The 144179-nt window shown below is 42.5% G+C and overlaps 1 protein-coding gene across 2 annotated transcripts; it reads right to left on the bottom strand.

The window, feature by feature from the left end:
- Positions 1 to 57044: 57044 nt before the first annotated feature.
- LOC147625927 (histone-lysine N-methyltransferase ATXR3-like) lies at positions 57045 to 120735 on the bottom strand. Of its 2 annotated transcripts, XM_086817461.1 has the most exons (21): positions 118064 to 120735; positions 117896 to 117958; positions 116304 to 117734; positions 115774 to 116087; positions 114982 to 115674; positions 114555 to 114709; positions 113692 to 114475; positions 113399 to 113605; positions 112891 to 112962; positions 95486 to 95596; positions 95250 to 95350; positions 94995 to 95094; positions 94812 to 94907; positions 94494 to 94661; positions 94285 to 94401; positions 94144 to 94197; positions 93793 to 94040; positions 93590 to 93698; positions 93188 to 93487; positions 57409 to 57936; positions 57045 to 57332 (listed from the first exon to the last, which is right to left on the bottom strand). In XM_086817461.1, the coding sequence occupies exons 1-20, from the start codon at positions 120201 to 120203 to the stop codon at positions 57751 to 57753; spliced, it is 7449 nt and encodes a 2482-aa protein (XP_086673587.1). In that variant the 5' UTR covers positions 120204 to 120735; the 3' UTR covers positions 57045 to 57332; positions 57409 to 57750. The 2 variants fall into 2 exon arrangements, with proteins under 2 accessions (XP_086673587.1, XP_086673588.1); XM_086817462.1 differs by lacking the exons at positions 57045 to 57332; positions 57409 to 57936; positions 93188 to 93487; ... (3 more) ...; positions 94285 to 94401; positions 94494 to 94661 and having other exon boundaries at positions 95250 to 95337.
- Positions 120736 to 144179: the final 23444 nt, after the last annotated feature.

Here is a 144179-nt window from a genome sequence, read left to right as displayed (position 1 = left end):
TCACGAGAGCGTCCACCCATACATAGTGTGGCCGACACCCCCATCTTATTGTGTCGATCTGGTCAACGTTTTGGTGGTACTAGCCAATGCATATCAGCATCTTTACACAGTGCGGAAAGGGAAGATCATTCTTGATGATGTAGGTTATATGATGCGAAATCATGTGAGCGAGCTATGTGGCATAGTGTTTGCCCATGAGACTCTGACCAAATTCCTCCATGTCCCATCAGAGAAGAAAACAAAAATATGTTATCAAATCAAGAACAAGTTCAAGCATGTCCCAAGTAAGTAATCCAATACCATGTGGTGACCATAGCGCTCGCTGAAGCTACCACCCCTCCCTGCTCGCGCTTCCTGCACACCTGCGCCCTCCGCCTTCCTGCCTGTTCGTCCCCTCGTGCCCCCTTCGGTCCTCATGCCTCCCCTTGCCCCCCCGCCTGCTTTCACTTCTGCGCCCCCTCCCTTGCTGCACTGCCCGCCATTTGCCTCCCCCACCTGCTTTCACTTCTGCGCCCCCCTCCCTTGCTGTGCTGCCTGCCATTTGCCCCCCCCGCCTGCCTTCACTGCTGCGTTCCCCTCACTCGCTACTCTACCCGCCACCCATCCTCTCCTTCGCGCCCCCCCTTCTTTCGCGCCCTCCTCCCCTCTGCAGCACCCAACCCCCCCCTCCGCCAGCTCTTTCTCCACCCCACCCCTCTTGAGCGCAGCTCCCGCCCCCCCCCCCCTTGGGCTTCTCCTTCGCCGCTTCACCCCCCCTCCCTTTTTCTTGTTGACTTCCGCCCCCAGGGGGGTTTTGCTTTTTTTTTCTCCGGCCTTCGTCTTTCGCCTCTCCCTGTGCAGCTCGTATCTTGCAGAATCTCTGCTTTCGCCTCGCCTTTGCCATGGCTTCAGACTCTGATGGAGGCTCCTCCCCCGCCCCGCCTCCTCAGAGGGACTCCCCCGCGCAGCCCCCTCGCCCGCCTAAGGACACCCCCATCAGGCTTTCTCTTTCGCCAGAAGAGGAAGCGAGCCTTACCGCAGAGGTGGAACACCTCCAGGCTCACTCCACCATCTGCCATATAGTCGGCACTCGCCCCAGCAGAGGGGAGATCCAGGATCTTCTCCAGGCCCGCCTTCTTGCACATGTGGGCAAAATCCTAGACGTACAGCTACTGGGCCGTGGACATTATCAGATCGAGTTTGAGACCACCCAGAGCATGGCCAAGGTCCTTGCCATGAGTCCCCTTGACATCAGGGGTGCTCGTGCTTTCTTCAGACCTTGGCAGCATGGCTTTGACCCAACAGCGGGCTGAGCAGGGAGAGCAGCTTTTTCATGTTACAGTTTGCTTCCCTGGACTCCGTCGGGAGTATCTTTCGCTCCTCTCTAGGCTAGGAGCATTGGTGGGCTTGGTACTAGAGATTGGCCCCACAGCACCTTCAGTGGTGGCCAGAGCAACTGGGCTACCTTCGGTCAGAGTTTTGGTGTCTGACATCTCCTCCCTTCCTAAGGTCATTCAGCTACCTAGGATAGGGGGGGGATGGATTGATCATAGAGTGGAGTTCTCGGGGCTCCCAAACCAGTGCTTCATTTGCAGGCAGGTCGATCATCTGGCCAAGGCCTGCCCTCGCAGGAGACCCCGACCCTCACCACAGCAGCAGGCCCCTGATGGCCCGCCCACAGATGCGGCTCGATAGGCTGCCTCCGAGACACTTGCTCAGGCCACAAAGACCTCGGAGTGGCAGCCTGGACAGGGGCGCCGCCGAGGGAGACAGCCACAGTAGCATGCCCAGAGACCGCTGCAGGCAGTAGCCACAGTCTCAGCCTCACTAGGTTCCCGTGAGGAACAGCTTTGCTCCCCTCCAGGAGGAGACCCCTACGGTGACGACTGAGGACCAGGAGATGCCAGCACCCCCTCCTTCACCCCCCCACCCCCGTCCCCTCCCACCGCCTCTCTTCCACCCTTGCCTCCTCCCGTCCCCGCTCCGGTTTTGGCAGCAGCTCCCTCTCCACCCCCCTGGCCCCCCCTCCTCCCCCCCGCCCGCCTCACCTTCCCGGGAGGCCCTGGCAGTCCCCTGGCATTCACTTCCAGTCTGGAGGGCGCTGAGCACCGACCTCGCTTGAGCACCTCAGAGGAGGCCGACCATGCCGATTCGGGCTTCACAGATATCATCTATCCACAGTCGGCTGAGTCACCTCGGCATTAGACAGCGCTCGGAGGCTTTTGATTACGCCTTCACACGGCTTTTTGGAGTAGAGGGCCCCCATGAGCCAGCACCCATCCGAGTTCATGTAGTGATACCTCCGTTTCGCGGGGAGGAGGCACTAGATTCAGCGATGGCCTTCTCGTTCCCTCTTTGTGGCCCTTGCGACCGGGAGTGGAATCTAGTGCTCGCTCTTATCACTTTGAAGACTCGGGTAGTTGAGTTTTCTCATCATGTGAGCGATATGGAGGTGACAGCTGTGATAGGCCGACTATGGGAGTTGGCTCATTTTTTTTAGATCACAGGAGTGTGGATGCCTCAGGGATTCGTCATTTGGTCGTTCGCATAGTGGCAGATTTAGCACGCGACCCTGGATATGTATGTATACACGAGGTTGCTCTATCAGAGCGGGAGGCAGTCCCCATGGGCCACAGCCACCCACTGGCACCTGATCCATGATTCTTGCAGTACACCGGGTGGGCAGATTCGCAGCCACTCAGATGGGGACTACTCTCCATCCAAGCCGCTTGCGAAGGCCCATCGTATGGCTGAGACAGCATCCACCTCAGCAGGTCATCCATGAGGATCATCTCATGGAATGTACAGGGCCTAGCGGAGCACATTTTATATGCTATCGTGGTTGCTTGAGGCAGGAGCTTCAGAGATGCCTGATTGGTGGTGGCAGCATTGATATTTTGATGATGCAGGAGCACCACTTGGGTGAGAGTAGGATTCGGAGGTATGGTTTGGTGATGCCTGGTAGATGGGACACCTTTTGGTCTGCAGGGTTTGGTCCTTTGGGTGGACAGGGAGGAGTATGCATGGTCATTGTAGATGTATGGCGGCAGGCCATTGTGGATCGAGGGATCATTGTGCCTGGGGTAGAGCACAGTATGTCATTCTGAGGATGCATGACGAGCTATTGGGCGTGCTCAATGTCTATGCGCCCAATCATGCTAGTGCCAGAGCAGAGTTCTGGACTCATGTTACAGATGCATTGCCAGAGGCCGCACATTGGTGTGTCGGGGGAGACTTCAACATGCTTGAGGACCCGGCCGATAGGGTGGGAGGCAGTCATGTTACAGTGCATGGCACGGAGCTTGCAGCTTGGGACCGGTTTTGCATTTCACTGAGGATCACTGATGTATGGCAGCATGGGGCATTCTCCCGTTCTCAGGACAGTCTTAGTTTCTCTCGGTCGGATCGCCGACAGGGAGGGACTAATCTATCACGGATTGATCGCTTTTATGTGGGCGACTGGCTAGGGGAGCGAGGGGGCTCTGTCGACATTCTCGCTGGCACCTCATTTTCAAATCATGCGCCAGTTATCTTGACATTGGAGGAGAGGACACGGGATTACGATCCTCAATACTGTCTACAAGGTCTTAGCAAAGGCCTTGAGTTTAAGGATCCAGCCCTTCCTGGGGGAGTTGATTCATGCCACCTAGACAGGATTCGTTAAGAAGCGCAGTATCCTTGACAACATCTTTACTTTCTGGGAGACGACGGCCCGAGCTACATTTCTTAGCGAGGACTTGGTCGTGATGCTTCTCGATTTTGAGAAGGCATACGATAAAGTTGTTTGGGGTTTCTTAGAGGGCACTATGCTTTGCCTGGGCTTTGAGCCAGGATGGATCAGAGGGGTGGCGGCTCTGTATTCCACAGCTCGTAGCCAGGTGTTGATTGCAGGAGGACGAGGGCCAAGTTTTAAGCTGACCAGATCACTCCGTCACAGGGGTGTCCTCTCGCCCCTTTTCTTTTTCTCTTCTTTTTGCGGAGGCTGTGAGCATGTATTTGACAGCAAAGGAGGTTGGTTTGAGAGGACTCCAGCTCCCAGTCCAGGGGGAGGACCTGCTTGATGCTGAGTTTGCAGACGACACGGGCTTATTTTTGCATGGCCAAGAGGCCAATCTTCTTTGGATAGAGCAGTCGCTCCAGGTTTTTAGTGCAGCTTTGGGAGCATTGATCAATTGGCGCAAGCCAGTGGCCTTTTGGATCAGTAGTGCTCCTACTCCGGCATGGAGCCCAGACCCCGGTTTTAGATGGATTCCTCCTGGCACAGCAGTGCGGTATGTGGGATGCCAGATTGGACTAGATTTGTCACCTGAGCAGCAGATTGCCCCGCTTCTTCTGAGTATTCGAAAGAAGCTTTTGTATTGGAGTACAGCTCGACTATCCTTGGCTGGGAGGGTGGTGGTGGTGCTGTTAGCGACCATGTGGTACATTACGTCTTGCTGGATCTTCTCAAGCTCTTGCATCAGCCAGGTAGTAACAGAGGAATGTTTTAACTCCAAGCTTTAAAAAAAGTTTATGGAATCACTTTTTATAAATTCATGGTGGTAAATTAGCCTGACCAATGGTCAAAGAGAACCTAATTATTCTTAACATATAAAAAAGCACATGGGATAAAAGTCAAGTCAAGTCACTACAAAATCCTTTAAGAATCTACAAAAGGACACATTTAACCAAAGAGATGTGCTTGTTTGTGTTGCTTGTCAATGCTCTTTCAGACCTCCACCTCTCGTCTTCCATTTACTAATACAGCCATAGAATCCCCACTAACCTCCATAAATATTTAAACCTTGCACGTGATTGCAACAAAAAAAGTAAAAGAGAAAAAAGAAAGAGAGCAATCACATGTAATGTCCCCCACCCCCATTAGGATCCCATCTACTATTAACTTTTTCCTTTACTAACTAGCTTCTTCATTATCCCTCTGGAGAATCAGAGACATACAATGACTACTTATTAGCACCATGTATACGTCTACCCCTCGACAACGTTTTCAATCTGACCACTAGGACACAATTGACATTATGAAGGTGGGGATGTTAACCCATTTTAGGGTCAACAAGGTTTGCCACAACCAATTATATGCCAGAGAATTAGTAATCTACATCAAATTTCAAGGATGGACATACGAAACTCATGTACAAACAAGCCATAAAGCAATGGTGTCTGAATCACAAACTCGGATGGGCACCCATAAGGTCTGATGGATAATTAATGGTGTTTTTTGGTCCAAAAGCATGTTGTAGTTAGATAGGATGTGTTCTCTAGTGTTGCAATACATTAATGTATTATGAGATGAAGCAATGTACAAGAAATAGACCAAATAGAAGCTTTGGGCGCCTGCCCAACCATAATTTAAGTATATGTTACACTTAATCACTGACATGTTTGGGAGGATGCGAACATGATGGATCTTGGCCATTAATTCTATAGTTGGACCAGTTGACAGATTCAATGCCATACTTGTTGCAAAAGGTTATGCCCAGTAAAAAGGGATTGATGAAAGTTTTGCTCCCCATATGTCCATTTGCTATTGCTTTGGCAGCCCATCACAACCATTTAGACATTAAAACATCGTTCTTGAATGGTGACTTTATAGGAAGAAGCTTATTTGAGTCAACCACCTACATTTGCCCAATTGGGTCAAGAACAGAAGGTATGCAAGCTTAATAAACCTTTATATGGTTTGAAACAGTCACCCAAGGCTTGGTACGAGAACATTCATACCTATTTGATTGGATAACAATTTTAAAAGTCATATTTATATGTAAAAAAGGATGAGCAAGACTTTTTTGTTGTTATTCTTTATGTAGGTGACATGTTAGTGATATAGGCACTAATGGGGATTTCATTATAGCCTTCAAGACATACATTGCCTCAAATTTTGAGATGTACGATCTTGGTGTTTTGCACTACTATTTGGGTATGCAGTTTATATAGCAAGATAATGGTATAGTCATTAAGTAGTCAAAGTACATTAAGGCACTACTATTTGGAAATGCAGTTTATATAGCAATATAATGGTATAGTCATTAATCAATCAAAGTAAATCAATGCAGAGGTTTAATATGGAAAGTTATAAACCGATTTTTACACCAATGAAGTATGGTGTAAAAGTTAGTACACAGGATGTCGATGAACCATTCAGCATTACCACTTATGATTAAGTTGTTGCATGTCTAATCAATTTGTACAACTCACGACTAGTATGATGTGACACAACTTTTAAAGTTCACGCATTGCCCAAGCACTAATCATATTGGCAACAGGTAGTTAAACATATATTTTGATACTTGCAAGGCACTCGATACCTTGGATGGTTCTATGTGAAGGGAGGTGATTTAAAGCCGTAAGCCTTTAGTGATTATGATACACAACAATCCACATTACTAGAAGCTGTTTCTTTCTTGGTAATTTGTGCACATCTAGAAACTCATGACATGGCATGCACACAATCGCTCCATCGATGGCACGATGAGGGTCCCTATGTACTCACTAGCATGGAAACACTTAGAAGAGTAGTGTTTAGAATTCAAGGATGAGAAACGTAACTTACGAATTGGATTGGGTATGGATGGATTCAATTCATTTGGTCTCAAATCGACATCATGGAGTACACGGCAAGTGATAGTAGTGAACTACAATCTCCCTCCTTGTTGGGATTCAATAAAGAAGGGTCATGTGACGTTAGCTCTGCTCGTTCCTAGAAAAAATAAGGTCAAGAACATGGATGTGTACCTTGAATCTTTGATCACGGAGCTTGAGACACTATGACATGGCATCCAAGTGCGTGATGTGTCATGACCGCTTACACAACGTAGCATAGAGGTAAAGGCAATTTCAGTGTGGACAGTGCATGACGTTTCGAGATATAGAGAGTGCTTTGGTATGTTTTCTATGCTCAATCACCTTCTTATGATTTGAATTATCAAATATGAGTTGTCTCGATCTAAATAAAAATTATTTGTGCATTGTACATAATTAGGACTCGCAACATCTGCTCACAATGCTTGTCTAATTTGTGTACCATCGCTTGCTACACAATGGCCAAAGCATCTCAAGAAGGTCATGTATGAAGACCATCATTGATATTTTGCATTTGAACATGAGAATTTTATTCCATCTAGGGAGTCCCCCCAAATCCTCTAAGAGTAGGTGATTGGAAACTATTATGGAGAGGATCATCCCATTATCTTCCGTCACCAAGAATGACAAGGTACTCAATCTTATTTTGCCTCCTATATTAATGGACAAAGCTAAGAATTAATCATCTTCTAAATCCAATGCACATCATTAAAAATGTAGCATCAAATATTTGGGACCACATAATTGGCAACAGATATTCTTTAGTGGTTCGGGAGGAGTTGAGATTGATTGAATGCCTCCCCACAACTTCGCCAATAGTTCAAGAGAATGGGAAGTTAATTTTACCTAAAGCACCTTAAATCTTGACAAAGAAAGAGGATATGAGAGAAAAGGATCAAAATGCCTCCTTTTATACCCTACGTGTGTCATGCGTTCTTTAAAGAGGGCATTCACAAAATCAAAGAATAAAGGAGTAACTCAATTATATGGTCTAAAATCAGATGATTGGCACAAGATGTTATAGATATGTTCAATTTTCTTATGTAAACTTCATGATGGCCTTGAATTATAATTACATAACATTTATTTCAATTTTTTGTGCTACATAATTCATTCTTTACATAGTCATTAGTGGGTGTGGAGATCAAAAAGTACACAAGGCCGTGTACAAAATGGGAGCAGTGGTGAGGTATGAAAAAGTAAAATTCCAACATGGCTATATTTTATTGTTGCGCTAGTTTATAAGATTAGTTGTACTAATTAAATGGACTTAACTCCATCTAAGGTACATACATTCTAAGGAGATCCATCCATCCACTATTGATGTAGCCCAAGTAATGGTAACAAAGGAAGTGTGCATGATAGAGGAAAACTTCCCAAGAACTATCCTCAACACTAGTCAATTATATCTTGCAGTACACTTCATAGATGAAGTATTGGTGTGTGGTGTTATGTATGCTCGATGGTTGTTCTTCTTTGAGACACATTTGTGCTACCTCACTATTGTGAACAAGTAAATTCTAATCACAATCTTATACTATATCATACTTATGCATGTTTAATTTACACTCTATGTTTGTTCTTATAAGGTTATGTTTCACGTGAATATAATTGACAAGAAATGTTCGCATGCCACACAAGTCGCTCCTCATTTTTCAAGATAGGATGTTGAAGAGTTCATGGACAAAGTGGCAATCAAAAATGAACATGTAGAAGGTCAAGTACAAGATGAAGCATGCGAGATACCATCGACTAATTAAGGTGAAGGTGTTCCTATCCAAGATGATGAGAAAGTGATTGAATCCAAGCATAATGATGATGATGATGATGACATCGAGTCTACTAGGAATGGGATAGGTCTTTTTTTTTGTCTTGCAATGGGACATGATCTTGAGATAGAACAATTAGCATGTGTGGATTTGATGGAAGATGCCGCCAATGTTAAGCCAGGCTTACCCTAATACATTAATCAATTTCTCAATTTGCCAATCTTGATAAAGTCCATGTTTGATTGTATTACATTTTATGCTTTTTCTACTGATATTGTATTATAAAAAAACCTTGTCAAGGAGATATTGTGAGCTCTTTCTGGAATTTTGGATTCTTTTTCCATTGTATGCGAATATACATGCAACTAGATCCTCCTGTATAGCTACGTGCATAGTTGTGCGAAGCTATAGCTACGAGCGTAGCTACACATTTTAACAACACACCCTTCAGGTAGCCATTATGTCAGGTCTCCTCTCACTACTCTCTCTCCTCTTCGCATGGCTATCCTGCATGCCTTTGCTCCCCTTCTCTTATTGTGTTTAGCCCATGTGTGAACCCTCCACGTCTCCATGCTTGTGCTAAGTCTTAACCACCATAATCTTAGGCTAACCCTAACCATAATCCTAGGTTATTCCACGTGCACTACTAAACGTTTCTTATGTTTCGACGACGAGTTCCAATGATTCCTTCAGTGTGTCGAAAATAATTTTTATATTAATGTGGGTAATAGCATCTGAAATGCCATCCATAAAAGCATCGAAAATGTCATCAAAATAAACGTCAAAATTCTTTTTCAAATTCTTTTATTTTCAGCTTATTTATATCTTAACCAATATATATGTTTTTTTCTCACTTTTATTTATGTCTTAACTAATATATATGTTTTTCTCTCACTTTTGGTATATACAAGTACTTGTAAAAGTAAATAAAAGCAACAAAAAGAAAAGTCTATCACGTCGAGGTGATTCATGGTCCTTGCACACCTCTTTCCACATACACAAAGACATTACCATCAAATCATAGCATGTGAGAATATTTGCATGTTTACAAAATCATAGTTGATCATTATCAACTCTCTTATCTTCAACAAGATTTTTGGCTCCAAAAAGATATATTTCAAGGAAAATCCCTCCATCTTCGAATCATTTAGGAATAGAATATGCATCTATGTCAGCCTCTAAATCTTCTAGCTTTGGCTCTAGTTCCTCTTTTGTTAATGTCTCTTTGTAAATATCACCATCTACTATGTTTGAGACATCTCCCGTGTCGAATTGTTCGATCTCTATACCTTCATCTAGCCGTTTCTCTTGCTGTACTTCTGTAAGATTCCTCCCCCACCCCCTTTTTGATGTCTAGTATCTTTCCCTGTAATCAATCCCTCTTCAGAAATATAAAGACCTTGTTTCTATCTGTTTTAGCCTAGAGAGAGAAAAATATTTTAGAGAGAGAATATTCAGATTTTGAATATTTTTGGATAGAAAAATATCTCTTATAATTCAGATGAGTTCCCCTGAAACAGGAATTCAAAAAGAATTTTCCAATGTGCAATTGGAATTAATTGGAAATAGGTATAAAGAACCTTAGTCTAAGGGTCTAGATTTTCAGAAATCTTTAGACTATGGTCCAATTAAGGTTCCTATGGGCCAATAGCATCAATCCATGTGTAGGGAGTAGATAAATCCAATTTGTAAAAAAGAAGATACCCAAAAATGAGTAAATGCTCACATAAGGTGAAGAGTTGAAAATGTACAAGGTTTATTAGTAAAAAAACTATGAGCAATATTAAAAATATGAGATATTTTGGGAATAATGATTTTATTATGACACATATGTAAGGAAGGGGAGTCCCTTAAATGCTCACATAAGATGAAGAGTTGAAAATGTACAAGGTTTATTAGTAAAAAACTATGAGCAATATTAAAATGATTCCATTATGACACATATGTAAGGAAGGGGAGTTCTTTAAAGGAGGTGCATATTTCACATGCTTGAATGAGTTTTAAACTCATAAAAATTGAGATATTTCATCTCTCCTCTCTCCTCATTTAAGTCTAGTTCCAAAAAGTTAGCTTAACTGACCTAAAAATGGTCAAATATTGACCAAACTGATTTAGAAAATTCTAGAATCAGTTTGTTTGGTTAGGAGCTCAATTTTTCCTATAAATAGAAGCCTCCCCCTTGTTGAAAAATAGATAGTGTTTATGCATCGTTACTCTACTCCACCTAAGCCAAGAACTGTGAAATCATTTAATAATTCACTAGTTTTTGGAGCTTCCCTCTTTCTTCAATCCCCATTAGTGGCTCCATCAACATACTTAACCAATTGATTGGTTGGGGGCCTCTACCGTGAACAAAGAATCAAGCAAGTTGTAAGGTAATTAGTGAATATTGATCTTTCTATAATTTCTCAATGTTTCTCTCTTCTCAACCCCTCTCAAGCTTGAGAAGTTTAATTGGTATGGTTTTTTTTTAAAATGCTATTGAAGTTTGAATAGTAGTGAAGAGTTACATAATGCTATTGAAGTTAATTTTCATTTATGTTAAATTCTAATGATTTTTATGTAAATTCTCTCTCTCACTCAAGAAATGGTCATACTCATGACCCATTCTCAATCCAAATCAAGATTTTCATAAAGCTTTTCCTTAACCCAAGATTAAGCTATGCTTGAGGCCAAATTAATGGCTTTTTTCTATGCTTTTAGTTTATGTATATTAATGATTCAATCCATTATGGATTAATAATCCAATTAGAGATTATTTTAATTATTTTCTTAATGATAAGCATTATCCCTTAGAAAAATTGAGATTTATCAGTCATAGCAGCGGAGCTATGGCAAAATTTTTATAAAAATTATGCATAAAATAATCTCATTCAAAGCATAAAAAGAGGACTTCCTACCATATTCTAAAAATTATCATCCTAGATTAATTGAAAGAATTTCATTACAATCATGGAGAAATTGAATTTTAATATCATGCATAAAGGATAAGTTTTTATATCAAAAGTGTTATTTTTATCATTTTTATTTTCATGCATAGGAATATGCATAATGATAAATTTTTATATCAAAAGTGTTACTTTTATCATTTTTATTTTCATGCATAAGAGTATGCATAATGATAAATTTTTATATCAAAAGTGTTACTTTTATCATTTCTATTTTCATGCATAGGAATATGCATAATGATAAATTTTTATATCAAAAGTGTTACTTTTATCATTTTTATTTTCATGCATAGGAATATGCATAATGATAAATTTTTATATCAAAAGTGTTACTTTTATCATTTTTATTTTCATGCATAAGAGTATGCATAATGATAAATTTTTATATCAAAAGTGTTACTTTTATCATTTCTATTTTCATGCATAGGAATATGCATAATGATAAATTTTTATATCAAAAGTGTTACTTTTATCATTTTTATTTTCATGCATAAGAGTATGCATAATGATAAATTTTTATATCAAAAGTGTTACTTTTATCATTTTTATTTTCATGCATAGGAATATGCATAATGATAAATTTTTATATCAAAAGTGTTACTTTTATCATTTTTATTTTCATGCATAAGAGTATGCATAATGATAAACTTTTATATCAAAAGTGTTACTTTTATCATTTTTATTTTCATGCATAAGAGTATGCATAATGATAAATTTTTATATCAAAAGTGTTACTTTTATCATTTTTATTTTCATGCATAGGAATATACATAATGATAAATTTTTATATCAAAAGTGTTACTTTTATCATTTCTATTTTCATGCATAAGAGTATGCATAATGATAAATTTTTATATCAAAAGTGTTACTTTTATCATTTTTAATTTTCATGCATAGAAGTATGCATAAGAGATGATTATTTTATTATAAAAGTGTAACTTTTAGCATAATTGAATTTCATGCATAGAAGTATGCATAAAAGATATGGGAAGTGATAAGATATGATAAGATGCATATAAGATGAGTTAAGATGTGATAAGATGTGTATGGGATGAGATAAGAAGTGTATGAGATGAGATAAGATGTATATGGGTTGTGATAGGGTGAGAATGGATGTGATATAAAAGATTAGATATGAAGGCATATGGGGTTATATGAATGGGAATGTGGAAATGGATGTATGTATGTGGATGTGTGGATGTGGAGATGGGAGTGTGGATGTATGCATGTGAAAATGGATGTATGCATGAAGATGTATATGCATAGATGTGAATGTGGATGTGGACGTGGTTGTATAGAAGTGAATGTGGAATGTGGATATGGATGTATGTATGTATGTGGATGTGGATGTGGATGTATAGATGTGAATGGGAATATAGATGTGGATATAGATGTGAATGTGAATGTAGATGTGGATGTATGTGAATGTGGATGTAGATGTGGTTGTATAGATGTGAATGTGGAACGTGGATGTGGATGTATGTATGTATGTGGATGTAGATGTGATGTATAGATGTGAATGGGAATGTGGATGTGGATGTATGTGAATGTGGATGTAGATGTGGATGTATGTATGTATGTGGATGTGGATGTATGAATGAGGACGTGATAGTGGATGTATGCATGTGGATGTATGGATGTGGATGTGGATGTATGGATGTGGATATGGATGTGTATGTATGAATGTGGATATGGGATGTGGATGTATAAATGAGGATGTGAAAATGGAGGTAAGCATGTAGATATGGATGTATGGATGTGAATGTGGATGTGGATGTGGATGTGGATGTATGGATGTGAATATATGATATGTGATGTGAAGGAATCTGAAGTGAAGAGATGGAAAATGATGTGATTGGATGAGTACACATATAAATGGAATGTGGAATAAGTAATGTGGATTATATGAGGGATAATGTGGAAAAATGAGAGTTAATATAGAAATTGTATTTGTAAACTGTTTGTAAATACTGTTTGTAAATGGCTGTTTTATGTCAAGAATGCTCGGAAAGCATTTTGACCGTCTTGTGATTAAGGTCGTGGAGACCTAACTGATAAAGTTGCAACTGCTGACGGAGAGTCAATGGAGGACGTCTCGCGTAGCAAGGTCGGCCGAGGTCTTGACCAGCCTCGGTTCGATTAAAATGGTGAGCTTCCGGTACGGTGGATGAGGGACCAAGGAAGCGGCCTATGAGTGAAGCGCTAGGTCACCTGCGAAGGATCCTAGAGGGTGCTGACCATACGGTGCTCGGGCTCTAGGTCGCCCAGGATACCCACGCGTGCGTCGAGGAAGATATTGGAACAAGGAGTAAGAGTTGTTTTGTGAAACCGGGCATGGATCTGGTTGATTGACCTTGCTGGTCTTCAATGGATGAGTCCATGGCTCTTTATATGGATCTGTTGGTTGATCTTGCTGATCTTCAACGAGAGTCCATCTTGATAAGTGATTATATTGTTGAGTATTATGGGCTAGGAACTATTGAAACGGCCCCTGTGTGGACAGGTGGTGAGCGTTCTAGTTGCCAATGATGCCATAGATACTCTGATGAAGGAATGATGGGAAATTATGAATCAACTGGATAAATTGGAAGATTGTGATCAGTGGTACTATGGTTTCATTAAAGGATTGTTTTAAAGTTAGCTGATGCTAAGAAAAAAGGCAATTTTCATATTGGGTGTGTAAGTGGTGTGGCTAGTTTTATGTTTGCATGAACTTCCGGCTAGGGGGCCTTGGAACTCTTTTCCTTGGTACCCGGGACAAAACCTAACCAAATTCCAAATTGGATCCCATCACTACAGTGGTTGGGCGGTTGGCTAACCCATGGGATCGGATGGGGCTAGGCTGGACTGATGGATCCATAAATCGAGACTCAACTTTGTTTTTACGATAGATAAAGTAAATCCCGGATAGAAATTGTTCTATGGATAGGAATCAACGGCTGTGCCTCTTGATGGGGAAAAAAGCGTTGATCCCAATGATCCAAGTGCAAGTTTCTACCTTGAATTGACCAAGTACCGTTAAAGGTGCAGTCAGATCAGTTGATCCGTAATGATCTTGACTACGTTAGAGTAAAGAGTTATCCTGGTGGAATCGCCCATGCTTTCCGAGTAAAGGAAGTTTTTCCAGTTTCGGTTTTGGACAAACCGACGGATTAGTCTCTTGTCCGGATATCCGTGGGCGAGGCCCCGAGTGTGAGACCCCTACCCACGCATGATGTGCTACTTCCGCTGCTAGTACCCCGAATCCGTTGATCGGTGGGAAACAGGGATCTCACAGTTGGTATCAGAGCCGCTTTTGAAAGCTAATAAAGATAATTAAATTCTTATCTGAAATTGGTAATAAGAATTCAGAAACAGCATTTTCATAATGTATTTTCATCCCGTAAGCTTCTTTAATGAAGAAATTTTAATCAAAGAAATTGTTTTTATAGATGGAAGTTCCACATTTATCTGGTATTCCCGACCTCACCCAGTCTCAAGATATGATTGCATTTGCCTTCGAGCATCTCATCTCTTCCGCTTCAACTCAAACAAGCCGAGTAAGACTTGCACGCCATTTCAAGGATTTATATTTTCCTACCCCAGTGGAGAGAATACAACATAAGTGGGTTGCAGGGCAATATGTCCACGCTCATTGCAACCGCCGTACAATGCTGTGGCAGAATCTCTCATTGACTATGATCCTGTTAAAGCTGAAAATGGTGCGTGGTGTCATTCTATATCATTCGACACCTCGAAATTTCAGACTTTCATGTCAAATTTATAGACTCCTTACTCGATTTATCCCTAAGGAGAAAATAATAATTTCCTTTGCAGTTAGAGAACTTATGTAACAGGGCATGACTATGGCCCAGTACCGTCGTCTTATACATCTCTCGAAGAGATTTTGAATTTTGGAGCCGAACCACTCTATGTAATTATTGCAACTTGTATATAAATATAAAAATGTTTTTTTTACGGACGATCGGATAAAGAAAAATCTATTTATCAGACTTAAGTCATAGATCTCCAATAAGATCAACTGAGGAGCAAATTATGTCAAAAGTTTATCAAGATGCACAAAAAGGTTGTAATTGTTTGAGATAATTCATACAAATTGTTAATTCAAATTGAAATTCGTAAATTAGTAATTGGGTCTTCAATTGGAAGTACCGCAATTGTATGGAACCCTGACTTGCTTGAGACCTAGACATGATGGTATTTACCTTATAGTTTCGAGTATCATGACTATCCGTATATACCGAGGGTATAACTGCAGCTCTTTACCGACAGTATATACGAGTAAATCTAAGACTTGAAATTATAAGCGTTAATACTATCCAGATGATGATTTCGAATGTGGTTGATATGATTTTTAATTCTGTTTGAGAATTGATGAATTGAATTGGATTCTGATTGAAAAATGACGATTTCCAAAATTTAGTTGAAATGTAATAAGCTGAGCGAAACCACAATGAGGATGAATGGGACGAGTCCCAGTGATGATATTCATAACTGGAATGATGATAATGATTTCAGCAAATCACTATGAGATTAGTGGATTGTGCTGTCAGATTGCTACTTTTAACACTTGAGACGGTAGATTAAGTTAAGGGATGACAAATTGAGAACTTGCTTAACTAAAATTCCTGTGGAGGAATGTTCAGAAGGAAAATTTTCAGACTAATGGACCATTATCGTGTTAAAGATATGAATGATATGATCTGAATGAATTGTTATTTAATGATGAGTTCTATATAAGGGATAATTATCCCCGTATTCTGTTGGGTTGACCAGAATATAAGGAACCCCAGAATAAATTGGATCTTAAGAAAAGAGTTGTCCTCTACCTTGCGAGATGAGGACATCTCGCACTTTTCAAGTGGGGTAGAATGTAAGATCCTCCCCCAGCCTTCAAGGTATACAGGAGTAAGAATCTCCCTTTCTGATCTTATAATTATTCTCTCTCTAAAATAAAAGAAAGATTCTATTTAAAAAAGGAAGAACCTTTTCCCTGAATACTTCTCAAGAGTCCCACCTGTTTTAAGATTCAGAACAATGAGTTCAGAAGTGAGAATCGATGTTTTGGATATCAAGGTTTTGGTCTTCATTCGATTACGGCCCAAAAGAAGTTCTTTATCTCTTGGGAAGTATAAGAAGTTATCTCCCAGATATTGTGGACCAAAGAAAGTAGGTGATTTAGCTTACGAACTTCTTTTATCTCCTCATCTCAAAGTTCTAAATGCCTTCTATAGAAAAATATGCCAAACCCAAATCATGGAAAGACGGTAAAACTTCAGTGGCAAGTTACCGTTGGCTTCTAAGTTACGCTAGCTCCTTCCTTTATATAAGTCGTAACTTTTACTTGTCGTTCACAGTAATCTTACTCCCATCGATCTCCTTTCTTTCTTAATCTCCTTCATGGCTTGGCAACAAGAATTAGTTTTATCCATGATGATTTCTCACCTTCAAGACGCAAGGGAGTCTGTGAAGAAAGATTTTATAGAGCAGTATGAGCGCTCACTTTTCCCTCACTTGGGAACTTCTGTAGCGCAGACAAAATGGCGGACCTATCAAGACATAACTAGGGTAACACCCTGGGGTCAGCAGCACTTTCGTAACAATGTCCGCTTGGCCATGGTTATTGAAGCTTTGGGTTTGGGTCCCCGATACTACTGCGTCATGAGATCAAGGCATCCTGGGTTTTCTGAGCGGGTCTTCTTACTGGCGTGTTTTCTTCCTCATGAGAAGATATGCCTTTACCCCGTTTTTGGCTTGCCTCTCAGAGGTCCTTTTGTTAGAACACCTCATACCACTCAGATAGGCGCAGCAATAACCCACAGAATCATTCCCATAGATGAGTTACCTTATACTTGTGCAGCTTGTGAGGACTGCTTTTGTGACCATATGATGGACGGGCTTATGGAAGTGTAAAGAGTTCCTCTATCTTTACTGTATAAGTTCCGAGAATGAATAAAGTTTAAATCTTGTTCGTATATTGAATCTTGCTCTCTTTAAGACTTATCTTGGTGGTTAATCTTGATTAAAATTTTTCTCTAAGTCTCATATTCGTGCATCTTGCGAAATTATCCCAGTTTGCGAGATGAGGACATCTCGCATTTTTTTAAGTGGGGTAGAATGTAAGATTCCTCCCCCACCCCCTTTTTGATGTCTAGTATCTTTCCCTGTAATCAATCCCTCTTCAGAAATATAAAGACCTTGTTTCTATCTGTTTTAGCCTAGAGAGAGAAAAATATTCTAGAGAGAGAATATTCAGATTTTGAATATTTTTGGATAGAAAAATATCTCTTATAATTCAGATGAGTTCCCCTGAAACAGGAATTCAAAAAGAATTTTCCAATGTGCAATTGGAATTAATTGGAAATAGGTATAAAGAACCTTAGTCTAAGGGTCTAGATTTTCAGAAATCTTTAGACTATGGTCCAATTAAGGTTCCTATGGGCCAATAGCATCAATCCATGTGTAGGGAGTAGATAAATCCAATTTGTAAAAAAGAAGATACCCAAAAATGAGTAAATGCTCACATAAGGTGAAGAGTTGAAAATGTACAAGGTTTATTAGTAAAAAAACTATGAGCAATATTAAAAATATGAGATATTTTGGGAATAATGATTTTATTATGACACATATGTAAGGAAGGGGAGTCCCTTAAATGCTCACATAAGATGAAGAGTTGAAAATGTACAAGGTTTATTAGTAAAAAACTATGAGCAATATTAAAATGATTCCATTATGACACATATGTAAGGAAGGGGAGTTCTTTAAAGGAGGTGCATATTTCACATGCTTGAATGAGTTTTAAACTCATAAAAATTGAGATATTTCATCTCTCCTCTCTCCTCATTTAAGTCTAGTTCCAAAAAGTTAGCTTAACTGACCTAAAAATGGTCAAATATTGACCAAACTGATTTAGAAAATTCTAGAATCAGTTTGTTTGGTTAGGAGCTCAATTTTTCCTATAAATAGAAGCCTCCCCCTTGTTGAAAAATAGATAGTGTTTATGCATCGTTACTCTACTCCACCTAAGCCAAGAACTGTGAAATCATTTAATAATTCACTAGTTTTTGGAGCTTCCCTCTTTCTTCAATCCCCATTAGTGGCTCCATCAACATACTTAACCAATTGATTGGTTGGGGGCCTCTACCGTGAACAAAGAATCAAGCAAGTTGTAAGGTAATTAGTGAATATTGATCTTTCTATAATTTCTCAATGTTTCTCTCTTCTCAACCCCTCTCAAGCTTGAGAAGTTTAATTGGTATGGTTTTTTTTTAAAATGCTATTGAAGTTTGAATAGTAGTGAAGAGTTACATAATGCTATTGAAGTTAATTTTCATTTATGTTAAATTCTAATGATTTTTATGTAAATTCTCTCTCTCACTCAAGAAATGGTCATACTCATGACCCATTCTCAATCCAAATCAAGATTTTCATAAAGCTTTTCCTTAACCCAAGATTAAGCTATGCTTGAGGCCAAATTAATGGCTTTTTTCTATGCTTTTAGTTTATGTATATTAATGATTCAATCCATTATGGATTAATAATCCAATTAGAGATTATTTTAATTATTTTCTTAATGATAAGCATTATCCCTTAGAAAAATTGAGATTTATCAGTCATAGCAGCGGAGCTATGGCAAAATTTTTATAAAAATTATGCATAAAATAATCTCATTCAAAGCATAAAAAGAGGACTTCCTACCATATTCTAAAAATTATCATTATGCATATTCCTATGCATGAAAATAGAAATGATAAAAGTAACACTTTTGATATAAAAATTTATCATTATGCATACTCTTATGCATGAAAATAAAAATGATAAAAGTAACACTTTTGATATAAAAATTTATCATTATGCATATTCCTATGCATGAAAATGAATTTTGCTATACTTCTATGCATGAAAATGAATTTTGCTAAAAATAACACTTTTGATATAAAAATTGATTTTAATGTATAGAGGTATTTTTTTTAAAAAAAGATAAATTTTAATCGGAGATCGACGTAAATGAATATTCCTCGAGAAATCCATGTTTTGAAATTGTAAACAAATATTCATCGTAGGAAATTTTAGAAAAAGAGAAACTAAGATAGTACCTTTCGAGAAGATAAATTTAGAGAGAACCTTTCGGACCTAAACTCGGACTCAGATTATTGATCAAGACCTAATTCCTTCGTGAGTTTCAATCAATGATGATGTGCCCAGTTCGGGGAAAATGTATTCAATCACCCATCGAATCAAAAACTAAGTTAAGACTTGTGACTTGATCTAAGAATCAAGTTAACAGAATTTGAAGAATTCTGTTTGGAATTGAAAATTGGATTTATGATATACTCATGGTATTCAAACAAAAATCAAAACTGTAAACTTGCATAGAAACCCTGCCTTCTTAAAAGATTGTCTTACGCCAGAATGCTGGAGGGAGTATTTGGCATATATGTTTATCTAAGGGAAGTTCGGTTGCAACAGCTGGCGGGGAGTGTTCGAGGGACAGCTCACGCGGCAAGGCTTGCCGAGGTCTTGACCAGCCTCGGTATGGTTAAAATGGTACGCTTCCGGTACGATGGACGAGGGCCGACGAAGCGGTCCCTGAGTGAAGTGCCAGGACACCTAAGGAGGATCCTGGAGGGTTCTGACCAGGCGATGCACGGGCTCGCGGTGCCGAGGACATCCATGCGTATGTCGAGGAAGATATTATATGATGGACCTATGTTTTTTTTTATAATCTATCACTGGATCTCGTTGTTGACTTGCTGGTCTCAACGGAGAGTCCAGAGTGATACTATTTTGTTGAGAAACAAGGACTCAATGAAAATTTTGAAGTATGACATGTATAAATCGTAAATTGTTTATCAAGGATTGTTTTTATTAAAGTTTTAATAAAGAGGAGTGCGTGCGTATCTGTTTTCTAAAGCTAAAGTTAAGAAAGGCAATTCAATTATGGGTGGGTGAGTACTTATTTGGTTCCACCGATTCCAGTGGTAGGGTGGTGGCTAACCCATGGGCCGGATGGGGTTAGGCTAGAATCAGTGGAGTTTTAATAATCAAATTGCAAAATCTTAGGATTACGCTAAGATTCGAGTAGTTAAATAATCTCCTGATAAATTTTTCAATAAGTAGATCAACGGCTGTGCCTGACCTGGATCAGGAAAAAAGCGTTGAATTTACTAAAATGATCAAATTATATCAGTGATAGTTTCCTTCTATCTGGTTTATCCAGTTAAAGGATAACTTAGAATTGATCACGTTAGAAAAATTCGTTTAAAAAAAAAATTTCATAATGGCGGAATCGCCCCCGCTTTCCGGGCATGGGAATTTTTCCCGGTTTCGGTTTTTGGAGTGACCACCAGCCTAGTCTCGTGCCCGGACATTCGAGAGCAAGACCCCGAGTGAGAAAACCCGCCCCGCGCATGTGGGGGCTGCTTCCGCTGTTCGGCTACCGAGAGCCCGGCGCGCGGAGGGGGCGGAGGGATCTCACAGTTGGTATCAGAGCAAATTATGTCAAAAGTTTATCAAGATGCACAAAAAGGTTGTAATTGTTTGAGATCAACTGAGGAGCAAATTATGTCAAAAGTTTATCAAGATGCACAAAAAGGTTGTAATTGTTTGAGATAATTCATACAAATTGTTAATTCAAATTGAAATTCGTAAATTAGTAATTGGGTCTTCAATTGGAAGTACCGCAATTGTATGGAACCCTGACTTGCTTGAGACCTAGACATGATGGTATTTACCTTATAGTTTCGAGTATCATGACTATCCGTATATACCGAGGGTATAACTGCAGCTCTTTACCGACAGTATATACGAGTAAATCTAAGACTTGAAATTATAAGCGTTAATACTATCCAGATGATGATTTCGAATGTGGTTGATATGATTTTTAATTCTGTTTGAGAATTGATGAATTGAATTGGATTCTGATTGAAAAATGACGATTTCCAAAATTTAGTTGAAATGTAATAAGCTGAGCGAAACCACAATGAGGATGAATGGGACGAGTCCCAGTGATGATATTCATAACTGGAATGATGATAATGATTTCAGCAAATCACTATGAGATTAGTGGATTGTGCTGTCAGATTGCTACTTTTAACACTTGAGACGGTAGATTAAGTTAAGGGATGACAAATTGAGAACTTGCTTAACTAAAATTCCTGTGGAGGAATGTTCAGAAGGAAAATTTTCAGACTAATGGACCATTATCGTGTTAAAGATATGAATGATATGATCTGAATGAATTGTTATTTAATGATGAGTTCTATATAAGGGATAATTATCCCCGTATTCTGTTGGGTTGACCAGAATATAAGGAACCCCAGAATAAATTGGATCTTAAGAAAAGAGTTGTCCTCTACCTTGCGAGATGAGGACATCTCGCACTTTTCAAGTGGGGTAGAATGTAAGATCCTCCCCCAGCCTTCAAGGTATACAGGAGTAAGAATCTCCCTTTCTGATCTTATAATTATTCTCTCTCTAAAATAAAAGAAAGATTCTATTTAAAAAAGGAAGAACCTTTTCCCTGAATACTTCTCAAGAGTCCCACCTGTTTTAAGATTCAGAACAATGAGTTCAGAAGTGAGAATCGATGTTTTGGATATCAAGGTTTTGGTCTTCATTCGATTACGGCCCAAAAGAAGTTCTTTATCTCTTGGGAAGTATAAGAAGTTATCTCCCAGATATTGTGGACCAAAGAAAGTAGGTGATTTAGCTTACGAACTTCTTTTATCTCCTCATCTCAAAGTTCTAAATGCCTTCTATAGAAAAATATGCCAAACCCAAATCATGGAAAGACGGTAAAACTTCAGTGGCAAGTTACCGTTGGCTTCTAAGTTACGCTAGCTCCTTCCTTTATATAAGTCGTAACTTTTACTTGTCGTTCACAGTAATCTTACTCCCATCGATCTCCTTTCTTTCTTAATCTCCTTCATGGCTTGGCAACAAGAATTAGTTTTATCCATGATGATTTCTCACCTTCAAGACGCAAGGGAGTCTGTGAAGAAAGATTTTATAGAGCAGTATGAGCGCTCACTTTTCCCTCACTTGGGAACTTCTGTAGCGCAGACAAAATGGCGGACCTATCAAGACATAACTAGGGTAACACCCTGGGGTCAGCAGCACTTTCGTAACAATGTCCGCTTGGCCATGGTTATTGAAGCTTTGGGTTTGGGTCCCCGATACTACTGCGTCATGAGATCAAGGCATCCTGGGTTTTCTGAGCGGGTCTTCTTACTGGCGTGTTTTCTTCCTCATGAGAAGATATGCCTTTACCCCGTTTTTGGCTTGCCTCTCAGAGGTCCTTTTGTTAGAACACCTCATACCACTCAGATAGGCGCAGCAATAACCCACAGAATCATTCCCATAGATGAGTTACCTTATACTTGTGCAGCTTGTGAGGACTGCTTTTGTGACCATATGATGGACGGGCTTATGGAAGTGTAAAGAGTTCCTCTATCTTTACTGTATAAGTTCCGAGAATGAATAAAGTTTAAATCTTGTTCGTATATTGAATCTTGCTCTCTTTAAGACTTATCTTGGTGGTTAATCTTGATTAAAATTTTTCTCTAAGTCTCATATTCGTGCATCTTGCGAAATTATCCCAGTTTGCGAGATGAGGACATCTCGCATTTTTTTAAGTGGGGTAGAATGTAAGATTCCTCCCCCACCCCCTTTTTGATGTCTAGTATCTTTCCCTGTAATCAATCCCTCTTCAGAAATATAAAGACCTTGTTTCTATCTGTTTTAGCCTAGAGAGAGAAAAATATTCTAGAGAGAGAATATTCAGATTTTGAATATTTTTGGATAGAAAAATATCTCTTATAATTCAGATGAGTTCCCCTGAAACAGGAATTCAAAAAGAATTTTCCAATGTGCAATTGGAATTAATTGGAAATAGGTATAAAGAACCTTAGTCTAAGGGTCTAGATTTTCAGAAATCTTTAGACTATGGTCCAATTAAGGTTCCTATGGGCCAATAGCATCAATCCATGTGTAGGGAGTAGATAAATCCAATTTGTAAAAAAGAAGATACCCAAAAATGAGTAAATGCTCACATAAGGTGAAGAGTTGAAAATGTACAAGGTTTATTAGTAAAAAAACTATGAGCAATATTAAAAATATGAGATATTTTGGGAATAATGATTTTATTATGACACATATGTAAGGAAGGGGAGTCCCTTAAATGCTCACATAAGATGAAGAGTTGAAAATGTACAAGGTTTATTAGTAAAAAACTATGAGCAATATTAAAATGATTCCATTATGACACATATGTAAGGAAGGGGAGTTCTTTAAAGGAGGTGCATATTTCACATGCTTGAATGAGTTTTAAACTCATAAAAATTGAGATATTTCATCTCTCCTCTCTCCTCATTTAAGTCTAGTTCCAAAAAGTTAGCTTAACTGACCTAAAAATGGTCAAATATTGACCAAACTGATTTAGAAAATTCTAGAATCAGTTTGTTTGGTTAGGAGCTCAATTTTTCCTATAAATAGAAGCCTCCCCCTTGTTGAAAAATAGATAGTGTTTATGCATCGTTACTCTACTCCACCTAAGCCAAGAACTGTGAAATCATTTAATAATTCACTAGTTTTTGGAGCTTCCCTCTTTCTTCAATCCCCATTAGTGGCTCCATCAACATACTTAACCAATTGATTGGTTGGGGGCCTCTACCGTGAACAAAGAATCAAGCAAGTTGTAAGGTAATTAGTGAATATTGATCTTTCTATAATTTCTCAATGTTTCTCTCTTCTCAACCCCTCTCAAGCTTGAGAAGTTTAATTGGTATGGTTTTTTTTTAAAATGCTATTGAAGTTTGAATAGTAGTGAAGAGTTACATAATGCTATTGAAGTTAATTTTCATTTATGTTAAATTCTAATGATTTTTATGTAAATTCTCTCTCTCACTCAAGAAATGGTCATACTCATGACCCATTCTCAATCCAAATCAAGATTTTCATAAAGCTTTTCCTTAACCCAAGATTAAGCTATGCTTGAGGCCAAATTAATGGCTTTTTTCTATGCTTTTAGTTTATGTATATTAATGATTCAATCCATTATGGATTAATAATCCAATTAGAGATTATTTTAATTATTTTCTTAATGATAAGCATTATCCCTTAGAAAAATTGAGATTTATCAGTCATAGCAGCGGAGCTATGGCAAAATTTTTATAAAAATTATGCATAAAATAATCTCATTCAAAGCATAAAAAGAGGACTTCCTACCATATTCTAAAAATTATCATCCTAGATTAATTGAAAGAATTTCATTACAATCATGGAGAAATTGAATTTTAATATCATGCATAAAGGATAAGTTTTTATATCAAAAGTGTTATTTTTATCATTTTTATTTTCATGCATAGGAATATGCATAATGATAAATTTTTATATCAAAAGTGTTACTTTTATCATTTTTATTTTCATGCATAAGAGTATGCATAATGATAAATTTTTATATCAAAAGTGTTACTTTTATCATTTCTATTTTCATGCATAGGAATATGCATAATGATAAATTTTTATATCAAAAGTGTTACTTTTATCATTTTTATTTTCATGCATAGGAATATGCATAATGATAAATTTTTATATCAAAAGTGTTACTTTTATCATTTTTATTTTCATGCATAAGAGTATGCATAATGATAAATTTTTATATCAAAAGTGTTACTTTTATCATTTCTATTTTCATGCATAGGAATATGCATAATGATAAATTTTTATATCAAAAGTGTTACTTTTATCATTTTTATTTTCATGCATAAGAGTATGCATAATGATAAATTTTTATATCAAAAGTGTTACTTTTATCATTTTTATTTTCATGCATAGGAATATGCATAATGATAAATTTTTATATCAAAAGTGTTACTTTTATCATTTTTATTTTCATGCATAAGAGTATGCATAATGATAAACTTTTATATCAAAAGTGTTACTTTTATCATTTTTATTTTCATGCATAAGAGTATGCATAATGATAAATTTTTATATCAAAAGTGTTACTTTTATCATTTTTATTTTCATGCATAGGAATATACATAATGATAAATTTTTATATCAAAAGTGTTACTTTTATCATTTCTATTTTCATGCATAAGAGTATGCATAATGATAAATTTTTATATCAAAAGTGTTACTTTTATCATTTTTAATTTTCATGCATAGAAGTATGCATAAGAGATGATTATTTTATTATAAAAGTGTAACTTTTAGCATAATTGAATTTCATGCATAGAAGTATGCATAAAAGATATGGGAAGTGATAAGATATGATAAGATGCATATAAGATGAGTTAAGATGTGATAAGATGTGTATGGGATGAGATAAGAAGTGTATGAGATGAGATAAGATGTATATGGGTTGTGATAGGGTGAGAATGGATGTGATATAAAAGATTAGATATGAAGGCATATGGGGTTATATGAATGGGAATGTGGAAATGGATGTATGTATGTGGATGTGTGGATGTGGAGATGGGAGTGTGGATGTATGCATGTGAAAATGGATGTATGCATGAAGATGTATATGCATAGATGTGAATGTGGATGTGGACGTGGTTGTATAGAAGTGAATGTGGAATGTGGATATGGATGTATGTATGTATGTGGATGTGGATGTGGATGTATAGATGTGAATGGGAATATAGATGTGGATATAGATGTGAATGTGAATGTAGATGTGGATGTATGTGAATGTGGATGTAGATGTGGTTGTATAGATGTGAATGTGGAACGTGGATGTGGATGTATGTATGTATGTGGATGTAGATGTGATGTATAGATGTGAATGGGAATGTGGATGTGGATGTATGTGAATGTGGATGTAGATGTGGATGTATGTATGTATGTGGATGTGGATGTATGAATGAGGACGTGATAGTGGATGTATGCATGTGGATGTATGGATGTGGATGTGGATGTATGGATGTGGATATGGATGTGTATGTATGAATGTGGATATGGGATGTGGATGTATAAATGAGGATGTGAAAATGGAGGTAAGCATGTAGATATGGATGTATGGATGTGAATGTGGATGTGGATGTGGATGTGGATGTATGGATGTGAATATATGATATGTGATGTGAAGGAATCTGAAGTGAAGAGATGGAAAATGATGTGATTGGATGAGTACACATATAAATGGAATGTGGAATAAGTAATGTGGATTATATGAGGGATAATGTGGAAAAATGAGAGTTAATATAGAAATTGTATTTGTAAACTGTTTGTAAATGGCTGTTTTATGTCAAGAATGCTCGGAAAGCATTTTGACCGTCTTGTGATTAAGGTCGTGGAGACCTAACTGATAAAGTTGCAACTGCTGACGGAGAGTCAATGGAGGACGTCTCGCGTAGCAAGGTCGGCCGAGGTCTTGACCAGCCTCGGTTCGATTAAAATGGTGAGCTTCCGGTATGGTGGATGAGGGACCAAGGAAGCGGCCTATGAGTGAAGCGCTAGGTCACCTGCGAAGGATCCTAGAGGGTGCTGACCATACGGTGCTCGGGCTCTGGGTCGCCCAGGATACCCACGCGTGCGTCGAGGAAGATATTGGAACAAGGAGTAAGAGTTGTTTTGTGAAACCGGGCATGGATCTGGTTGATTGACCTTGCTGGTCTTCAATGGATGAGTCCATGGCTCTTTATATGGATCTGTTGGTTGATCTTGCTGATCTTCAACGAGAGTCCATCTTGATAAGTGATTATATTGTTGAGTATTATGGGCTAGGAACTATTGAAACGGCCCCTGTGTGGACAGGTGGTGAGCGTTCTAGTTGCCAATGATGCCATAGATACTCTGATGAAGGAATGATGGGAAATTATGAATCAACTGGATAAATTGGAAGATTGTGATCAGTGGTACTATGGTTTCATTAAAGGATTGTTTTAAAGTTAGCTGATGCTAAGAAAAAAGGCAATTTTCATATTGGGTGTGTAAGTGGTGTGGCTAGTTTTATGTTTGCATGAACTTCCGGCTAGGGGGCCTTGGAACTCTTTTCCTTGGTACCCGGGACAAAACCTAACCAAATTCCAAATTGGATCCCATCACTACAGTGGTTGGGCGGTTGGCTAACCCATGGGATCGGATGGGGTTAGGCTGGACTGATGGATCCATAAATCGAGACTCAACTTTGTTTTTACGATAGATAAAGTAAATCCCGGATAGAAATTGTTCTATGGATAGGAATCAACGGCTGTGCCTCTTGATGGGGAAAAAAGCGTTGATCCCAATGATCCAAGTGCAAGTTTCTACCTTGAATTGACCAAGTACCGTTAAAGGTGCAGTCAGATCAGTTGATCCGTAATGATCTTGACTACGTTAGAGTAAAGAGTTATCCTGGTGGAATCGCCCATGCTTTCCGAGTAAAGGAAGTTTTTCCAGTTTCGGTTTTGGACAAACCGACGGATTAGTCTCTTGTCCGGATATCCGTGGGCGAGGCCCCGAGTGTGAGACCCCTACCCACGCATGATGTGCTACTTCCGCTGCTAGTACCCCGAATCCGTTGATCGGTGGGAAACAGGGATCTCACAACTTCGACATGTAGTAGAGTGTGATCTTGTTGGCCCACACCAATCTCTACTTCATCTAGTTCTACTATTTCCATGTTTTCATATATTTCTTTACTACATGGTGCCACTTGGATTATAGACCACCATCTTAGATCTCGTGGATCTTCCTAAAAGATTATTTGCTCATAATACTCTGGTAGTACAAATGTGTCTTTTTGGTCTGTCCATATCTTTGTGGAGTCCACTTAAACTAATCCAGATTTGTCTCTTCGTACAGTTGCATGTGCTCCTGTTGTGACTATATCGTAAATCACTTAACATCAAAGATAAACATATGAAACTTTCTAAAGCCAACCTTGATGATATCTTGGATGGTTCCAAAGTAATCTAGCATGTTCACATCCATATTTGAATCACTTGCACTAGTCCTGATTTATTCAGACAAAATGGTACTTGGGATTTAGTGGATGTACTAGCACTTGGCCGGACAGCTATTGGTACTAAGTGGGTTTTCAAAGTCAAGAGAAAGACAAATGGGTTTTCAAAGGCAGATAGATCAAGTGGGTTTTCAAAGGCACATGAATTAGTTGACAGATTCAATGCCACACTTGTTTGCAAAAGGTTATGCCCAATAAAAAGGGATTGATTATGATGAAAGTTTTGCTCCCACTTCCCATATGTCCATTTGCTATTGCTTTGGCAACCCATCATGGATAGAAAGTGCACCAATTAGATATTAAAACATCGTTCTTGAATGGTGACTTTATAGGAAGAAGCTTAAGTGAGTCAACCACCTAGATTTGCCCAACTAGGTCAAGAACAGAAGGTATGCAAGCCTAATAAACCTTTATATGGTTTGAAACGGTCACCCAAGGCTTGGTATACGAGAACATTCATACCTATTTGATTGGATAACAATTTTAAAATAGTCATATTTATATGTAAAAAAGGATGAGCAAGAATTTTTTGTTGTTATTCTTTATGTAGGTGACATGCTAGTGATACAGGCACTAATGGGGATTTCATTATAGCCTTCAAGACTTACATTGCCTCAAATTTTGAGATGTACGATCTTGGTGTTTTTTGCACTACTATTTTGGTATGCAGTTTATATAGCAAGATAATGGTATAGTCATTAAGTAGTCAAAGTACAAGCACTACTATTTGGAAATGCAGTTTATATAGCAATATATCATGGTATAGTCATTAATCAGTCAAAGTAAATCAATGTAGAGGTTTAATATGGAAAGTTATAAACCGATTTCTACACTAATGAAATCTGGTGTAAAAGTTAGTCCACAGGATGTCGATGAACCATTCAGCATTACCACTTATGATTAAGTTGTTGCATGTCTAATCAATTTTTTTGTACAACTCACGGCGGCCAGTATGGTGTGACACAACTTTTAAAGTTTCACGCATTGCCCAAGCACTAAGCATATTGGCAACAAGTAGTTAAACGTATATTTCGATACTTGCAAGGCACTCGAGACCTTGGATGGTTCTATGTGAAGGGAGGTGATTTAGAGCCGTAAGCCTTTCGTGATTCTGATTGGATAGGTGATTATGATACACAACAGTCCACATCTAGAAACTGTTTCTTTCTTGGTAATTTGTGCACATCTAGAAACTCATGACATGGCATGCACACGATCGCTCCATCGATGGCACGATGAGGGTCCCTATGGACTCACTGGCATGGAAACACATAGAAGAGTAGTGTTTGGAATTCAAGGACAAGAAACGTAACTTACGAACAGGAATGGGTATGGATGGATTCAAGTCATTTGATCTCAAATCGACATCATGGAGTACATGGCCAGTGATAGTAGTGAACTACAATCTCCCTCCTTGGATTCAATAAAGAAGGGTCATGTGACATTAGCTCTACTCGTTTTCCTAGAAAGAATAAGGTCAAGAACATGGATGTGTACCTTGAACCTTTCATCAAGGAGTTGAGGCACTCTGACATGGCATCCAAGTGCATGCATCCAAGTGCATGATGTTTCATGACTGCTTACACAACGTAGCATAGAGGTAAAGGTAATTTCAGTGTGGATAGTGCATGACGTTTCAAGATATAGAGAGTGATTTGGTATGTTTTCTATGCTCAATCACCTTCTTATGATTTGAATTATCAAATATGAGTTGTCTCGATCTAAATAAAAATTATTTGTGCATTGTACATAATTAGGACTCGCAACATCTGCTCACAATGCTTGTCTAATTTGTGGACCATCGCTTGTTACACCATGGCCAAAGCATCTCAAGAAGGTCATGTATGAAGACCATCATTGATATTTTGCATTTGATCATGAGAGTTTTATTCCATCTAGAGAGTCCCCCCAAATCCTCTAAGAGTAGGTGATTGGAAACTATTATGGAGAGGATCATCCCATTATCTGCCACCGCCAAGAATGACAAGGTACTCAATCTTATTTTGTCTTCTATATTAATGGACAAAGCTAAGAATCAATCATCTTCTAAATCCAATGCACATCATTAAAAATGTAGCATCAAATATTTGGAACCACATAATTGGCAAGAGATATTCTTTGAGGAGTTGAGATTGATTGAATGCCTCCCCACAACTTGGCCAATAGTTCAAGAGAATGGGAAGTTAATTTTACCTAAAGCACCTTAAATCTTGACAAAAAAAAGAGGATAGGAGAGAAAAGGATCAAAATGCCTCCTTTTGTACCCTACGTGTGTCATGTTGCGGACATAGCTACACATTGGAGCTGCACACCCTTTAGGTAGCCATTGTGTCGGGTCTCCTCTCACTACTCTCTCTCCTCTTCGCATGGCTATCTTGCATGCCTTTGCTCCCCTTCTCTTATTGTGTTTTGCCCATGTGTGAACCCTCCACATCCCCATGCTTGTGCTAAGTCTTAACCACCATAATCTTAGGTTAACCCTAACCATAATCCTAGTTATTCCACGTGCACTACTAAACGGTTCTTATATTTTGACGGTGAGTTCCAATGATTCCTTCAGCGTGTCAGAAATATCTTTTATATTAATGTGGGTAAACAGCATCTGAAATGCCATCCATCAAAGCATCAGAAATGCCATTAAAATAAATGTCAAAATTCTTTTTTAATTTTTTTTATTTTTAGCTTATTTATATCTTAACCAATATATATGTTTTTTTCTCACTTTTGGTATATACAAATACTTGTAAAAGTAAATGAAAGCAACAAAAAGAAAAGTCTATCACGTCGAGGTGATTCATGGTCCTTGCACACCTCTTTCCATATACACCAAGACATTACCATCAAATCATAGCATGTGAGAATATTCGCATGTTTACAAAATCATAGTTCTTCATTATCAACTCTCTTATCTTCAAAAAGATTTTTAGCTCCAAAAAGATATATTTCAAGGAAAATCCCTCCATCTTCGAATCGTTTAGGAATAGAATATGCATCTATGTCGGCCTCTAAATCTTCTAGCTTTGGCTCTGGTTCCTCTTTTATTAATGGCTCTTCGTCAATATCACCATCTACTATGTTTGAGACATCTCCCATGTCTAATTGTTCGATCTCTATACCTTCATCTAGCCCTTGCTCTTGCTGTACTTCGACATATAGTAGAGTGTGATCTTGTTGGCCCACACCAATCTCTACTTCATCTAGTTCTACTATTTCCATGTCTTCATATATTTGTTTACTACATGGTGCCACTTGGATTACACTCCACCATCTTAGATCTCGTGGATCCTCCTTAAAGATTATTTGCTCATAATACTTTGGTAGTACAAATGTGTCTTTTTGGTCTATGCATATCTTTGTGGAGTCCACTTAAACTAATCCGGATTTGTCTCTTCGTACGGTTGCACATGTGCTCCTGTTGTGACTATCGTAAATCACTTAACATCAAAGATAAACATATGAAACTTTCTAAAGCCAACCTTGATGATATCTTGGATGGTTCCTAAGTAATCTAGCATGTTCACATCCATATTTGAATCACTTGCACTAGTCCTGATTTCCTGTATATGAAATTTTCTTTAACACCACAATCAAATGTTGTTCTCTTCTTATCGATCCCCTCCACTCAAAAATGGCGTCCATGTGACCATAGTGTTGCAAATGTTTGGTACTAAAAGAAAATAACACATCATTAGTTTATGGAAAAGTTGTAAATAATATTTAGAGAACATGTGAACATATTAAGGCTTAGAATGAATGAAATCACCTACACATTACAAGTCACAACCATATGCAAGATCCTCTTCCTCATCTGTAATAACTCCATCATGAAGTTTTTCTTCTTGTAAGGTTTGTTGGACCCATCTACTTGACGAAAAGTCTAGAAGTATAGAAAATGATGAAGGGTATGGTTTGGCGAGTTGTAGTCCGGACTCCTTTGAAAAGCTTGACGAGCTTGATTCCTTTCGTTCTTGGCCTCTCCATACCTCTCAATCAACTTTTGCATAATCTTTGAGTTTAAGATGCAAAATTTATTGATCTTGTCTCATAAGGTCACATCCATCCTTCTCTCAATCATCCCATGTCCTTGTGGCTCTTCTCCAACTACCCTATCATTCTCTTCTGTTGACCATAGTTTAGGCATTTGAGTGTCTACGGTAGTAAGAAACTCTATGATGTACACCAGGGATTCTTACACAAGCCATCCCATTGCCATACTTCCCTCTGGGCAAGCTCTTTGACAGAAGAACCCTTTTAGCGTCTTCATGAACTTCTCCAAAAAGAACATCCAACATGAATGGATGACCCCTACCACTACAACCACCTCATCCACAACATGAACTAGGAGATGCATCTGTATGGGTAATATGTTGGTTTGGTAGAAACTTCTCCACCAATGTAATTTCTTCTATGGCATTTAAGCAGGCTACTTCCAATGTTTCTTTTCTTATCTCCTTCAATGAAATCCAACACACCACCGTGCCAATATTGTATATTGTATCCCATGTTGTCAGTGAGGCAACCCTTTATGGCCACATGCAAGACAAATTGCAAAAACTTGTGCCAATCGTGTTTGGATTTCAAGCCGGAGAGCTCATTATCCTTTGGAAAGACCCCCTCCCCTCTAGGCAGTGCATACATCTAGTCTCGAAGGATGAAACTCCAAAATGCACTTCTTAACTTGAGCTTTATCTTCTTCTATCAATACCCAAGGAGCTTTACGTAGTAGCAACTTACCATTAGCTTTCATTTGTGGCCATAAGTGTTGCATGCGATCACTTATTTGTAAATCGTCCCTTTGTCCCTTGCTCTCTGTGATTGCATTAATAGTTTTCCAAAGAACTACGGCTATATTATTAAAAATATGCATAGGGTCAAGCAAATGGTTAGTTAGAAGACCTTCCCAATATGGTAGTTGGTAGAATATGGATAGCCGCTTCATTCCAAGGGGTGGAGATCCTTCGTTGCCTTTCCATGATCTCTTCCAATCTCTTGCCTTTAGTGTAGGAGGAGGCTGACCCAAATAGCCCTCACGTAGCTCATTGTCCTCTAGTAGATACTTCTTGTGTGACCCTCATACACCATCTTTCTCAAGCCTCTTGAATGATGAGAATCTAGTGTAGGTCCACATAAAGGGCATGCATTATATCCAGAGTTTGATAGTCATGTATTAAAACAAATAATATTATACAACCATCCACATATATATCAATAGTTACATAATAACAAAATAGCTTACCACTACATTGTCTGTATCCTAGCCAATCATGCATAGTCCACATTAGTATTCCTTGTAATACACATCCATGTTAGCTACCTTGTACTTCCCAGGGACTATTAATGAGAGAAAAATATGTCCCTTCTTTATTGCTAACCATGGTGGAATATTGTAGTTCACAAGACAAACTAGCCATGTGCTCCATGTTGAACTTTTAAAACCAAACAGGCTCACATCATCCATAGCTAGCCCGAGGTGAATATTAAGAGGTTCCTTCATTAAAGTCTAGCCACTTCTCTTCAATGTGTCTCCATGTAGGGCAATCAACGGGCATGCGCATAACATCATCCCGTGGATCTAGTGGTTCAATTTGCCAAGACATCATAGACGCCATGGATTTACACTTAAACATGGTTTAAATCCGTGAAATGACTGAGTACTTTTATAGGAACCCTTTCTCCTTGACATCTTTCCTATATCTAGATTCTCCACACTAAGGACATTGTGCAATAACTACATGCTCTTGCCGATAGAGAACACAATCATTTAGACAAGCATGGTAAGAATTGTAGTCCATACCAATGGATTATAATATGGAATTTTCACGCATATGATCTGTAGGCATCTCGTTGCCTTCTTCTAGAAATATTTGATCTCTTAATGACCTATCATATTGACCAACGATGATTTAAAAAAGGTAAAAGAAAGAGATAAAAATTGGAAAGGGTGATAAATACTCACGCAAAAAGTTTTGATACGCTAGTATCGGACCATCCAAATATTGATTTTGCAAGTTTAGCATTGTGAGGCAACGGTACGCAAAACAAATATACGTGCACCATGATACAAAGGTGTGTGCGCCAACCTATACAACTCTTGCTCTTCTCTCAAGGCTTGCTCCATGCGTTGATAGACACTACCATTTCCTGTGTTATTTCTCGCTCAATATCCCCTGCATCATGTAGGGCGTCTATCATGTCATCCATGTCTTTCTCCAAATACGTTGTAGAGTCCACCATAGTTTCTTCTTCAACATGAGTATGAGTAGTACTTGCCTGTGTCGTTATCCATCTGGTACTCCGCTCGGGTTGAAGGTTCAAGCAATCGATATGTTCATCATTTTGAGGACACACGTTTGCAACACCAAGTAAGGCATTTAGATACTCAACTAGAAATATACCGTTTTTCTTTACATAGTTGCAAATTCTTCGTCGCGTCGAGAGATTTGGTGCTTGCACACCGATCGCAAGGGCACAAGCATTTCTCCTTTACGTCCGGGCGTTTAGATGTGTTTGTAGTTTTCTCCTCTACGTTTAGATGTTTGTAGTTTTCACACCATCCATGATCGTAAATTTGTATTTTTTGGGGAGAAGGGAATGGCCCTTTATATATTTGCCCATAGTCTAGGCGGCCAAAGTTTAAATTCTAATGGGAAAGGTGGCGGGGCGGGAAATTTCAAAGGTCGCATATATTTTTGGTATATAATATTGCACATCGTCGAAATTGACACTGAAAATTTCATCGAAAAGAATGCTGAAAATCACGTCAAAAATTTTGCCAAAAAATAGGTCGAAAAGAACGTCGAAAAGAAAAATTTGACACTGTTCCCGATGTTTTTTTGGGCACTTTTTCCAATGTCCTCCGACACTCATTCCAAAACTGGAAAAAAATTACAACACCGAACCACGGACTCTATTTTCGTCATTTTGAAAGCTTTCATTTGTGGTGCCGGTAAGTTCATCTCCCACACCCCCCCCCCACACATGACCTATTGCATGTCCTCTCTCTCTCTCTCTCCTACATCCAGGGTACACTCTCCTAAACCACCATCTTGCTTGCTTTGCATATCTCCCCCCCCCCCACATGACCTTTTGGTTGTCCTCTCTCTCTCTCTCCTACATCCCTGCACTCTCTTACATCACTATCTTTCTTTCATGTTTTCTTACACCTACATAGTGTTCTAATCTCCCTTTTTTTTTGCAGGTTGCATATCTCTACAATCTATCCCTAATCTCTCAAAGGTAAGCCCATTTTCTCTCTCCATATTTATTTGATTTTATGCTTTTAAAATGTATCTAATTAGTGTGAATTTTATGCTTTTGTGATGTAGGAACTCTAACAACTAATCTCAGAGGTAAGCCCTCTGGTCTTATGCTTTTTTTAATATATTTGTCACATGTTCATATGCTCCTGCATAACTTGCATAACCATATCCATGCGCATATGCAGATGGAGGACCACATATATAGACCGGAATCACCCCCGGCATTACCCCCCCCGAACCAACTTTCCCACCTACTCCACGTGTCATGATCCCTGCTCACTTGTTTTCCTTCATTGCACAAGCCATCCTCAATCGAGCAGCCATCACTAGAGCCTATTTTACCCATGGCAAACCAGGTGGAGGCCCATCTGCAAAACCACAACCATGGTCACACCGACATCCATACCATCCCCTACTCAACCCCCCCCACCTCGGGCTGTTCCTCCAACCACAATCACGGTTCGTGTCATAGGGGTAGTGGTGGTCGTTGTGGTGGTAGTGCCATGGATGCATCTACCCCCTCACGAGAGTGTCCACCCATACATAGTGTGGCCGACACCCCCATCTTATTGTGTCGATCTGGTCAGCGTTTTGGTGGTACTAGACCTATCCCCAATGCATATCAGCATCTTTACACAGTGCGGAAAGGGAAGATCATTCTTGATGATGTAGGTTATATGATGCGAAATCATGTGAGCGAGCTATGTGGCATAGTGTTTGCCTATGAGACTCTGACCAAATCAGAGAAGAAAACAAAAATATGTTATCAAATCAAGAACAAGTTCAAGCATGCCGGCACTCGCCCCAGCAGAGGGGAGATCCGGGATCTTCTCCAGGCCCGCATTGTTGCACATGTGGGCAAGATCCTAGACGTACAGCTACTGGGCCATGGACATTACCAGATCGAGTTCGAGACCGCCGAGAGCGTGGCCAAGGTCCTTGCCATGAGTCCCCTTGACATCAGGGGTGCTCGTGCTTTCTTCAGACCTTGGCAGCATGGCTTTGACCTAGCAGCGGGCTGAGCAGGGAGAGCACCTTTTTCATGTTACAGTTTGCTTCCCTGGACTCCGTCGGGAGTATCTTCCGCTCCTCTCTAGGCTAGGAGCATTGGTGGGCTCGGTACTAGAGACTGGCCCCACAACACCTTTAGTGGTGGCCAGAGCAACTGGGCTACCTTCGGTCAGAGTTTTGGTGTCTCACATCTCCTCCCTTCCTAAGGTCATTCAACTACCTAGGATAGGGGGGGATGGATTGATCATAGAGTGGATTTCTCGGGGCTCTCGAACCAGTGCTTCATTTGCAGGCAGGTCCGTCATCTGGCCAAGGCCTGCCCTCGCAAGAGACCTTGACCCTCACCACAACAGCAGGCCCCTGATGGCCCGCCGCCCACAGATGCGGCTCGATAGGCTGCCTCCGAGACACTTGCTCAGACCACAGAGACCTCGGAGTGGCAGCCTGGACAGGGGCGCTGCCAAGGGAGACAGCCACAGTAGCATGCCCAGAGACCGCTGCAGCAGCAGCCACAGTCTCAGCCTCATTGGGTTCCCGTGAGGAACAACTTTGCTCCCCTCCAGGAGGAGACCCCTATGGTGACAACTGATGAGGACCAGGAGATGCCAGCACCCCCTCCTTCACCCCCCCCACCCCCGTCCCCTCCCACCGCCTCTCTTCCACCCTTGCCTCCTCCCGTCCCCGCTCCAGTTTTGGTAGCAGCTCCCTCTCCACCCCCCTGGCCCCCCCTCCTTTCCCCCGCCCGCCTCACCTTCCCGGGAGGCCCTGGCAGTCCCCTGGCGTTCACCTGCAGTCTGGAGGGCGCTGAGCACCGACCTCGCTCGAGCACCTCAGAGGAGGCCTACCATGCCGATTCGGGCTTCACAGATATCATCTATCCGCAGTCGGCTGAGTCACCTCGGCATTAGACAGCACTCGGAGGCTTTTGATTACGCCTTCACACGGCTTTTTGGAGTAGAGGGCCCCCATGAACCAGCACCCATCTGAGTTCATGTAGTGATACCTCCGGCCCGCGGGGAGGAGGCACTAGATTCAGCAGTGGCCTTCTCGTTCCCTCTTTGTGGCCCTTGCGACCGAGAGTGGAATCTAGAGCTCGCTCTTAGCACTTTGAAGACTCAGGCAGTTGAGTTTTCTCATCATGTGAGCGATATGGAGGTGACAGCTGTGATAGGCCGACTATGGGAGTTGGCTCATTTTTTCTTGGATCACGGGAGTGTGGATGCCGCAGGGATTCGTCATTTGGTCATTCGCATAGTGGCAGATTTAGCACGCAACCCTGGATATATATGTATACACGAGGTTGCTCTAACAGAGCGGGAGGCAGTCCCCATGGGCCACAACCACCCACCACTGGCACCTGATCCGTGATTCTTGCAGTACACCGGGTGGGCAGATTCGCAGCCGCTCGGATGGGGACTACTCTCCATCCAAGCCGCTTGTGAAGGCCCGCCGTACGACTGAGACAGCATCCACCTCAGCAGGTCATCCATGAGGATCATCTCATGGAATGTACAGGGCCTTGGCGGAGCACATTTTATACGCTATCGTGGTTGCTTGAGGCAGGAGCTTCAAAGATGCCTGGTTGGTGGCAGCATTGATATTTTGATGATGCAGGAGCACCACTTGGGTGAGAGCAGAATCTGGAGATATGGTTTGGTGATGCCTGGTAGATGGGACACCTTTTGGTCTGCAGGGTTTGGTCCTTTGGGTGGACAGGGAGGAGTATGCATGGTCATTGCAGATGTATGGCGGCAGGCCATTGTGGATCGAGCGATCATTGTGCCTGGGGTAGAGCACAGTATGTCATTCTGAGGATGCATGACAAGCTATTGGGCGTGCTCAACGTCTATGCGCCCAATCATGCTAGTGCCAGAGCAGAGTTCTGGACTCAGGTTACGGATGCATTGCCAGAGGCCGCACATTGGTGTGTCAAGGGAGACTTCAACATGCTTGAGGACCCGGCCGATAGGGTGGGAGGCAGTCATGTTACAGTGCATGGCACGGAGCTTGCAGCTTGGGACCGGTTTTGCATGTCACTAATAAGGATCACTGATGTATGGCAGCATGGGGCATTCTCTCGTTCTCAGGACAGTCTTAGTTTCTCTCGGTCGGATCGCCGACAGGGAGGGACTAATCTATCACGGATTGATCGCTTTTATGTGGGCGACTGGCTAGGGGAGCGAGGGGGCTCTGTCGACATTCTCGCTGGCACCTCATTTTCAAATCATGCGCCAGTTATCTTGACATTGGAGGAGAGGACACGGGAGCCCAACTTGCAGTTGAGGATCCCAAAGAGGGTACTTACAGATCCCAGTCTTGCTGAAGACATTGAGAGGATCTTGCATGATAGTCAGTGCTCTGACCAGGATGCAACAGGCCAATGTCCCCAGGGTCTCATCGAGCTTAGCTCTTTTTTGCACGCTGCAGCTTTGACACGATTGGGAGAGATTCGCGAGCGGGAGCATCAGCTGAGACGCAGCCTTGCTTCGCTACAGCACCTTTTCAGGAGCAGTAGCCTGCATGTGAGTGGGTGGCGTCAGAGCTGAGCCAGGCACGCCAGGAGGTTAGAGAGGCAGAGGAGCAGAGACATGAGTTTTACTATCGTCGTCAGGCCTCTCAGTGGACGCAGCTTGGTGATAGAGTGACTGGGGAGTTTTTTGAGATCACTGGACCCCGCCATGCTTGAGCAGGAGTCCGTCAACTTGGTAGACCGGATGGATCGGTATCTACTACTAAGCCCAGGGAGATCAAAGCCATTGCCACGGCATTCTATAGAGACCTGCTTTCAGCGGAGCCAGCCACCACTGAGGATCGAGATGCTTGCAGGCAGACTGTGTGGGCCCATGTGCAGAGGAGGGTCACAGATCGTATGCGTACAGTTCTTGGTGCACCTCTTTCAGAGCTTGAGCTTGCCGAGGCCTTGAGGGTCCTGCCGCCACCGTGACATAGTTGCCGGAGGACGGACTGACGACGCTGGCCTTTTTTATGCGCTATTGGGACCTTTTGGGGGGGCGAGGCCTCCGCAGGGGCTTTCAGTATGTTTTGGATACTGGGGTGATGCCACAGAGCTTTTTAGAGGGCTTGATCTTTCTTATCCCTTAGGGGGAGGGAGTATCAGATGATATTCGGCATTGGAGGCCTATTACGATCCTCAATACTATCTACAAGGTCTTAGCAAAGGCCTTGAGTTTGAGGATCCAGGGGAGTTGATTCATGCCACCTAGACAGGATTCGTTAAGGAGCGCAGTATCCTTGACAACATCTTTACTTTCTGGGAGGCGACGGCCCGAGCTAGATTTCTTAGCGAGGACTTGGTCGTGATGCTTCTCGATTTTGAGAAGGCATACGATAGAGTTGATTGGGGTTTCTTAGAGGGCACTATGCTTTGCCTGGGCTTTGAGCCAGGATGGATCAGAGGGGTGGCGGCTCTGTATTCCACAGCTCGTAGCCAGGTGTTGACTGCAGGAGGACGAGGGCCGAGTTTTGAGCTGACCAGATCAGTCCGTCTCAGGGGTGTCCCCTTGCCCCTTTTCTTTTTCTCTTCTTTGTGGAGGCTATGAGCATGTATTTGACGGCAAAGGAGGTTGGTTTGAGAGGACTCTAGCTCCTAGTCTAGGGGGTGGACCTGCTTGATGCTGAGTTTGCAGACGACACGGGCTTATTTTTGCATGGTCAAGAGGCCAATCTTCTTTGGATAGAGCAGTCGCTCCAGGTTTTTAGTGCAGCTTCGGGAGCATTGATCAATTGGCGCAAGCCAGTGGCCTTTTGGATCAGTAGTGCTCCCACTCCGGCATGGAGCCCGAACCCCGGTTTTAGATGGATTCCTCTTGGCACAGCAGTGCGGTATTCGGGATGCCAGATTGGACTAGATTTGTCACCTGAGCAGCAGATTGCCTCGCTTCTTCTGAGTATTCGGAAGAAGCTTTTGTATTGGAGTACAGCTCGATTATCCTTGGCTGGGAGGGTGGTGGTGGCAAATCAGGTGCTGTTAGTGACCATGTGGTACATTACGTCTTGCTGGATCTTCTCAAGCTCTTGCATCAGCCAGGTCAGAGGCTGATCAGGAACTTTCTTTGGTCTGGGCGGGATGGTCAGCCAGCACGGGCAAAGGTTGCATGGGCAGTTATTACACTTCCGCTGGCTCAGGGAGGCTTGGGCATTATAGATCCAGTCGATATCAGAGTAGAGCCTTATTGGGGAAGCTTATTGTTCGGGGGCTGCTTCTTCCAGGCGCTGAGCCTTGGAAAGAGCTTCTCTTGCAACGGCTCTGCAGGCTCGGGCTCCCCTAGCAGGGGGCACTTGGGCACCAGAGAGTAGCTGGATCTTCATAGAGATGAGGAGAATAGGCCTCAATAGAGGATGGGAGGACAGATTTGCTTTGAGCATCCTGAGAGCTTAGGAGCTGCTGAGACCGGGGCTCTCTCTGCGACCTCCTTCTTATGTTGAGGAGTGGGCCAGACAGCCGCTCATCTAGAGCCAAGCGGTTCGCACAGAGCAGGGTCACATGCTGGGTTCTCGACCTCGTCTAGCCTGGGGACCTTTAGCGGCGGCAGGCCCAGCACGTAGTTTTGGAGACTGGCAGGCCTTCTGCAGCCTACCACCAGAGGAGATTCAAGTGGAGACGCTGAGTCACTTCAGAGGGGGGTTGATTATGAGAGGGATGATATTCAGGAGGCACTCACAGAGGAGTGGCTCACGTCTTTCGAGCTAGTGGCCCCACGGTGGATGGGAGCCTTTACACAGTTGGAGATCCTGATTGCTATCAGAGCTTGCGCTGAGGATGGCAGATGCCTCTACTATGAGATTCAGGATGAGGGCAGACTTCAGAGAGTGGAGGTGGAGTCGCCTTTGGTTGCAAAGTGCACCTTTCAGAGGATACGGGTAGTGTGGCCACCACTTCTCGGAAGTGGCATATTGACCCCAACCCTACAGATGTGCTCCCGGATTGGCGCATATGGGCATATGCAGCGCGTCCCTTGCCCGGCTACAGTGGGACCCTGGGGAGTACGAGTGGCATGATCCTTATGCATCCCTTGAGGCCACAGAGATCACCTTTTTCCAGTATACTGTTTGGCTGGGGCGGCATATTTTGGCGGTGAGGAGGATGGTCTCTCTAGCTGCAGAGCGGGGCATTGGCGGCTACTACAGGGACTCTCACAGAAGTTCCTGGAGGATTTTTGGGCTCGTCTCTAGGCTGGTCGACAGGCCCGTAGGATCTCGACTTTCCAGTGGGTGGTGGCTGGTCGCCCACAAGGGCTCAGCAGCAGCAGTTGGCACCTGGCTTGTTTATAGCGGTCTTCCGGCGGCCTGCGTCCGCCGATGCGGCCACCCTATGGAGACAAAGAGACATTACCTTTGGAATTTCCCTCAGGCGCAGCAGATTTGGCTGCGGATGCTGCATATTCTGGCCCCCCTCTCTCAAAAGGGTATGTTTACGTGGGGTGCCGCTGCTTGGTCGACTTCGTCAGGGCCTGCTATGGGCTATGAGATGGAGAAGGACAGTCAGGCCATCAGATTCATTAGGAGCTAGCCTCGCTTGGTTCTGGCACTAGACCGCCAGTTAGACACAGGAGAGGGATTTACGATGGGAGCTTCTCACAGCAGCCTCACCATCTGGTTCACGGCCTTTGAGGGGAGACTGGAGCCACCAGCAGAGACTATACGGGGGATTTGGCAAGAGTTGATCCACACCCTACGAGAATAGTATGACGTCATCTGGGGCGACTCGGATGAGGCGATCTTGCGGCGCCAGGCCTTTCACACCACTTGGCGCAGCGGCCCCTTCTATACCTTACACACGGGATCCCCCCGTTGGCATTATAGGCCACCTGTTTGGCTTTTCCCCCCCCCTATTGCATGATTTATCCCCTCAGTCCTTTGTACTGATACTTGTATTTTGCAGCACCTAGGGAGAGTCTCCTAGGCTGCCTTGCTGTATTCACCGCTCTGTTTCTCTTATGAGCAGGAGAGATATTTTGTAGCCCTACGGGCGTTTTTATATACCTAATGAAAGGATCTTTTCTCGAAAAAAAAAAGCATGTCCCAAGTAGCGACCGAGGAAGTCCCTAACCAAGTGGATCTACGATCTCATGAGAGATTTTATGAAATAGAAGAGGTCCGATGTCAACCAAGTGGTAAAAATAGGGGGAGAAAAGCCTTGGTTTTGTGACCAAGAGAAATGGGATCAAGAAGAAGCACGAAGCAAACCCTTGACGATACGCGCAACAAGAGAAAGCACCAGCAAGGCGACTAGAGAGCATGGGGAGCTTGCACCTGGGGAGAGTTGTGGATGGCACTCCTTTTATTAGTATTTTTTAAGTATCCATGATTTCTGTAGCCTCTCATTTGTATGTCAACTAGTGTCTAGTTGTATTTATTTATGTTTTGTTTTCATGTATGCAGGAGGGTGGTTAGACGCCAGGCTACCGAGCTAAAGGAGCATTAAGAATTCAAGTATGGCACTCATGCCTTTCTTGAGTGCATTGAGCAAGATTGCAGAAATGTAGATTGGACAGTTGTGGTTTCGGTAAGTGCTTCATACCATACGCCAATTTGAGATTTCGATAAGATTGTATATGCTAATTTGTGGCTATTGGATTGTTTTTGCACAGCGCAGTACTTGAGCCTCCATGTTGAGGCTAGCTCCCAGATTGGACACCACTTTAGATCGCATAGTTTTGGAATTGTGTAGATATTTTTGGAATTATATAAATCTTTTTTGCACCCCTTTTGGGCATGTATAGTTCGCTCCTATATGCGAGCACTTTTTTGTATACAGCATTTATCGTATAAGGATTGATATTAGTAACAATGTATCTTTGTGGTTTGATATCCAGTAATGAAACTTAATTTTGTATCAATGTATCTTTGTTTGCCTCAATTCTTTAAGTTTGTGTAAACCATTAGTTGAATACAAATGTTCCACAATATTTACATATTTGGCATAGTGGTGCATCCAGGTACAGAATTGTACCTGGATGCACCATTATGCCAAAAAGAAATTAACCTTATATCCATCGAAAAAAGCTGTCCATCGGTAAATCCATGCGTCCATCGTCGGAGCTGGCACGTTGGTAATTCTATGCATCCATCGGAACTGGCGATAGTAAATCCCTGCATCCGTGGGTATATATGTTGGACTAAACATAGGTATATCCGTCGAAATAAGCATCTAAAAACATAGGCATACCTATCTTTTTCTCGGATGAATATTTAGACGTTTGTTGCAACGTATATTTTGACCATTTTTTCGACGATCATTCCGACAATTTATATCGATGCTTTTTTCAACATACATAGAGACGATCTTAAATTTTGTAAGGAATTCTTTTTTGTTGAAAAAAACGTCGATATTTGCTTGTCTTGTAGTAGTGGTGTTTCCTACCCTTGTCCTACGTCACTCAGAACAAACTAGAAAGTTCCAAGGTATGCTTACAAAATAACTAGCAAGCAAGGTTATGGGCTACAAGCTTTCAATCTTTGCAGGTTGTTTAGCTTGCAGACCCACAAGCCTGCAAGGCAACTAGCTAGCCCACAAGCATCCTTGTCAATAAGGTGTCTCCATTAACCTACTTGACCTACTCTATATAATGGCTACATTAACAACCTAAAAGACCTTCTACATTGTGCATTAATGAGCTAAGAGTCTACTTTCCTATAAGATGTGCAAGTTTTCTCGCCCACATAGTCTAAAATTCTGTAAGTCCATTTGTCCTTCTTGTTTGCTAGCTTCCTAATAGTTTTCTTGCTTGCAAGCCTGTAATTTTGCAAGTTAACTTGTCTAAAAGTATTCTTCTTTGCATGTCCACTTTCCCACTTAAATATGTGGTCTTTATATTGTAGAATTCATTCACAAGAGGTTGATTGGATAATCTATGCAAAGGGAGAGCGAGATATTTTATATGATCTAATTCTGAGTTATATTATTTGTTCGATGTTCATGTTGCTTTAGGTACATCTCAACACCAAGGTCAGGATCCAATAGTAGACCCACTATCGGTTCCACTCTCATACCAGTCACACCTGCACCATCATCCATAGTAGCAAATCTAGTATGACCTTTTGTCACACCCATTACCACCACATCGCCACCTATTATACCCACACCACAACTCTTGGTGAGTAGACCTCGATCCCCATCCACCACCACACTTTCCATACACATCATGCCTACTACAGAAGGGCGGGTCACTTACAATGTTGTATGCTAAGCATTTTGGGCATGACCATGAGAATTGGTGTCACTTTGCCTACTGAACATGCATATATCATGGGCGTAAGTATAGTTTAAATTTTAGATGTAGGATTCTTTAATTCATAATCTAGTGTTCTCACTTAATCTAACAAAATGATTACTTTCAAATGCAAGAAACAAGCTGTAGGGGAAAAAACGAAAGTAGTAGTGTAGTTGGAGGCCAAGTTTGGAGGTGGCTGGTAGAAAATGATGATAAACAAAGAGATGCATGAGTTAGTTAGAAAAATGTGTCAGAACACCAATACAACAATTGTTTTTCTTTTATAGTAGAAATATGTGTGTGTGTATAGCTTTGCATCAAAAATTAAAGTTTAATAATATGACATATTATTGTAGTGTTACAATTTACAAGGTTCTTAAGTTATATCAAAGCCTTTAGATATGGGAAAGCTTAAGAGAGAGTTGTAGAGTGATTGGGGGTAGAGGGAGAATCACAACACCAAATTAGGTCCCAATAACGCTTTGAAGGCCCCCCACGATTTTTGGTATATTTTCTTGACATTTATTGCAAGATGTAATTTAACGTACATTGATTATCTTATTGACTATCCATGCCTTGATGCACTTGACACATTTGACGCACTTGACACATTGATTATCTTATTGACTATCCATGCCTTGACGCACTTGACACATTTGACTCGACATAAAATACAACTTGCAAATATGGTTACATGGACCCTAGACCTAGATGGAACCTAGTAACGTGTCCTTGGACTAGGGTTCAAAGCATGCTCAAGGCCCATCAAAAAGGTGATTTTCATATCTTACATGTAGTATTATGTCCCTGTAGTAGGCCAGTATCTTCATCGACTTCTGGTAAGTCATCCTCAATGTCACATAGTCCTCTACGTAGGCCAATATCTTCATAAGATTGTCAACTCTCGCGATCTGGATGTCAACCATAAGCCCACATTCCACTATAACATTGTACTTTTCCAAACAAGTAGAGTGATATTGTGTGATTATCAAGCAATGAAAAGTGAGACAATGCTTTATATATGTCGAGTAAATGCTACAGTCCATACATGAACATAGTGAAAAGCCAGGATATAGTCATGATGGTTCATGTGAGTACGCCTTGTGGAAGTAATTTTTGATACTACTCGTCTAATCTAGATCTATCATGCATCTTAAAACCCTACCAAATCTCTTGGAGCTCTTTGATAAGCAGTTTACACGTTCATGTTCGATACTTGGTGCTTTTCCTAACATGTCATGAATATAGGTTAGTTAATCTTACACCATTATACATCTTGATAAAAAACAAAGAAGAGATACACAAGAATAATTAGCAATTGGGAATCGTCAGACTAAGAATCAAGTGCCCCTTTTTTATCACCATGAAATGTGGAATATTGTAGTTAACCACCAATACAACAAGCCAGGTTGACCATTTCGATGACTATATTAATTGTATATCAAGTGCTAGTCCAAGTTTTACATTACGGGGTTCCTCTTTGAAGACTAGTCATTATCATTCAACATGTTGAAATGCTTCATAATCTGCACGGGTTCATAGCTTCCCATCAGTGCTTCAATTTTTTGCATGCCAATCCATGTGTTCTACAAGCGATGGACATTTTCCGAACATATAGGTTAGATGAGGTTTAAGATGGAAATGTCGTAGGACTTTTCTTCGTACATTGCCCTTTATGAACTCCTCTTCAAACCATGGCTCATTGTGTTTAGGACAATGCGTGATTTTCATATATTCTCCTCTATACATGATACAATCATTGACGTAGACATAAATATGCTTGTAATCCATGCTCGATTCAAATAGCATAGACTTTGCCTCGGATCATGACTTGTTTTCTTGCAATAATTTAGTCCATAGGAATCTGTAAAAAGGACACTTAACTTTTACATTTAAATGATTTTTCATAAAGAAGGTAATATAAAGTATACTCTTATATTCAATAATTTTGAAGAAGAGAAAGGAAGGCGTACTTTAGTAGTGTTGTCACTTAGTTACTAGTCCATCCATGTTGATTTTGTACATTTAGAATGAGGAGGCTTTGCAAGCGGAGATCCTTGAGAGTTTTGCATAAACCCTTTCTCTATACAATTATCCAGATGGTCAACCTTGCTTGTTGTATCAGTTATAACTACAATATTCCACCTTTCATGGCGATATAAAAGGAGCACTTAATTCTTAGTCTTCTGATTCCTGATTATTGGTAGTTATTCTTGTGTATCTGTTCTTTATTTTTTAATCAAGATATATATTGGTGCAAGATTAACTTATCTATATTTATGACATATTCTTGTGTATCTAAAGAAAGGAACACTTGATTCTTAGTCTTTTGATTCTTGATTGGTAATTATTCTTGTGTATCTCTTCTTTCTTTTTTTATCAAGATGTATAACGTTGCTAGATTAACTTATCTATATTCATGAAATGTTAGGAAAGCACCAAGGATCAAACATGAATGTGTCAACCACTTATTGAAGAGCGCGAAGAGATTTGGAGGGGTTTCGAGACATAGAATATATATAGATTAGACGAGTAGCATCAAAACCTCCTTCTACGAGGCATACTTGCATGGATCATTGTGTGAATGTCTGAGCTTTTTACTATGTTCATGTATGGAGTGATACATTTACCCAATATATATAAAGCATTATCTCACTTTTCATTTCCCGATAATCACACACTATCACTCTACTTTAACAAATTTCTTACTATTTCACATTTTCATTTTTGGGTTTTTAAGGGATTAGTTTTGGGTTTCTCCCTCCCAAATTTCTTTCCTATCTATGCTATGAATTACTCTACATGATTCCACTCTAATTATTGATATTTTGTACTTATTAATTCATTCTACTTCCTAAATATTTACTGTGTCTCTCTTGATTCCTTTTTATGGGTTCTTGTGAGTTCAGGCATACAAATGGAAGACATGGACCCCAACCCAAAATTGAATCAAGGAATAGAAGGAAAGGAGTTCAATTTTCTTGTGTTTTCAAGCATGCAAATGGAAGACATGGATCAACCAATAAGTGAATTAAGGAATACAAGGAAAGGGGTTAAATTTTCTCACCTTTGTTATTAGTACTTTGCTTGTACCAACTTCATGAATACTATAAATTTATCCTCTTCATCACACACAATGACTCGGTGGTGCGAATTCTTAAGGGTTTGCAAAAAGAAGGTTATGACTATTCTCCCTTTTGTTTAGACTACTACATCCTATTGGATTTTGAATATTTATCTTACCTTTTTGAGGGTGTTAAATTGAATATTTTATCTAGACTTTTTTGTGGATTTTAAAGTGAATATTTTATCCTAACTTTTTTGTGGGTGTTAGTAGGTAATTAAAATTTTCTAAATAGTTTAGTTTTTTAGTAATTGTTTGAGTTTTGCATTCATTAGCTTTTATCTTTGATTATATAAACTTCAGACCTTCGATTTGATTCGAATGTAGAAGTTAAAAATTCCATGTTGAAGAAGGGCAATTTTATAATTCTTGAATTTCATGAAGATAACATTTCAGTGGCATTTATATGAGGAGAGCTATATGAGACAAAAGACTAGGGACGCCTTTTGTGCACTTTTAAGAAAAGTTACTATCTCCCATGATACTAACAAAATTTTAATACATTTATTTGATGTTTACATATATCACTCAACTTTAAAACTGTAAGAAGCCAGTAGGTCCTTGGTGATATTTATCATGTATCATATTTTATGTGTATCTGCATGTTCTTGACAAAATTATAAAACCCAAAATGATACATGAAACCATATTGTCAAGAACAACATTGTATCACGTATCATTTGTTATATGTATCATGTAGGCCACATACCTCGGAGGGGTCTGATGGGAAAATTCTGAGATCGGATTCAAATTCAAATTTTGTGATGTCCTGTCGAATCTCGGCTGGTGTGTGCAAAAGGTCAGCCAAAGTTGGCTCACAAACTCATCATTATAAATTAGGGGCTGACATAGCAGTCCTCTCCTAAGACATGACATTTGGAGCAAACTCAAGGTAGCATTTGTTGTAGTTCTGGTCTCATCATGTAGGGCAGTGAGCACATGAAAAAGCTCAACGAATTAAGGCAAGAGCTCGTTGTTATGGGAGTGATGAAGACACGAACGGCGGCAGGGTCATCTCTACAAGCAATTCACAGAAGCGCGCAAAGGAGTGTGCACGGAAGGACCGTGAAAAGATGCTCGTGGATTCACAGTCAGAAGATGAGTCTCATATGAGCCCTATTGCGGAGGAAGCAGAGCAAGAGGCTATCATAGAGTCTCAAAGTGCAGAGATTGACATTGAAGACAAAGATACTTACGAAGGTATGGCTGCAGCGAGTGGGTCTATGGGAATTTGCCAATTTGCCCTGGAAGGAATGGCAGTCGTCGAAGGAGAACGCACAAGAGCAGTGTGAAATTTTGCAGAGCAGTGGTGGTTATGTATCTCCTCAGATACACGTAACACCTAATTTTGTAGCCTCGGTATTTAAATTACCTAGGGTGTTAGATCAGAGGTTGGTCAGATTCACAGTCCCTATCATGAAATTTGAGTTCAGGATGCCTGAGGGAACAAGGGGTTATTTCTGGTTAGAAATGTGGAGGAGAAACGCAGGAGCCACTTCAAGTGGTATCTGGAGAAACTGTGTTTGTTATTAGTAAAAACCAACTGAGTAAGGATGCCCTGCTATAGAGCGCAGAGAGGGGAGTCGCTATTGACTGGGCTAGTTGGCTGCATGATGATAGAATTCAGGTGGTTTAGGAGGTGAAGGACAAACGCAGAAGACAATCAATCAACAAGCTAGCAGTGTATGTGGCAGCACTCTTTGCGTGTCAGCCGAATCCTAAGGTGGTTGGTAGCTGCAAAAGTACTCCTGTGGGTTCTGCACAGGTATGGGAAGGTAAGCTCCTAGTGGTTGAAGAGAGTAGTAGAAAACGCAAGTTAACCTGGGAAAAGGATGACATAGTGGAAGTCAAGAATGTCAAAGAGGAGGAGCAGGAACAAAAATTGGAGTCTCCGAGAATAAGGTGGGACAAAAATTGCAAATTAAAAGGAAGAAGTTGGACAAGGAGGTTGTTTTCAAAGAAGGTGCTGATGAAAGTCTCAGAACAGAATGTGGGGACACCTACTGTGGTTCCTCAGAGTTCAACCAAAGTTGGTGTCTAAGGTCTGAAGCAGGTCAGGAAGCTAGAGGATGTGGAGGATGTAGTTTCAACTTTGATGTCTGTGTAGAACTTCGTGGTGGAACACGAGGTGGATTTGGTAAAGCAGCAAAATAAATAAAATCCTTTACCCTTCATAGATATATTTTCAGATGTAGTTGTAGGTCATGAAATGCATTCATTCCTTCATAGATATATTTTTCGTTTCCTTTACCCTTCATAGATATATTTTTTGATGAAGTTATAGGTCATGAAATGTATTCATTCGTGGATGGTTAGTGGTCATAATAAATTTCGAATGGCATGAAGATAGGGAGAAGAATACATTCATCACAGAATGGGGAGTATTTGCTTCCAACATGATGACATTTGGTCTAAAGAATGCACCTGTAACATTCTAAAGAATGGTCCAAGAAATCTTATATAAATATCTAACAAATTTCATGGAGGTATTTGTGGATGACTTTGGTGTGTTGGCAAAAGAAGAACACACCTCTCACCATTTGAGGCTATGCCTACAAAGATGCAGAGAGACCATGCTCAAGCTAAATCCGACCAAGTGCACCTTTGTAGTAACTATTGGGCCATATTGTGTAAAAAGCTTGTGTCAAAAGTACTGGCCATAGATCCACAAAAATTAAAGGCGATCCGCACTCTAAAGGAATTAGAAAGGTTCGTAGGAAAGTTGAAATGGCATACAATAGATTCTTGAGATATTTGGCTCATGTGGTATATCCCATGTATTGACTCACACAAAATAATGCAATATACAAATGTCAAAGGAAAGTGATAGCGCATTTGGTTGGCTAAAGAAAATGCTAACCTACAACACCCGTACCGATCGCTCTAGATTGAAATGAAAAATTTCATGTATTCATTGATGCATGAGATGTGGTAATACGCAATGTCTTAATGCATAAATAAAAGGAAGGCTAATATCAACCAATTTACTATGCAAGCAAAATGCTCTCCAAATCAAAACACAACTATAACACGAAAGGGAAGCTCTCAAATTGATCTACTCAATTAACAAATTCATACGCTACCTACATAGGGAACAAATTTATGTTCCATGTGGATCATCGAGCATTGTTGTATCTTGTAAACAATCAGGACTTAATGGGAAAGTTGGCTAGATGGATGTTGCTCTTGTAAGAGTTTGACTTCACATTAGTACACAACCTAGGAAGTGAACATGTAGCGGTAGACTTCCCAGTGTGGAGAACTTGCAGAATCTAGTTTATTGGATCAAGTTGACGAACGTAGAACTAAAGTGATTAACATAGAGGTAATGTCTATTTTATCATAGATTCTAGCATGTCAAATCTAACCCTTGATGCATGAATCTTTCTTGTTATATATATACATAGGCATATGGAATTCAACCCTTGTTTATGACTTCACTTGGAATGCATTTCTTTTCTTATCATAGGTGTATGATTATCACTTTTGTCTTAAGAGTTATTGGTTAAGGTTAGTTTACTAATATTCAAGTTCTTAGTAGTTTATTTACAAAGCATGTTTAAATCAAATTGCATGGATCCATGGAGTTCATCTAGTCTCATGCTTAAAGAAGACTTTCAAACTGAGAATGATTATGTCTTTCAATATTGTTATAAAGATTAAGTTTGATATTAATTCAATCATTGGAATTAAACGTGCCTAATTATTAAGTGTATTTCTATCTAACATCTCATGCTTATGCAAATTTTCCTTTTGTATTGAAGCAAAAATGTTGTATTGCATATGTCACATGCTTGGAAATGGCAAAGTTCCCATCAGTCACTCAAGTATTGATAGTTAGGTATTATCCATGTTTAAGAGAGAAAATGACTAGATCCCTCCTTGAAAAGCATGGCCTAGACAAATTGATTTAGCCCTCTTCCAAGACAAGTAGAGCTCACCTAGAAAATGGTTACCAAGTGATTGAATCTAATTTAAGAATATTAAACATGGTTGAGTAGACAAAGGATTAGGGAAATGAAAAGTCAAAATAAGATCAATTCCTTAGCCTCTTACATTCTTTGACCTCTCATAATACACTAGATCTAAAAAAATATAACTCTTTTTAAATACTCTCTATTAAGGGTCACAACCATGTTTATAAAGTGGCCTTAAGGTTACGACCATGTTTATAAAGTGGCCTTAAACCTAAGGATGAGGGAAATCTTTGAAGAAAGATCACTTATGCTTGGCCTCTCATAGTATACTTAATATCTTTAAAGAAATATATTACTCTCTGTCAAGTGCCATGATTATCTTTATACAAGCTCCTTAAAACCAAATGATGAGAGAGCTAATACTCTCTATCAATCTTTAAAGAAACATAATACTCTCTATCAAGTGCCACGACTATCTTTATGCAATCTCCTTAAAACCAAATAATGAGAGAATGAGGAGAAGGCGCTTGATTATCTTTATACAATCTCCTTAAAACCAAATAATGAGAGAGTGAGGAGAAGGCGCTTGATTATCTTTATACAATCTCCTTAAAACCAAAGGATGAGAGAGTGAACTCAAATTTGGACTAAGGAGAGTGAACTCAAATTTGGACTAAGGAAAATGGTACACGTGGGAGGAGAGAGATTTTCCCTTACGTCAGTCCCCATTATGCATGCAACCCTTAGATGGAACCCCCAAGTGATCAATTTAGCAAACATCACAAGCATGAATCTAGCATCCTAACTTTAGTAGGTACAAAATGGAACATGCTTTTAAGTAGCTATCTTAAACCTCTATCACATTATTCAAAGAAAAGTGAAAACAAGGCTAGTTATGTGGCATAAAATGGCTTATGTGTGGCTTCTCATAGTACACTGAATATCTTTAAGAAAAGAAAAGAAATCTCTATTAAAAGACCACGACATTATTTATTATTAGTAACTTTCCTTAAACCTAAGGATGAGCGAGTGGGGATGTGGAATCAAAGCAATATACATTCAATCAAGGCTAGTTATGTGGCATAAAATGGCTTATGTGTGGCTTCTCATAGTACACTGAATATCTTTAAGAAAAGAAAAGAAATCTCTATTAAAAGACCACGACATTATTTATTATTATTTCCTTAAACCTAAGGATGAGCGAGTGGGGATGTGGAATCAAAGCAATATACATTCAATTAAGAAAAATGGTTATGTGGCATCAAATGGCTTATGTGTGGCCTTTATGCCACATAATTATTTATTATTAATTTTCCTTAAACCTAAGGACAAGAGAGTGGGGATGTGGCATCCAAGCAATATACATTCAATTTAAGAAAAATGGCTTATGCTTGGACTCTCATAGTACACTTGAAGTTACAATACTCTCTATCAAGGGCCATGGACATCTTTATAAAGTTTCCTTAAAACCTAAAGATGAGAGAGAGGGAGAAACCAGGTACAATACTACTCTCTTATCTAGAGCCACAACCATCTTTATAAAGTTTCCTTAAAACCTAAGGATAAGAGATTCATACTCAAATTTGAGCTAAGAAAAAATGTAGATGTGCATGCAAGTGTTGTTGACACAAGGAATGATGACTCATGTGATGATGTACATGCCTATGAGGATTCATTTGACATAGGTCTTGCACATGAGGATTACACACATGGTGGAGACACGTGATTTGTTGGTCATGGTGACATTAGGCATCTTGATGATGATGCTCATGTAGGTTTTGATGACTCATCTACCATCATTACTAGTGATGAGGAGAGCATCTATGTTGATGTGGATGATCGTAGTGTGCATACACATGCTACGTATGAGTTCTATGGTGCTAGTGAGCATGTGGACGACATTGATGATATGGATGACATCAATGATGAGGCTACTCATGTATTTAGCAGTGAGCAACTATTGGGTACCTCATAGAGGATCTATGGGAACCCAATCTATGACCCTTTCTTGAGAGATGAGTGAAGAGTCTATGATTTTGACCTCTACGAGGGTTATAGGGATGAGGATTATGCCTTAGTAAATTGTTAAGCCACACTATAACAACAATTAACAAGCATCATAATAGCAAACACTACACAGGAGTACTTGAAGAGAGGTATCACGGCATGACTTTGAATATCAAACATGGAAACAACACAGACTCGAAAACACACCACTGTCTTTCATTCATTTGAAAATATTACAAAAGCTTTCGCCCAAATAGGCTTCATGACCATTAGAGGAAAGACCAAGAACTACTTTCTAACTGAAAGTCCGATGAACTAAAGAACCTTCTGAACTTCCGAGATGACTATTCAGATAAATAGTGAAAAGTAAATAACTAGTGAGTACCCTAAGTCAGCCCCTAACACCTGGCACAGCTTGGTGGCTTGAGCCACCACAGGCTGATTCGGTTCCCACAATCCCTTGATCCGACTTTATTGACCTCAAAAACCAAAAAATTGATCTTAATCAACCAGTGCTTAATCCTTGTAATTATATAGGAAAGATTGAAAGGTTGCAGACATTATAGCTTCTGCGTTCTGCACTTTGCCGTCCTGCACTCGTACCGGCTCATACGGATTAAGTTCCCTATCCTCTGAAGAGGAAATCTGCATTTTCTCTTGAGCTTCCTCCTCTTTGTTCTACTCTTCAGCTTGATCTACAACCTGTGCATCCTTCACTTCCTTTGTGGTGAAAACCACAGTTTTTGATTCCGCCAGGCTTTGCGCTGCCACTACTCCTTTTCTCGAATCTGCATCCAACTTGAGACTTTGCTGCAACAGTTCCTCTTTGAGCTTTGTGTTCTCCTCCTCCAAAGCTTTAACTCTACTTACCGTGATCTTCAAATTTTTCTTTGGCACTATTACTATTAGTGATATATCCATGTGGCTTTCTCAATTGGATAGATGAATCTGACTTCAAGTAATTTATCAATTTTCTCCTTTACTTACTTTGTATGGTTGGGGCTCGTTCTATGTCTCTACTGATGGATCGACATTACATTTTCCTTGAGATTGATCCAGTGCTAGTAAAAACTAAGATCGACACCTTGCGCGTCAGTATAACTCCATGCAAAGGCATCCTTGTACTCATTCAACAATGTTGAGATGAGATCTTTGAGTTTTTCCTCCAGCTATGCACAGATTTTGACATGTACCATCTTGTGGGCCGAGGTTTACCTCCATGAGCTCATCTTGTAAGCCTAGGTTTACCTCCACAATCTCGTCTCCTTGCACTCTGATAAGTTCGCTGCTAAATTTCTCTTTTAGCCTTTCTTTGTGCAACCATTTTAGCCTTTCTTCAGCCCAAGTTTACATCCACGAGCTTGTCTTCTTGCACTCTCATGGGTTTACCTCCATGAGCTCATCTTGTAAGCCTAGGTTTACCTCCACAATCTCGTCTCCTTGCACTCTGATAAGTTCGCTGCTAAATTTCTCTTTTAGCCTTTCTTTGTGCAACCATTTTAGCCTTTCTTCAGCCCAAGTTTACATCCACGAGCTTGTCTTCTTGCACTCTCATGGGTTTGATGCTGAATTTTTCTTTTAGCCTTTCTTCATCCAACCATTTTCTTAGCTCTTCTAATGATAACATTGATCTTCTCTTTTGCCAACTCCTTTATTCATTTGTCTATCTTTGCTTTTTAGAAGTATGGCAAGTACATCATTTTCACCTATCTTTACATCAATGCCATCTAGCCGGGTCACGGCGCTTTTCATTTTGCTTATAAATTGTGCTAGTGACTCATAAAATTTCATCTCTAAGACATAAAATTCTATTTTCAAATAGATTTCTTGATTCTTGGCCTTGGAACCAAATATTAAATTTAACTCATCCCATGCTTGTTTTGCCATGGTTTTAGAATCAATGTACTGAATAAGTTTGGTACTACCCAAGTGCAATCCAATTAATGAAAATGCTTGTTCATCTTTTTTTCAATCTTCAGTTGGATTAAGGAGTACATTCTCCTTAATTAATTTCCATAACTTCTTGTGCATGAGAGGATTATTTATGTGGCCCAAGTGTGAAATCCTCCCTTAGAGAACATAGTAGGTCTTTGTTATGGTTTCATGTAGTTCCAATCGAATATTATAGTCAATTCAGTCCATTTGATCCAATCATAACGTGGCTAACATTGGTTCACCTACAATACAACCAGCCGTGGATACTATATATAAACTAGTTCCTCAGTCCTCATTTCATATCAGCATCATTCAATATAGTACCTTCATTGCAATAGTACAACTTGTATGTGCAAGACATCCTATGTCCAGAGTCTACTTAGACCACCATCCTCTTGACTAGAGCACACGGGTGGGTAGACACCATCAAGTTGTAACTTTGGTTTGCAAAAATAATTCAACATTACTCTCCATATCTCTTGGTTCAAGCACTTTGTCTTGTGATCAAATCCACTTAGTGTATTTTCGTACACACACTATGGCCCCTAAGGAGCTAGACCATGTAGCTACGCGCACATCGAAGGTTGGTAGACCACGTGAAAGCTAAGTCAAGGAACTAATTGCCCACACAATGGAATCATCGGGGGCATCTTCAACTAAGTCATACAACTCCCATTGGGGATGCAAAGATGACAAAAATACATGTCCCAAAACATTTCAAGAACTTTACTAAGGGCGATATGATAATAGTCCTTGCGGTGAAGACAACCCCCAACGGTACAAAGGGGGGTGTCTTTGATGGTCATGCCAAAACCAAGGAAGTCAATCAAGCATTACTAGGGGAGGATACCAAGCCAATGTCTGTGGGAGAAGACTTCCAAGACGAAAAGCTTGCAAAACTTAAATCCCTCCAAATTGCAGGATTGCTTTGCATGGAGCTAAAAGGAGGGATACCCCCATCACTAGGACAAGGCTTGTTAAACAAATACAAAAGTGTGGATCAAAAGGCACTTCTGTATTTGGTTGACAGGCCATGTAATGTTGCTTGCCTTTCTGAACAAAGGCCTAGATCTAGCCACTTGGATTGTATGGTTGCAAAGAATCTTGTATTGGTTCGTCGCTGTCCTTGTAATTAAAGAATATTTACTTTACCTAGGTATAAATGCATCAATTTAAACAATGTCCTTCAAATATTCTATATGTAGTATATGTAAAGAGTTATATTTAGAATCTAAAGAGAGTGAATGTAGTTTAAAATCATGCATGCATGCCCCATGTGTTACATACCTGATAGCTAAACAAATAAAAAAGGTAACCTCATTACAGCACTTAACCAATGGCATTAATTTTTCCATATTCAGTAAAGTTTGACCAAGTCTGATGTAGCTCTTGCTTCTTTCATGGCAAAATGTGTATACAGTCGAAGACTGCTTTACAGCAGGGTTCTACAAAAAGATACAAATTATACATACAACTAGGCAGCCATGATGCTAGAAAAGGAAAAGAAAAATGTGAATATATATCATCGATATGAGAGAACAAAACCACCAGATTTTAGGCTTGCAAATTGAATGTCAACCTCTTTGATACGTGAAGACTGCAGCGCCGTGACAAACCTGAAAAAGACACTGACCATCATTATGAACATCGCAGAAGAGAGGGGGGATAGAAGATGTAAGAAAGAGATCTTACCTCATGGATAACTTCACACTTCTTGGAGTAAATATCCACATCTTGACGAAATCAGCCAATTCAGTGCAACTTTTGGTAACAGGATTGCAACAGTTCAGTATATTGCAAAGAATAATGTTACATCATTCCCCAGGAGAGTGGTCAAATGTAAATCTGACCAAAGAGAAGACTGGAGCTTCACAAAGAATACAACCAAAGTACAACATGTACAATGAGCACCATACACGATGCCTCAAGTGGACACCATTGTTTTTAGATGATTGCTAGCTTTCAGTGAGGTAAACCCTTCACGGAACTAAGTGTCAAAAGCTCATAATCATCTTAAAACAAAGTCTCACACCTCTATTGACTGTCCCATGGGCCTTCAAATGTTCTCGTCCGTTTTTTTAACCAATCCATCATCTCCTTATTTACACTGGTGTGCTGATGTATTGAGTCCATCATAGGACTCCCAAGAAGCCGCCGGTTGTTTTTGAACTCCCAAAAAAATTGACCCTTCCAGTTCCATTGCCTTTGTGGCTTTTGTTCCTGAATACAATACCACATGTGATCTCTCTCTCTCTCTCTCTCTCTCTCTCTCTCTCTCTCTCTCTCTCTCTCTCTCTCTCTATATATATATATATATATATATATATATATAGTTATCAGGTGTTTCTGAAAACGTGTTTCCTAAACGTTGCCTACAAATGCCACAAGTTTCCTAAAGGGAAAGAAAAAGGAGAAAAGAAACAGGCAGTGCGTGGGAAGAGGGAGAGGGAGGGGGGCAGGGGCGTACCAGGTCAAAAAAAACACATGTATGCTCCCTATTTTATGCCAGAAGGCTGTACAAAGCATGGAAGGTATGAAACAATTGACTTCAAGACAAAACCTAAAATAGATAAAGTTACAAGTTGTTAGCCTGCAGGCAGCAGGCTGTAGGCCTAAGCATGCATAGTGCACACACAGCCTGTTGCCGACAACCTGCCAGTTTGTCAAAAACACTGAAGAACTTAACAAGAAACCAAAATTCTGAGGAATGGCTGAGACCCAGCAAAGCTCAGTATATAAATAACAAAACACTGTTAAAGAAACCATAAGTCTGAAAATGTCATGCAGATAAGGCCCAAAATTCCATGTCTGATTAAAAAAATGTTTCAACATTGGAAACATTTCGTCTCCTACAGAAGGTAGGAAATGTGTTTCTTTGCTATTATGCGAGTGCAGTTGCAGTGAGCTCCACGGCCACAGCAACCTCCACCCAGCAACTTCAGATCCGCAAGATACTTCAAAGGCACAGGGATGCAGTCTTGGGACGGCCACTCTGATATCATTAATGCAATTAAACATACAGTTATAACAGCGCAAGCACAATACTACAAAACAAGAAATAGATATGTCCATGCGGCACCCAAGTGCGAGGTGCAAGTGACACAGCACAGCACTCTTTGAGAAAGCCAATCATAGGGGACAAAAGCTTTATATTGTTGCTTCATGAATATTTGCAAGGCCTTTGACACAGTTCAATTGTTTAGCAGGCTGAGACAAAGGGGTGGAGGAAGAGGTTATATGGGCTACAGTCAAAATCTATGAGTAGGTAACTGACCGAGTATGCATAGAGCAAGAGCTTTAAGAGCCAACCTACAGTAGCATCAAGGTGAAACTGGGCTGCCTCCTCCCTCTCACAGTCTATGAGAGTAGGTAACTGACCGAGTATGCATAGAGAAAAAGCTTTAAGAGCCAACCTACAGCAGCATCAAGGTGAAACTGGGCTGCCTCCTCCCTCCCACACTCTTTGGAATCTATATAGATGAGCTCGCAGATCATTGACACATTGACTGGTGACCCAAGCTAAGACAGTGGTCTCCATCCTCTTTAATAGGAGATGACATGGCTCTATTGGCACATAGAGAAAACACTTGAATGCATTACTGTCCTCGGAAAGAGCAAGGAGAGTAATGCATTACTGTCCTCAGAAAGACCAAGGATAGTAATGCTGCAGCTATGGAGGGTGGAAGAGCAGAGCCATGGCTATGGAGTGTAAACAACTGACACTGAAAGAGAAAGTTAGAGAGAGAAGACAAAGCTAGAGGGCGAGTGAAGGGACTGTTTTTTTCCTTCAAACAAGTACAAGGCCTTTCTTTATAGGTACAAAGGTTGACATCATTGCTTATGTCAAAGCACACACAAATATCTAGATATCATTCTTACCCCTCTAAGAGGTGGTTCACACACAAACACACTACCACACTCATAAGAGTAGGTTCACACACAAGTAAGACCTTGATTCCCAACAAACCCCCTCAAGGGATTGCCTCATACTGTGTCTAGGATAAATCTAGGCTCATGGTTTTTCATGCCAGATTTCCTGTGAAGGATAAATCACATGGCTCTAGTTTCACATGCTCATTATGGGGTCCCAAGGGTAGAGACAAATCAAGGATTTTAGGTCACACACACACAACAAAAAACAACACACAGAAAGCAACACATATCTTGGACTTTTAAAAAGCCCAATCATCCATACAATAGTTTGCCTCGTGTGGAAGACTCTTCAACAACATTAGCAAGTGTTCTTGGGATAACAATCTTTTTCAAGAGGATTGTTTTTCCCACAAATACCACAAGGATTTAGGCTAAAACAATCCTTTTCTAAGTGATTTGTTTTTCCACACAATCTGTAAGGCTTTCCTTTGTCTTGTCCTTTGTATGAGCCCTTAGTGTTTACAACAAAACCTCGTTCTATGACAACTTCTAATGACCTTTGATTCTTCTTTCTTTCTTCTTCCTGTAAGGCACTGATGATTCCCTCCAGGCTTGGATTAGATATATTCTTCAAGGTAGTGACTAAGTTGTCGTACGCCTCAGGCCTGCTTTTGAGAAGCACAGCCATGGGATGATCATCGGTTGACTGAAGATTTGACTGCAGCCAGTTAGTTGAGTCATGAGACTCCTCATTTTCTTGACATGTGCAACAAGAGATTCTCCGGTCTTCAGTTGTGAAACTCAAAGAAAGTGATTTTCAAGGATAGCTTTGAGTTTTTAGCACTGGCACTGAAAAGCAAATCAAGTTTTTCCCAAGCCTCAACTGGTGACTCTAGATCAAAAATGTGATGCAAATAGTCATCACCCAAGCCAAGAGCGATGAAGGCATACGCCCTTTCTGCTCTAAGGAGTTCTTGTTGAGTTCTGGCTCCTTCTATAATGCTTGTACCATCATCGGAGGAAGAGCCTGTATTGGTAGTGCTCTTCACCAATCCCCACAGATTTTCTTTCATTAAGTGAAACTTTATCTTCATTTGCCAAGTGTGGAAACCTTGGCCATTAAACTTGTCTATGAACATGTGAGCTCATAGTTACAAGAAAATAAAGAATTCACTTCATGCCCCCAAAAATTAGGGTTTCCAAAAATTAGGATTTCTAATCAAGGGGGCATGATGCTTTTGCATGCTAAAGCAAAATCTTAATGCTGGTAATGCACCCTCAATTTTGAAAAATGATGGAGAAATTATGATTAATTGCCTGATTGAGCAGGATTTTGCAGAAAATTAAAAAGCCCCAAAAAATTTCCCAAATTTGCTTTGTTGATTGAAGCTCTTTGAGTAGTTGAATTTGTTGAGCTTGCTGGGATTTGTCGTGGCCTTTTTTAAAAGAAATGCTTGCTCTTCTTCTGAAGTGTGTTGGTTGGCTGCCTTTGGCTATGCACAGGCAGGTGGACGTTCGGATGGGCAGCAGCGTGGGGGCAGTGCTGAGGTGTAGTCAGCCAGCAGAGGGATGGCTGGTACAATAGCACAGCTCAGCAGGTATAGGTGGCCAACAGCAGCTTATGGCGGGCAGATGCTGAGGCGCACTGTGGCACTTATGGGCTGCAAGCTGTAAGGCGCCTGTGTGTACAGAGAATTAGAGAGAGAAGACAAGGCTAGAGATAGAGTGAAGTACACGACTGAATGATGTGAGTGTTTTTTGCCTTCAAACAAGACCTTTATAAGTACAAAGGTTGACATCATTGCTTATGTCAAAGCACACACAAATATCTAGATATTATTCTTGCCCCTTTGAGAGGTGGTTCACACACACACACACACTGCCACACTCATAACACACATGTGAGACCTTGATTCCCAACATCTCCTTGGTCATGGAAAGACCAAGGTCATGGTCTTCCACACAACTTACAGGGGGCTGCAAAAAGACATTTTTGCACTTGACAACCAGCCAATGGGGATAATGATTTAGGCATAATATTCTCAGGCCTAAATTTCTAAATGAAACCTGCAGCAAGGGCAAGATGGGCCAGGAGATATGTAACTTGAGCATGTCTAGAGAGGCAATGCTTCCACACACATTTCCAACAGCAGATAAAAACAAAGTACCTTCTCTTTGATTCATTAGTCAGACCAGTAGCTATGTACAGGGCACCGTTTTGGGCAGTCCATCTTACATCTCTTGAAAGGTTACAGGTCATGAATCATGATGTTCCCATGCCTCAAATATAGCAGATCCTCCATCCTGTATCATATCATTTTGTCTCGAGGACAACAACAAAGGGAAGACAAGACTCCCATGGCTACCATTCAAGATTATGAAGAAGCTCAATGATGTAGCCTTCAAGTTGGAGTTAACGAGCCATTAGAGGATGCGTCCAGTGTTTCATTCGAGCAACCTTGTAGAGTATCATGGGCCAGAGTTGAGCACTCAGCAAGATGAGGATGAACCCAAGTTGGTGGATGACGAAGGATTACAAGAGGTCTTAGTACCAGAGCATGTCGTTTTGCACAGTACAAGCCGGGTTCCCGTCGAAAGCAACTCCAATATCTCCTCGAGTTCAAGGGCTACCCAATCCAGCAGGCAATCTAGTTTGATGAAGATTCGAGTGGTTAATGGGAACGGACTGTAAATCAGTTCACGGACGAATCTTGCCCATTGTTGAGAGCTTATCAAGAGGCCATGTAGCTGAGGACAATTGCGATGCGAGTAGGGGAGAATGTGACACACCTACAAGTACGCAGAGCATGGTCAGACATCAGATAGAAGCCGACAAGCAAAGTCAAACAGCGTGGCACTGCCATGTGGCTATGATTGTCAAAGTCATGTAGTAGCAGCGCGCACACCACCCCAGGGCACAAAGCAACATTGGTGGCTAGGCTCCCATCTCCCAGCCGTTGCTCCTCCCAAAAACCGGGCCGGAGGAGATATCTATGACAAGGTGCCACCACACCCTATATATGGCTCTTTGACTTCCCATGCTCTTGCATATGGGATAATCCACCACTTCCAATCATGTGACAATCCAAGAGTGGCTATGAGAATTGCCACCTCCAACACCCTCCAATTTGAGCACCTCGAACAACAGAGTCTAGGATCACCAAGGACCACACACGCCGAGCTCTGATACCATGTCAACATCACACACATCAGCACACACACCACCCCAAGGCACTGAGCAACGTCGGTGGCTCGGCTCCCATCTCCCAACTGTTGCTCCCCCAAAAAACCCAGCCAGAGGAGATATCTATGACAAGGTGCCACCACACCCTATATATGGCACCTAGACTTCCCATGCTCTTGCATATGGGATAATCCACCACTTCCAGTCATGCAGGAACCTAAGAGTAGCTACGAGAATTGCCACCTCCAGCAATGATGGTGTGGCATTGATGAAATGGCAATCGGGTACAAGTGGCTGACAACAATACCATTGGTCAACTAGGAGCATTGGTGCATATACAGGGTAGCCAAATCACCATATTCGCCTGTTTTTCTTAGTGTTGGACTTCATAGAGCGTTTCTCTGTGTAGGCGAAGTGCTAGCCAAGAGTGTACAGTAGGTCACCTGCTTTCCTCATTGTTGGACTTCACATAGCATTTCTTTGTGGGCGAAGTGCTAGCCAAGAGTGTGCAGTAGGTCACAAGGCTATGATTTGAAATTTCATTCTCAACCACATCTTGCACTTGAATTTCAATTGTATTACTTCTTTCTTGTACATAATACACAGCAATAGTTTAGGACTCTCGTGTGTGTTATATGTGTGATTCCGCCACACTCTTCTTTCTATCTCTAGAAAACCCTAGCACATAGACTCAAGTATTCTACACCATACACCTTTGCTCCAATTCCGCTTCGGTCCCCATCCGTAGACTTGGCTCCATATCTACCTAATCTGATGAATCGCATGTAGCCTCATCCTTCTTCTCATAGGACTCGGAGAGACTCTTCTGTAGTTCCTCGAGAACTATCGGGATGACCTCATCCTCCTCCAAGACAAGATTCAAAAAGATCCACCTCCTTGAAATCTATCGAGTTGACCTCATCCTCCTCCAAATGGGATATGGAGAGATCTACGTTAGTTCAAGTTTTGGACTTTGACGGGCAGTGGTTAACATTAAGCACACAAGATTGATGCTAATCATACTCATCATGCAAACGCACAAAAGAAAAGATAGAGACCTAATCTACTATATATTGCAAAACATGAGTATATACAATGAATATCTTAACCTAGATCTTGATCATGCATGTCATTCTATGATGCATACTGAATATCCTTGCAGTCCTCTACTTGCTATTGCACAAGAGAAGCTCCTAATCCACCGCCATTCCCCTTGCTGCCTTGCGGTCTATGGCATATGGATCCTCTTTGATCTTTGTTTGATGATGATTACTAAAGCCTAATGCCTCCTTTTATAGGCTCGAATTGGGGCAGTCATATGCAGGTTGGTTTCCCCTTTTCAGCCCACAAAAAAGTCATATTTTGTGACCAAACCATGCCCCGAAGGTGTACCATCCATGGGCGCATGTTCCGTTGCATTTGGTGTGTACAGCTTTGGCAGGTATTGCTATCTTATGGTGGAAACACCATCTTAGGCACCATTCCATTTCTTGCGAGGATGAATTCCGCAAGGCAGACTTGAAGAAATTTGTGTCCTTTGGGGAGAGAGGTTCAGATGGCTCCGGAGCGGAGTGAAGTTGGTCTGGCTCCGGAGCAGGCGGGTGAGGTATGGGAATAGGAGCCGGCCCATTACCTAATGCGGGGTGGGTTCAGAGACAAATGGAGACAACGGGTGATATCCTATGGAAGCGGATCCTGAGTTGAGTCTAGAGGGATCTCCGACTCCCGAGGCTGATAGCTTGAAACGGTTCTTTGAAGTGACGTGACCGCACCGTTAGGGTGAGAGCCCTCTGTCGAGGGGAAGAAAGGGGGTGGGCGGGGGGGAGGGGGGAGGGAGGTGGAGGGGGTGTGAGCGTTGGCGTTGACGTTGGGCTTAGGCACACGGGCGGTGCGGTCACCAACAGTTTGCCACTCCCGAGCCACGCCCAGTCGGGTGTAGGGAGGAGCGAGGCAAAAGGGGAGGGTTGTCAATGGCAAGGACAAGGCACGGGCTCCGCACGTGAAGCTGTAGCCCCACTAGGGCTAGGATGCCGTAGTTGCCTCAATGTGGCAACGGGGGCAAGAACAAGCAAGGTGTCCCATCTCGTGACAAATGAAGCATTGGCCCGGAAGCCTAGAGAACTCCACCAACCGAAGAAAATATGTACCACTAAGGTAGGGTATCACCAAGTAATGTGGTAATTCTCCAAAGAAGCAACACGGATCCGGATCAAAGGAGGTTCGACCGCTCGAGCAAATATGTCGGACGGAACCCGCCATGCGAAGGGGGGAGGGGGCTCTCAAGAACCTCACCCAAGGTGCTCCGAATCAACGACAAGAGCACCAAGCACTCCTCCGCATAGTAGTTAGGGGGTTGCTTGAAACAACTTTCCTAAAAGTTTCAAACACGTTTCAAACGGGTTTCGTAAAATCAACCCAAAGTTTCCTACAAGTTTCCTACCTACAGGTTTTTGCATGTATAAAATTTCAAATATATACTATATAAAATACTTAAAAATAACACTCAATGCATAGAATACATGGAAACATCAATTTAAAGCCTATATGTTAGTTGTAACAATTTACAAAGAGAGTAACATCTTTATCAAAATAGTCGCAATCTTCAAACGTTGGATTTGGGGAAAAAATGCATGAAAGAAACACGAAAACGTTTCAGAAACAATAGCCTACATGTTAGCCTTAACAATTTACAAAGAGTAATGTCTTTATCAAAATAGTCGCAATTTTTAGACTTTGGATTTGGGGCAAAAAAAACAAGTTTAAAAAATGCATGAAAGAAAAGTGTTTCCTACAAAGGAAACGTTGGGCAAAAAAAAATGCATGAAAGAAACAAGTTTTCTAAAACGTTTCAGAAACAATAGCCTACAAGTTAGCTGTAACAATTTACAAAGAGAGTAACGTCTTTATCAAAATAGTCGCAATTTTTAGACATTGGATTTGGGGCATAAAAAACAAGTTTAAAAATGCATGAAAGAAACGTGTTTCCTACAAGGAAACGTTTCCAAGTTTCCTACCCTGAAGGAAACGCGTTTCCTGGCAACTATGCTCCTCCGGTAGTAGCCCAAGGAAGCACGCGGTGACCAAGAAGCCGATGACGACGGGCACCTAAAGGATCTGCATCAACAAAAAAGTAGTGGTCCCATCTGTCAAAGAATCATGTGCCTCTCCAATCAATATCAAGCTCCAAGCAACAGAGTGTTGTCTACCAAGACTGTCGAGTAGAACGCTATCATGAAACGGATGTTGGTGATCCTTCCTTGGTCCCCAATGAGGGCTACCTGTTGCAGAAGATCTCGGAGTTGCCCACCCCACTTTGCAGACAAGAGCGGTTGCTTCCAAAGACTAGACTGAAGAGGCTAGGAGTTGGAGGTCTGCATGGGAAATGTGCAATTGGGTGTCATGTGCACCAGTGCCCAATGACACACTAGCATCATTAAAGCATCATTAGCAAGCATCTTTAGTAGATATGTGGCAACATTCAGGGCATGATTTCAGGGCCCAAAAAGGCACCAGTTTCAGCCAGCAAATTATATTTGGAATGACCAGAATATAATTCTCTGGCTGAAACTGGTGCCTTTTTGGCCCCTGAAAATGTTGCCACATATCTACTAAAGATACTTGCTAATGATGCTTTAATGATGCTAGCGTGTCACTAGGCATTGGTGCACGTGACATTCCCTTCTGCTGAACTTGTTACTAGGGTTGTAACCTTGCAACGCTTTGCTCCAAGCGACTGATCCCACTCCATTGAGCCACTGCTACTTCTGAGGCTTATGGAGGAAGCACTGAGGATAATGATACCGGCTCCAAGACTGCGGATATTGTGGGAAATTGACTGGCGAGAACTGCCTCAAAACCACTTACAAATGCAACTTCCAATGAGTCTATCTGACGAAAACCTTCACACACCATCTCTGAGAATCATGAATCTCTGCACCCTTAAGGGCGGATGTGGAGCCACTTCCTATGCCATATACTTAATGATTGCGAATGCTGAAGAGAACTCTGTTGGCCATAGAAAACACAAAACTCCATTTTTCCCTTTGATGATGGATGTCGGCCTTCTCGAGACATATCACTGTTGGTCATGTTTGCTTGGTGTTGCAAGAGCAAAATGCAAATGCCTGATAATTGATGCTTATGCATGGTTGACTTCTAGACTTAAATGCAGAACTCATTTCTAGACTTTGCTGCGGGCTAATATGAAAGATGCTGAAGCAACCCTATATGCCAATGCAGCTAAATTAAACGAATGTAGAAGTACAACTGAGATCTCAATGAGATCTATGCACAAATCTGATATGCCTGCTGATTATGATGATGCGGCTGATGTAGACTATCTGCCATGCGATGGAGATGCGTTCTGATGATGAATGCTGATGATGCTAACTCAAGGCCACGCGTAGGTGCTGTAAACCCTGCCTTGATGCGGATGATGAAGATCTACTGCCGCAGAACCTCCAATGATAGAAACGCACAGCCAAGCCCCTTTGGCTACTGACATGGTATAGTTCACAAATTTTTTTACAAAAGACTAAGGATCTATTTATAGGTGAAGGAGGCCAGTAACCAAGTCCAACTAGATTCTAGAATTTTCCAGGTTCAGTTTGACTCAATTTGGACAAGATTTGGACCAGTTTGGCTTCCTTTTTTATTTGGTTCGATCCAAGAGAGAGGAGAGATAAAAATATCACAATTTTTTTGAATTAAAAACCTTCCACATGTGTGAAATAGGCGCCTACCTCAAGAGTCCCCCTCTCCTTACCAAGGTGTCAAAAATGCATCATTATTCCCAAATATCTCATTTTTTTAGTAATATCTCATAGTTTTTAACTAATAAATCTTGTACTTAGTCAACTCTTCATCTTATGTGAGCATTTACTCATTTTTAGATATTTTCTTTTATTCTTTGGATTTATCTCATCCCCACACTTGGATTAATCCTATTGGCCCATAAGAACCTTAATTGGACCATAATCCAAAAATTTCTGAAAATGTAGACACTTAGGCTAAGGTCCCTTATACCATTTTCAATTAATTCCTAATGCACATTGGAAAGTTCATTTTGAACTTCTATTTTAGGGGAATCCATTTTAGACACTAGAAGTATTTTTATATCCAAAGATATCTTAATTTTGGATTATCTCTCTCTAGATTTTTTTTCTCTCTCTAGGCCAAAACAAGGTAAAGGAGAATAAAATACTTTATATTTGAAATGCCCAAAATATAAAGTATTTTATGCATAGTTTTGGACATTTATTGGACAACTTCAGATTTGTCCTCTGTAGAGCTGGCCGACAAGCAGCTCCAGCCCATACAGTCCACAGAGCATGTGCGTTTCAGCACCAAACGCAGCATCAACCAAAGGGACTCGGCTGTGCGTTTCTATCATCAAGGCAGCGTTTACAGCACCTACACGTGGCCTTCACTTAGCAGCAGCAGTGTGACATGCAAGGGATTGATGTAGTAAAACAGCCTTAGGCTTAACTAAATTTCACTTCATTATACTTAAGAGATAGACAATGGTGTCAATGCAATGCAATGCAGCTATATTAAATGCAATGGTTACAACGAAGATCTATAAATAGATCTATGCCTGTCCTAGATAAATATCCTTCTCGGGATGAGAGAGATATGCTGAATGATGATGATGATGTCTCCAATGCTGAGGTCCACGCTTGGAATGTTGGCTTTCCTCTATGTAGGAGGCAGGAGATGACTCCAATGTTGTCTACTAACAATATGTTGAATATGCTGATGATCTCTCTTGCTCCATAGGCTGAAACCTTTGGGCAGTCCCAAAGGCAATGTTGCTGAAGGAATATGCATCTCTTCCATGTGTATTTCCAGCAGGCTCAAAGAGAATCCCTCCTATTCGACTCATTGGTCCAACCCACCAACTACGTAAGGAGCACGTTGTATGCGTAGAACCTCTGTACGTGTTGTGTTGAAACCCTAATAACTTCTCATCCCACAGCACACCACACCCATGTCCATCCTCCTTTCTCCTCTGATTTATGTCGACGCAACCCTGATTTCATCATGGTCATTTTATGCACTCCCTGTGCACATAGTCCGGCCTCACCCTTGATCTGAACCTCTCCCTACTCATTTGAACCTACTTTCGCTTTGTATTCATTCATGGCCAAAGCATCGAGATGGATGACAACACATGGCATCCATCTCCATAGACATGTTACCACCATTTCAGTACCAAGAGCAGCCCACATGCACTATGCAGCCAGGAACTGCAGAGGGTTTATCCATGAGAGTTATCAGATAACATCTGACACATACATTTTCCGACATAGATACACCAAGAAACCCCACCATTAGAATGAGCCTATACGAAGATCGGTTCCCTATGCACACGGAAAATGGGTTTCTCAAATTCACAAGATACTCGGGAACCCAAACTGTCACCAACCTGGATATTTCCCAGTATGAAAGGGGTCTGGTGGACTCCAGGATGTCTAAATATTTGGAAAGTACAAGCTTTGGGAATGGGGGATTATCCTAGAATACAAAGGACCCCACTCCTAAAATTTAGGAGAGTTGCTATTTTTGCCCCGACTCCGATGGAAATTCTGTTCACGTCATTACATCTGGAATTGAGCAGATACCAAGAGTTCGCAAAGTGCCTATGACAGAATGTCTACTAGTTGGGATATTTTTAGAGGTAAGGTTTATGGAAAGACCCATCTCTTAGATTGTTACATGTGGCAAGAAAGTGGACCAAAGTGAGACAAGTGGCCCGACACTTGTTAGAAAGTGGATCAAAGTGAGACAAGTGGCCTCACACTCGTCACTTCAGCTTTTGTGTGGCTCTCCACTTGTCATCATAGCCTTCTCTTTCCATTTTCACTCATGGGAGTCCCAAATCTATAAATTGGAGCCCTCTCTCTTCATTAATGGAGGCTCTCTTGCTGCACACTAGCCTCTACCACCGTTACAGGCTGCCCTAATGATGGCTACTCTCTATCTCTCTCTCTTGAAGGCTGCCCATGAAGAATACCGGCTGTTGGGGACTGTTTTGGAGGCTTCCATCGCAAAGAAATACTGAAGGCAAGGGTATTTAATCATTTATTATGATTTCTAGCCATTGTACTTGTTGTACCAGCCCTTGTACCTGTTGTACCAGCCACTGTGCTCGTTGTATCAGTCCTTGTACTTGTTGTACCTACTGTACCAACCATTGTACCGGCTATACCAACTTTTGTACTTGATGTACCAACCACTGTACTGGTTGTACCAACCACTATACCTACTGTACCAGCCATTGTACCTGCTATACCGGCTGAATGGAGAGTTGTACTTGATGTACCAACTCTATTGCATGAAGACCCGTGGTTTTTGGGGAAGAATCAGTACCCACACGGAGATATATGGATTATATTGTTGGTTCGGCATTTCTACAACCTGTGTTCCGGCTCGGTTGCCTCGTGTTGGGCTGTGTTATGGCATTTGTATATGCATAATCCGGCATCTCCCATGGGGAGAGTAAGGCCCTCAAAGCTTGTACATGATATTATTCTCCTTGGGTAATAAAATACTCCAAGGGGGGGGGGGGTCGGCCCATTCCGGCCTCTATGTGGTGTCACATGTGCAAGCTCCATTTTCAGCATTCGTGGATGTTTGGTCCAGCTTTATGTTTTATGCAAAGTGATGATGGAAATGTGTTAAGGCTGTGGCCATGTTTAAATGTTTTAATATGCATTGATGGTATCAACAAGTGTGTCAAAGGCCCTTGTCCCCCGGGCACTGCCGCCACAAGTTACACAAACGCACTTCGAATCTTAATGGGAGTGTCATCACATCCACAGCAGACCTCAATAAAGTGTGTGTGTGTGTGTGCGCGCGCGTGCGTGCGTGCGTGAGAGAGAGAGAGAGAGAGAGAGAAACAAAGAAAGTTCTATTAACGTCTTCAAAATAACATCATCATGGTACTGAAAATACAACTGAAAGAAAATATCCACAAAAAAAAACACAGAGAGCCTCAAGCTCTCGCAATGCGCATCAGACAAGAATACCTCGCATAGGGCGCTACAACATGGTACCCAATGTAATGAGGCTGACAAGGCGGAAGAAAGCTGAATCCCTTGCTCTTAAAAGGAGACAATCCCAGGTAGGTGGGATGAACACCCCCCTCCCCACAGAGGAGAACCTAAAACTGCTAAACCCCCTCCTAAAAATTAAAGAACATGAGAGACATGACCCTTATCTCCTACAATACCAAAGGGCTTACCGACCTCAATAGGGCTAGAATTGTTAAAGATTGGATGTATCAAATGAATACACAACAGGATATTATATGCCTACAAGAAGTCAAAACAGCAGGTCAAACTCTCATGAGAAACCTTGAGGGAATCTCCAAGAAACATTTTTGGACCATTCCCTGGGAGGGAGGGAGACTGCAATAGGAGTAGGAGAGCAATGGAGGCCGCTAGTAAAACACCATGAGGTGACCCGTCAAACAGATGGGTAGCTGTTCATTTTGAAGAGAACAACTTCAAACTGGTGATTATATCAGTCTATGCTACTGGTACTGATGCCTCAAAACCAAAACTGTGGAGCTCGATGATGCATTTTATTGACCTAATAATATTGATTGGATGTTGGCTCTAATCCTCTTGAGGTGATGTGAGCGTGGGCAGCGGCCACTATGTCGGGGCCATCGGGCTTTGCATAGCTCAGTAGCTCTGTATAATGTCACCTCTCGGCTAGCTCCTACATCAGCCTGGAGGTCGGGGGCAGTGGGTGGATCAGCTCTCGGGGCTTTAGTCTGGAAGAAGTCACTGAGAGCTCTCTGTGCTGGTCCTCAAGCAGGTGGAGCTGATCTGGGCCGCAATAGGGATTACCTGTGTCTGCGGAGCTCCAGAAGAAAGAACCCCAAGCATCTCTGGTCTAGAAAATTCATGATCCTAGAGAGTGGTCCAAATCCCTCTCGGAAGAGGCAATGGAACCTCCCCTTGATCTCATAGTATACTAGGCATCTACATATATAATGAGCCTCTGTCTCAGCCTCTATATGGCAAAGCTGGCATGTCTTGTCCTTTTGTGCAACTGCTCTCGGCCCATATCTAACTGTCTCCACCCTCAACTAGTGGGGATGAGATGCGGATCTGTCCAATTGCACACCGCACCTCAAATGAGAGATGTGTATCCATGTAGTGCAGGCGTATGATGAAGCCATCCTCCATCATGTGAAGTCTTAAGATGGTCTCTGTGGAAAGCCATCTTCGTCCCTAAGGGTTGGAGGGGTTCTCACAATGTCCTTCCTAATCACCCTTTTCAGTTCTGTGCAGCTGAGAGCAAAGGAAGGGGCCTCTATGATGTATTGAAATGGTGGGAGTGCCCCCATCTGCATGCCGTGCATACCAAACCAAGTGCTCACCTGTGCATACCAACACTGCGTGTCTCCATCATGTGCCAGCTATCTCGAGGACTCTAGGGCAAGCCGGGGATATCTATCTAGTGGGTCTATGCCAGTATATCACTTTCTAGAAAAGAGCCTCTGTCATGATAGGGGCAGCCCCCATCTCCGCTCGCACAATCTCATGTGGCACTAAAGGCTTACTCCTAATCATGTGCGAGATCATCATCACTAGTGGCCTCTCCATCGGCTTCCACCCATCATATACCTCTAGTATCTGTCACAGCCGACTCCCTTCTCCGTCTCCTCCTGTGGTATAAACCAGGACCCCAAATGGGAGCTCCATACAATAATGCAGGCGTGACTAATGTGTCAAACAGCCAGAGCTTCATCCTCGGCTCGTAAAACTGTATCTGTGAGCAATGCCTCTCAAGTGAGCCCAGAGCTACATACCCTCACATCAATCTGGTTTCGGCTGCCTCCAACATAGAGAACTAAGGCGGGCAAAAGTGATCCCAAGGTATACATAAGAGGCCACATACTCCACGGGCTGCCCACTATATGAAAACTGAGGTGCAGATCTGCCTACCCATGGTGGGGATGTGTAAAAAGCCCGTAATGCATCCAAGTGCCTCTGCAGCCCCTCTGGTAAACCAGAGGACAATGTCAATGCATACAATAAGATAGGTTACAGGTATCAAGACTCCTGCCAACTGTGCTCGTGGTCCTCCCTGTCTATCGATGTAGACAAATATCTCATCAATGTATAGCCCAAAGAGAGTAGGAGACAGGGGACAGCCCTGTTTCACTCCGATAGTGCTGAGTATGATATCTGAATCCCCCTTGCAGCCCGTACTCTGCCAGTGATGGACTCGTACAGTGTGAGGATCCCCCAAAGCATATCTGCTGGTACTCCCATATCCTGCAGTCTCTGGCCCGTGGGACGGTGTCAAAAGCCTCGCGGAAATCCACAAAGCAACAGCATATGTGATGCCCATGAGCTCTCCCCTCCTCAATGATGCCCTGTAATGTGAAAATGTGATCTCAAGTGTGGAGTGTTCTCTCATTTGTGTTTTGAAATCTCTCTTGTTTGCTCTCTCTCTCTCTCTCTCTCTCTCTCTCTCTCTCTGGCATGACGTTGCGAAAGCCCCCCTCCCCGCTCGCGCTGCGTGCTGGTGGTCACTCTCTTCGCACCCCCCTCTGTTCGCGCTGCACGCTGGCGGCCCCCTCCGCCCTTCTGGTGCTGCACCTGTTCGTACCCACCCACCCACGCTGCTGTGCCTTGCTGTGCTGCGCCTGTTTGCACCTGCGCTGCTGTGCCCTTGCTGTACTGCGCCCGCGCTACTGTGCCCCTCCGCCTCCCTTTTCCCACCCACCCACCCTTGCTGTGCCTGTGCGCGCCGCCTCCCTTGAGTGCACTGTGTGGTGTACTGTGTGCTCGCCTTCCTTTTCCCAGCCACCCTTGCTCAGGCCCCCAAGGCAGAAACTAGCATTATTGGGGCAGCCTCTGGCATTCCTGTTTGTTGCAGCTGGGTCTCTTTCAACATCTGAATCACCTCTTCCTGGTGGTTTACCTGGGCTGTCAGTTCTTTCCCTGTATCTCCTTGCGGAGGCCTTCCAACTGTTTTTCATGTTGGTTCAGAACCCTGTCCAGCACCTTCTTTTGTTCGCCCAATAACTTCTTGGTGTTGTCCTCCACTGTCTTGATGTATGCCTCCAGCTCCTGTAGGTTCATTGTGGCTATTTCCCCGGGGAACTCCGGGCAGAAATGGAAGCCCTAAAGGCTACGGTCAAGGACCATACGGTGGAGGAAGGGGAAATGAATATTCAGGAGGGTTTAAGGACTGACTTGGAGCAGTTGAAAGCTGCGAGTGATAAGCTGCGGGAAGAATTGCAGACCACTAAGAAAGATTGGGTGGAGGTGGTGAAGAAGCATAAACCCCCGCAGAGCATCATACATGAGACTCTCGAGGAGGACAAACGCAGGAAGGATAGGGCCCTCCATGTGCGAGTACGGGGGCTACAGGCGGGGGATTCCCCAAGGAGGATGCCATGACGCTTTGCCAGATGCTAGGAGTGGACGGGATCGCCCCAAACCCTTTCCAGATACATGGAGGGCAGGCAAGGATATGACACGAGAGCGGCCCCTCATCATTAGATTCCCTACTGCCACCAGCAGACAGGCCTTCTTAGACACGCGGGCTGCCCTCAAGGGCACACAGGTGTACATGGGAGATTATGCACACCGGCGTGAGGCGATGGTGACTGTTCATGAGGCCCGCAAAGCAGGCGAGTGGGCTATCTACAGAGATGGTAGAGTCATTATCACTGAGCGCAGTCCCAAGTAGGGACGCGGGGTCTATGAGACCAAACACCTGAGGTTGGCAGTATGAAACTGCAATGGCATGCTATGGTCGAATCCAAGAGGCTTGAGCAAGATTCTCACAGGCAGGGATGTCATTTTTTATACAGAGACTCATCACAGCCCTGAGAGGGGCTTACCATACATAGCCAAGTATGAGTGGGAGTCAGCTTTTCAAGGCAAGACCCGCACATCAGGAGGAGTACATGGCTTTGGGGGGGGGGGTAGCTGTCCTTTTTAGATCCCATATCCGACAGATTCTCAGCATCATCCGGAAGGACGAGGACGCATGGTTTCTTTGGGTGTGTTGGGATAAAGGCATAATGCCCACCCTTATAGTGTGTACAAGCCCATAAGTTATAGTACATAGTACACTTAGTACTTTTAATGTACTAAGTGCACTATGTGTACTAGTGCAATATACATGTGTGATAGGGGAGTCACACACTCATCTCTCATGAGTTGACTTATCCCCACAACTCTCTCTCTCTCCCTTGCTTCTCTGTGTATGTCTCCCACACATGAACTCTAACCCTAATTAACTCTCCCATTCAACTGGTATCAGAGCTAGGGGTGCGTGTCCACAGGCATTTTGACGCCAACTGCAAGGGCCACCGGTTTCACCTCTGTAGCTGAGTTTCTTCAGAAACGCGTAGCTGAAGCAGGTCGACTAAGTGTTGAAGGGGCTGCAGCTGAAGCAGGTCGACTAAGTGTTAGGACGACGGGTGAGAGCCTTTAAGGGGCGGGAAGAGGGTCCCTGAAGGGAGAACGGAGAAGGACGGAGGGCACTCCCGAGCTCTCTGTTGTTCGCCATAGCCAAGCTAGCAGAGCTGCCCAAGAAGGGCGCGGATGACCACAGCCGAATAGAGGCCTGACGGAAAGAGCAGGTGGCGGGTGTCCATACTCAGGCGTGGAAACAGTCGCAGCAACCAGGCGAACACGTCTATGAGTCAGCACACGCAGGCGAAGGCGGCGGCAACTGGCGTTGGAGTGTTGCGAGACGGCCACTAGGCGGAGGCGGCATCGCATCAGGCGTTTACGAGAAGGCGTAGACATTGCAGCCCTCTCTCTCTCTCCACACCGGTGATCTTCAGCACCGCATGCAAACGAGAAGATCCACAACCGCCGCTACACCATCTCCTTCGAAAGACAAGAACGCAGCCTCCCCTCCTCCATTGCCACTAACACAACACTGCCCTAATTCGCAACTTCAAGCGGCTGCAGCAAGATCCTCCTGCTGGCATCAGCGGTGCACCATAGGACAACAACATCATGCTGTGGAACGCTGTCATCTTCGGGTCATGAGAACCTCGCTGGACCACCCTCAATAGGCAGCAATAATTTTCTGCAACAAAAAATCAGAAATTCAGAGGTACATGCTTCAATTTTTTTTTTTGGGGATTTGCAATTGAGCAGGTACAATAATCAATTGAGCAGGTACATGTGCCGAATTGCTCAATTTTGAGCAAAATTGGCAATTTTGGGTGACATTGGTCACAATCAGGATCAATTTGCAGGAAATTGGATGTCGAAATTTGGGGTTTTTGATGTAATTGTGCAATTAAGCATTCATACATGCTGTATGATGTGAGAAATCGCACATTCGGGCAAAATTGCAGCAAATTACAGTGCAAAGCAAGGGGCTTTTGTGCCGATCGGATTGATTTGCATGCAGGCAATCGCATTTGATGCTTTAAGCAATGTGTTGATGCCTGACAAGCACTCAATGTGCCTGTAAATCAAGGGGCTTTTATGTACAGGATGTATATGTGGCCAGGGGGAAGCGTCGTGAAGACTCTGGATGCCTTCATGTGCGTCAATGTACCATGTATGATCAGCAATTGATCTTAAATCAAGGGGCTTTTCAAGATTTTATGCTTGTTGAGCTTGGCAAAGCAGCAGGCAAGAGTTTTATGCCTTGAATCCTCAGAAATCAGCTTGCAGTCAAGGGGCTTTTGCCCAATTTCTGTTCGGGACTGTTGTATGCAGTGTTCGGGACTGTAAAAGTCTGATTTTCACTCATTTGGACAGCCAGGAGAGCATTTATTGCTACTGTACCTATTGGTACAGATTTGGTACAGCTTTGTACAAGTTTTGGCATGGCTGCACATTGATTTGAGTGAGCAAAAGGTTCAATTTCAGCTGCTGTACTTGCCGGTACAGGTTTGGTACATCATTGGTAAGCACTTAGTACTGTTGTACAGTACTTTGGAAGGGTAACAGAGCACATTTAAGGTGCTGTCCTAAATCTGCAGCAACCAGATTTTGGTGATTTCATCACATACAGTGGGAGAAAAGTTGCATTTGTGCTTCCGCAGTGGGAGATAAAGCTTGGGAGAATAACTGTGAGCACTTTGTGTGCTTTTGGTGCAGTGTTTGCACATTTTGCAGGGAGTCAGGCATTGACAGGTTGCATATTGCTATGGCAACCACAGGTGAGAGCTCTTCATTGCTTCACATCAAGAAGCTTGAAGGCTCACATAACTATGATATTTGGCAAACCCAGTGCTATAATGTGTTGCTGCAGAAGAAGCAGCACAAGCCTATCAAAGAAAGGGGTGTAAAGCCCGCTTCTCTTACTGCTGAAGAGTGGGAAGATATGGATGAGCTGGCAAGATCTACTATCATGTTGTCCGTGTCAGACTCTTTACTTTTCAGCATTCGTGAAGAGAAGACAGCTTGGGGAATGTGGCAGAGATTGCAGGACTTGTATGCCCAGCAAAGTGCCTCAAGCAAAGTGTATTGGTTGAAGAAACTCATAGGTCTTCAGATGAAGGAAGGGGCGTCTATGACAGCCCATTTAAATGAGTTTAATGGTATTGTCAGCCAAGTTATAAATCAAAAGTTAGCAATGGACGATGAGTTCAAAGCCACTTTTCTCTTATGCACTTTGCCAGAGAGTTGGGACACATTCAGGACAGCCACTAGCAATTCGAATGCTATGCTGTCATATGCAGATGTTGAGGGTGCTCTTCTTCAATTAGAGATGAACAGGAAAAACAACTCTGTTGGAAAGTCCAATGCAATGAATGCACGTGGGAGATCCCAGCAAAGGGATAAAAGCCAAGAATAGGGAAGAAGCAAGTCTCGCTCCAAAAAGGACTTGGAATGCCATTATTGTGGCAAGAAGGGACACATCAAAAAGCAATGCTACAAATGGAAAAATGATCAAAAGGAAAAGGGAAAAGGCAAAGACAAAGACAAAGATGAAGCCAAAGATGTAAAGCCAAAGGGCAAAAGTGGAGTCAAGATTGAAGAAATCAATGTGTCACATGCAGGTGACAGTGAGGATGAGGTCCTATTCACGTCTTCACTTGATGCCCATTCACTTCTTATAGGAGATGGTCATGGTATGCACTCATGGATCATTGATTCAGGTGCCTCCTTTCATGTCACAGGTTGCAGAGACTTGTTTGTCAGGTATACTGCTGGCAATGAAGGAGTAGTTTATTTGGGTGATAACCATCCATGCAAGATTCTTGGCAGAGGTGATGTGAGGCTTGTGTTTTCAGATGGCTCATAGCTTATGCTCCATGATGTCAGGCATGTGCCTGAGATCAAGAAGAACCTGCTTTCTACTGGACAGCTTGATGATGCTGATTATGTTACCACATTTGGTCGTGAAAAGTGGAAAATTAGTAAGGGCTCAATGGTTGTTGCCAGAGGCTCTAAGGTGGACACTCTTTACTTCATGCATGCAGGTGTTTGTCACCATGCTAATGTAAATGCAACCGAGCTGCCGGAAATCTCTATGTGGCATAGCCGGTTGGGACACACGAGTGTCAAAGGAATGGAGCAATTGTCTCGTTTGGGTTACTTGCCTTCTCTAAACTTTTCAAGTTTTCAGTTTTGTGAGCATTGTATTTATGGCAGGCAACTCCAGTGCCCCCACAAGAAAGCTCTTGGACAGAAAGATGCTCAGTTAGAGCTTGTGCATACAGATGTATGTGAGATGCCTCAGCTTTCTTTGGGAGGGACAAAATATTGTCTTTTATTGATGATGCCACACACAAGGTGTGGGTCTATCCTCTTCGTTTGAAGAGTGATACATTCTCAGTGTTTGAGAAGTTTGTTGCTCTTGTTGAGAATCAAACTGGCAAAACACTAAAGGCTTTGCATTCCGACAATGGTGGAGAGTATATGTCCAAACAGTTTTAGGACTTTTGTGATGCTAAAGGCATCAAGAGGGAGCTCTCTACTCCTTATGATCCTCCACAAAACGGGACAGCAGAGAGGATAAACAGGACCATTCAGGAGAAGGTCCGTTCTATGTTGTCACATGCTGCATTACCTCATGGTTTTTGGGCTGAAGCTGTTATGACAGCCGTTCACCTTATAAACAGGTCACCTAACACGAGGCTTGGTGGGAAAGTGCCAGAGGAAGTATGGACAGGGAAGCCTCCGTCATACAAGCACTTGAGAGTGTTTGGTTGCGTTGCGTACGTGCACATACGCAGGGAAATGCGCACCAAACTTGATCCTAAGTCTCACAAATGCATATTCCTAGGATATGGTGACAAAGGTGAAATGGGGTATAGACTTTGGGATCCCGTGAATAGAAAGATTATACGCAGCAATGATGTCATTTTTGATGAAACATGCATGTGTAAGGAGCCTGCAAGGCAACAGGAGCCTGGCAGAGTCATCTTTGATGATGATGGACATCATGGACAACAACCAAGGGCTGTAAATCAGCCATTACAGCAGCAAAACCAGCCCTTAAATGGTGCTGAAAATGGTCCAAATGGACAGCCAGAGATGGCAGAAAATATCCCTATGGATATACCACAGTTGGAGGAGATACCGGGCATGATTTTTCAACCTTATGGCATGGAACAAGACGGAACAAGAGCCACCAATAGGTGATATGCAGGCTGGACAGCAACCTGCAAATGATGGTCATTGGGTACGGAGGTCCACAAGACCCTCCAGAGCCCTTGACAGGTTTGTTCCAAGGGTTGACTACTTGATGCTTACTGACTGTGGGGAGCCCTCATGTTATAAGGAGGCTTTACAGAGGGTAGACAAGGCTCTATGGGAGCGTGCCATGAAGTCAGAGATGGATTCTCTGCACAAAAATGGAACATGGAAGTTGGTGCATTTGCCTGCAGGCAAGAAGGTTTTGCCATGCAAATGGGTTTACAAGCTCAAAGTTGCACTAGATGCAAAGCCAAGATACAAAGCCAGGTTAGTGGCTAAGGGCTTCAAGCAGGAATATGGTGTTGACTTTGAGGAGATCTTCTCTCCAGTGGTCAAAATGACCACACTTAGAGCTGTATTAGCTTTGGTTGCTCATGATGATCTGGACTTGATTCAGATGGATGTGAAGACTGCTTTTCTTCACGGTGATCTCCATGAGGAGATATATATGCAACAGCCAGAGGGTTATGCAGTAAGTGGGAAGGAGAAGCTTGTATGCAAGCTGAAAAAGAGTCTTTATGGGCTCAAACAAGCACCAAGGAAATGGTATCATAAATTTGATACATTCATGAAATCACAGAAATTCAGGAGAAGTGACATAGATCACTGCTTATACACCAAGAAAGCTTTGGATGGCAGTCTATTGATCCTCATCTTGTATGTTGATGATATGTTGATTGCTGGAAAATCTCGTAAAGAGATGGATGCCTTGAAAAAGAGGCTGCATCAAACCTTTGATATGAAGGATTTGGGTGATCGGATACTTCGGGACAGAAATCAGCATGTGTTGTATTTGTCTCAGAAGGAATACATTGGCAAAGTTTTGCAGAGGTTCAATATGGATGGGGGGGAAGAAGACTAGTACTCCTTTGCCTCCATATGTGAAACTCAGTGCTATGGACAGCCCACAGTCAGATAGTGGCAGGGCTGATATGGCCAAGATTCCGTATGCTTCAGCTTGTGGCAGTCTCATGTATGCCATGGTTGCTACTAGGCCGGACATTGCATTTGCAGTGGGAGTGGTTTCTAGATACATGGCCAACCCTGGCAAGAAGCATTGGGAAGCAGTGAAAGGTGTCATGAGATACCTGAAGGGCACACAGGATATGTGCATTTGCTTTGGCAAACAGGATGCATTAGTGCATGGTTACACGGATTCGGATTATGCCGGTCATCCAGATAACCGGAAGTCTACTACCGGTTATGTGTTTACATTCACAGGAGGTGCTGTGTCATGGATATCCAGGATGCAGAAGTGCACAGCCTTATCTACTACAGAGGCCGAGTATATTGCAGCCACAGAGGCTTGCAAGGAGGCATTATGGCTATCTCGGTTAGTGGTTGATTTGGGCTATACAGGGGATATTCCACTGTTCCATTGTGACAGTCAGAGTGCCATCCAGTTGCAAAGAACCCTGTCTTTCATGCAAAGACGAAGCATGTGGATGTGAAGTATCACTTCATCAGAGAGGTGAACCGTGATAGAGAACAAGCAAATTCAGCTTGTTAAGATTCATACGGATGACAACCCGACTGATCTGTTGACAAAGAGTTTGCCTCCGGAGCGGTTTGCTCATTGCAGACACTTGATGGGCATTGGATGAGGCCAGTTTCAGCCTTGATATGGCCTTGTATATTATCATGTACATGCTGATTTTTCTTTTCCTTTACTTAAGGGCACTTTGCCTTTAAGTGGGAGGTTGTTGGGATAAAGGCATAATGCCCACCCTTATAGTGTGTACAAGCCCATAAGTTATAGTACATAGTACACTTAGTACTTTTAATGTACTAAGTGCACTATGTGTACTAGTGCAATATACATGTGTGATAGGGGAGTCACACACTCATCTCTCATGAGTTGACTTATCCCCACAACTCTCTCTCTCTCTCCCTTGCTTCTCTGTGTATGTCTCCCACACATGAACTCTAACCCTAATTAACTCTCTCATTCAGGGTGCGGCTACAGCTTAGCAGTGACAGAGTCATCCACATTGCTGTGTGTTATTTTGCACCATGCCACTCCCCTTACGCCGTCAGCATGGCCAGTCACCGTACTTACCATTACATGGGGATATCATGGAGTTCTCAGAGCTGGGGGAAGTCCTCCTACTCGGGGATTTCAACGCCAGGACGGGAAGTCAGCAGGTCCCACTACTCGATCTAGACGACCCTATCAGACTACATGAGCTGGACATCACTGACACAGGGCTGCAGCGATCATCACAGGACCGTGAGGAGGTCACATTGTATGGGAGATATTTCTTAGAGCTCGGAGCTGCACATGGTCTTGTTATCTATAACGGGATGTCCCGATGGCCCTCCTCCGGCGCCCTCACCTCCTTCCCTCACTCAGGAGGTACTAGCATTGTGGACTACGTTATGGATCTCCGGCTTTGGCACACCTTCTCCCCGACTTCTCCATTCCGCCACCCCCTTTTGAAGCTGACCATGCCTACCTCTCTTTCACTCTTACCCACACACCACCGGTCCCCCCACCACCACCCCCCATCTCACATTACACTCGGGTCCTTAGCTTGACCTTGTTTACTCCAACCACATCTACCGCCAACTCCAGGATGTGGAACCTAATGTCCCCCTATCCACCCTCACAGCACAACTCACCACCATACTCCACACATCCGCCACTGCTTCTTTCATCTGCACGTGGTGGTCTACCGCCAAGCTACCTTGCGGTTCCATGCCCCAGAACTGTTGGTATGATGACGAATGCCGGGCCACACGCTCCCGTCTTAAACATGAGGTACGGATTGGGCAAATCACGAAACGCCAAGCGCAACGGATTTCTCAACGGCTCACCCAACGCAACAAACGAGAGTTCTATGCTCGGAAAGAGGATGAGTTATACCGACTTTTCTTAGGGCCGAACTACAAAGAGGCCTGGAGGAAACTCCGAGAACATCGCCCTCCCACACCTATCACCTTCCCGGACACACAGCACTCCTATGCATGCTCCCTCTATCATATCCCCCATCAGCCACCCCTACCCCCACCACCAGATCCCCGTCCCACCACCTCCACCTTCTTCACAAAGGGCATGGTCCTCAAGGCCATTGGTAGACTACGCAATGGGCGAGCCCAGGATCATGAGGGACTCACTGCCGAGTACATCTCGCATGCCGATGATACCCTGGCGCCCCTTTTCTTTTTTCTTTTTTCTTTTTTTTTTCTGAGAAAAGATCCTTTCATTAGTTATATAAAAACGCCCGTAGGGCTACAAAAGATCCTCTCCTGCTCACAAGAAAAACAGAGCAGTGAACAAAGCAATGCAGCCCGAGAGACTCTCCCTAGGTGCTGAAAAGTACAAGCATCAGTACAAAGAACTGAGGGGCTAAATCATACAATAGGAGGGGGGGAAAGCCAAACAGGTGGCCTGTAATGCCAACGGGGGGATCCCGCGTGTAGGGTATAGAAGGGGCCGCTGCGCCAGGTGGTATGAAAGGCCTGGCGCCGCAAGATCGCCTCATCCGAGTCGCCCCGGATGCGGTCATACTGTTCTCGCAGGGTGTGGATCAACTCCTGCCAAATCCCCCGTACAGTCTCTGCTGGTGGCTCCAGTCTCCCCTCAAAGGCCCTCAAACACCGGGCCCTCCAAGTGAACCAGATGGTGAGGCTGCTGAGGAGCTCCCATCGTAAATCCCTCTCCTGTGTCCAGCTGGCGGACGAGAAATCCGGTGACGGAACAAGGCGAGGCTGGCCCCTAATGAATCTGATGGCCTGACTGTCCTGCTCCATCTCATAGCCCATAGCAGGCCCTGACGAAGTTGACCAAGCAGCGGCACCCCACGTAAACATACCCTCTGGAGAGAGGGGGGCCAGAATACGCAGCATCCGTAGCCAAATCTGCTGCGCCTGAGGGCAATCCCATAGGCAATGTCTCTGTGTCTCCATAGGGTGGCCGCATCGGACGCAGGCCACCGGAAGACCGCTATAGACAAGCCAAGTGCCAACTGCTGAGCCCCTGTGGGCGACCAACCACTGGAAAGTCCAGATCCTGCGGGCCTGTCGACTAGCCCAGAGCCGGGCCCAAAAATCCTCCAGGAACTCCTGTGAGAGTCCCTGTAGCCACCAGTGCCCCGCTGCAGCTGGAGAGACCATCCTCCTCGCCGTCAAAATATGCCGCCCCAGTCGAACAGTATACTGGAAAAAGGTGATCTCTGTGGCCTCAAGGGATGCATAAGGATCATGCCACTCGTACTCCCCAGGGTCCCACTGTAGCCGGGCCAAGGGGCGCCATATGCGCCAATCCGGGAGCACATCTGCAGGGTCTGGGTCAATATGCCACTTCCGAGAAGCGGCGGCCACTACCCGTATCCTCTGTAAGGTGCACTCTGCAACCAAAGGCGACTCCACCTCCACTCTCTGAAGTCTGCCCTCATCCTGAATCTCATAGTAGAGGCATCTGCCATCCTCAGTGCAAGCTCTGACAACAATCAGGATCTCCAACTGTGTAAAGGCTCCCATCCACCATGGGGCCACTAGCTCGATAGGCGTGAACCACTCCTCTGTGAGTGCCTCCTGAATGTCATCCCTCATAATCAACCCCCCTCTGAAGTAACTCAGCCTCTCCACCTGGATCTCCTCTGGGAGACTGCAGAAGGCCTGCCAGTCTCCAAAACTACGTGCTGGGCCTGCCGCCAAAGGTCCCCAGGCTAGACGAGGCCGAGAACCCAGCATATGACCCTGCTCTGTGCGAACCGCTGGGCTCCAGATGAGCGGCTATCTGGCCCGCTCCTCAACACAAGAAGGAGGTCGCTGAGAGAGCCCCGGTCTCAGCAGCTCCCAAGCTCTCAGGATGCTCAAAGCAAATCTGTCCTCCCATCCTCTACTGAGGCCTGTCCTCCTCATCTCTATGAAGATCCATCGAATCTCTGGTGCCCAAGTGCCCCCTGCTGGGGGAGCCCGAGCCTGCAGCCGCTGCAAGAGAAGCTCTTTCCAAGGCTCACCGCCTGGAAGCAGCCCCCGAACAATAAGCTTCCCCAATAAGGCTCTACTCTGATCCTGCTCGAGCATGGCGGGGTCCAGTAATCTCAAAAAACTCCCCAGTCACTCTATCACCAAGCTGCGTCCACTGAGAGGCCTGGCGACGATAGTAAAACTCATGTCTCTGCTCCTCTGCCTCTCTAACCTCCTGGCGTGCCTGGCTCAGCTGGGACGCCACCCACTCACATGTAGGCTGCTGGTCCTGAAGGCGCTGAAGCGAAGCAAGGCTGCGTCTCAACCGATGCTCCCGCTCGCGAATCTCTCCCAACCGTGTCAAAGCTGCAGCGTGCAGAAAAGAGCTAAGCTCGATGAGTCCCTGGGCACACTGGCCTGCTGCATCCTGGTCAGAGCACTGACTATCATGCCAGATCCTCTCAATGTCCTCAGCGAGACTAGGATCTGTAAGTACCCTCTCTGGGATCCTCAACTGCAAGCTGGGCTCTCGTGTCCTCTCCTCAAATGTCAAGATAACTGGCGCATGATCTGAAAATGAGGTGCCAGCGAGAATGCCGACGGAGCCCCCTCGCTTCCCTAACCAGTCGCCCACATAAAAGCGATCAATCCATGATAGATTAGTCCCTCCCTGCCGGCGATCCGACCGAGAGAAACTAAGACTATCCTGAGAGCGGGAGAAGGCCCCATGCTGCCATGCATCAGTGATCCTCAGTGACATGCAAAACCACTCCCAAGCTGCAAGCTCCGTGCCGTGCACTGTAACATGACTGCCTCCCACGCTATTGGCCGGGTCCTCAAGCATGTTGAAGTCTCCCCCGACACACCAATGTGCGGCCTCTGGCAATGCATCCGTAACCTGGGTCCAGAACTCTGCTCTGGCACTAGCATGGTTGGGCGCATAGACGTTGAGCACGCCCAATAGCTCATCATGCATCCTCAGAATGACATACTGTGCTCTACCAAGCACAATGATCCCTCGATCCACAATGGCCTGCCGCCATACATCTGCAATGACCATGCATACTCCTCCCTGTCCACCCAAAGGACCAAACCCTGTAGACCAAAAGGTGTCCCATCTACCAGGCATCACCGAACCAAATCTCCGGATCCTGCTCTCACCCAAGTGGTGCTCCTGCATCATCAAAATATCAATGCTACCACCAACCAGGCATCTCTGAAGCTCCTGCCTCAAGCAACCACGATAGCATATGCTCCGCCAAGGCCCTGTACATTCCATGATATGGATGACCTGCTGAGGTGGATGCTGTCTCAGCCGTACGGCGGGCCTTCGCAAGCGGCTTGGATGGAGAGTAGTCCCCATCCGAGCGGCTGCGAATCTACCCACCCGGTGTACTGCAAGAATCACAGATCAGGCGCCAGTGTGGCTGTGACCCATGGCGACTGCCTCCCCCTCAGACAGAGCAACCTCGTGTATACATACATATCCAGGGTCGCGTGCTAAGTCTGCCACTATGCAAATGACCAAATGACGAATCCCTGAGGCATCCACACTCCCGGGATCCAAGAAAAAATGAGCCAACTCCCATAGTCGGCCTATCACATCTGTCACCTCCAGATCGCTCACATGGTGAGAAAACTCAACTGCGTGAGTCTTCAAGGTGCTAAGAGCGAGCTCCAGAGTCCACTCCCGGTCACATGGGCCACAGAGAGGGAACGAGAAGGCCACCGCTGAATCAAGTGCCTCCTCCCCGCGGGCCGGAGGTATCACTACATGAACTCGGATGGGTGCTGGCTCATGGGGGCCCTCTGCTCCAAAAAGCCGTGTGAAGGAGTAATCAAAAGCCTCCGAGCGCTGTCTAGTGCCGAGGCGACTCAGCCAACTGCGGATAGATGATATCCGTGAAGCCCGAATCGGCATGGTAAGTCTCCTCTGCGGTGCTCGATCAAGATCGGTGCTCAGAGCCCTCCTGACTGCAGGTGAACGCCAGGGGACTGCCAGGGCCTCCCGGGGAGCTGAGGTGGGCGGGGGGGGGGAGGAGGGGGGGGCGAGGGAGGTGGAGAAGGAGCCGCTGCCGAAACCGGAGCGGGGACGGGAAGCGGCGAAGGTGGAAGCGAGGCGATAGGGGGGGATGGGGGTGGGGGGGTGAAGGAGGGGGTGCTGGTATCTCCTGGTCCTCAGTCGTCGCAGGGGTCTCCTCCTGTAGGGGAGCAAAGCTGTTCCTCACGGGAACCCAGTGATGCTGAGACTGTGGCTGCTGCTGCATCGGTCTCGGGGCGTGCTGCTGTGGCTGTCTCCCTCGACGGCGCCCCTGTCCAGGCTGCCACTCCAAGGTCTCCGTGGCCTGAGCAGGTGTCCCGGAGGCTGCCTGCCGAGCCGCATCTGCTGTGGGCGGGCCACCAGGGGCCTGCTGCTGCGGTGAGGGTCGGGGTCTCCTGCGAGGACAAGCCTTGGCCAGATGGCCGACCTGCCTGCAAATAAAGCACTGGTTCGGGAGCCCCAAGAACTCCACTCTCTGATCAATCCATCCCCCCTCTATCCTAGGTAGCTGAATGACCTTCGGAAGGGAGGAGATGTCAGGAACCAAAACTCTGACTGAAGGTAGCCCAGCTGCTCTGGCCACCACTGAAGCTGCTGTGGGGCCAGTCTCTAGCACCGAACCCACCAATGCTCCTAGCCTAGAAAGGAGCGGCAGGTACTCACGGCGGAGTCCAGGGAAGCAAAGTGTAACATGGAAAAGACGCTCTCCCTGCTCGGCCGCTGCTGGGTCAAAGCCATGCTGCCAAGGTCTGAAGAATGCCCGAGCACCCCTGATGTCTAGGGGACTCATGGCTAGGACCTTGGCCACGCTCTGGGTAGTCTCGAACTCGATCTGGTAGTGACCACGGCCCAGTAGCTGAACGTCCAGGATCTTGCCCACATCTGCAAGAAGGCGGGCCTGGAGAAGATCCCGGATCTCCCCTCTGCTGGGACGAGTGCCGACTATACGGCAGATGGTGGAGTGTGCCTGGAGGCGTTCCACCTCTGCGGCGAGGCTCGCTTCCTCTTCTGGCGAAAGAGAAAGCCTGACGGGGGTATCCTCAGGGGCAGGCGAGGGGGCTGCGGGAGAGTCCCTCTGAGGTGGGGCGGGAGGAGCCTCCATCAATGTCTGAAGCTAAGTCGAAGGCGGAGCGAAAGCGAAGAGTCGTGCAAGAGCCGAGCTGCACACAAAGAACGGAGGGGGAAGGCGGAAGGCAAAACCAGGGGACAGAAAAATCAGAAAAAAAAGGGGAGGTAAGGCGACGAAGACAAAAAAAACCCCCAAGGGGAGAGGCGAAAACAGCGCGCAATAGGGGGCGGGGGGGAAGGTAAGGCGACGGCGGCGAAAAAGGAGGGGCGGGGCGCTGAAGAAAAACGGGAGGGCGCGAAGGAGAGGAGGAGCAGCAGGGGGCGGGCGCTGCAGCTCTGGGGCGTGCAGGACAACCAGGCGGGGGAGGGGGGGGCAAGCGCGAGTGCAGGCGGGGGGGGGGGGGGGGGGGGGGGTGAGCAGACGCGATGGCGGGAGAGGGGGAAGGCGTGCAGTCAAGCGCGAGCAGGGGGGGGGGGGGGGAGCGCAGCTTCAGCGAGCCCGTCTAGTTGAATAGGAGTACTATACCCTGGCGCCCCTACTAGCCTACATGTTCAATAGAGCCCTTCGTGAAGGATTTCCACCCTCTTGGTCCACCAACACCATCACCCCCATCCTCAAAGCCAGAGATCCACTTGATCCTAATAACTACAGGACGATCATGATTGGCCACACATTGGCCAAACTCTATGGATCAGTGCTAGAGGCGGAGCTTAGTTCATTTGCAGAGAGCCAGGGATGCACAGCCTCGAGACAAGCTAGCTTTCTGAGGAGCTACTCTACCCTTGACCACATCTTCACCCTCTGTGCCATCATCGAGGAGGGTAGAGCACGACATCAGAGGATTTATTGTTGCTTTGTGGATTTCCGCAAAGCTTTTGATACTGTACCCCGAGCCCGCCTCCTACACCGTCTACAGGAGATCGGAGTCCCATCTGACATGGTTTGGAGTATCATCGCCCTGTATGAGTCCGTCACCGGACGAGTGAGAGCCCCAGGAGGTACATCACGAGATTTCCAACACTATTGGGGTGAAACAGGGCTGCCCTCTATCATCCACTCTTTTCGGCCTCTACATTGATGAGATCTCGAGCTTCATTGATGGATTAGGCGGGGCTGGTCCCACACTGGCAAGCATATTGATCCCCATACTACTTTATGCAGATGACATCGTCCTCCTCTCAGACTCAACCGAAGGGCTTCAGAGACAATTGAATGCCTTACATGACTTTTGCACTCAGTGGGATCTCTCTGTTAACCTTGGTAAAACCAAGATAATGGTCTTCAATACCTCTCGTCCCTTCACATCCAGATTGAGCTTCACATATAAAGGGGATCCTGTGGAGATTGTCTCATCCTATGTCTACCTTTGTGTCACTTTCAGTGGCCCACGCTTTACCATGGTTCCCGCAGCACATGCCAGAGAGACGCGGGGATATGCAGCCTTGAGCTGACTTGAGCGGCAATGCTTCCAAGCACATTTCCAAGAGCCCAGGACGAAGGGCTGGCTTTTTGACAACCTTGATGTATGGAGCAGCCTTCTGGGGGCCAGATTTATCGGATGAGGATTGGCAGCAAGTTGAGAGGCCCCAAGTCATGATGTTCTCCCGTATGATCCGCAAAAACCATCAGTCCCACACCAGATTATCCCGGCAGAGTTTGCTGCAACCCCGATGGTAGTAGATGCACTCTTCCAGACGGTCACATACCTCCATTGCATCAGTCACATGGAGCCCCATAGGTACCTGAGGCTTGCCCTAGAGTCCTCCAAACAACTAGCACTTGAGGGGCACTCTGAAGTATGGTATGCACTAGTTTCCACTTGGTTCTTAGTATATGGGCTCTGCATGGACCGCCTACCCCCACTTCAGTACAGTTTGGACTCCCCTTTTCTCCAACTGTCTCACAAGGATACCAACCGGGTTATCCGGTTAGATCTTCTCAGCCTCTACACACATTGCACATGGATCACACCTCCGGAGCTCCCCACGAAGATGCACTTCTACAGAGATCACTTCCTCACACTCACTGAGGATGGATTTATCCAACAGCCGGGCTACTTGAGTCTTCACATGTCCCATGCCATGCGGATTGCGATTGGCCAGATACGGGTTTCTTCCCACCGCCTCAAAGTGGAGACAAGTAGAGCTGAGCGCATCTGCAAAGCCGGGAAGCTCATACGGAGACCCAGAGAGGAGAGGATCCGCCGACTATGCCACACAGAGGTTGAGATGGAGGAGCATTACATATGCCGCTGCCAAGTATACTATGAGATCCACGAGAGGTTTCACTGTCTATTTCGAAAGGGATTCGGTCCACTCTCCAGGATCATTGACTTCCGAGACCAGCGTTGCCTGGGCCTCTTCCTGCTTGAGCTCCACAGACACAGGGACACCTTCTTGAGAGAGCATCAGCCCCAGCCACCCCGTCCCCTCCCTCGCCAGCCAACCATCACCAATTTCTTCCAGACCCAGGAGGTGGAGGACACCGACACAAGCTGCTCTAGACCTACCTCACCCGAGAGGAGTTACCTCGGACCGAGCCTCTGCACTCCAGCGTGCCCGACGCCCTTGACCCCCCCGTCGGCCACGATCACCTCATCAACTCCAGATCTAGGACATGCTCCACCGCCATCGAGCTACCTTTCCACGTGACATAGCTGAGGGAGACCTCTCGGCCATACTCATTAGCCCCATGCTTGATATTTTGGAGAGCGGTATACCATCTACTCGGAGCTGATGTTGCTCTCATGTTTCTATTTTTTTAGTATTCCATGATGAGTTTCCATGGACAGTTTTGTATCACCCCAGTGAGATAGCTATGTTTATGTTTTCTTTCAGTTTTATTTTCCATTCCATGATGAGATATGCCATGGACATTATTGTATCACTTTGGTCTCATAGGCCCATTGGGTCTTTAGTAGACGCTTAATATATCTTTCTTTCTTTCTTTCTCTGAAAACCTGCCTACCCTGGTGCTCTGAGTCTCTGCTCCTCGGCCCATCTACTAAGCTCATGCTCCAAGCTCCATCCATAAATCTTGACGGATGTGTGACCAATCATAATAGTCCTGTAGTTGCCAGGGTCCATAGGGTCACTCGCCTTCAGAATGGGCACAATAGTATTCGAGGACCAACTGTGGGGAAAACCCTCGCATACTACTCTGTTGAACATATGAACCAAAAGTGGAGCCAACACATCCCTAGCATGGGAGATATGCTCGGCAAGCAGCCCATCATGATCATGTGCTCTCCCATTCTGCATCCTGTCAATGGCATCTCTAACAATACTCAAGTGGAAGGAGGAGGAACAAGGGGGGTGAGGCTCAAGTGGGTGAGGGAGAGGTAGCTGTCCGGGGACGTGGTAAAGGGAAGCGGCATAGGTATGCCAAGTGTCGGGCAAGGTAATCGGAGTCAAGTGTGCGACAATCTTGGAAGAGCCTCCAAGCCTCCTTGCAGTCCCGTCCCTAAAACAGCTGGTATAACTCCTGCTCAAGTGTGGCTAGATAGGCACACTTCTTCCTCCACGTAAGGCGTCAAAACATCACTCATGCTTGCTGGTGCGTGGTGGAGCTCAGAGCAATCTCTTGCTGCTGCAGGCAGGCATGGGTATTTCGGCATTCCTCATCATACCAACTGTTATGTGGAACATTCCCATCTGATGGTCACGGAGTGGCTCTGGTGTGTGGAAAGGTGGTTGTGAAGGGAGGCTATAAGCTGTGTGGTAAGCTCATCAAATGGGATGTGTGGGAAAGAAAGAAAGAAAGTTATATTAACGTCTTCAAAAGACCAAAGGGTCCATGAGGCCAAAATGATGCATACATAGTGTGTGTGTGTGTGTGTGTGTGTGAGAGAGAGAGAGAGAGAGAGAGAGAAAGCGGAAGCGAAAACGAAAGAGAGAGAGAAAGAGAGCAAAGAGAGAGAGTGTGTGTGTGTCACGTGCACGCCCGTGCCATGGCTAACCCTGTGCAGGAACAGTCTTAATCCCTGATTAGTCAGCATTTAAGTCAGTATCAGAAGCATCAGTTGTCTCATCAGTGGCCTCACATCAGCATTAACATCATCAGTAGCTAAGCATCACAACCATCAACTTTATCATCAGCATCATCATCTTCATCAGCACCACAGCATGTTCTACAGCATCTACATCAACAGCAGCACTATTAGGTAAGGTATGGGGCCTGTCGGCTGGCAGCAGGGCCCATACAGCAGTCGGCTGAGGTTTCTACAGGGGCCAGCGGGTGTTGGGGAGCATGTGGAGCCAAGTGCAGCATTTAAGCAAAGAAATATTGATCATTTGTCTGAGACAAATAGGCTGACTGGTGGACAGCTGGCCAACTGCAGCCTAACCCACATATATAAGCATAATTCATAAATCACAATTCAGCAAGTCATTTAGTTGAGCATTACATCATCTAGAATCAGTAAGCATCATGTAGTAGCATAGCCCTACATCATGTAAAAGCATCAAGTCACCTTTTTGTACCATAGTAATACAAGGAAACCTGACACCTAATCTCTCTCTTCTTCTCTCTCCTCTGTGTCTTAATTATATGTTAATTAACATCAATGTTCTTAATCATGCTTAGGGCTATGGAAGGCTTCCGCACATGCAACAGTGGTGTGTGTGTGTGTGTATGTGCGCACGCGTGCATGCGCGCGTGCATGTAGAGCTGTATGCTTCTTGCCCATTTGAAAACCTTTAAAGTGTGCAATGAAGTAGTTGCAAGAAAAAATACAAGGTTACAGAAATTTTGTTTCAAAACAGGTGGTGTTCCAAAGGTGAAACACTACACGCACAACTAAACAATCTGAAGACAAACTGTACTAGAGACCCTAGAAGCAAAGTTCAATGAAACATGTTTCAATTGGTCAAAACCCTTCAAAAGGGTTTCATATGGGAAGAATGCAAAGAGGGTTATTTGAAATTCAGCAGTCCTGATAAGAAGTATTAGGTCTCACTGGAGCACAAAAAGCATTAGCGCTCTCATATTGAGAACTTTTGCTTTGTGGAACCATCCTCGACAAGCTTATGTTGGTGAGCCAGATCAGAAATTGATAAATTGCTTTAAAAAACACAAAACTATAAAGCTTGTTTGCATGATTGAGTGTCTTATTCCTATCAGTGAAGGCCCCACGTACTGAGGTAGAACAATGGTCATAAAATGCCATATTACATGTACCTGGCAGACTATAATCCGAGTGGGTACTGCCCTGGCCTGCAGACACGCAGATCCAGGATCGAACCCCCATGTCTATAATATAATAAAAAAATAATTCTATATTATATGTAAAGCAAGACAAATATCTTACACTACCTAGGGTCCACTTTACTTTGATGCATTGTTATGCAAGGAACCACATGACCAGTGTGGCAGCTCACATGGACTGCATGTCATTGGCAAAAACATGTCATTAGCAAAAAACAGCATGGCAGCCACATGGGCTGCCATGCTGGCCACATGACCCCTTTTTTCCACACAAAGCATGGGCACCGATAAGATTGAATTTTAGATGCTGACAGCGCCTTTTCAAAAAACATTAGGGGTCAATGATGTTGAAGGTTATTATATTTTTCTGTCGTGATGATAACATTGCCTTTACATGAAAGCATCAAAATTTTAAATAAAAGATAGCAAAACTATTGCATTAACAGCAGGATCTATGTATGGACATATTTACTACATTGCACTAGACTGCACAGCTGAAAAAGTAAATGAAGTAAAGGAGCAATACTAACCATTCTTCTAAACATCTTCAAACGATCCATGCTGCCATATACAATCCGCTGTTGGCTAGACTTTGCATAGCAAGATGTTGGATCAGGAAGGATGAGGCAGCCCCTTGAGGCTTTTGCTACGCTAGCCCCAGGCTCAGCAACATTGGGTTTATACCAAAAAATAAGCTGCCCAAGCACATAATCTTTGCTGTAAGTTTTTGTCCACTCCTTAGAGGATGCTGCACCAAGTTTATGAGCATGCTTTGGACCCAAATCTAAAGGGCTTATTGTTAAGGAAGGAGACTCAAAAGTAGGATAGTCCTGCATAGCACCAGGTATCAAATATTCAAATTGTGTGGGTGTTACAAGAATTGTTGATGGTGAAGATCAAAGAGCTATAAATTAAGACAACTTTTTCAATACCTGACTTGTAAAGAACAGCTTTGTATAAGCATACATGTGAATGAGGTCGGCAGCTGCATCATGACGACTCACACATGCTATGGGTGCTTTGCACAGCTCATCCCTTAGCCTGGTTCAAGATTCATATTCGGTTATAGACCAAAGAAAAGCAGCAACCACCAACAGCACAACACCAGGGGCCATATAAGTTAATAGGATCTTACCATAGAAGGGACTGCCGCAGATTCTTTTCCACATTCCCTATTTGTGATGGTTCGTGTTCACGCACTTTGCGCTTGAATTCCAACAACTCCTCCTTTGAGCTGTGGTGAGCCATACTATGAAGTAGGTCTGCCACAACTGAATTCTCGTGCTTCCATATCAAGGCAACCACCTCTGCAGGCTCCAGCTTCCTCAAAGGGGGAGGAGCAGTCTTCGGGTCACCATATAATTTCTTGAATACATACCTTACCTGTGATTGATACACAAAGGTTACCAGACTCATAATGCAACAAGAACAACTTGAGCTACTACATATCCCTCTTAACATGTACATGATCTCAGTCACCCAGTACCTTGTCAAGAGTGATGGCTAGATTCTGAAGCCTTGTGTTGAAGACACCATCCGCCTGTTCACCAAAAACAGCTTAACTTCTTGAAAAAGGTACCGATTAATCATTTTAGATTACATTTGGCCATTCAAGAAAAACTTTTACTTGGATCTCTGCTTCAAAAGCCTCGGATTCACCAGCTCTTTCCATGTTTCTTTCATTAAGGATAGTCTTCAGGATTTCTCTTGGTAGGCACTGCCGTTCTTCATTTACAAACCTCACCTGCAGTTCAAAATAATGCTGGAAGTTTCAGAAGCTCCTTCGAATTTTTAAAAAAAAACTGGTTCATCATTCCATGATTGAACCATACATACCACTCCCGCAGCATAATTTATGGTCCATCCAGGCAATCCATCAAGCAGGCAAGAACCTAAGCCTGCTTGCTGAAGAACAGCCCAATCCTCTGTCGTTGCAAGACCTGATATACAAGCTTCTAGCAACAAATCATGTCGATGTAGCACACCATGGTCCTCTTTCATGATCTACCACATCCAAAACAAAACAATGCATTGAGACAATAGAAGCTTTGCATAGACAAACAATCTACCATATAAACAGTAAGGGGGCTGACCCCTCCCTGGTGCTCGAGGGTTGGGATAGTCAACATGAAACATGGTAGGCCATATTGGTACCTCTTGGAAGGTTTCAGGACCTGCAAAATTTAAGTAGCTTCCTCTGCATACATGGCTACCACATAAGCATACTGATGTCTCGTGCTCCTCTTTGCTCTGGAAAAATAAAAACAAGGATCACTTGGTCTGGAGACTGTGATTGCAATATAACAGCAAAAATGTACAATGACATGGTCAAAAAACCTCAGTGATTGAGTTGTAATCGAAGGTGAGCTCCTCCCCATACTCTACAGAACGAAGGGTATAAACACCAATTTGATACCGCCCATTCACAGCTGTGACCCTGTTTCCCAAATACAATGCACATCAATCAGTGAAATAAAGAATGACGTTTGACACATTTTACCTCTGGAAGTGAGAAATTCTGGGCTTAAAAAGCCTCATTGCTCTAAATCCCAGACCATCACTTTTAAATAAAAAAAGGAAATGGTTATGTACCTAGCCTCACAATTTGGTCGACATGAATGGCATATTCTACTTGCATAGTTGGCTTTATGCATAGCATCAACAACCACCAAATCATAGCCTGAAGCATCCCCCTGCACACTTCAGCTAGTGAAAAGTCCGGCAAGGAAATTATCTGCAATATTGTGTGGATAAAAGCATGCATAACCTTGTAATGAAATCGCAACCTTAAGCACCATTTAACAATACAAAGATGACACACTAGAAACCTTTGGTCTCTCTAAAAAAATGTTGTAAAACTCCGGGGCAGGATCCTGGTCCTTTTTTTGGAATGACCTTATTGCATCTTGCTTTTCGAACCATCTCCAAGCGGGATACACCTATTAAAAAGAAGAAACATTCTCTCTCTCTCTCTCTCTCTCTCTCTCTCTCTCTCTCTCTCTCGTTCACACCTTCTTCTCATAGACGTATTGGGTCTTTTGTAGTTCTTTCTTTATTTCTCTCTCTCTCAAAGCCAGTAAATGGGCTGCTTACAAAGATGACCATCACAAAGCACCGTTTGAAAAAGTGGCACAAGGTCTATGAGACCACCACAAGAATTAAGATGGCCACTTGGAATTGTAATGGCACATTATCATCAGACCCTGGGGGTTTTGCAGAGACTTTCACTGGGTTTGTATTCAGCGACACATCAAAGCCCTACAAGAGGGCTACCACAGGGAGCGGGATAAGAGTGGGGAGTTAGTGTAAGAGGGGGAGATAAGGACATCTGGAGGAGTACAGGGTTTAAGAGGAGTCGCCACACTTTTTAGGCCACATTTATGTAAGATTCTCACAATTGTCTGTTCCAATCAAATACGGATTGAAACTTGTGAAACCACCTCATGCCTAAAATCACATCTGCACATATTGAGAGTGTGACTATAAAATCATGCATGAATTCCACAAGATGGACTAATGACTTAGCATTACATGCTTAATACTTACGCCAAATCTGCTATGGATCTATCCATTAAAGTTGAGAAGATGGCATCCTCTTTGCCACCGCTGTGATGGGAATTTTTTGCTCTGGTTTTTGATGCATGTTTGGCCGGAAACATGTATGCATGCCCCTATTCCTGTACATCGGCTTCGCTCTTTTCTGTTTGAAATCATCATGTCAACATTGGGTTGGGTATCAGATTTTTTTGGATCTCGACGGACTCCCATTGGGCGATCTTTTTTCCCGGTTTCTACATTGAATGCCCTCATTGTTTTTTTAGTAAATGTTATGTGGGATTAAGTCCTATAGAAGGCTAAGGGTTAGTTTTTTCTTTTAAAGCTGTGTGTAGTCTTGCTTGGGGAGCAAGCTTGGGAAGCGTTTTTTTAAGCTTTTTAAGAAAGCTAAGATTAGCTAGATGCCTATGGCTATAAAAGCCTTATGGTTTTTGTTATGTACCTGGTCACTAAACTATGGATTAGGGACCAATCCAATGGGGTTAGGGGACCCCGGCATTAGGGATTAACAAGCTGATACTTGGCTACGATTCTTGGATTGATAAAACAAGCTTGATGGCCTTTTTATAGCGAGTTAGCTATTTATGGCGTAGTTATCATGATATAAGTGAGAGCTTGAGTTTTTATGAGACATAGTTGCGTGGATGCACCACTAGCAGACCAAGAGAGCAGACATGCTCATGCCACGCACATGGCAAGTACGTAGGTTGGCATGTCAAAGGCTTACGGGCAAGCTTCAGTGGTATAGGACGCCGGAGTTAGACACGGGCTATTTATGGCATAGTTATCACTATATTATAAGTGAGAGCTTGGGTTATTATGAGACATGGTTGTGCGGATGCACCACTGGCGGTCTTGGACCAAGAGAGCAAACATACTCACGCCACGCACATGGCGAGTACGTAGGTTGGCATGTCAAAGGCTTACGGGCAGGCTTCAGTGGTATAGGACGCCGGAGTTAGACACGGGCCTACGGGATTGTGCCAGAAGCCCTAGCCTTGGCTCGGGGGAGATCGGTGGATGCCGATCGCGGTTGGGATGTGAGCTAGCCTGTTACCTCATGATTTGGTTAATGATTAACCTTGGTTTTCAGCTGTGTTTAGGGAGCTTCAAGGAAGGACTTTCTAGTTGGTATCAAAGAAACCCTAACGTAAATGCTGAAGAGGTATGCATGTCTAGGCGCGTTGTTGATGTTGCATTTCCCAGGTATGCCTCTCATCGTTTCTCTTTCTATCAAATCAAAGCTCTACAGAAGTTGTACAAGGTCTTTGTTGGCATCAAGGTTGCAAGTATAGTCGTGTATCAGAGGGGATGCAAAGGAAGTTCACTGATTTGATATCCGTGTGCATGACTGTAGCAAGGGCCCCCCTGTCAGGGCTGTAGGCGGCTGAGGTTTGCAAGGCATGAGGCCTACCAGCCTGAGGGCAGCCAAGACTGGCTACCCCAGGCCTCTGTGTTGGGGAGCAGCCAGGCCAACGTAGCCTGGGCAGCCAGTCGGCCAAGACCAACCAGGCCAGCCTGCGCAGTTTGTGCAACAGCATGGCCTGTGCAGCATTTAGCAGGTTCTGCAGGCATCTTGTAGTGCAGCTAGCAGAAGGCGCATAGAGGAGAGCGACCAGCAGACAAAAGCGCAAGCAAAAACCAGCGCAAAAGCATCATTAAAAAAAGCTGGCGCACATGAAAAAACAGGCCAGTAGGTTTATAAAAAAATAGCATCGTTTTTTTTTTTGGGAAAAGCAAGATAGTTTTTTTCATTAAACTTAGGCGATGGCTTTTTCCAAAAAAGGGGGGGAATGCTTAAGTCAATAAAAGCACATGAGAGTTTTTTAAAGCTGAAAATCACTTTAGTTTTTGCCAAAAAAACTCAAAAAGCAAGTGAACCTCTTGATTTTTTTGTATAAAAATTAAGGCATGCTTAGAAGTTCTCCACATTCAACAAAAAATCTCCTTGGTTAAGAGGGCTGAGTGTACAAGGCCTGCTTCCAAAAGCGGGATTTGTATTTTTCATCGTCAACAAGCGGGTTTTTGGAAAACACTTCATCTCGACACGCAAGTTTTCCTTGAGCAGCAGCAAATTATCTTGAGTTTGTCATGGCTGATGAAGTGCAGAACGATCGTGGATGGACGAGAATGTTCAATCTGACAACCACCATTAGAATGATGATGTGACAGTCGATGACCTAGTCACTAAGGCGCAAGGATGACCTTGCTGGAGCGGCAGATTGCGAACCTGACTAACACCATGGTTGTTACGTGAGCAACTTTGGCGAGTTTGTCCTCATGTGTCCTTGCTAACCACAAGTGAAGCACCGACTCTCCTTAATGAATTGAAGTGTCTGCTCCGCTTTCTTCGAATTGCGGTCACCCGTAGTCTGTGACTCTGGGTCTCTGCAGGAGAAATCTTCCCATGTTTAAACTTTCGTTTATGCTGGGATCCTCCCTCGTCTGTTACTAAGGGTTGTGGGGGTTTCTTCGACTACTTCTTCGCCACAGTCTCATAAAAACTCTTCGCATATCGAATAGCATCATCCAGTATTTGGAGCTGATATCCATCAGGCAATCCGTCCACAAAGAATCCCAAAATAGTGATAGGATCCATGTGAGTTACCCGAGCCTACAAATCTCGAAACTTTTGCAAATATGTGTAATGAATTGAAGTGCCTGCTCCGCTTTCTTTGATTTCTTCGAATTGCGGTCACCCGTAGTCTGTGACTCTGGGTCTCTGCAGGAGAAAGCTTCCCATGCTTAAACTTTCGTTTATGCTGGGATCCTCCCTCGTCTATTACTAAGGGTTGTGAGGGTTTCTTCGACTGCTTCTTTGCCACAGTCTCATAAAAATTCTTCGCATATCAAATAGCATCATCCAATATTTGGAGCTGATATCCATCAGGCAATCCGTCCACAAAGAATCCCAAAATAGTGATAGGATCCATGTGAGTCACCTCGGCCTGCAAATCTCGATTGCAAATGTGTGTCAAAAGGCTTATTCTTCATTTTCAAGTTTTTAAACTTGGAGGCATTGTCATACTCATCCTCGGTGTGCAGGAACTCATCCCAGAAAACCCGCTCAAAATCTATCCACGTCGTGGGTTTCACTCGTAACTCTTTCCACCAGGTAAGGGCTTTTCTAGTCAAGAATCCCTGTACCATCTATATCTTTTTGTCCTTGTACCATCTGTATCCTTTTGTCCTCAAGGAAAGGGTGGAACTCAAAGTGCGTATCCCATCTTTGAAGCCAAGAATCAGCTACTGCTTGAGTCTTCTGTTTCCGCTCCCCGCATATAGGGCTCTGGAGTAAAAGAGGGTGCCCACAGGTGAAGGGCAAGTCAAAGTCGAAGGCAACCCATGCGACCAAGGCTAAAGGTAAGATTACTTTCATACATACTATTGTTTCCCATCAAATTTCTTGCAAGGATTGTAGCTGTCAGAATATGCAGCGGAGATGAAGACAAAATCTGAAAACTCAAGAGCAAGTGCACCGCAAAAAAACACAGCAATAGAGAACGAGAGAGAGAGAGAGAGAGAGAGAGAGAGAGAGAGAGAGGCGCGGAACTCTGCTATATACACAAGAAAATCCCGAAATCTGGAATACAAGCTGTGTGGGGGCAAGAGGCCATTTTATATGGCCCCTATGAACTAGTCGGCCAGCATAAAAGGCAACTGGCTCACAAGGATCATTCACTGTCAGCTTTGTGTTCGGGTCCATCGGCGATGTAATAGGCTTGCAGTTCTCCATCCCAAAGGCCTCAAGCAACTCATGAACATACCGCTACTGAGAGACAAAAAAACCCCTCTGGGCCTGTCATATCTCCAATTGTTACGACCCTGTGTTTTTCTCTGGACAATAAGCAGGTGGGCATGGGCACGGGCACGGGATGGATAGTGTGAATGGCATCAGCTTGGAATTGAGAAGAAACCCATGTGTGGCCAGCCCAACTGTGAAGAGGACAAAAGGATTTAAAGTTTATAAGGTTTTAAAAACCTTGGATGATTTAAAATAATAAAGGATGCGTCTTTTTTAGCTATTTCTCTTAGTTTTTGGAGAAAAGCAGGCTAAGGTGCCTCCTTAAAAAGAAGGGTTGCGGAATTCGATGAGGCGTGTGGTTGCTTCTCCTTGGATAGCTGGTCGCCAGAGAGCACAAGCAAACATGGTCGTTGGCACACAGCAACCGAGGCACCGTTGTAGGCAAGACAAGGCCATGTCCTTGGTGTTGGCGCCGGCGAGAAGAGAGGTGGCATGGTAAAAAGCAAGGTGTTGGCTGGGGGTGCACGACAACAGCCAGTCACAAGGGCTGAGAGAAGGCATCGCGGGTGGGGGTGCACCGCAGTAGCCAGTCGCCAAAAAGCAAGTCAAAGCAGGCGTATCTCAGTTTTGGGAAGGCGGTGCAAGGGATGGGCACACAGCAGCAGCAAACCAGCCGGGTGCTGGCGGACGTGGAGCAGGCCGCTGGTGGCGGTTGCGTGTGTGGAAGCAGCCAGGCGGGCAGCTTTCTGCAGCGTGGAACAAGCCGGCATCGTCATCATCACCTTCGCTCCCCCCTTTTCACATGCGCTTTCATCTACCTTGTGCTAGAGTTGCACCGGGCCTCGTGAGCTTGAGAGGCTGCTTGGCGCTCTCTGGATCTATGCTCTCGGGACTGTGATTGAGAAGGCGAGATGTGGCTAAGAGGCAGCCTGCAGTCCTTTCATGGCCAGACGCACAGAGGACTACAGCATGAGCCTTTATGGAGACAAAAATCTGTTCGTCTAAAGTGCTACAATGTTTGGTTCAAAAAACACTCCATGGGAGGCCACGATGGAAGCTGTTTTGAAAGCCGATTTCATCTCCTTACAAAGAGAGCAAGGGTGCTATGAAAAGTGTCTTGGCTAGCAAGTGAAAGGACTTGGATCATGGGACACATCTAAGGTAGACTTACAAGAGAGCAAGGGCGCCATGAGAGGTGCTGGCTAGCAAATCTTGAGCCTTGAATGTGTACGAGGTCCTCGAACACTTAGCTTGAAGGCTTTTTGAAGACAAAGATCAAGGGTTAAGGCTTTGCGAATGGCTCTTGACGAAGAAGACATGGGGTAAGGCTTGCTAAGCGCTCGTATGGAAGACCTAGGTGAAACTATAGGGGATCCTATTGGTGGTGGATTCTACAAGTTGTACTTTGTACTCAAATTTGATCAAGTAAAGAAATACCGCAAGGGGCGCCACTGCGTTTTAGGGCCAATCGGTGTCCGTGTACTTTTTGCAGGAGCACTCTAGCTCCCCCTGTTTGTTTTCCTTTTCCAAGTCCTCAAAGGTATTGAAGTGTTTTGTGTGCGAGTGTTTGTTCCACCGCCCATCAAATTTCTGAAGACCGGTTTCACGGTTCACCAATCCCAAGAAGAAGTGGAGTAAGCCTAAGTCGGTCATCTCAAACTCCTTTGCAGCCTTCGTCACTCCAATGTGCTCCACATGACCGCCGGTGAGAATGAGATCATCCACATAAAGGATGATTAACGTAGCCATGCCGTGTTCCCGAAAGAGATACATGTTGGGATCTGCAACCAATCTCTAAAATCCAGTCCGGAGAAAGAAGGAATCAATCTTCTGATTCCAAGCCCTGGGAGCATGTTTAAGACCATACAAGGCCTTCCTTAGCCTGTAAACCATCCCTTCTGATCCTGGAACCACAGAGCCTGGAGGCTGCTCAACATACACCTCCTCCTGCAGGTCACCATTAAGGAACGAAGATTTGACATCCATCTAATACACGGGTCACCTCTGAGAAAAAGAAAGGGCAAGAACGGTCCAAATCGTGGTCATCCTCGCTGTCGATGCAAAGGTATCCTCATAGTCGATGCCTGGCCACTGAGCATAACCCTTAGCCACAAGTCTGGCTTTGTGTTTGTCCACCAACCCATCTGACGCATATTTGGTCTTAAAGACCCATTTGACACCAAATGACTGACCGTTTTGACGGCCTCGGTACCAACTCCCAAGTATTGTTCTTCTCAATGGCATCCAATTCCGCCTGCATGGCTTTCCTCCTTGCAAGGGCTTCCTTGACGGAAGTGGGCTCTTTGTCCCGCATGATACAAGACATCAAAGCATAGTTTACCTGTAAAAGCTCTACTGAATGATTTTTTATCACGGACTCTGTGCGATCTTCGAGGTCCGTCCTTTGTGGTCCATTCGGAGGGAAGCTCCATGACACCTGACTCCCGAAGGATGTCCACTAACCGAATAGAACACCGAGCCTCCTGCTGCTGCGAGGGGCTCAACTCCAGCTGCGGGCTCAAGTTTCAACCTCCTCAACTGACTATGGTTGTCCAGCTGGAACAATAGACTAGGAATCATACAACTATGCATGTGCCTCGCGTTCCTTCCGAATCGAGGGTTAACTCCCCTTCCTCTAACTCCGGCCGTGGAACCCCGACAACAATGAAATCAGCAAGGTCGTAAGACTCCAAAACAAATTCCATCATTACCTTCCATATGCCGTAGTTGTTCCCGTCCAATTGACAGTCCACTGGGAACGTGGGGAGTGTCGGGATCTTCACATGCTTCTCAGCCATCTCAAGAAATCTGCCATTGCGGGGGTGTAACTGAAAAGGGTGGGTGGGTGGGAAAAATGAAGAACTAAACCTGCACATGGCTGTCCAGCAAATCAGCCCGCCTTCCTCTTGCTTCTCCTCTTCCCGAACGGTTAGGGAACAGATGCTGAATGCTGATGATATGCTGAAACGCTGACCTGTTGGGCTGAACTGGCTGCGTTTGCTGATTATGATGGCTGATGATGATGCGTTTGCTGTGGATGCTGCTGAGGATGATGCATTAACTGTAGATGATGCTGAGAGTGATGCGTTAACTTATCTGCTGCTGATGCTGAAACGCCAGATGATCCAAAGGATGATGCGCTTCACTACTGAGCTTGCTGATGACTGAATGGATGGGCTGCCATACTGAATGGAGAGGCACCTGTATTTATATGGGTGAGAGGCTGCTGGTCGGCCAGATGGGCTGCAGTCGGCCAGTGCATAACTCCCATAAAATACCATAAAATACCATAAATGTTAGTCGGCTGTCCCAATAAATGCCTAAACGTGCACACCAGTCAGGTGTACAGTGACATGGCATCATCATATGGCATCATTAGCATCATAGATATTATCAGGCATTTAATCAGCATTTTACAGGCATTTTTAGGCATTTATTGGGACAGCCGACTAACATTTATGGTATTTTATGGTATTTTATGGGAGTTATGCACTGGCCGACTGCAGCCCATCTGGCCGACCAGCAGCCTCTCACCCATATAAATACAGGTGCCTCTCCATTCAATATGGCAGCCCATCCATTCAGTCATCAGAAAGGTCAGTAGTGAAGCGCATCATCCTTTGGATCATCTGGCGTTTCAGCATCAGCAGCAGATAAGTTAACGCATCACTCTCAGCATCATCTACAGTTAACGCATCATCCTCAGCAGCATCCACAGCAAACGCATCATCATCAGCCATCATAATCAGCAAACGCAGCCAGTTCAGCCCAACAGGTCAGCGTTTCAGCATATCATCAGCATTCAGCATCTGTTCCCTAAGCTTCCCTTCAGCGTTTCCTTCCAGGAGACAAGGGAAAGAGTGGACAGCAGTTCAGCCCGCATTTACAGCATATAGGCAGCATATTCAGCATTACAGATCCATTTGGATCATCATTGTAACATCTTTCATTCATCTAATATAGCTGCATTGCATTGACACATATCTGTTTGTCTCTTAAACATCATTAAGTGTAGTTTAGTCAGACTAAGGTTGTGATTACTACGGTCTTCATCCCTCACATGTCACAGTTATTGTGGGTGAAAAAAGTGGCATATATTATAACATTTTAAAGACCTTGAAATATTTAAAGAAAATAGACAAACAGCTTAAATTTTTTTCAAAACAATCAATTTGTGTTATTTTTCTCCTCTTCTACTTTTGTAGTTTGTTATAAATATTTCCTTGAAAGAAGCCATCTTTCAAATTATAAATCTAGCTTTTTATCTTTCAAAAATGTAGATTAAATAAACCTTAAAGAGTTAATAAACCTTATCTTAAAGTACATTTTCTTCTTATTCGGGATCTTCTTTGTGTATATAGAGCAGAGTTACACGCCTCTATCTCTCTCCTCCTCTTGTGCTCTTTTTCTGCAATGTGTTTGCTCTTGTGTTCCCAAATTTGGTCATCATCTCCGCTGCATATTCTGACATGGTATCAGAGCCCTAGGCTCTTAATAGTTCTTGGGATTTGTGTGAGCAAGAGGGGGACTGTTGTGTTGCTGATTGGTGGACTATTCGGGACTGTTCGGGAAGAGGAGAAGCAAGAGGACGACGATTTGTTGGACAGCCACTTGCAGGTGTAAGTTCTTCCTTGTTCCCACCCACCAACCCTTTTTCAGATTACATCCCCGCAATGGCAGATTTGTTAGAGATGGCTGAGAGGCATGTGAAGATCCCAACACTCCCCACGTTTCCGGTGGACCGTTAGTTGGACGAGAACAACTACAGCATATGGAAGGTTATGATGGAATCTGTTCTGGAGTCTTACGACCTTGCTGATTTCATCGTTGTTGGGGTTCCACGGCCGGAAGTAGAGGAAGGGGAGTTACCGTCGATCCGAAAGGACCGGTAGACACAGGCACAGTTGTGGGATCGTGTCAACGCCAGGGTCCGTTCATTTATCTTCCTCAACCGCACACCGCAGGTACTCAATCATGTAAAGCATATGTCGCTGACCAGAGGTATATGGCAGCATTTGGCTTCTCTTTATAACAAGGTATCGCCCATGAAGAGGATTTCCTTGAAAGTACAGATGCGGGTTATAAACCCTGCAAAGTCGTCGACGATGCCGGAGCATATTAACAAGCTACAGGCTCTTCAGCCGGAAGTTCTCTAGGCAGGGAAGGAGATATCGTCAGAGGACATGGCCATAACGTTGCTGTCGCATTTGCCCTCTCAGTACTCAGTATTTTACTCATCTTTAATTACCAGTGTGGCAGGCTCAGCCATCACGTGGGAGGAGCTTGTGCCCATGGTCTTGGACCAAGAGGAACGATTCACGAACCCTCCACAGGGCGGAGGTTCGGAGGCCTTAACTGGCCAACGGTCGAAAGGCCGTAACACGGGCAAAGGGAAGGCTTCATCGGAGAAGTCTTCTGAGAAGAAGTCTGACGCTGACCGCGAGAAACTAAAGGCAAAGAGAACTTGTAATGATTGTGGCGAGAAAGGCCACTATTGGAGGCAGTGTCCCAAGCGGAAGACCGAGAAGGGTGAAGATTCCTCAGCAGCAATCATCAAGACTCCGGCTTTTGTGCACTTGGAGGTGATGGACACCGACATTTCATTTTCTTCAGGCAAGGAGGAGGTTGGAGGACTCGCCGCGCAATGGATACTCGGGAGTGGATTCTAGATAGTGGTGCTTCCAGGCACATGACTCCTTGCCGTTCAGATTTACAGGATCTCTACAGGTATTCTGGTCACATTCTTACTGGGGATACAGCCACTATTCCAGTTCACAGTGAGGGCAGGTTGGAGATAGTTCCTGATGGCAGAGGGGGGAAGCATTCCTCCCAAGTGTTGTATGTTCCCACACTTGGTTTTCATATGTTGTCAATGCATCAGGTTTGCAAGACTGGCGTACGGGTGGAGTTTGATGAGCATTTTGTTGCTCTCCAGGACAAGGCAACAGGCCAGGTAGTTTGGGAAGGCGGAGTGGAGAATGGAGTTTGCAAGCTTTCAGCACTCTCTCTCTCCCAAGTCCTCAGTTTTGTAATGAGTGGGAGTCTAGTAGTGGCCACTTAAGTGTGGATACGCTGCAGGTGCAAGCTTTCCGGGACCAGATGGAGGATAGCTTGCCAATTGATGGCAGCAGTTGGCAGGAGCTTTCCAGTACTGATGTTGGTAGTTCTTGTGTTCGTCAGTCAGAGGAAACTTTACAGGTAACCTATGCTCTGATGTCTCGTAGCATTCGGGACAAAGAAACTCCTGTAGATGAGGATGTTCTTTCCACAGGGACCTCTCGGAAGGCTAGGCAGGTGGCAGTTGATTACTTGCAGAAGGAGGTGGTTGTTGCACAATCTCCACGCTTTGTGGTTCCGGATTCAGAGGGGGTGGTTAACAGGTTTAAGAAGGCCTTGCGTGGTCTTCAACAAGTTTCCAAGACTTGGCTTTCCACCGTAACATGTGTTGATCCTTGTGAGCAGCGTGATGCCTCTTTGACTCGGAAGCAAAATGGTTCATTGATTTGGTTGATGGACACCAGATTGGACGTGAGCTTCCTGATGAGGCAGTTGAGCTCATGGTTGCAAATGACTCTTTGGGAGGCAGGATTGCATATCTTATGGTTTCTGCAGCATGCAAAGGATCATGGACTCTTTTACACATGATTGATGGATGGAGTCCGACTCCACGGTTGGAGTGACTCAGATCAGGGAGGAGATCCAGACACGAGGAGATCTACTTCAGGCCCAGGAGCAGTTTTAAGGTTGCAGAGGTTGCATGGCAAGATTGGGCTTCCACTGGAGAAACCCACGGTCCTCCAGAGGCACTTTATTCGTGAACAGATCGTTCTGATGACGTCTTGCTAGGGTTCTGTTTGACGGAGGACAGTACGGTGAACCTCTTCACAAAGTCGCTATCTCAGGATTTGCTCAGGCGGCACCCCAGCTCCCTGTGGTTGGTTTCACAGCCAGGAGCTGAGAGGGGGTGTTAGAAGTCATCTCCTGTCTTTATGTAGACACCAGGGCCTTTGTTGTGGGTGTGCCCGCCCTTGTAGGTGTTGTTCTCATTTTTCCTCACTCCCCGTATTTTTCTCCCATTTTTCCTATTTTTTCTGTGGCATGGGTGGCAATCCTGTGGTGGCAGGAGGACCTTGATCTTGGCCGACTTCATCTGTGTATATGCTGGAGGTGGCCGACTATCGTGCACAGGTCGTGGACCTTCTTGATGTCGGCCGACACCCCTGCTGCTGGCCGACTGTACACATCAGCAGGTCATGGAGTATTTGGTCTTGTCGTCTGCCTATGAACAGGCCGACTGCTGTTTGGGGGCCATATAAAATGGCCCCACAGCCCCTTGCCACATTGTATCATTATTCGGGATCTTCTTTGTGTATATAGAGCAGAGTTACACGCCTCTATCTCTCTCCTTCTCTTGTGCTGTTTTTCTGCACTGTGTTTGCTCGTGTTCCCAGATTTGGTCATCATCTCCGCTCTGTATTCTGACAATATGATGCCACCACATATGCCTTTTAAGAGGCTATTCCTACACAAGAGACTTGTACATACTAGCGGTTGTTCACACACATTAGAACCACTTTATTTAAGGCTTACATTCAGTGCAAGTTTACTCAACCACCTAGCACTTGTTTATTCCCACATTAATCACTATTAATATTTAGCATTTCCCCCCATAGTGATAATGTGGCTAGAAAGCCCAGTCATCTTGGACTAGGTTTACTTTATCTTCTTGCTATTGCTCCTTGTCATCGGAGGTAGAAGAAGCAGAATTTGCAAAGTCTTCATCAGCTTTCAGCTTTGCAAGCCTCTTCCAACACTCTTCAATGTAGTGCCCTGGCTTGTGGCAATAGTGACACTTTCCTTTCTTCTTCTTGGTGTCTCCCTGTGACGAGTCCACTTTGCCTTTCTCCCTAGAGAAGTAGGCTTGGTCTCCTTTGCTAGCATCACCCCTGGATCTATTCTTCCTTGTCTTCTCCTCTTGGAGAAGTAATCCAACCAACTCCTCAAAGGATATAGGATTGCCTCCTCCTCTCATAGAGAGAGATTCAGAGAAGTAAGCCTCCGCTTCCAAGAAAGCCTATGCTTTGATACCAATGCCCGGGGGACTAGGGCCTTTGACACACTTGTTGATACCATCAATGCATATTAAAACATTTAAACATAGCCACAGCCTTAACACATATCCATCATCACTTTGCATAAAACATAAAAGCGATAAAACATCCACAAATGCTGAAAATGGAGCTTGCACGTGTGACACCGCATAGAGGCCGGAATGGGCCGACCCCCCCTCCCCTTGGAGTATTTTATTACCCAAGGAGAATAATATCCTGTACAAGCTTTGAGGGCGTTACTCTCCCCATAGGAGATGCCAGATTATCCATATACAAATGCCATAACACAGCCCAACACGAGGCAACCGAGCCGGAACACAAGCTGTAGAAATGCCGAGCCAACAAATCTAAGAGATGGGTCCTTCCATAAACTTTATCTTTAAAAATATCCCAACTGGTAGACATTCTGTCATAGGCACTTTGCCAACTCTTGGTATCTGCTCAATTCCAGATGTAATGACGCGAACAGAATTTCCATCGGAGTCGGGCCAAAAATAGCTACTCTCCTAAATTTTAGGAGTGTGGTCCTTTGTATTCTAGGATAATCCCCCATTCCCAAAGCTTGTACTTTCCAAATATTCAGACATCCTGGAGTCCACCAGACCCCTTTCATACTGGGAAATATCCAGGCTGGTGACATCCTCCCCAGCTTCTTAAAAGTTGTCCGCAACTTTAAGCTTGAAGCCATATATTCAAGATATAATGATGTCCCATTAAGTGGGCGAGACGAGACCGTCTCAAAACTCCAATATAACTGAAGAATCCATGTCCCAAAGAAATTGGTGAGACTAAATACGTCTCCATAATACCAATATCAAAATCATGTCCCAAAATAAATGGGCGAGAATTCCATGGAAGATATGCTAGACACAGGCACAAGAGCCAATTGTGTCTCAATCACCAGTATCAATGAGATATTCATATACCAATGAAAATCACGAACCAGGTGCTAAGACACTTAAATAAGTGCCATGCACAAAAAACTAGTGCCTCGCACAGAAACATGTGCTATGCACACAAACTCATGCCATTCAAGAGTACAAACCATGGTGACAGAAAAGCTCGTTCTCCATAGTTCTAGCAATCCTTTCTCCCAATCCCAACAGTTCCCATGTTCTCCCATACAATCCCAACTCTGATCAACAAGCATGGTGTGGAAACAATGAAACACTCACTCCACAATCGCAACACGAATCCATGTGTATAGTGGAGTGTTCATTGAATTGCCCTCTCACAATCCCAACATGAATCCACATGCATGGTGAGATGAACAATGAACCTCTTGGCCTCTGTATGGGGAGATAGTGATTCTAATATGGCATAAAGATAAATAAATCCATGTCCCAAATAAATGGGCGAAACAAAACAGTCCCATAAGTCAAGATATCATAATCATGTCCCAAGTAAATGGGCGAGACAAATCAGTCCCATAAGTCGAGATATCATAATCCATGTCCCAAGTAAATGGGCAAGACAAAATAAGTCTCCTGCCAACAAGGCATCGGTCCACATGACCCTTGGCATAGACATAAGTCCCGTGCCAAACAGGCGTCATGTCCACTTTACCACTTGCACTCCGTGTTGGTACTCTGACCATACACCTTGGATGAGAGGTGGGCTCAAGTAACAAGATAAAACAATCACTCGCCGCAGGCATAGATAACCTGGTGTTCCATAAGTATTTCTACTACACATAGTTTATAGGCATTTCGACCACCAACTCACACTACCCTCTCAAGTGCCCATGTTCCCTTCCATCAGCTCTCCATTGTTCTACCCACATGGTAGAAACAATCTTCAAGAGAGCACGTAAGACAAGAGAACACTACACAGGGTATGTTGTGCTTGTCACTACCCTTTGAAGTGCCCGTGTTCCCTTCCATCTGCTCTCTATTGTTCCACCCACACATGGTAGAAACAATCTTCAAGAGAGCACGTAGGACAAGAGAACACTACACAAGGTATGTGAACCATGAGTTTCATAAGTCCAATGCATCCCAAATAAAGGGAGCCATAAAGAATAATCCATCCCAGTAAAAGGAAGTCATAAACATAATCCATAAACCTGAGGATGGATCCAAATCCCTATAAAAGAAGACCAGAAATCCATAGACCTGTATACCATAACTCTTACCACATACCCCGTGCTAACCACACACCTTGGAGTAGAGGTGGACTTTATCCATAAAAGCATCATATCCATGAGATATCCAAAGATTTCTTCTCTATAAACTCGGACAGATTCGTCCATAGAAATTGCTTGTGAAGCCCAATATCTATATAAATCTCGTCCAAGAAAGAAATCCCCATAGATATAATCCATCCCAATAAAGGGAGCCATAAACAATGTTTCCCTGAAACCATCTCAAGGCAAACAACAACACCTTTCTCCTTGCATAGCTATACAAGGGTTAGTGAACATCAAAAAACACTTCATAGCAAAAGCACTAACTTTGCAAACTCAAAGTATACTTAGCTTTTCTTTGCCAGGTTGGTCATGAAGCCAAAAGAAATATCTCGTCACCATATCCTTAAGATATCCTTAAGATATCCTGAGATATATCTCCATATAGCTTGCCTATAAGCTTGATAATATAATCCACAATATCCATAAGGAAAGAGTGCTAAACGTGTGCACATAAAGCCAACTCCATACTTCCAAGATAAATTTTGTGAATTCATAAATCCTTAGACCAAGCTGTCTATTGCTCATGCTCTTGCTTCATAGGCTCTGAAGTGGCTGGCCATGCTTAATAGCAATGATGGTAAGTGTGGTCCCCACTTGAGATCTTTTCTATTCCTTATTGATAGAAGGAAGCCTCCGCTTCCAAGAAAGCCTATGCTCTGATACCAATGTAACTCGGGACGGGTGCCCGGGGGACTAGGGCCTTTGACACACTTGTTGATACCATCAATGCATATTAAAGCATTTAAACATAGCCACAACCTTAACACATATCCATCATCACTTTGCATAAAACATAAAAGCGATAAAACATCCACAAATGCTGAAAATGGAGCTTGCACGTGTGACACCGCATAGAGGCCAACCCCCCCCCCTTGGAGTATTTTATTACCCAAGAAGAATAATATCATGTACAAGCTTTAAGGGCCTTACTCTCCCCACGGGAGATGCCGGATTAGTCCACTTTCTTGCCACATGTCCCAATCTAAGAGATGGGTCCTTCCATAAACTTTATCTCTAAAAATATCCCAACTGGTAGACATTCTGTCATAGGCACTTTGCCAACTCTTGGTATCTGCTCAATTCCAGATGTAATGACACAAATAGAATTTCCATCGGAGTCGAGCCAAAAATAGCAACTCTCCTAAATTTTAGGAGTGTGGTCCTTTGTATTCTAGGATAATCCCCCATTCCCAAAGCTTGTACTTTCCAAATATTCAAACATCCTGGAGTCCACCAGACCCCTTTCATACTGGGATATGTCCAGGCTGGTGACAACCACTGTCGGCGGTGGTTGGCTGAGCACTAGCGCTGCCTGGATTTTTAGCGACGGCTGGCTCTAGATTGGCGGGCTGGCTCTCAACGCCTGGCTCTGAGACGGTGGCGGCAACTGCGCATGGAGGCCGTCCAGCTCTGATACCACAATGTTAGCGAATGCCTAGAGTGCAACCACACAATAGTGGGAAGAAGGGAGATGATAATCAACAAGATAATCAGCACAAGATTAAGGGGATTGAGGAAGTACAAGATATAATGGAAAGCATAAATTCATTATAGAACTAGGTCCTTTTTATAGGAGAGACCTCATTACATATTCGAAGCATATGCTACATGTGATGCCACTACATATGCTAAATACGATTCCACCACATATTCTAAGTATGATGCCACCACATATGCCAATGCCACCACATAGTTGGTCGGTTCATAAGATTGATTTAGTTCCAGGGTCTTAGCATGTGAGCATTGTGCCTTACAAGATGAACAAGCTGGAAGAGGATGAGACTGCTCGACAATTGTCGGCGGAATATGGTAGTATGGGACAAATTCGTAAGAGTAAATCTCCTTGAGGGGCACCGATACTTCAAAAGCACAAAGACCAAGTTGGAGAATGTCTGTCAACTATAAAAAGTTGAAAGTTATGTTCAAGAATAGATATCCCCTTCCAAGAGCGGATGATTTGATTGATAGGTTGCAAGGAGCTTCCTATTTCTCGAAGACTGACCTTCGTATTGGTTACGAGATACAAATACGGATAGCTGAGAAAGACATCTTTAAGAGGAGATTCCCCACGCAGTATGGCCATTACGAGTTTCTCGTGTTACCTTTTGGGCTCACGATGCTCCTGCTACTTTCCAGCAGATGATGAATGATCTCTTTAGAGATTATTTAAGGAGATTCGTGGATATGTTTCTAGATGATATCTTGATATACAATCGGACACTAGAGGAGCACATCGAACATTTCCACATCATCTTCAAGATTTTGAGATGGGAGAAGTCGTATGCCAAGTATACGAAGTGTAAGAGAATTCATATATCTAGGACATCGGATTTCTCAAGATGGGACGAGCATAGATCTTGAGCGGATACAAAAGGTTTTAGATTGCTCGATTCTTCAGACTGTGAGGCAACTTCAGCCTTTTTGGGATTCACAGTCTTTCTTAAGAAGTCAGTGAGGGATTATTGCATGGTGTCTGGCATTAGGTCCTTGCACTTGACTGTGCAGTATGTCCACAAAGCAAGCACATGACAAGACCAAAACCTTTTGCTTCTTTAGTACAAACATATTGAGATAAGCATGAACATAAAATGTTTCATAAAACGTTATGCATTAAGATGGGTTATAAAATTGTACCTCCCCAAAGAACTCCACAATAAACTCATCTTTATCAAAACCAGCCGGATGATTGCATACCACACCAAGCCCCTGCACACACACATGGGCGTGCCCGTCCGTCCGCCCACACCCCCCCCCCCAAAAAAATAAATAAATAAATAAACTTAGATGTGAACTAAAAAACCCAAAAAAAAATATCTAACAAACATGAGAGTGATAACATTATGAGAGATTAAGTAAACTTGTCTAAAGCACAAGGAAAATGAGCACACACAAGTGCATATGCATACTTCTAATGCCCATGCTTGCAAAAGGTCGGTTGATGCAAGTGTCAAGGAGGAAGGGAGGAGAAAAAAAAAAGGAGGGGGGGGGGGGGTGAAATGTTGTTTATGATTTATTATGCAAACTTGAAGCTTCAATCCAAAAACAAGGTTGACTTATTGAAACAGCAAAATCTATTTTTCTGTTCCAATAAGTCCCACCCCTCTACAAATTTCTGACTTGTTAACTTTACGAAAGGATTTACCTTCCTGTAGGCAACATAGTTATCCTTTGTGTGGCTATCCTTCCTACTCCGCATGTTTTTTGACAGAGCCAGAATGAGACTTCTTTTTGCGATATCCTTGCATTCTTCCAATGCTCTATTCACAACAAGTTCTAGAGGGTACTTGGTAGGTGCTTTCCCAATTCCTGTGAACTGTCTAACCTCTTGATTCAATGCTTTCAGAAGATCCTGCAGTTTATAAGATTGCAGTCAGACAATTAAGATCTGCCATATGCCTTTCAACAACAGCTAAGCCTCGATATCAGCATGCATACCTCCTCGATAAGCTGATGTCTTTTAGCGTCTGGAAAATCCAGTCTGTTAGTAGACATAGAATCCATCAACAAGTTATGGGTATAAGGATCAATCCCATAAACTTCCTGCTCCAGCACCTCATCATGAACACGTTTCCGTGGTTTATACTCTCTAAGCTCAGGCATTTCAAGGTGAGAATATTCGATTCCTTTATCCTCCTGAGCCCGAACCATCTTGTCATAATCTTTTGGCAGGTTTACTCCCATGCGTTTTTCCACTTCATCTGCATCTGCAACTATCACGTACTCTTCGATCAGCTCATACTTGCGGGTAGCTGGAGGAACCATAGACGCTTTTGTCATTCGAGCCCCCCAGATTCGACTATCAGTCTCATCCTCAGACAAAGTCTCCTTTTCACCATCCACTTTACCTTCTCCTTCAGACTCACTCTCAACTTCAGAATCAGTTTTATCTGTATCTTCATCCTCGTCATCTTGAGAGAAATAATCATCCTCTTCATCTGTTCCAGAAGTTTCAGTTTTGTATGTAAAGTTAAAATCACGCTCATCATCTTCACTGCTTTCATCATGGCCCTTTCTCCTCTTTCCCATACGCTGCTTTCTCATTGCATTTCCAATCCTCCTCTTCCTACCAGCCAAAGAAGCACTGGACTTATACTCGTGGTATTTTCTTTTATAAGACTTGGAATGTGAGATGTCTCTACATTTCAAGTCCTCTTTAAGTTGCTCGATCAGGCGAAAAGTATTTGCAAATACAGTTACACCAGCCTCTTTATCCTTAATTCTGCCATCAAAAAATGTTAATTAGGCAAGTTGCCAAATAAACAAGGTAATGCAAGTAAATTTCAAGTCATGAATTATACCGGAAAAGCATCCTGGCTATGGCAAACAAGTCATTTTTGAATGAGCGGAACCCCTGCATATTCGCTGGATATGACCCACGCCGCATCTTCTCCTCTATATCTAGATATGCCGATGCCCGACATCGCGCAGATGATACTTTCTTACTATCTGGAACCTGAATGCCAACATGTCAAAACAACACTGCCCTAGCGTGATTAAATGACTTAGGACAAGAAACCCACATGCTGCAAAACTCTCTGTGCCAGATACAATGATCTAGACGGTTCATGTTGAGCAGAAGTCATCCAAACGCGCTACATGGAGTACTTATGTTGGTAATGAAAAAGTAACTATGGAGTTCCTACCTTGTTCACTTTACAACAAAACAAAGCACACATACAAATGAGAGGGTGACCCCAGTACCTGACAGGAAGAGAAAGTATTTACCTTCAATTCTTTCAAATTTTGGAGAACATGAGCCATGTCCTTTTCTAGCTTTCTGTCAACGCCAGGAGAAGAATCTCCCTTGGTCGAGGAATGAGTATTGACTTCACTGCCAAATGAATACACCGAATTTTGTTTGTGCTTAAGGTCAAACTGCTCTTTATCCCTTGCATGAGAACCCATGACAACACATTCCCTTGAAATCACCTTAAAATGGGAGTTATCTGATCCTACTTTCATGAGCTTTCCAGTACTTTGTAATTTCACTCGCTTGGCCGATTCATTGGACCTGGCTACCTGACTGGTCTCCAAATTTCGCTGTAAAGAGTGGGGGGTATCACAATCCATAGGTTCTGTCACCCCATCTGAATGCACACCAGTAAAACTCAACCTTCTCGCTTTCCAGTCATCTGAAGAGAGTGCATCCAGACCTTTGGGGTGTTTCAACATCAATGAACTTTTTCTCTCCCCCAGAACCTTTGCATTTTTTAATTTGTGGTGTGAATCAGGGCCTCCAGACTGATACCTGGACAAGCTGATCTGAGGAAACATATGAATAAGCTCTTTCAATTGATCACATCCTTTTGCATCTACCGACTCAATTGAATGGGGCCCCTGTAAAAATGCCTTTACAACTGATGGACTCAAGGTGGTACAGCCCCTCAAAACGATTCGTGAGACATTATGAGCATGCTCCTGAAACATAAAATCAGCCAGAAAAAGGTCTTAAGGGACAGAATGGATGGTGGAATAGAAAAAAGATGAGGTTTATAACAGGAAAAGTGAAAAACTTACAGTAAAGGAACGGAATATATCATCAGAACAGAGACTTCCCAAAGAGGATAAATCAATCTGTGTGATCTCTTTCTTGAATTGAACCAAAGCGGCCTTCCAAGATTTGCAAGTTGTTGACGCAAGAACAAGTGATCTTATATCTGTCTCCAAAAAACTGAAAACTCTCATCAGTAGGCGAGGGTCCATCATGCCCCAACTGCTACCTTCCTTCTCTGCCCCCATGGCCACTGACAGCATCCTCCCATCTTCTATGTCTAGTAAGCTCCTTGTTTTGCCCACGTGGCTATCTACATCATATGCTGGAGCAACAAGAGCTGATGGGGCACAAAAAGTAAAACAAGAAGACCCCAGTCATCAAACAAAAGGACTACTGCACAGAAAAGCTAATGAAGGACAACGACATGCCGCCACCAGGCTCAAGCTCAAATGGTTGCCACTGAGCCTGTTGAAAGGCAGGTCCCAGGCTCAAACCCTAGCACCTTAGATTAAGAAAAACTCACCACAAAAAGAACAATGACATTGTTGCAAACCTGAGCTTGTGTTCACTGCTGATGGCACGTGGTCGAACGCGTCAAACTCTCTTTGTTTCAAATCGAATCTATCTCGCTCCACCTTTAGCTCTAGAAGCCCATTGGTAGACCTCGTGCTGGAGTTTTCAGATTGGGCAGAGACTGCAGCAGCAGGTATGTCTGTTGTACCGACTTTCTTGGATTTATTGTCACCAAAACAATTCCTTGAGCCTTCATGCAACATGGCAGCAAAGTCCCGACTTTTGTATGACTTCATAACATGTTCATGCAGTTTTCCACACATATAGCCAATAAACTGAGGGTAAAACTGATGAAAGTTCCACAATGCCTCTTGTCCCTGAGTAACAAGTTCTTCCTTAGTGTCCCCTTCTTCCACATGTTTGGATGGACAGCTTAACTTTGGATCAGAGTGAGGTATTTTTGAAAATCCATCCATACATAATGGAACCCAAGTCTCATCACTTTTTCTATAGACAGATCTGCCTTCATAAAGCAAACTGCCCCGAGCTTTTGATTGCAGCTGCATATACGTAAATGGGCCAATTTCCTGGCCAGTTCCATCTCGGTAAAACCACTCCCCTGTCTCTAACCTTAGGTCCTCTTTTCTAGGTACCTGTTGCACTGGCTTGATGCAATCCTCAGTCACTTCATCCACCACTGTCAAACCAATATCATGCCTCCCCAGCTGAAGATTTGAGCATTCCGATTCTTGATAGGCCAAGCTTGTAGAAGGAGCTTCACAAGAACAATCTTTTTCACAGCCCACTGACGAGACAGAAGGCAAATGGCCAGATGTCAAAGCAACTCCAACTGAATTTACAGTAGGAGTCTCCAAATTCTGCTCAGACAGAGAAATAAATTTGTTAGCTTTGAACTTCTTTGACCCCTCAAAATGTATTCCATCTCTAGGTGTTGAAGCTTGAGACTTGGGAGTACATGAAAGGGATGTTGAGATTGCATTCACATTCTCAAGAGTTGTATTGAAGCACTCTCCCTTAGCCTCCCAATAGCGATATGCCCAAGGTGGCAATTCAAGAGTCCCACACTTCGAAACTTCATAAAGGGAAGATCCTCTTCGAGGGTCTGGTAAGCTGCGGTGCCTTCTTTCACAAAGAGGAATACCCTGATTTAACACCATTTTCTCAGGTCTTCCCAGACTCACTGGACCTTTTGCATTCATGGCATTCTCCATCTGGCACATCAATTTCCAGTCACCACCCCTTGTAGTCCACTTCCGTGAACTTTGAAATGCGCTTTGAAAACCGCTGATGCTGAGTCCAACCATGTCCACATCATTGTCGATGCCAATGCTAGTGATGGACTCTCTTGATATTTGAGGCTTCAAAGCAAAGCCTTGAAAACAATGCCCATCACAATTTAGCTGGTCTCCATTCCAATGAGCAGCAACACCACCATGAGACTGCAGAGACTCTGCACTTAAAAGTAGTTAAACTTTAGTAACCCACTTAAAATCAAAAATGAGTCCAGAGGAAACAAGAATTGGCATGACTATTCACAACCCTACAACAGTAGAAAAACAATCCTTAGATTTGAGAGAAAAATGGCACTCAAGTAGAGACAGTTAGAAACACCTTCATTGTCCAATTCCTGCTCATTCTCTGGGCACTCATGTCTGGCTGCATTGTTTAAAGCTTCTGCATTTCCACCCGCGATTGGTTTTTAGAAACACAAATAAGCACATAATCAGTGAAAATGCTTGAGTATTGATAAAAGAAATTGGCTAGAATGAGAGGACCTACCCAAAATTGTCTCCTTCTCTCTCCCTGGAACCAGGGTAAAACCCTGCATAAGTTGTTCCACACGCTTATCAATTTCATGGTCTTCTGAAAGATCAAAAGTAAGGCTTCCAATTGTCAGCTTCTCATCAAGCATGCTTTCCACAACCATGGACGGCAAGCATTGTTCAGCATTACTCTCGCCTTCAAGAGGCTGAGCCGGTTGGAGCATGACAGCTTTTCCACAGCTTCCTGGTGTTGATCCAGCATGTTCAAGTGTAAACCACTCATTACTTCCATCAAGTTTGACCATGTGATCTGACTGCAACTTTCCGTCGTCCAGTAAACTTTTCAACACACTTAGCTCTAGCGGGCCTTGCATGACACCCTCAGAATCTAAATAAATCCAGCCTCTGCAATTAGGCTCTACATTGAAGTTGTGAGGGGCAGTGACAATGTGCTCATTCTGACCTGGATCAACAGTTTCAATCCATGCCACACTCGAACTTGCTGTATTATCTTCTGCAGGGGCAGGCGACAGGTCCATTGGAACATCCATCTCCACAGGCCAAAAATCATCCTTCTGTGCAGTGGCAGATGGGCCATGATGATGGGCTGAATAGTCTTGAGAGTCACTGTTCATCTCTTTTCCATCCAAGTTTCTCTGCTCTCTGTGATGCTTACCTTCTGTTCTCACAGACTGACTCCTTCCATTTAGAGGGTTCTCATAAAAGCCATTTCTCTCTGTATGATTCCCGCTTCTGCTATGATAATCTCTTTTATGACTGCTCTGTCCACTCTTGTCAGAAAACGAATTTCTAGCTGTGTACCTGTCAGAATCCTTTCTATGTTTAAAAGAATCTTCATGCTCAGAGCTTGGTCTACTCTCATGCAACCTCTCTCTTGTTTTGTGGTGCAGTCTACAGCCATGTGAGTCACTCTCCACATAATGATGTAGCATTTCATCTCTGGTCACACGGCTGTCAGACGCAGCAATGCTGCCACTAGAACCATCTCCGTTTTCCTTTCCTATGCAACCAGTCCTTGACGAAGAATAATGCAATTCATGATCACTTCGATCACTCCTTTTTTCCTTCGACTCTCTCTTTGATCCATGGTAATCGTGGTCAGTAGAGTGCTCCCGAGCATGCAGCATGCTATAATGCAGATCATTATCGCTACTGCTCCTTCTGTCCTTTGCTTCTCGCTTTGATCCATGGAGATCATATCCAGTAGAATGGTCACAAGTATGCAGCATGTTTTCATTCCTGCTGTAGAGAAGATGACCACCGCTTCTATACTCGGTTGCTAAAGGTTCTAAGACTGATTCTCTTTTGTCTGACTCAGACATAATCTCGCAATTATATTTCCTATCTTCCTTACTGGCAAAGAGGCAACAGCCTCCATCCTGCCCACTCATCGAGCTTCCAGAGACTGTCTCCTGAGTGGTCAAATGAGACATGCTCTCAGCATTTCCAGCTTTGCTGGAGTGAATGCAAACACCTTCACTGTTCCCAGATGACTGCTCATTCGGATAATGTTGATCCCTGGCATAAGTTTTCTGGTGTTGATCACTGTTATCTGTAATTCCTTTCACCTGCCATTGTTCTCTTCCAAGATTTACTTGACAACCACTGGGATCATCATTTGTCACCCTGGCAACATTGCAACAAGAAGTCTGCTGGCTGTCCTTCCAGTCTTCTTCCCCAAGTCCTCCTTTCTCTGTCCCAGCCTGCTGTTGCCGCTCTGCTTGTGATCTTTCATGAGTGCCAATTGGGCCTGCCACGTGCTTAGGGGCTGTTTTGAGCTCGCAAGCAGAACCTTCGGGTGTGGCATTACATTCTGCATCTACTAGTGAAAAACTCTCTGCGCGTATGTCCCACCTAGAATTCGGCCTCCTAGTCTGCTTGTCATGTCCTTCTCCTGTGGTGTCCCCTACATGGAAAGAACTACCAGGCTCCATGTCACTTACTGGCACGGAAGGCCATGTCGAGATTTTGTCATCATGAGGTGATACATTAGCACTGCGTTCCTTAACCTGACCTAATTCAACTCCCCAATTGCTAAGCCTGCCTTTCAGTTGCTCCCTGTGGCACGGTTCCGAGTTACGAAATTCAGCTAAGGGATGCCGGGATGACAAGACGGCGCATCCTCCATCACCCATGGAGCTCTAGAATCGGCACTGTAGCGGTGCAATTGTCCTCTGCGAAAATTTGTTGTGTTTCCGGAGGCACTCATGCGGGACAGACTGGCAGGTCCGAAGGGGCATGAGCATCGGTCGCGCACAGAAAAAGGCCACGAGAATCAAGAACTCGCTGCGCATGATAGGTCAAGAGGCAAGGGTAGAGGTCAGTTGGCTATAGCGAGAAAGAAAGAGAGAGACTATGGGAGAGAGGAAGCTTGGACCAGGGCAAAACGGGTAAAGATTTTGGGAAGACGGTGGAAAGGAGTGTTACAGACAGTGGAAATTAGGGCTTGCAGCGGAGGTTGGGGCCGGAATTGAGGAGGGGTAAGGATTACCTTGTTTTGTGGAAGAGGGGAGCTCGATCTAGGTCATCGCGATCAGGCCGTCTGTGTACCCGTAGCTGCTCGCTCGCAGAAGTAAAAGTGCAGCGGGAGTAGCAGGCCGGGGGCGGGGGGAGACGAAAGCGAAGACGAAGATCCGAAAATACAAGTGAGGGAAAAATGTACAGAATAGAAAAGCCTCTGGAAGGTCGTCATGAATGTGTGTGTGCGCGCGCGTGTATGTGGCATGTGCGTGTAAAAGAACCCCCCATCATGCCGTCGATATCCCATGATGACCCATCCTTTCGCATACCTCGCCGTCATCTTTGCCGGCACTCGCCGCTTCCTGCCGCCGTCGTCCTTCCAGGCCGGAGACACGTCAGCAAACTAACCGGTTGTAAATATTTAGTTATGTATAATTAGTTAATAATATTTAGTGCAAATTTATGTTTATAAGTTATCTATATATATCCTACACTATCTATTGTATCTACTACGCTGAGTTGTATACATACATATAATATATATTTTATGTTTATATATGAGCATTTTTATTGTCATTAACCACTTTTATTTTGATAACATTCAATTTAAATTTTAAAATATATTGAATGCTTTATACAAGAAAAATTATTTTTTTCTTAAAAAATCTGGCGACTACTAGAAGGGAGTAAAGTACTCCGTGAGGACCCCTCATATCCTCTACAAAGCGAGGGCAATGTAACTATCGGGAGTCCAACCGAGGATCTAACCTGGTACCTCGAGAGGTTACAAGCCACCCCCATCAACCACTAGAACAAGCGCTTGATGTTAAGAAAAAAATAATACCATCTATTATACTAATACGACATCAGTATAACGCTTGAGAGATAAATCGTATTTATAACATCTATATCTAAAGAATGATTTTTAATACATATATAAGTTATTAATTTTTGGGATAAGCGGAAAGAGAGTGGTTCATACAGTTGCGATACTTTCTCACGAAGTTAATTCCACGTCAACACCTGCTTGTTGCCACCTCAACAGACGTTCTTTGTGCTTAATACTCCCTACTCGGGCACGCCTTCAATTAATTAATTAGTGTGTAAGGTTTAAACCTTAGCATTCTAAGGTTTAAACATTAGCATCCTTGTCTCTCTTCGTTCACCTTCGCTACGTCTCTCCACATTCATATTCGTTTCAGCGTAGCTCTCTCAAACAACAGGTCTCTCAGCGTAGTTTTGTTTTATTTTTTAACTTTTTTTTTCATTTTAAACAACACGCATTGCCTGGGGTTTCAGTGTAACTCTCTCTCACGAAAATTTTATAAGGAGGCATTTGCCTCAGTAGATAGGCGAATTTCACTGCCTTTTTTTATAGGCACCTGGAGAGGCGGTTGACGATCAAGTTGAAAAAATCTAGAAAAATCCCACCGCCTTTGATGAAAGCACCATAACGTTTCTTTTTTAAAAAAATAATAATAATCTAAAGCTTCCACTCAAAGGTACGCACCCTCTCACTAATTAATTAATAGCAAAAAAGAATTTGGGACCCATATTTTTATCATCTTACCTTAGCCTTGCACCTTGTTAGGTATATACAAGCAAGCATTCATAGCAATAGACTCATAGAAGTTAATGCTCATAGCATGCTTGTTGGTCTAACACTCTCAATCTTCAAATATTAAACTTTGTTGGAAGCATATGTTAAACTCAAAAGCACATATAACAACATGTGTAAATATCGAAACCCATGAGTATTCCTAGTAGCTTCAAGCACACAAAAATGTATTGAAGTAAGCACATTTACAAAGAGATTAAAACCCCTTTGCCAAACAATCGTTGTGTAAAGGTTTCAATCTAATAGTTTCCCATAAGGAAAATGTAAATAGTGCATTAAAGTGGTGATTTGAAACCTTGGTTAAGAGGTATATGTTTTTTGAAACATTAACACTCTCTCTCTCTTGGCCAAACATTAACACTCTCTCTCTCTCTCTTGGCCAAACAATCATTGTGTGGGATTTGAAACCATGTATAAAATGTAAATAGTGCATCAAAGCGTGTGATTCGAAACCTTAGTAAAGAGGTATATGTTTTTTGAAACAGTAACACTTACTTTGGACCTCTCTCTCTCTCTCTCGCTCTCTGTTAACAGGACCATGGTACATGGATATTAAATTATTCCACAAATTCAATAATAAAAGAAATTAAACCATAACATCATAGCATGAATCAAAAGCATGAAAGATCAAGAACACGAGACTGGGTGCAATCTCCCCCCCGACGTGTGTGGCTCCACTCCCACACGCGGTATTTAAATCATATTAATAAATTTAGCCTTTGGAGCCATAAATAGCATAGCTTTTCCAAAATTGGGATTTTTACAAAATTGAGCCGCCTTAGTCCAATGCTTTTAAAGCATCTCATCAAAAATAATCCTTGCCTAATATATGTATAATGGACCAAACCATACAAAATTAAATATTTAGCACACATGTGCTTGGCTAGATAATCTCGTCCAATGTCCACCTTGGTCGTCTCGAACTCATGATCTATACTCAACATAATCCACAATGTTAGATCACAATTACTTTGGAATCACTCACAAAAATAATTATAACAAATGAAAATCATTCATTACCATGCTTCACACATGAACCATGCATCACACATAATTAATTGGATTCACTCCCATGATAAAATATTCTGAAAAATCTCACTCCTGTGACAATCCTCCCGTTTGGGGAAGCAATTTTCCTCAATTGCGTCAAATGATCAACAACCTAACAAGGTTAACTCAAATAATTAAACATAGTTCAATCACCATTCCCTGGCAATACACATGCATCAATAACACTAGATGATTAGTATTTACTGTGGAGTCACCCACGATACGCAATCACTAGTATGGTATGACTCGTGAGGGTGAGGACCCATACGACACCTCATTCAGTACCCTCGTATGGTGCGACACCTCCGTCTCGGTGATCCTTGCATATTGTGATACCTCGTTCGGTGACCTTCACACTAATCCTCAACTGTGCAACGCCTCATTTGGTATCCTCGCACATCTCTCTCGTGTGACACCTCGTTCGGTACCCTCACACAATCTTTCACTGGTGCGTCACCTCATTCGGTACCCTTGCATGCATCTCTCTCGTGTGACACCTCGTTCGGTACCCTCACACAATCTTTCACTGGTGCGGCACCTCATTCGGTACCCTCACATCTGCCATCTTATTCCAATGATGATTTTAATAAGCATGTGTTTAAGGTAGGAATCTCGGTTTCCTGTTCAGTCTTGAAGATGGTGTCGTGAAAGCCACCTGGGTCAACAAATTATTGCTAACTTGTCTGTAAGAAAAAGATGAAAGTTTAATAATTATTACTGATCTTGGTATGATACTGTATTAAACTTAGATTTTCTACACATAACATACTAAACTCCTCGGTCTAATATGGTTTTCATGGATTTTCAATCTTGAAAGAGGTCTTGTTTACAATTGATGTTTGTAGACTTGAACAAATCTCTGCTGTTGAATAAGAAATCTGTAATCTTTAGGAATCTTGTACTTGATTAAAGTTTTGGTTTGAAAGTCTCTTGTACTAAAATAAAACTTCCTCTTGAGCTTGAATAGATCTTGTACTTGTATCTTGTGAAATATTAAGACTATACTCTCTTGTGATTAATACTTTGATTCGTAATCTTGACTTGATGGTTACTTTTAATCTTACCTTACCATCCATGATACGATCGAATGATATAAAACTTGATTTTCATAGTACTTTTCCAACAACTTAATGGAGAACTTGTCTTTATGTACTAACAATTACTCGTCACTTGAATTAATACTTGGTTCGAGACCAACTAGCTTTGTCATTAAGTTTAGCATATCGTCTCTTAGTCTCATAATAATCAATCCAAGTGATCTACTAGTAAAAGTTTTCCTTATTCTTGATATTATGAATTGAGTGTTTTCTTGTCATCTGGAATTGATTTCTAGAAACTAGGGTGCTCTAAAGTTTTCTTCCTAGGTCTCAATGAATGGCTAATAATACAAAAGCAAATGAATACTTAATTTTTAAATTTTCATAATCATTTCATAATAAAGAGAATTATTCGAAAGAAATGAAATAAATAATTAATTTGACTTTAAAAATGATTAATGATTAATTCCTAAAACTTAAACATATTAAAAATAATAAAATAAATGCTGACAAATTTTCCTAACCTTGAAAATGAAATTTCAACCATTTATAATGAAACTTGAATCAAATAATTAATTTGAAATATTAAAAATTAATCAACAACTAATTTTAAAATTAAAGAGGGTTAAAGAGATTAAAATTATAACTTATATGATTTTTTTGTAATTTTCTAGTAGTAAAAATGAATTTTCATACAATTCTAAAGAAAAATCACTAAGTAATTAATTTAAATAACTAAATTTATAGAAATTAATTTCTAAATTTTTATAAAAATCTAAAAACATTGAAACATTTACTGGAAATTTTCCTTGGAGTTTTTTTTACTATTTTTACTAGTTTTATAATCATTTTAATATACTAATTCATTATACAATGATATAAATTATAAAAATTAATTGAAAAATACCTTTAAAATCTAAAAATTAATTTAGAATATTAAGAAACTAAAATTTGATTTTTATGAATTTTTCTAGTATGCAACTATAGTTTTTCAAACAATTTTTAATTAAAAACTAGAAAATAAACATTGAGATAATTAATTTTGCACATGCAAATGAATTAATCATCCAAAGAAAAAGTGATAATCTGAAAAATGACTAATGAAATTGGATTTAAAAGGATACGATGTAATAATTTTTAACGAATTAATAATTTGAAGAAACAATAAATTGAGATTTAATTATTATGATCATCAAATTAAATATTCAAAATTATAAAGATAAATAGAGAGAGTAGTGAAGGACTTAGCTCGCATGAATTTGATTCGCCGAGTTGCAAAAATAATTGATTTGGAGACGACACAAAATATGCATGTCATAATTAATTAATCTTACAATTAATCTAGAATGCGGATATGGAAACTTAACTTAAAACTTGTCGAAGTCAAGCTACAAAAAATCAAAATGTTTGGAAAATATAGAAAATTATTTTATAAACTGTTCAAGGCATGAGAAAAGACTTATCTCATAATTTGTCGGGTTGAAAAAGAGGATATTAGTCTCAACAATGACGAAGCAACGTTTTTCGTCGTCGTTGTCGCTCCAGCATACCGGCCATTTAAAAATTTGTTCAATAGGGTTATTAAAATCTGTTGAGCCAAATATGCATAAAATTTTTGTGGATTGGTCGCCATGTGCTCGGTCGTCCTCGCAGACAATCTCCAAGATGTCTTCCATAAGCTTGATCCCTCGAGTCGTCTTGAAAACTTTGAATCCACTGAAATTTTCAAAACTGAAAATAAACCTTTAATAAGAAAGCTATGGAGACTTGAACATGGAATACCATAAGGCTTGATAGAAGTCTTGAAATTAAACAATTGAAAATTTGTGCCAAACATTACCCTAGAATACAATTAAATTTTGCCAAAATTTTTTAAATTGCAAATTGGGCATTGATATCTATCACCATATAATATTAAATAATCTTTCAAACTTTGGCCACAGTTTAGATAAAGTTGGGATGGGTTTGCAGACCGCCGTGAATATATATATATATTTATATATGCACTACTCCCACAATTAAGCTTTATTCAAAGCTTTTATAAGGTTTAAATTATATTGAGCTTAAATAAGCTTTATTAAAAAGCTTATCAAAGCTTTGCTACTAAGCTTCAACCCGCCCAACGTCCAGCCAACGAAGAGCGCTACTGCGCAATTGGAAAGAAAATCTGTCGAGAATTTTCGCCGCCACTGCCCGTCGTTAGTTTAATTGAGAGAGAGAGAGAGAGAGAGAGAGAGAGAGAGAGAGAGAGAGAGAGAGAGAGAGAGAGAGAGAGAGAGAGAGAGAGAGAGAGAGAGAGAGAGGATAAAAGAAAAATACCAATTGGAATTAGATAGATAGATAGATAGATAGATATATATATATATATATATATATATATATATATATATATATATATATATATATATATATATATATGTAGATATGGATTTTTGATTTGAGTATGCAGGCTTCACGCTTTTATTAATTGAAAGCAAATAAGAAAAATGAATAACCTCCACCCTTGATTATGGAATTCAAACACTTTTACAAAAATAACTATAATAAATAAGAAAAATTAATAACCTCCACCCTTGATTATGGAATTCAAACACTTTTACAAAAATAACTATAATAAATGAAAATCGTTCATTACCATACTTCACACATGAACCATGCATCATACATAATTAATTGGATTCACTCTCCCATGATAAAATATTTTGAAAAATCTCACTCCCGTGACACGTCGGGGGGGGGGGGGGGGAGATTGCACCCAGTCTTGTGTTCTTGATCTTTCATGTTTTTGATTCATGCTCTTGATTTATGCTATGATGTTATGGTTTAATTTCTTTTATTATTGAATTTGTGGAATAATTTAACCTCCATGTACCATGGTCCTGTAACACACTCTCTCTCTCTCTCTTTTCCATGCCAAGTACTAAATTCTTGATTCTTAGGCTATTTAGGCATCTCAAACCCCAACCAAAAATTGACTCCAATCACTTGCTTGATCTAGCCAAAACTCTTGTAATCCATGTTAGATATTCGAAAGTACTACATGTGAGGTCATACACTTATTGTTGAGAGGTAGCGATTGCGTTTGTGCAATGCCACATTGATATGGGTGATGGGTGAGTTGAGGAACACCTCGATTAAGAGGGGTGTTGAGAGATGTAATCGCGGTGTTGTGTACGTGGGAAAGCACCCTAGAGGTGCAAGATATTGTGGTGAGATAGGAATGCCACATATAATATTGTATGGTGTGTGAGTGTTGACCAAAAGAGTGGAAAAGGAGTTGCCACATGGATGATGATGTGTAAAGTGGGATAAGGCTAGAAAGCCTATATCATTGTATGTTTCATTGTGATATGCAAGTGAATAGAATTGAGCGTTGAGTGTGCAATCTCTCTCTCTCTCATGGAGTTTTAAGTGTGGTTTAATCCACCTTAATTATGTTGCTTAATCTATGTCCTTCACCATGATCAATCCCATTTTAGGATTGTTAACATGGTATCAGAGCTTGGGTGGGCTCTTGGTCATGGTGATTATTATGTATATTAGCTTGTTTGTGTGTTTCTTTGATTAAGCATTATTTTCAGTTTATTATGAAAACAAATTATGCACACTCATATTATCATTTGGATTTGCATTGTGAGGATTTGAGAGGAGATTTGCAAGAAGGAGGTTGCATAGAAGCTGCCCAAGAGAGTTGCAAATGGAGTTTTGCAACATGGAGAGCTTGCTCTATCAAGGAAGCTGAAAATGGAGATTTCAGCATTATGAAGGCTATGGAGTCTTCATCATCGTCAAGGAGAAGCTGCCAAGAGAAGATATGCTGCTGATTATGCCTTAGGAAGGTTGGTTTTGTGAAGTTTTTGCCTCAAAGTTTTGGTTTTGAGCATGGAAAATGCTTAATGTATAAGGATTGCTTGATGGGATGGAAGAATCCCAAGGTTCTTTGCTTCTTCCAAGCAAAGAGTGGAGGAGGTGCATGCTTGTCAAGTGATGGCAAGCTGTGATGGGCTGATTTGTAGCTCATAATGGAGCATGCTTGAAGGGCATTGCTCATGGAGTTTGCTCATGAAAGATGAGCTGGTTGTGGATGCTATTGAAGCATTCATTCTCTGGTTATGCACCTATGGTTTCATTTGAGAAACTTGTGAAGAGGCAACCTTGAAGATGTTGGCATGCATATGGAAGAGCATGCTATATATATATGGAGTTCATATTGGAGCTCATGAAAGGCCATGTTGATGGCTATGGGAGAAACCTCAATGAGAGAGGCTTAGAAGAGACAAAGAGACTGAAACTTGAATGGATGCATGCATATGGAGCTCAAATGGGAGCTCACAATGGCTATATTGATGGCTATTAGAATCCAGCCTGATGAAAAGTTACGCAGGCTATTAGGAAAGTTGAAGCAAGCTTCCAATGGAAGCTTTGAGAAAAGCACATGCAAGCTTGCAATCTTGGTAAATTGCAAGCGCCATTAGTAGAGGAGTTGATGGCGGCAAAACAGCTGTAGTAGCAACAGACGGACAGCTATGGCTAGGATGAGTTTTAGAAAACCGGCAGCATAAAGATGAAGCACAAACTGGACAGCAGCACAGCCTACAAGCTTAGAGCAGTGCAACAAAGTAGTAGAGAGAGGCAAAAACCATTGATTGTATAGCGCAGAGTAGAGCTAGGCAGCCAATGATGAGAAAGAAAAGAAGCTGCACTAGGCAGATAATAGGCGAAAAAGGAGTGAAGTCTTGGAAGCCATGGTGGTGGTCGTAACAGAGAGCTAAAGAATCGAAATGAGCAGGCCGTTAAGAGCTAGCGTCAATAGAGTCGGGGCAGCATGGAAGCTCTCCGCCGGTATGGTGCCCATGGAATTATAATCAGACAAGTCAAGGACTTGCAAGTTGGGCAATGAGGACGGCGAAAGTTGCAGAAGCAACAGATGCAGCTGTGACACCCTCTGGAGGAGATCAGCAGCGTATGGAGTAGAGAACTGAGCAGAGGCAGCCGAGGAGAGAAGCAGTTGAGAGGAAGGAGACCGCCATAATTGCTGTGTAGAAGCAGTCGAGAGGAAGGAGAAGAAGACCATCTGGGTGTCAGGGAATCTGATGAGGACTGCAGAAATGGACTCGTCGGCGCATAGAGGCGCATTCAACGTGCATGCAGAGAATTAGAATTTCAAAGATTTTTTATTTAAAAAAATTTTAATTTAACCCTTATTGGCAATAAGGGTCATTCACACAACATCATATCATTTATTTTAAAAGGCATTATATGAAAAGCATAAGCCTTGTTCACATGCCTTTAAAAGGTATTTTATGAGAACACATTCACACACAACCAATTTCTAAAGTTTTTTTTGTTGGCGAAGATGTTCCTAGCTTTGGCCAAAAATGTAATTGCATTATCACTCATCTGGGAAGGGTAAACGTGCTTGAGCTTGCATGCTCAAAACGAGGATTTTTTTTGTAATCACCCATGGTATTATGAGGGTTGCCTGCCCGAGCTCACCTAGAAGATCGAAATGGTTGTTGAGTGATGTGTGCATGAGCAATGCACGTGTGAGGTGCATGAGAATGGGTTGGTTCCCACCCGAACTTCCATGTTCAAATCGGACTCAGTGGTTCCGCTGTGAGCGAGTCGGCTCAAAATGGCCTAGGTGTCTAAGATGGTAGACACGAGCACACATGTTTGCTTAATGGACACTCCAATGTATCATTGAGGGGGAGTGTTGAGAGAGGTAGCGATTGCATTTGTGCAATGCTACATTGATATGGGTGATGGGTGATGGGTGAGTTGAGGAACACCTTGATTAAGAGGGGGTGTTGAGAGATGTAATCGTGGTGTTATGTATGTGGGAAAGCACCCTAGAGGTGCAAGATATTGTGGTGAGATAGGAATGCCACATGTAATATTGTATGGTGTGTGAGTGTTGACCAAAAGAGTGGAAAAGGAGTTGCCACACATGGATGATGATGTGTAAAGTGGGATAAGGCTAGAAAGCCTATATCATTGTATGGTTCATTATGATATGCAAGTGAATAGAATTGAGTGTTGAGTGTGCAATCTCTCTCTCTCTCATGGAGTTTTTAGTGTGGTTTAATCCACCTTAATTATGTTGCTTAATCTATGTCCTTCACCATGATCAATCCCATTTTAGGATTGTTAACACTTATGCCATGGGCACTTTTGTCCCACTAGGTTTTTTCCCATGGCCATCCAAGTGTGAACGGGCACCTTAGGGCTAGCTAGTATATAAGCAACCCCATCTATAGTTGAGGATGTTCATTTTGTACTTCGTTTTATACCTTGAGCTTTTGCTCCTAGTAAACTAGCCTTTTACACTCTCTCTCTCTCTCTCTCTCCCCCATGTGTTCTCTTTGATATTTGAACATTGAGTGAGTGAGTGTTTGCAGCTTTGCTTACATTAAAAGCTAACAATTGTATCAAAGTAAAGCTTTTCTGTAGCTTGCTTCTGGTATTTTTATCTACACACTGTGACCACGCTTTTATAGCTTTGGTTTCTATTCTAAGCTTTCATTACAGGTGGTTTCCATTTAGGTGGACTGTAACATACACTCTATAGTATATAGTCTAAGCTTGCAAGTGGTTTCCATTTGGGTGTAGACTATAGTTTTGGTTTTTATTCCACGCTTTCATTGTAGGTGGTTTCCATTTAGATGTAAATTGTACTACATACAATTGTGTAAACACACTCTAAGGCAGTAAGTTTTTCAAGGACTAAAGTCCAATCCTGCACACAATTGGGTGTAGTCATGTGGAGGAGGCAGCCTATCTATAGGATGCTTAATTCAACTCTATCTACAAGCGGTAGCTATTTAGGTAATCGTGCTAACGTCGATATTTTAGTCAATTAATTCACGGTCGATGTCAATTAATTCACGATCGATGTCAATTTCCGTCGATGTCTAGCTAGTTCCATTTGTCGCCCCCCCTGCTTCACCATGATGTGTCATGTGTCAAATAAGATAACAGTTTACACTAGACCCACTCCTTCGATCGCTTGATAGTATAATCACAAGTTTTACAATCACGTACCTCTTCGATCGTGTGTAGGTCTGCAATCATTCGTGTGTTTCTTCAATCACTCGACTGAGCAATTGCAGACAATCCAATCGTTTGGCTCTCCTATAAGTGGTGAGGATCTTTATCTTGAAAATGTAATTTTGTTTTAGGAATTAAAAAGAATTTGATTTATGTGCCCACTTTAGCAAGTTGGGACTTAATGTTGAATTTACAAATGATGAATGCATTGTTGGTGATAGAGAACATGACAAATAGATTGTGCTTACTAGATCTTTAACCATCTTTAACCACCAATGGTTTATACAAATTGGCAGGACATGTATAATAAGTGTGATGTTGCTTGTCTAGCAGACACTTCTAATGCAATAAAGGATGCCCAGTTAAGGCATGCTAGGTTTGGCCACACTTCTATTTGGTGGTTTGATGCTTTTACAGTAACAAATGACGTTAGAGGGTCTTCCTTAACTTGATCCACCACCAAGAAATGTTTGTGAAGGATGCATCCTCGACAAACTTGCTCACCAACCTTTCCCAAAGAATGCAGCAAATAGAGCTAATCAAAACTTAATCTCATACACAGTGATGTGTGTGGTCTAATGAGGACTACTTTGTTGGGAGGAAACTTATATTTTATTGCATTCATTGAAGATTACAATAAGTACGACTAGTCTTATGCTATAAACAAAAAATTAAAGGTATTTTCTTATTTTTAACACTTTGTTGCTATGGTTGAAAATGAAACTAGCTTAAAAATTCAAAACTCTCGGTACAAATAGAGGAGGGGAATATATGTCCAATGCCTTCATGGCACAAAAAGGCATTAAGCATCAATGTACAACTCCTTATACACCACAACAAAATGGTATTGTTGAGAGACGAAACATGACTCGCATGGAGAAGGTTAAATGTATGGCTAACCACACAAGTTTTGGATGGAAGTAGTTCTTTGTGCTACCTATGTGCTGAATAGGTGAAGATTATCACTCCTTATGAGGCTTGGTTCAATCGAAAACCTAAGGTTGAACACTTGTGTGCTTTTGGTTGTTTGGCATATGTACATATGCCAGTAACCTCAATGACAAAGCAGTGAAATGCATTTTTATTGGTTATAGTGCTAACAAAAAAGGTTATCATCTCTAAAATCCTCTCAATAAGAAGATCATTGTTAGTAGGGATGCCATTTTTGGAGAGGATTATTTCTATCCAATGATGGAATTCAATAAGCATGCTTATGTCAATTCTCCACATATATTTGATGGTTTATTACCTATGCCAGTTTCTGTTGATTCTTAGCAGATTTTGCCTATTGGATCCTTGTTTGATTAGCAATCAATGAATCTAGGGCTATTTTAAGATGGGTTAAAAGCACCTTGCAGGATAGCAAATTGTTTACTCCTTTGTAGAGTAGAACCAAATCCGGTGATGGAAATTTGCATTTCTTAGTTCTCCACATGATGTAAATGAACCTGAAGGGGCTCAAGAAGATCCAAATTGGGTGAAATCCATACAAGATAAAATACACTCCATTCAAAAAAATGGTACTTGGTCTACCACTTGGCAAGAAAGCTATTAGTACTAAGGTGGTTTTCAAAGTCAAGAGAAAGGCAGGTGGATCAAGTGGGTTTTCAAAGTCAAAATAAAGGCAAATAGATCAGTTGTGACATATTATGTAATTTGCTATTGCTTTGGTAGTCTCATCATAGATGAAAATTGTGTCAATTGGACATTAAAATAGTGTTCTAGAATGGTGACTTGCAAGAAGAAGTTTATGTAGGTTAATTAGTTGGATTTGCCTAACAGGGTCAAGAACACAAGGTATGCAAGCTTTATATGGTTTGAAACAAGCTTAAAAAATCTTTATATATAGTACCAAGCTTTGGTACCAGAAGATTCATGCCTATTTGACTAGACATGGATTTTAAAACAGTCTTATTTATGTGTAAAAAAGGACAAGCAAGATTTTCTTATAGATGACATGCTAGTAACATGCGCACCAATGAGGATTTCATTACAGTCTTCAAGGTTGACATTGCCTCAAATTTTGAGATGTTAGATCTTGGTCTTTTGCACTACTATTTGGACATGCACAGCAAGATAATGGTATAGATATTAAGTAGTCAAAGTACATCAAGGCATTGCGCTCAAGAGGTTCAATATGGAAAGTTGCAAATTGATTTCTATACCAATGGAACGTGGTATAAAACTTAGTCTAGAGTATGCCAGTGAACCATTCCACGTAACCACTTATTATCAAGCTGTTAGATGCCTAATCTATTCGTGTCTCCAAGCCAAACATCCAATATTGTGTGTCACAACTTTCAAAGTTTACCAACTAGAGGGGAGCTTGAGAAGCTGATGTGGTTGGCAAAGAAATCATAAATAGCATAGAATGCTATGATTGTGGCAACCTAGGGCACATGGCAAAGGACTGCTGTAATAAAAAGAAGAATAATGTCAAAAGTGGAAAGTTACAGTGAGACAACTATGCATCATCAAGTCAAAAGTGAGCAATTATTTGTGATGATGCAACATATACGATAAAAGATGTGTCAAGATCAAGAAATATTTGATATGTTGATTCTGGTGCCTCTAACCACATGACCAATCATGGTGAGTGGTTTAGAGATATGCAAAAAATAGAAAGCCTAGGATATGTGGAAACATGTGATGATACTGCACATCCCATTATGCATGTTGGTAAAACACCATTGTTTAATAGGATGTTGGTAGATATACTTCACGTTAGAAAGTTTTTAACAAGGTCTATAACTGAGATTCAATCCTTAAGGGTGTTTTTTGAAAGACGTCAAAAATCAATGCTGCTTGATTTGTGCTTGATTTGCAGAGGGTAATAGAAATGGTAAGATGTTTACTTTGGATGTTAACATGCATGAGGTGAAAGAAACCATGTTTACACATGGAATATGTGTCATTGTAGAAATATAGCACAAGCACATTGGTCATGTGAATATACATAAGCTATATAGGCCTAAAATATTATTGTTGCAGGCTTGCTAAAGTTTAAAGTTAATGGTATGTACAAAGTATGTGAAGCATGATAGCTTGGTAAGTAGGAAAAAGATGCTTTCTCGCATGAAAAGCACATCAATGTAAGGCTATGTTGTACATTCGGATGTATGGGGATGGACCAAGACTGCAACAAATGCGGGTTGTTGGTAAAGAAGAAGGCAATTGGATGTAAGTGAGGGTATAAGGTTAAGCATAACTTAGATGAATCAGTGGAGCAGGTATAAGGTAAGATTGATTACCAAGGGTTATGTGGTGCATACCTATGCATTTACTATAAGGAGACATTCATCATGGTTATAAGAATGATAAAATCGTGAGAGCTGTCATTGCTATGGCTACAATGATAGTATGCATCAGATGGATGTTAAGAATGCTTTCTTGAATGGTGATTTGCAAGAAAAAGTATACATGATGCAACCACCACCGAGTTATGAGAATGATGCATACCTAGATTTTGTGTAGAGGTTATGCAAATCCTTATATGGCTTGAAGCAAGCACCCAGAGCATGGTCAAACAAGATTTTGTGTAGAGGTTACGCAAAGCCTTATATGCCTTGAAGCAAGCACCCAGAGCATGGTCAAACAAGATTGAGAGTAACTTGTTACCATTGTATTTTAGATATCCAATTCAAATTTTTCATTTTATGTGAAAAAGATAGATAGAGGGATCATACTATTAGTCATTAATGTGGATGACTTGATTATCACTAGTGATAGTGATGCTGACATGCATGATGTCAGGAGACTTTTGAATCAAAAGTTTAAGATGAAGGATTTGAGTGAGTTACGGTATTTCTTAGGTATAAAGGTGGTGAGATCACCTTAGGGCATTTTGTTTTGTAGATATAGGCGGTGGAGGACCCCACCATGTACAAGCGCATAGTGGACAACTTAATCTACATGACCATTATCAGGCTAGACTTGAGCTATGCTATTGGACTTGTGAGTCAGTTTATGTAGGTCCCTAGGAAGCCACACTTGAATGTGGCTAGACGGATTCTCATAGGTACATAAAGTCCAAAGTTGATTGTGGACTTTTCTATGAGGCTGGTATAGAGATACAACTACATGGGTACATGGATATTGATTGGGTTGGTAGTGTTGCATACATAAGATCTACTACTATGAGTTGGAGTAGCAAGAAATAATCAATAATTACTTTATTGAGTACATAGGTAGAGTATAGGGGTACTGCTATAATAGCTTGTGACTTGGTTTTAAAAGCTACTTGTTTGGTGATATGGATGAGCCCATGGATAGGGCTATTATCATTTATTATGATAATATGAGTAGCATACAACTGGCCAGTAATCTAGTATACCATGCTAGGATGAAGAACATTGAGGTTCATTATCATTTAATGAGGAAGAAGGTTCTAGAGTAGGTGATGTAGATCTACTGGTATATGTCAGCATAGAGGATCAGGTGGTTGTCATCTTCACAAAGTCACTTGGTAGTACAGAGAAGCTCCATATGTTTAGGAGCTTACTTGGAGTACATTGTGTGTTGAGTTGAGCTCGAGGAGGAGTGTTAAGATATCACATTCAACTGCTATAGACATTGATGACCTACCTAATGATAGCTTCCACACTTATGCATGGTTTAGTAGTCAAAGCAACTTTGTCGCTTTCATGTACCGATCAGACATTACCCTTTCGGGGTTCCTTAGGGACTGATTCACTCTACATAGATTGACTGAATGCAAAAACCCTCGAACTGGCAAGTGATCATGTTTTTCATCGAAAAGCATATAGCTCCTTTTGTTCCTCTGGTTGGAATAGGAACAAAATCTCACCTCTGAGGTGTTGTTCTTTCCTTCTTCTAAGGCGGTTGGTTACCACCTAATGGTTGATTATGTCACTAGCATGGTTAGTGAGATTATGGTTTATTTGCCACACGGTGGATGATAGGCTATGTGACAAACCATTTTTGGGTTACTAGAGTATGCTATAATTATAGCGCCAACTCATATAGTTGAGTTCACACAATGGACCGACTATTGTTGTTATAGTAGGAGAGTACTTTCCCTTATAGTGTGTACTCTTATCTCTTTATGTTAATGGTTGTAGAGAAGAGAAGAAGATAGAAGAAAATTTAGCCATCCATCCCTCTTAGGTCTTGCTCTATTGTGCGTGCGCGCGCGCGTGTGTGTCCTTATAAGGAACTCAAGCTCTCCCTCTTCGCATTCTCTTTAATTACTTCTTTGGGAGGAAAATTTTATTTTGTTAAATTTATTGATGTGATTACAAGTAAATCAGAGGTATTTCGCATTTTCAACACTTTTTTGCTATGGTTGAAAGAAACTAGCTTAAAAATTAAAACTCTCCATTTCCGATAAAGGGGGGGAATATATATCCAATGCCTTCAAAGATTTTTTTGGCATAAAAGGCATAAAGTATTAGTGTACAACTCCTTATACACTATAGCAAAATAGTATCGTTGAGAGACAAACAAGACTCTCATGGAGATGGTTAAATGTATGGTTAAAGGCCATTAGCTTTCACACAAGCTTTAGGATGGAAACAATTCTTTGTGCTATCTATGTATTGAATAGGTGAAGACTATCACTTCTTATGAGGCTTGGTTTAATCGAAAAACTTAGGTTGAACACATGTGTTTAGTTATTTGGCATATACACATGTGCTAGCATAAAGGAGAACTAAGCTCAATGACAAGGTAGTGAAAGTATTTTTATTACTTATAGTGTTAAAAGCAAAGGCTATCATCTCTACAATCCTCTCACTAAGAAGATCATTGTTAGAAGGGTCGTAATTTTTGTTGAGGATCCTATCTATCCAATGATGCTATCATCTCTACAATGCTCTCACTAAGAAGATCATTGTTAGAAGGGTCGTAATTTTTGTTGAGGATCCTATCTATCCAATGATGGAATTCAATAAGCATGCCTATATTGCTTGTGCCAGTTCTCAACAAATTTTGCCTCTATTGATCCTTGCTTGTTGTCTTAGGGGAATGCTCAAGGAATTGATGCACCAACTTCAGATTAGCTATTGGAAGATGTAGCAAATGTAATGAATCTAGGGTTATACCTAGATGGGTTAGAAGCACCTTGGATGATAGAAAATTGTCTACTCCTTTGCAGAGTATAACCAGATCCGGTGATGCTTGAACCAATTCTTTAGCAGATATTATTGAGTTTGTATTTGTTAGTTCTCCACATGATTTAGATGAACCTGAATCTTTTAAAGAGGCTCAAGAAGATCCAAATTAGGTGAAAGTCATGTAAGATGAAATTCATTCCATTAAAAAAAATGGTACTTGGGATTTAGTGGATCTAGCACTTGGCAAGAAAGCTATTGGTACTAAGTGGGTTTTCAAAGTCAAGAGAAATTTTGCTCCCACTTCCCATATGTCCACTTGCTATTGCTTTGGCAGCCCATCATGGATAGAAAGTGCACCAATTAGACATTAAAACATCGTTCTTGAATGGCGACTTATAGGAAGAAGCTTATGTGAGCCAACTAGCTAGATTTGCCCACTTAGGTCAAGAACAGAAGGTATGCAAGCCTAATAAAGTTTTACATGGTTTGAAACAGGGACTCAAGGCTTCGTGTACGAGAACATTTATACTTATTTGATTGGACAAGAATTTTAAAATAGTCATATTTATATGTAAAGAAGGATAAGAAATATTTTCTTGTTGTTATTCTTTATGTAGATGACATGCTAGTGACATACTAGGTACTAATGGGGATTTCATTATAGCCTTCAAGGCTTACCTTGCCTCAAGTTTTGAGATGTTAGATCTTGGTCTTTTGCGCTACTATTTGGGTATGCACTTTATATAGCAAGATAATGGTATAGTCATTAAGCAGTCAAAGTACATTAAGGCACTACTATTTGGGAATGCAGTTTATACTCAGTTTATATAGCAATATAATGGTATATCATTAATCAGTCAAAGTACATCAATGCAGAGGTTTAATATGGAAAGTTATAAACTGATTTCTACACCAATGAAATCTGGTGTAAAAGTTAGTCCACAGGATGCCGATGAACCATTAAACAGAACCACTTATGATTAAGCTGTTGCATGCCTAATTGATTTGTACAACTCACGGCCAGTATGGTGTGACACAACTTTTAAAGTTCACGCATTGCCCAAGCACTAAGCATATTGACAACATGTAGTTAAATATATATTTCGATACTTACAAGGTACTCAAGACCTTGGATGGTTCTATGCCAAGAGGGGTGATTCAGAGCTGTAAGTAAGTACATTGAAGTGTATTATCACTATGTCAGAGAGAGACTCCATGATGCTGAAGAGATCAATTTGATATACTACAATACACATGACAATGTGATAGATCTTTTCACTAAAGTGTGATCACATGAAAAGTTTGAGGCCTTCTACCACAAATCTTTTCACCTCTTCCCTTCCAGAGAGGATTGGTTTGAAATCTCTATAAACCTCACATTTGTACTATGAGGGTTTGTTAGTGATTTGGTAGTACTAGCCATGAGGTCATGCACTTATGCCATGGGAACTTTTGTCCAACTGGGTTTTAACTCATGTTGAGCCCTTAAAGATGTAAGTGCTGATTTTATGTTGGCTTCACCATGAGAGATGGGCATTCCTCCAAATGAGGTTTTGAGAGACTACTTTAATTTTGTAAGGGATTCATCGAATTCCTCACGTGATTTCTCAACGCATAATTTGTGCAATCTATCTCTAATGACTTTTCTGTGGAGAGTATATCTTCCTCTTGAAAGGGGAAGCGATACTCCTCTGGGTTTTGTATTTTGGTTGTGTTTTTAGGGTTGGAATTATTAGGTTCAAACACAACTAGTGATCCTATAAGACACTCAACCATGCTAAGCATGCTCTCCTGAGCTTGCTTTTTGCATTCCGCATGTCATATGATCATGATTTTCAATTTGGGGTGGTTGGGCGGGTTCTAGTTTCTTGGTTGGTTTGTTAAGTGCACTTAGTGGTGATGAATGAGAACTTGCTTCATCCACTAAGTGATATATTATAACATGTTTCATCTTTTGAATTTCTTTGGATCGTTAGGTTTTTATTATGTTTGCCCATGCAACGAGATCGAATTTTCTTTTGGGCTTTTGTATCATGTGTTGCACATATGGATCTTGTGGTTTGTATGGTGGCTTTTGAGGTGGATGCTTCTGCATCAAGTAAGCTCTTTGGCTCTTTTAGGTTTATGTCCTCCATAGGCTCCTTTTCCTAAGGGTCCAGATTTTCTGAAATTTTGGAATTACGGTTCCTATGGACCAATCAGATTAATCCAAGTGTAGGGAGGTTTTAAGCAAGGCTGTATAGGATTCAGGGAATGATAATTTCGAGATCATTCATTCTTCATTTGGTTTAGTTGAGGAACATCTCGTAGTATGATCATCTTCCAGCATGTTGTCATTTAAATGTACTACTTCTTTACAACATTGATCGAATGTTTCCGAGTTGGATACAATGATCAAGTTATGTAAGTTGTTTTTCTTTAGGCCCATCATGAAACATCTCTTCAATTGAGAATTATTTAATTTGTCCTATGACACATCGTGAGTCCATCAAGAGTTTTATCCGAAGGATAAAGTCTCTAATGGTTTCGTTTGGTTTACGCTCAATTGAATAGAGTTCTTTCGCTGCACTCCACTTTAAGGTTCTGAAGTTGGTCTTGGTTGCCGCAGCATCAACGTGATGAACCATCGACTAGCTTTTTCTTCTAAGCATAGGTTCAATGCATTTACTTTGGTGGGGCAGTTTGGATTTCCAAAGGCTTCACATCTCTGTTTAAACATTTGAATGAATTGAATAGGATCAGTTGTTCCGTCGTATTTGCCCATAATTTTGAAAATCTGTACGACGGTATTTTTGTACGAGTCACTGAGGCTGTATGTGAGTGCTCTTGTGGGTAGAGACTCACTTAGTCCTTGGGCAACCCCCCTTTCCCTAGACTAGCCAACATATCTAAGGTGTGGGTATCCAGGGGTTGAAAAGGGTTGGTACCTATAAGATTGGTGGGAATGTTAGGTAAAGGATCAAAGCCTGGTGAGATTGAAGTAATAGGGGGTGTAAAACCTGATGACATGCTTGTTGTAGGCATGGCCAATAGTATTGGGAGGTGCATTTTGGGCATAGATCTCAATGGCTCGAAGATGTCAGCCATTGGGTTCAGTGAGGTTGTCGGCCAACGTAGTCTCTCTATCATTGCCATGTCTGACTTTGTCAATTGCTCCTTAATGAGCAAGCACACTTGTTTTTTTTTTGGGGTGCGTTTTATATTTTCTCACATCACTTTACAGCCTAGAAGCCTGGTACTCTTTGTTGGGTCAAATGAGTGTCCGTTTGCCTTAATTAGCTGATGTTACATGCACGTGAACGAGATATTTTTCAGAAAAAGTGTATGCTAGTAACTTCCCAGATGGAAGAGGAGGTCCTAAAACCTATTTTCTATCACTGTCTCAATATGAAAATTTTTACTGGAAATTTTTCTGTTTTGCAGCACATTTTTGAGGGTGTTCCAAAAGGAATTCGAAAAAACTCTATATGATAGAGTTGTAGTATTTTTGGAGTACTACAACTTTGTCTCTCTGAGTCGTTCGTGGTTTTGTCATTTCAGACCCTCAAAAAGTAGCCTTTATATGGTTCGAAGTCGTTTTCGCGTTACGATTTTTAGTGCTTTTCGGGCAGTTTTTTGCCTTGATTTTTGAGTCAAATTTTAAGGCTGCTGGTTGGAGGCCAAAACGATTGATTTTGACTTCGGACAGTCGAGACCAAATTTGAAGTGCTCGATGTCAGCTTTCCAATGAGCATTAGAGCGCTTTCCTTGGATTCATGATTTAGGAGATACGAGCCTCCAAACAAGGGTGCTTTTGTTTTTTTTACCGAGACGGACCCCCTTTCACGTCGTGAACTAGCAGGGTGCAGTTTACGGTGTGAAGCGGACTTGACAGATTTTATCAAATTTGAATTTTATTTTTTTTGCGTGAGGTCTTAAGGCATGAAATGCTTAGGTCGTGATACCCTTAGGCTGTGAGACGCTTAGGCTGAGACCCTTAGGCCGTGAGATGTCACGCGGTTTTCTTTTTTTTTTTTCATGTGGACTTCTAGGACGTGAACCCTTAAGGCGTGAGTGTAGAAAATGGATCACGACGTGAGCCACATCGCTCACACGATTATTTTTTGGGCGCGGACTCCTAGGACATGAACCCTTAAGGCGTGAGATTGTAGAAAATGGTTCATGGTGTGAGCCATGTGGCTCACATGATTTTATTTTTGGGGGTGCGGACTCTTAGGACGTAAACCCTTAAGGCATGAGTGTAGAAAATGGTTCATGGCATGAGCCATCTGGCTCACAAGATTATTTTTTTTAGTGTGGACCTCTAGGGCATGAAAGTGCAGAAAATGGTTCCACGTGCCTAGGGCGTGAGTGCAGAAAATGGTTCATACTTTTTTGATTTTTGAATTTTTTTTTTTTGGAGTCTAGTGGGAAATTCAAATTTCCTCGTTTGGGGGGGATATTTTTGAATTTTAAATTAAGGAGATATGGGCATTTTCCCAAAGTGGGAGTCAAAAAAGTCAACCTTTTTATGACACCCCCTTACACCCTTTATAAATGAGCCCCAAAATGGACAATTTGACAACTCATGGGCATCTACTCATTGAATGCTCATTAGCCTTAATGAGTTATATAAAAAAAGTGATTAAAAATTAATCGTTTCATTAATCTTTTCCTCTTTTATACTAATCAAGGACTCTAATTAACCACTAATCTCTAATTAATTCACACAATTGAGCACATCATTGGATAGAGAAAGGAAACGCTAAGCTATGTTCATCAACAAATGTGTAAAGTAATCTAAAATAGGAGATTAATTAGACTCTTAATTTTGGTCTCTTCTTTTAAGGTAAAATTAAGTAAAGAGAGTTAAATTCCTCCAATTGAAGAAGAAATTAATGTAATTAGGTGTTTTGAAGCATGTAGATGCTCTCAAAACACTTAAAAACATTAATTTCAACTACTTATATGATCAATTTGGACCCCAATCAATACATTTTCTAAAATTTTTACCTCTTGAATAAGATTAATCACCCTTAATGACAAAAATTAGTCCATTGATGGTTTTGATAATTTTTTTGAAAGATGAAGCTACTCTTAATGTTTGCTAACACTCTAATGCAAACAATTTCAACAAAAAACACACAAGTCAAGCTAAAATTAATTATTTTAACACTAAAGAGAGTTAACATTCACTAAAAATACATTTTATTGCATTGTTTGATGCAATGGATGCAAACTATACCTAATACACTCTATGTGCAAGTCCTAAGAACATGAAAAACCATGTTAACAAAAAAATAAATTAAGCAAAAAGCATTCTTTATTACAAAAACAAAAAAGAGAGCTATTCTACACCAAATCACACACAAATCACCACCATCAAATCCACATATTTTTCATGGGAAGCCATTAACTAAGATAATTGACAATGGTTAATGCATAGATTAGAGGAACAACGATGGAAAAAGCCAAGGGATGGCTCCCCGTCTCGACAGAGCGGCGCCAAAAATATTATGACTCACCCTAACACCTTTTGAAACACATCCAACAAGAGATTACATGGTGAACCACAACTGTTGTGAGGATATTTCCAATGGCCAACCTCATAACCCTCCTTGAGGCCTCCAAGCTCTACAACTCCTTGAGAAGAAATTCTACCACACCTCCCGCGAGCATTGCCACATCGCCACATTGCACTATGTGTACTCGTCCCTCCTCTCACCTTACATCACTCACACACACTCACTAGCATGCATTAGAGAGAGATTAGCAAGAGGATCAGTAAGAGCAAGACTCTATTGCACAATGGGAGAGTATATTATATTATGAGAGAAATTCACTTATATACATGGCCATAAATATTCACACACTTAAACTATGGCTGGCCGAGCACTTTAGGCTCATAAGAGACCTAATGCTATTACAATGACTACTCTCATAATATATCCATAAAGTACATCACTTGGGACTTCATCCTAATTGCTATTACAATGACTACTCTCATAATATATCCATAAAGTACATCACTTAGGACTTCATCCTAATTGCTACCACACTTGAAGTGGGAATCGCCTTAAGTATTCCATCGGACCATTACGGGTCCCCGTCCCCAAGTTGAAGCTTTGGACACCATTACTTCATGACTTGAATGTATGACCTTTTTGTGTATCTACCTTGACTCCCTGATGTAAGATAATGATGGTAGTTCTTGTTAACCCTAGGAATGGGTTAACACAATATTAATGAGCTATCCTTACCCCAGGCTTGAAATTATGGTTATGCTGATGCCCAAAGATGAGATCAACAAGGAGACAAGGATACACATGCACTTACATTTTGTTCCAAGGATCTTGAGGAAAAGGTGTAGCAAAAAAATGTATCATGTGAGTAAAACCTTATATAGAGATGGGAGAGGAAGGTGGTAGGAATGCAAAATAGAGGTGGCCAATTTGATTAACAACACCAAGGTTGGTTAAACTAGTAAGATAGTCAAAATGCAAGAGACAAAGGAAGTGGAGAGTTTGATAAAAAAACCATAAAGGGTTGGCCAACATGGTCGTCAAACCAATTTGGCCAACATGGTCAAATTGGTCGTCAAAGCAATATAGCCAACAAGCCAGAAAGGTAGAGGATTTGTCACGGCCAAATACGTAGAGGATTTGGCAATAGCGGGATGATAGCAAAGACAAAGAAATGGTAACTAGGAGTGTGGGATGAAGTAAAATGACATCAAGATTAGCAAATCTCCTCAGTAAAAGTATGCATATCACAAAGAGATGCAAGGAAAGAAGAGGATATGTTGAATGTTTGGTACAAAAATTAGGTGCATCAAATAATATG

The sequence above is a fragment of the Cibotium barometz genome, chromosome 23 (genome assembly GCF_041138505.1).
Source record: "Cibotium barometz isolate CiBa-2024 chromosome 23, ASM4113850v1, whole genome shotgun sequence".
NCBI lineage: Eukaryota > Viridiplantae > Streptophyta > Polypodiopsida > Cyatheales > Cibotiaceae > Cibotium > Cibotium barometz.
Note: the sequence above shows the minus strand (reverse complement) of the source record. Positions and strands in the feature narration are given on the sequence as shown.

Excerpts from the sequence above, each read along its gene's own strand:
- LOC147625927 (XM_086817461.1), bottom strand. The coding sequence starts at position 120,203 with ATGGGTGATGGAGGATGCGCCGTCTTGTCATCCCGGCATCCCTTAGCT. Across the intron at positions 115,675-115,773 it reads ATATATTCCGTTCCTTTACT|GAGCATGCTCATAATGTCTC; the intron begins GTAAGTTTTTCA and ends TTTATGTTTCAG. Across the intron at positions 93,699-93,792 it reads CTGCGGCAGTCCCTTCTATG|GCTAAGGGATGAGCTGTGCA; the intron begins GTAAGATCCTAT and ends ATCTTGAACCAG.